Source organism: Carettochelys insculpta, chromosome 14, assembly GCF_033958435.1.
Source record: "Carettochelys insculpta isolate YL-2023 chromosome 14, ASM3395843v1, whole genome shotgun sequence".
NCBI lineage: Eukaryota > Metazoa > Chordata > Testudines > Carettochelyidae > Carettochelys > Carettochelys insculpta.
The window spans coordinates 23,175,374-23,319,552 of record NC_134150.1 but is presented as its reverse complement, the minus strand read 5'-3'; positions in this window follow the sequence as shown (position 1 = coordinate 23,319,552).

The window sequence follows — 144,179 nt, the reverse complement described above, 5'->3', positions numbered from 1 at the left end:
AGAAAATATTGGAATTCTAACTGACAATAGCTCTTTTCTGTTAAAACAGTGAATAATAAGAGTTTGTAGGAGTGAGGCAAATACACTTGATAGAATTGCCATTTTAATTTTTTTTCTAAAATACAATTAGATCGAAAAATTTTAACAATTATTTTTTAAAAGAATCCAAAATAAAATAACACTGCAGTTTTGAAAAGTACAATCATTTAACTAGAGCTTGTATCTTTTCCTTTTATTAAAAAAAAACAAACAACTTAATTGAATTAAGGACCTGAGCAACACTGGGTACACCTGCTACAGGTTGAACATAGTCTGGCACTCTCTAGTCTTGCAACATTTGTGATATGGCATGATTTTAGTTAGCTGGATGTCCACTTATCCTGTGTGGGGCCACATTTTCTGCATCCCCATAAAGGTTGTTTAGCGCCACCAGTCCTGGTTCTCCATGTCTGTGTTATTTAGCTGTAATTTACCCCTAATTGTCTTCTAAGAGCCCAGTAAGCAGTGAAAGTGTTGGTAACATTGCTAGATAATATTGACCTCCCATGTTCCAACAGTCTGGTTTGGCACCAGGTGCTGGACTAGAGAGGTTCTACCTGTACTAGAATATTAATATTGTACTTTTTCAGTGTAGAGTATATGGAGCAGTATAAACAAAGCACTGTCAATGAAATTTTAGTTTGTACTAACTTCACTAGTTTTTTTATGTAGCATGCTGTAAAAGTAGACAAATATTTAGATGAGTTGATGTGTCCACTGGAAGGCCTCTGAGTACTCCCTGGAGTACACACATGCCTGATTGAGAACCATTGGTCTATTGGGTAGTTTGGTTTTTTACTTGAGATTTAAACTAATTCAGTAATGACAACCCAAAACATTCAAAAATCAAGCACGAGGTCTTGATATCATGAAAGTAAAGAAAAAGGTTATGGTTGCATGCTATTTTCTTCTCTTTCATGAACTTTTTTCCAAACTTTTCTTAGCACTCATGAGGCATGAACTTTTTAAATAAACACTGAGAAGTTCAGCAAATCACATCAAATCCAGGAACAGGGGCTTTTAAGAACCATGTAAAATATGAAATCCACATTAAAGGGAGCTGATTTTACTATTTGTGTCTCAGGTTAAGGCTAAAGCACTTTATTACAGATGTACCTCATTTGGTCATTTTGTATTCTGCACATGACCTTAAGGAATCACTTAGTTCCCTAAATTCACTTTAAGCTTTGTGAGTCACATATGCACCTTTCACCTGCAGAAATTGCTCCAATAAAAGATATTACCTATCCCACCTTATTTCTTTACATAAGCGTCAGCATTTCTGTATTGCCTTTGATTCTGGATACAGTAAACTTTCTTGTATCTGACATTCATTCAACCAGAACTCTGATAACCAACACAAACATGCCGCTTGCCCCTGGCCCTCTCACTGCCAGAGTTCCCCCAGGAGCAACCAGGTCCCCAGCCCTAGCACTGCCAGCTTCTTCCTGGACCTGGTGTTGCCAGTGTTCCTGCGGCCCTGTTCAGGGATTCTGTGGCTTTGCCTTTCCTGATCCCTACCTGTGCCTCCCCAGCTGCTCTTGGTTAACTGGCATATCTGCATATCTGGCAACCTCCCGGTCCTGGGGTTGCCAGATATGAAAGACTTTACTGTATTCAGTCTTCTTATAACTCACAAGACTTATGCCTAGTTTTAAAGTTGGGTTCTTTAGTAAAGTTAAGCAATGCAATCCTTGAGTATAACTTGTTCAAAAGCTGTCTTAACCAACCAGGTTTACTGTATTTGCTTCTTAATGAGCTACTTTTCAGCTTGTGAACATGCTTACATGGTGTAATGTGTCAGAACAGACTGGGTTTCAGTATTATGCTACAAAAACAATGAGGGAAAAGAGAGGAAGGCTCCCTTTGAATGAGCAATGGTAATTTATGAAGAAAGGCATTGGAAAACTGAGATGCATTATTGTTCTAAGTTACGTCTATTCTCTCCTGTATCTCTCAGGTCAGCATTATTGGGCAGAAAACCAAGTTTGACATAATTTTTATTTGCATTGTGGGGGTAGTGTTTACTTGAGGAGCATATTATACAGTCTGAGACATGAGCAGACAGTTCTTTAGCAAGAGACATAAAATGTCTTCTCCTGTTCTAAAACTAACCAGAACAAGCATACCTGAGCAAATTCTATTCTTCATTTAAGGCTTAGCACCCCCTCCTCCCTCCAATGAGCCTTTTGCATTATCCCAAGGTATTTATAACTTACCAGATCATATGCCAGACTTATCTAATTTTTGTAGGATTCCTTTCAGGACTACATGATAATAGAACGAGTAGTGGCTAGTGACCTTCTTCAGCAGTAATTTCTTCCTTTGGGCATTGCAATTGATTTTTCTTATCTTGGCATGTGAAAATTCAAAGCACACAAGATTCAAAGCACACCCCTTGCCCCAACTCCCAAGAGCCTACAGTGGCATCAAAAGCAGAGCCCATGAACGCTGTAGCTTTTACGGCATTAATTGTGGCAACGTCAGAGTGGAACGAGTCTAGGAAATTCCCCTCTGTTCTGTGACACCATACAGTTCAAAAATACTGTGCGCCCAAGTCTGTGTTTTGACTTTAAAAACCACAGCTGTTTTTGGGTGATTGTGAAGATGGAGCACCTGAGAGATTGCGGCTGGACGTACTTTGCCTGTGAAGGGCAAAGGCAGACAGAATTCCTGCAGTGCTGTAAGGGGGAATGCACCCAGCAACTGCAGTCTGGTGGCATTTTGGGCAAGCAGAGCTCCTATATCATCACTTACACAAAGGCAGCTGAGCTATGGCCCTAAATAGATTTGGTGTTGAATATTGTGTTAAACACTGTGTCCGTTTTTAGATGTGCTTAAGAAGGGAATTTTTTAACCTGTTCTGAAATCTGTGCTTTATTTGTATGGTGTAAGAAGTCCCACGTAAATTTCAGCATGCACCCAGACATCTGAAAGGTTCCCTATGTAAGTGTAGTACCTTGCAATCAAAGCACTAATTCATCACTAGAGGGATAGTTAGAGGAAAAGACCTTTACGCCTGAAAGTTTATTTCCAGTTGTCTGTGTATAGTACTAAATATGAACTTTGGAAATGCAACATTGAAAAAAGTGAAACATAATTTATCAATAAAACAGAAAATAGCTGAGGGGTATGAGTTTGTGTTTTCAGGAAAATATTGCAATTTCAAGAAATACTGGTCAGATCAAATATTACAAGGTAAAGTATCTTTTATTAGAGAGGGCTGCATTTTATTTTTCCTATGAGTATACAAAAGGGGAGGGAAAGGTCATGAAGCATAAAATAAAACTGTTACTTTAGTAAATGTTAGGTGAAATTATTTTTCTTTCATTAGATAACTTTTGGTTGTTTGTATGCAATGCTGGCAAACCAGATGCCACCTCTTGCCTTGTCTATAGGTGTCAGTGGGGCACTAACAAATCCATAGCTGGAAACCAGACCATCTCACCTAAATAACAGCGGTTGTTAAAGATAGGTGTTAGAATTTTAAGAATGTGCTTAATGTTTAGATTCTATGAAATGCTTGTAAGTTGCTGTGTGCATTAATCTTTTAATGACTGTATCCAGCTATAAGGTAACATGTAAGTGTTGCTTTGTAATCGAAAAATGCTTGTTGTGACTTGTGAGCCTAGTTAGGAAGAGTATGCTAAAATACCATGTTGTCATTTTCAGAGGAGAGAAAATAGTGAAAATCAAGAGAGGTGTGCCACGCACACGACCGGGAATGGCTTTTCAGAACACCATGACTAGATAACCTAGTTTTTCCCCCATGTCTCGATCAAATGGTTCAAAAGTTGTGCTTCCAGGAATTATAACATTAAACATCTTCACTGATAAATAAGACCTCCCAGATCACATTCTAGGAATTTTGTTCGTAAGTGGCTATGGTCCCTGCATTCCCTAAGAGCTTCCCACACAGGATGCAAGATGCCAAAATGGAGTAGGGGAAGTAGTAAATTCTTGGCTCTGCACCCCTCCTGCCTTGTGCACCCCACCCAGTGCGTCAATGGAGCTGTTCAGCACTTTGCACCAGCTGCCTCAGAGTTTCACCCTTCATGATTCTTTGGGGCACCATACAACTCCCCAAATGAGGGAACAGTCATTGATACCATCACCTAGTTGAGTAAGGAGAAGCATATTTCAGCTTGAGATCCCTGCCTAGCATAGTACAGCTGAGAATAATGCAAAAGTTTGAGACTGAGAGGTTTTTTTGAACTCCTATTAATACCTATCTTTTTAATTATAAACCAGTGTAATTTAGGGCTTACAGTAAAAGACCTGGAATGACAGTAGGGAGGAGAATTCACTAATAGAATTAGAGTTATGCACACTTCTAACAGCATATACACAGTGATTAAGAAAAAGCTTCAGCAATGAGTTGTGAGCATTCCTTCATTCTGACTAATAAAACTGAAGATATATATGTTTCTCAGTACATTCAGCACAGAAATAATCACATAGCAGTGAAGTGTAAGATTCTGCTTAACATTAACGTTAATCAGAAGGAAATTGATCAGCCAATACACAAAACATTGAGTCAGAAAATGAAGTGAGGGAAATATAAAATGTGTTCTTTAGCTATAGACTAGTTCCAAACTAGTAGGAGGACTATAAGAGTGAACTCTGGGGTAAGGAGGTGAATTTGTTCATTAACAGGCAAAACTTCATTATAAGTAGTTGTATGAAAAATGATGGAAGGGAGATGGCCAACAAATGGATGAATAAGCTGCATGTGTAAGATTTCATCATAAGACTCTAAACAGCTGTCATTAAACATAACTTTAACAAGCTTTCAGGAACAATAGTATAAGTAATTGAAGAGGCAACAACCCATAGGGGGACGATAGCATGTTTTGCCTTCCGTGATCACGATTGGACATTAATTATAATTGTCAGTAACATCATCCTGTAGAGCAGAGAAGAGTTTTACAACATCTTTACAAGAAAGTATCATGAAGGGGAAGACAAAGACAACTCTGTGCATGAAAGAAGGAGCAGAACAGGAAAGGTAAGGTAGTAATAGAATCTTCTGGAGAAGATCCAAATAAATGAAGTTTAATGAAAACAAGATTCTTCTATTCAAAGGGACAAAAGTTGCAAGAACTGCATCTCTCCTAACTTCTTGACATTTGTCAAAGTTTTAATTAATAGTATATTAAATAACTTGAGTCTGCAATCCTAGGTTTTATTGTACCAAGATTCTTACATAGGCTGTTACAAAACGTGACAGCATTTTCACCTGTCATATTGGAGTTCACATGTTTCCTCTCATGACATTTAATTCCTTAATGAACCATCTCTGCTGCTTATTTATGTTCACCTACTTTATAATCAATATCCCATAAAGTTACACCCTAGAGTATATGGTTGAACTATAGCCATTAATAGTCTTTATGTAGCATACTCTTTATTATTCATGTTTGGCATGTATCAGTTACAAGCAAGATCTAGGAGGGCTGCAGTCATTATCCAGAAGTTTGCTAAGTCATGTTCCAATGAAAGTCACACTGATTATACAGAAGGTTTCCATCTTGTTTCTACATAAAAGAAATCAAAAGACTAGAAAAGGAACTGTGTGTCACCACATCTTATTTTTGGTGAGAAAATCTTATGAAAACTAAAGTAATGGGAAGAAGAAATCAATATACTGTAAAATAACTAGACCAAATAAATATTTTCAGGCTATTGGCTCATACACTCAAAAGGGCCAGATTTTAAGCCAGGAGCCTCCATTTTTTTGTACCCATAATTTATATAATTTTTGACTGCTGTTATTTGCAGGGAAAAATTATGTCATTTGCTATAGATTCATAGATTGTAAAACCAGAAAGAATCACTATGTAAATCTAATCTGATGTGCATAACACAGACAGTGAAATTTTCCCACCATAATTTTTAGGGTTGATCTTTTGCAAGAACATACAGGCTATGTCTATATGGCATGCTGCTGCTGGGAGGGTCTTGCAAATGGGGGCACTCAACAATGCAAATGAGGTGCTCATTTACAAATTGTGCACCTTATTTGCATACTCTTTTGTCATTGCTGTTCCAGGAGAGGCTTCTGTCGCCACAAAATAAGCCATGTAGACATGGGTCTGTTGACCAACCCCCCCCTTGTCAATAGCCCCTTATCTCTGACAAAAACGAGGGACAAGAGGCTGTTGACAAGGGGGGTTTTGGTCGACAGACCCCCATCTACCTGAACTATGAGGGACCCCTGGCTTCTTCCTAAGGGCCACTGTCAACAGTGCATGCCAGACGTGTCATGTGTGCTGCCTGGTACACGGCTTCCCTACAGTGCGCCCCAGTTGGCCCCTTTAACCTGACTGCTACCTCACTGAGCTGCACATTCCTGGCTGCCAGCACCAGCCTGCAGCAGCAGGAGCCCAGCTTGGAGAACACATTGCTAGCTGCACCCTCAGCTGTCTTTTAAAACAGTGCTGCCCCAGCTGACTCTTGCCAGAGTGTGGCTGGCTTTTGCAGAGCAGAATACCATGGTACACCCTCTTACTTTCACCTCTCCTGTTTACACTGATATGTTTTTGTGTGGCATTGCTGAAGTGTGAGACCAGAGCCATACAAAAGAATCCACCATTGACTGTCTCAGCGAGTGCTTCAGTTAATGTTACATTCCCAATGTTATATGCTCCATGACCTAGTAGATCCAGTCACTGATTAGTGTAATGCCATGGGCAGTGTTGATGGCAGCATGGAATATAAAATTAGCTTTTAGATTGCTGCCAGTGAACTTGGAGGACATTAAACTCTTAGGCTTATGAGTTTGCGCACCAATGTTTTTCTGATAAGGCCCTTCGATTTCCTGTTAAGTATTTGAAATATTTCCAATGGTTGGTGCTTAAGGAATCCCTGTGTACAAATATGCTCCATTATTCAGATGTTTTCTACTTTTTTGGCATTGGTCCTTCTGAAGGTGATGAAGGTAACTCCTAGGTTACCTTCCCAAGGATATAGCTAAACCCTGATAGCCGTGGAGATAATGAAAAATCAGCCATCTACAGAGGCAGCACATAAATAAAGAAGGTTTTGTGAGATGCATACAGTTAACTATACAGTTTTTGGTTATTTTAGAAGTGGATTATAAGATTATTATTATATAAGATTTGGAGGCTTCCTGTTTTCCAAGTGACAGGAACTCTAAACAAGTGTTACTGACATTTAAGGTTATTTAGAAAAATCTTGACCATAGGTCAGGTTTGGTGTACTTGTTCAACTGTGCACTGCTTTTTACCCTCACAAAATACAAGAACAAAGGGCTAGTTAATGGATCTAAGAGAGTGATTTTAGAAATGCTAAAAAAAATTTTTCCACACAGTGTACGGTTAGACTGTCAACTCTTTGTCAGAAAATATATTTGAAGCCAAGGATTAGCAAGATTAAAAAGCAGAAAGGAAGCTTATAGGAAGTGTAAACTTGGACAGATGACTAGGGAGGAGTACAAAAACATTGTTCAAGCATACAGGAATGTAATCAGGAAGGCCAAAGCACAACTGGAGTTGCAGCTAGCAAGTGATATGAAGGATGATTAAAAAGGGTTTCTGCAAGTATGATAGCTACAAGAAGTTGGTCAGGGAAGGTTGGACCATTATTGAATAGAGAAGGCAACCTAGTGACAGATCAGGTGGAAAAAACAAAGAGCTTAGTGTCTTTGTGCGTGTGTGTGTGTGTGTGTGTGTGTTGGTCTTTACAAAGTCAGCTGCCTGAGCGATGCACTGGGCAGGAGGTCAGCAGCCCTCAATAGTGAAAGAACAGGTGGAGGAATATTTAGAAAAACTGGGCATGCACATGTCTGTGGGGCCAGATCTATTGCATCTGAGGGTGCTGAGAGAATTGGCTGTTGTCATTGCAGAGCCACTGGTCATTGTCTCTGGAAACACTTAACAATTGGAATAGGTCCCAGACAATTGGAAAAAAAAGGCAACTGTAGTGCCTATCTTCAAAAAGGGGAAGGAGGAGGATTGTGGGAACTACAAGCTGGTCAGCCTCATTTCAGTCCCTGGAAAAATCATGGAGCAGGTCCTCAAGAAATCCGCTCAGAAGAGAGGTAGGTTATCAGGAAGAGTCAACATGGATTCTTCAAGGGCAAGTCTAGAGAAGTTATTATTTCCCCTCTGCTCAGCACTGGTGGGGCCATATCTGGAGTATTGTGTCCAGTTCTGGGCCCTCCAGTATAGAAAGCATGTGGACTCATTGGTGAAGGTTCAGCAGGAATGACTATGGGGCTGGAGTACATGACCTATGAGGAGAGGCTGAGAGATTTGGGCTTATTTAGTTTGCAGAAGAGAAGACTAAGGGGCGATTTGATAGCAGCCTTCAACTTCCTGAAAAGGGGCTCTAAAATGGATGGAGAGAGATTGTTTTCAATGGTGACAGATGGCAGAACAAGGATCAGTGGTCTGAAGTTAGAGGGAGAGATGTAGGTTGGATATTAGGAAAAACTATTTCACCAGGAGGGTGGTGAAGCACTGGAATGTGTTACCAAGAAAGGTGGTGGATTCTCAGTCCTTAGAAGTTTTTGAGTCCTGGTTTGACATAGTCATGGATGGGATCATTTAGTTTAGGCTGATCCTGCTTTATGCAGGGGGCTGGACTAGATGACCTCCTGAGGTCTCTTCCAGCCCTAGAATGATGTGATTCTATGATTCTAAGTCATGCCTAACCAGTCTGGTTGTCTTCTATGATGAGAGAAGTGGGTCTGTGGGTATGGGGAAAGCGATGGATGTGATATGCCTCGACTTTAGCACAGCGTTTGCTATGGTCTCCCATAGTATTCTTGCTGGCAAGTTAAAGGCATGTGGCTTAGATTAATTGAGTATAAGGAGGACAGACAGTTGGCTAGATGGTCAGACTCAACTAGCTGATTGATGGCTTGATGTGTAGTTGGTGGCTGGTATCAACCGGATTACTTCAGGGGTCAGTCTTGGAGCTGGTTTTGTTCAACATCTTCATTAATGATCTGGATGATAGGATGGATTGCATCCTTAGCAAGTCTGTGGGTGATACAGAGCTGAGGGAGTGATAAATATGCTGGAGAGAAGGGATAGGGTCCAGAGTGACCTACACAAATTGGACGATTGGTCCAAAAGAAATTTGAGGTTCAACAAGGGCAAGTGCAGGGTCCTACACTTAGGATGGAAGAATCCCATGCAGTGCAATAGGCTGGGGACTCACTGCTAGGCAGAAGTTGTCCAGAAAAGCACCTGGGGATTACTGTAGACAAGAAGCTGGATCTGAGTCAACAGTGTGCCCTTGTTATCAAGAAGGCTAATGGCTTATTGGGCTGCATTTGTAGGAATATTGCCAGCAGATCAAGGGTAGTGATTGTTCTTTATATTTGGCACTGGTGAGGTCACATTTGGAATATTGCATCCAGTTTTGGGCCTCACCATTATAGAAAGGATATGGATAAATACAATAGAGTCCAGTAGCGGGCAACAAAAGTGATTAGGGGCTGGGGCATGTGACTTAGGAGGAGAGGCTGAGGAAACGACTTATTTAGTCTGCAGAAAAGAAGAATGAGAGAGGAATTTGTAGCAGCCTTCAACTGCGTGAAGGGAGTTCCAAGCAAGATGGAACCAGGTTAGTTTCAGTGGTAGCAGATGACAGAACATGAAGCAGGCATATCAGGTTGTAGTCAGGGAGATCTAGTTTGGATATTAGGAAAAAACTATTTCACTAGAAGGGTGGTGAAGCACAAAAATGGGTTACTCAATGAGGTAGTGCAATCTCCATTTTAGAGATTTTAAGACAAGGCTTGACAAAGCCCTAATTTGAATTATTTAGTTGGGGTTGGTCCTGCTTTGAGCAGGGGGTTGGACTAGATGACCCGCTGAGGTATCTTCCAACCCTAATCTATGATTCTGTGTCGTCTTCACAGGTTCTTGCATCTTTCTCTGAAGTAAACGGAATTGGCACGTCAGAGACATGATGTAGGTGTAAGTGGGCTTATGGTCTCATTTGGTTTTGAAATTTCAGTATTTGTTGTGGTTGGAGACAAGTGTGAGGGGGTAGGTGCCTATGAAGCAGTATGTCAGAAGCTTCTCCTTAATAAATAGATGGATGGGAATAGTAATAGTTTGCATAAAATATTTTTGCTCCAAAAGCAAAGTTACTGCATTCTGCTCTGGGCTTTTCACCAATGATATTCTTAGTGGAAATATAGTGTTACCATCAAAATTGTGCGTGAGTCTACAGGCTTTGATTCCATGGTCAAATAAACTAACAATCTCTCTTGGTCTGTTCGGAAGATTTTGTAGGTTGAAAATGGACAAGTGGGCGGACGTGCTTCATTCTACTGTTGTGTAACTTGCTAAGGATGAATAAGTAACTTTTGCAGTGTAAGCGTCTTAAAGAAGGGATCTATCATTGTAAATGAATGACTCTTTAAAATAGTAAAAATGAGAGTTGAGGTGGATTCACAAAATATTTGCAGATATTCTAAAGTTTATAAAATCAGTCTAATTCATCTTTTGTTGGGGTTCAAATCATGGACAGGTGCTCAAAAATGTCTGCCAACATTTTGGTGAACAAGAGTCAGTTATGCAGTGAATTCTGGCCAGTTTGTGGTAGAAACATGGTAGTTTAATCTGAATGTCCTTCAAAGCAAAAACTTAAAGTGAAAGTCAGGGCATGCAAATTCAAGGCAATACAAATCAAAATGATAAGTTATTAGAATTTACAAATAATACTATTCAGTTTTTCTTTAATCTATATGTACTGCAATCTTTTTTTAGAAAAGCCATGTAGAATTTAATAAAGTCAATAAGCTATTTAGAAACAGGTTATTAGCAGGTCTCTGTAGAAATGACTCCAAAACATACAGGACTGATTCTTTTGCTATATGCTTTCAGAACTACCTCATACAATTATTTGTCAGGGAAGTAATTTTGTATACAGGAACTACTGAAATTCTGCATGTTATACATCTCAAATTAGATGATCTGTTGGTGCCTTCTGACCGTATAATCTATGAAATCTCTTCATTTTATTGTGAACAGTGGTCCTGTATAAAAGCTATCTTTCTGTGAAATTCTGTGGGACATTTCCACCTGTGTTTTCTGTTATCACAGTACTCCTCACCAGGGCCTGTCTTCTGGTGCCAAACAGAGGAAGATGGTTTTAGAGAGAGAACTGGCATTCTGGAAAATCCATGTCTATGTGTGAAGTAAAAATGATGGATATCTGCACATAGGTTGAAAGGATAAAAATTTGATGCATAGCACTGACTTACGAGTCTGACAATTATGAAAGTAACAGATACCTGTGTGTTAACTCTAAACTATAAGATAGTACAAAGTTCTAACCCTGTCTTTCAGAGCTGTGTCCTGTTTCTTATGAAGGCAGCAAATATTGGGATAAAGCTATTCTTATTTAGAATACACAGAGCCTCTGCCTTTGAAAATTTAACAAGCTAGATTAATTATAGCCATTAATTGAGTGTTCAGCATGTCAGATAAATTGGAGGCTAAATGTTGCTATTGAGTGTAATTTTCAAAAGACTACTTGCATGGAGCAGAGCAGAAAAAATAAAAGCACAGCACATTCAAGCTTGATTTTCTATAAAATATAAGAGGATGATTTTAGCTTTTCAGATCTTATATAAAAACAAGGTAAACATTTTGAAAATGCGGTAAACTGTAAATAATGCATCTCATGCTTTTTGCACTAAAGTCTGCTTTTTGCGATTTAAATTATGGCTAAAAATTATGTCTATAAAAACTGTCAAAAGTGAACTTAAACAGTATTTTGGAGTGTGCTGCAATTAGTTTTCATTATGACCTATTTGTAAATCATTTGAACCAAATATCTGAAGCTGAACATGTAAATGTGTTTTTGTTTTTCTGTAGAGGTGAGGTCAGCAGAAGTCTGCAACGAATGTGATTGCTTGGGTGGAGGTGACATGATTTACTTAAATCAGGCAATTTCCCCATTAAAGCCTCAACTCATAAAGAGTCTCTTTAGCAGATGAGCTATAATGTCTCCAACAGTTTGTCACATTAGGTGATTTGAAAGGAAAGAACAATTATCAAAACAAATGTAATTCTCTGAAGGAAAAAAACCATTTTTGCAGCAGGGGGTGGTTAATTTTCAGCAGATAAAGTAGGGTTTCTTCAAGCAATCTAGCTTCTGTATAGATGCTGCATAGCTAAAATTTAAGAATGTGCAGATTCCTACTTCTGGGCTGGAGAGATGTAGGGATGAATCATTTCAGTTCTCCATCTCTTTCCTTAAAAAGAAAAATCATTATTTTTTTCACTAGGAACAGCACAGGTGCTATAAAACATGGTGCTGTTAGGAGTGGGTTTTTCTTTTCTTTTTTTTAGTGTGCTACTTTCAATTAGCAAAGATTATTAAACGGGCACAATTTTAAACTGCTGCTGTAGCTACTTTCCAGCATTATGAGTTGAGCCAGAGGCCACATAATAAAATCTGATTGATTAGCAAAGAATGTAGTTACAGTAACTGATGTCTGATGTCATTTTATATGTGTCCCATGGACTTAAAGTGACAAAAATAACGAAATTCAGAGTTAAGGCTTAAAGTCTAAGCCTGTGTGCTTGCTATTGAATGAGCTCTATACAGACATTTTACATATTTTTGTGTAAGGCCTGATGATATTGCCCGTAACTTCCAGTAAGACTAATAAAAGTTAAAGCCAACAGATATGTGGAAAATCCACACCCATGTATGCTGCATGATGTAAGGACAACCAAGCAGGTTAAAGGCAAAGCTTTTATCTTAGGAGGCTGCAGTGTTATTGTAATGAACATCCATGACGTAAGGGCCTAGAGCTGGAGCACCTGAGTGCATGCTTCAGTGGCTGGTGCAGCACAGTTGTAAGGGCTGCCATGTGCATTTCCCTCTTTTTCAGGTCCAGCTTCTCATGATGCTTCTAGGAATTCTGGTGCATTGCCAGATCTGAACAGGAGGGCAGTTCACATGGAAGCCAGTAAACAGGCATTGCTGCTGGATCTTTCACTCCAAACATGGTGGAAGACCATCAGCAAACATATAGGTGTATGGGAAATGACAATATGGCCCAATTGTGCCAATGCACATGACTGGGCAGTTTGGAAAATCCATATCAATTACCTGCTAAAATCATAAAGGCTTTTATGGAGTGATTGCAGTCCTTTGTGCACATAAAGCAAGTGTTCATTTGGGGATGATATGAGAATGGAAGAGGAATCCAAACAACCTTCATAAACACAGAAATGTATGCTACAGACCCCAAAATGAAAGAGATTACCTTCGTTGTAGGTATGGGTGAGTGGATCAACTGCAGTATCCTGCCAGGATGGTCTTCACCAAGTTCAATAGAATGTGTGTAAATAAATCAAATTTGCCTTAGGGTGTTAACTCAGAGGTACTTGTATGAATTGAACAATGAACTATTTCCAGGGCTGTTTTGGTAATCAGAGAAGCCAAGTGCCATGGTAAGAGACTGGAAAAAGGCTCATCCACTGCCTGGCTTAAGATCTTGACCAGAGTTCAGGCTGGGAACTATAAACCATTTAGTTTGTCTACCAGATAAGCTGCTGGGATCAATTACTATGGTGGGAAGAGTGAGGCACTTTTGTGGAAAAAGAATAGTTATGTAGCATCTTGTAACTGTTGGTCTTTGAGATGTTGGCCAATCCAACAGGTGTTTTCATATGTGCTGCATGCACCATCATTGACAAGTTTTCCCTAGTGGTACCTCTTGGGCTGAGGTCCCTCTGGAGTGGAGCCTTCTTGGTGTTGTATATATGTGCCTGCCAAATATTCTGAGAGAGGGGAGGTGGGTGGGATTTGAAATGGACATGAGCAACACGTCTGAAAGAACAGCAGTTGTGAGATGCTAAGTAACAGTTTTTCTATGTCTAGTGCTTATTCATGTGTATCCCAACAAGTAACTTCCAAGCATTTTTCTCATGGGAGGAGTTGAAGTTCACTGAGCTGCTGATTTAATTACTCCCTGCCAAAGGCTATATTGTCCCTTGACTGTTGGATAATGGCCTAGTGTGATGTGAAGGTGTGGATGGAAGATCATGTGGCTACCTCACATAAGTCTAGAACAGGAGCATATATGAGGTATGTAGTGAATGAAGCCAGGGTTGTAGTGTAGTGCACCATCAACACCTACGCTGGAATCCTGGCCGGGTCATAGCAGATTCTGATGCAGGATGCAATCTGCAATAAAATGCACTGGGATGAGGCGGGAAGCCCTTTTGTTCTCTTGGAGACTGCAGTGAAGAACTGTCCAAGCTCTTGAGAAACTGGCGCACCATAGAAATCCCCAAAGATTGACCTATTCACTACATCTGGGTGGAAGGCTGAGATGGTGGCCAGGTGCACCTTGACAGGTGATGTGGCCAACCCCTGCTGCAGTCCAGAACAAAAGGAATTGAAGCATGATGCAGAGGGAAAGCTTGCTGCTCGGTCTGCAAAGATCAGATGGAAAACTTCTTCCGCACTGCCAGATGAGTTTCCTACTTCCCAGCAGAACTTCCCTCAGCCTGAACACCAGAGGCCCGAGGGGAAGAGAAAACACTGCCCTGTTTGTTTATATAGAACATCACCATGGTGTTGTCCATCAGCACTGATTCACATTTGTCCTGATGATGGACCTGGTACATCTGGCATGCCAAGATGTAAAGTGACCAGTCCCTGGTTCTTTAACACTGAAGTGCAGGGGTAGTTATGCCTGGGACCACAGGCCTTGAGTTCTGATATTGCTTGGGTGTGCTCCCCATTCCAGAACCAAGGTATCTGTGATCAGTGGTGGCATAGGTTACATCTTGGCAAAGGTGCATAGACCATTTGTGGCTGTAGCCACCAGCAGAGGTCTCAAGAATTCAAGGCAGGATGGTAATTATTTTATACAGGGACTCTGGCTGGGTCTCTATACCTGCACCAAACATGTCCTGAAAGGCTCGAAATCATAATCTAGTGTACTGGACTACATGTGCGCAGCTGCCATATGCCCCAGTAATGTCATGCAATTTTTGGTCATTGTTGGGAACAGTTGGAAGCCCTCAGTGATGTCCCTGAACACTTGGAAGTGTGACATGGGCAGGGATGCACTGGATTGCATTGAGTCCAATGGGGCCCAGGCAAATTCCATTACTTGTGGAGGGAGGAATTTTAATTTAGGCACATTTAGTATGACGCCCAAGCTGAGGGAAGTGTCATGAGCCAGAGATGCATGTATCATCACCTGTATGTGTGAGTTGGCCTTGTTGAACTAGTTGTTTTGAAAAGGGGAGACCTGTACCTGATGTCTGTGGGGGAAGACTGCCATGCACTTCATGGATATCTGAGGGGCTGCTGAGAGCCTGAATGGGAGCCCCGTGAACTCATAGTGCTGGTCGCTGACCACAAATCAAAGAAACTGGCTGTGGGTTGCAATAAAGGAGATAGGAAAGTGCACACTTTTCAAGATGAGGGCAGCATATACTGGTTCTCCAGATCCCAGGAAGGAATGAAGGCCAGGAAGATCATTCAAAATTTTGCATTTTTTTAAATAAATGTATTGAGGTCTCTCAGATTTAGATGAGGCCTTAGCCCCAACCTTGGCCTTGGGGATGTGGAAGTATCAGGACTAGAATCCCAAACCCCTGAGCAACCTCCTCTGTTGTTCTTAGGCTGAGGAGCCATTGCACCCCCATAGGAGGAGTTGCTTGTGAGAAGAGAGTTAACTCAATTGTTTGAGCATTGGCCTACTAAACCCAGGGTTGTGAGTTCAATCCTTGCAGGGGCCATTTAAGGATGTGGGGGATGGTGCTTGGTTCTGCCAAGAGGCAGGGGACTGGACTCAATGACCTCCCAAGGTTCGTTCCAGTTCTGAGATTTGTATCTCCAAGAGTTCATGAAGAGAGTTGGGGAAAGTAGGTGGGAGAGTACAGAACTGGACAGAATATTCCATCCCCTACCATACTCAGGACCCAGTGATCTGACATAATCTGGGACCAAGCATGGTAGAAGTGGCATAGATGATTCATGAAGTGAAGACAAGGATCTGAGTCCAGTATTGGTGCACCATTGAGTGAGTCTACAGCAGTCTGGTCACCATCCTGCCTTCTTCCAAGACTGCTGCAAACTCTGGGCATAAATCAGCTGGGAGCAACTCCTGGAATTTAGACCAAGTGCTCTGGTATCTACAGGCATAGTAGTAGAGTACTGCATATGGGTTCTCTGTTCAAATTTGGAGCCCCCTGGTTGAGTAAACCTTCCAGCCAAAGAATTACAGCTTCTTAGCATCTTTAGGTTTCAGTGTGGGTCCCTATTACACCTGGTGCTCGTTAGGATTTGCCATGTCTATTGCTAAGGTTCCAGGTTTGGGGGTTAATAAAGTGGTGTTCATACCCCTTTAGTGACACAAAGTACCTTCTCTCTGTCCCCTTAACTGTAGGTGATATAGAAGTCATGGTCTGCTAGAATACCTTTTTTGGTGTTTTGTATAATTTCTGTAAGAGGTACTGTCTAGGGTACGAATGTTGACTGTCAGCTCTGAGTCCTCTGTGACCTCTTGTGCCTGTAAGTTTAGATTCTGGGGCACATTCCTGAGAAGGTCCTGTTGAACTCTAGTGTCCATTGCAGGGTGGATATTAGCAGTATCTACCACTGCCTCGTTTGGCAAGGAGGACAAGGCTTGAGTTTGGACCAGGTTTTCTTGCTCCTCCAGTTCCCTGGTGGCTGGCTCAGGGATGCTAGTCACCCCTGTGGCTGAACCATGGATGGTGCTGGATCAAATACTGCAACTAATTTTGAATGGCTGGGATCCTTGTCCCATGGAGAGTCCTCAGGAACACTGGAGGTGTCTTGGGAGATTGACAGGGCAGAGCTGCATGCACAGGCCATGGAAGCCACTGATGTGGCTCTGGAGCCCTGTCCCTGAGTCCGATGGCCCATGGTGTTCAGGGCCCTGGAGCCCTGTGTCTGATGGCCCAAGGCATTCAGAAGGACCATTTTACAGGCCCTGCTACTGGGTGGCCAGGATGCCATTGGTACTGATGAGTTCACTCCTTTGCGATTCTGAAACTGGTGATGGGATTATGAACAGTACTGGCAATGTTCAGGCACGTAAGATTCTGTCTTGTAGTCTGAGCTCTACAAGGGGGCAGGGAGTGTTACTGAACCAATGGTGAGCAGTGCTGAATCATTGTGCCACAGATGGTGCTGCAGACCAGCCTGGGACTTGCCTCAACACTTACCCCATTTGCAGTATTAGGCACGTCCTGATCTTGGGGAAAAATGAGGGGAGGGGGCAAAGTAAATTTACCTAATTGCAACTAAAAAGAGACCCCTAGGGAGGAACTTGCAAACGTGAGAAATGGAGCTGTGATAAGAAGGAACTGAACAGGCAGTGTGTTGGCAGGGACCTATGAAGGCCCCACTCCAGGGGGCTCTACAGGCAATGTGATGGCTCCCTCTAGGCCAGAACATTCCGATGACTGCATGTGTTGTGCACACGCATCTTTTGGAATGTACACGGGCAAGTACTCAGAGGCGAGGATTAGTGGATTCACTAAAACTAAACTCTAGCTAATTTGATTTGACTTTTTCCACGAGTGAGTGTAATAAATGGAGGTCAACTGATGAAATACATCAAACTTCAACAAAACATTTTCTGAAGTATCTCATTAGAAACTATTGAGTAAGATTGAAAATACTGGGTCAGATTCCCAAATGGTGTAAATCAATCCAGCTCAGATGAAGTCACTTATACATTTTATAAATTATTTCACCAGTCTCATACTGATGGCAGCAGGTCACCAGTAACTGATAAGGTACAATTGAGAACAAAAAAATGGAGAAGATCTTCCTTGCAAAAACACACAAATGTGTCTGCGTAGGGACTTAATATTATTTAGCTAGTAAAGATAGAGTCTAGCCACAAAGTTGAGAGTTAAGAGTTTAGAAGTTTTCCTATTCATGCTGTTTCTGCTTTGCTTGTTATCAAGATAGTGAAATGTCTGAACACAGGTTCAGAGTTAGGGGCTTTTCAAATCTGAAATTTGGTTTGAGCCCATTTCTGATTATTAGTCGTTAAAACATTATTACACTACGGCCAGCTACTATGTTTCATTAATTATTAGCGTTCCTGGCATTGTATCAGTTTATGGATGCATTTAAGCTATAGGGTGAAGAAATTTCAAAGCAAAACAAAGTAATGGTAGCTACTAGGCTTTTTCAAGACTTCCAGAGGGTTTAGGTAGCATGGCAAAAAGTTATATGAAACAGATCTGGTCCATGGCTAGTATTCAGTTATACTAATGGATACTGCAAGTACCAACAATGGTATTTGCCTGAGTCAGTGTGGCCGTCAAACTCCCCTTCCCACTGCACATTACCTACATCGTGCTTAATGTCCCATCTAATGTTTTCCAGCCAGTGGAATAACTTTTATGTGCACTGAGGCATTTGCGGCTGTTACCACGAATAGAAACACGTGCCGCAGGTTGCGGGTGGCTGTGAGCACTCTGCTAATCAGCTGGGTAGCACCTGAATCCCTCCTGGCAGCTGCCCAAGTGCTCAGCTTCCAGGGAGCACAGATCATGTCCCTGTCGTGACCCTCCATATTCTTGCTTATATCAAGACCCCAGCACCTTTATTTTGTCCAGTCTTCTAAAACCCTTGTAGGGTGATAGGGTTTGGTCTATCATACAGGGCATGTATCAGAGGGGTAGCCGTGTTAGTCTGGATCTGTAGCAGCAACGAAGGGTCCTGTGGCACCTTGTAGACTAACAGAAAAGTTTAGAGCATGAGCTTTTGTGAGTTAACTCACTTCTTCAGATGCTGGGATGCTTCAGATACAGGGCATGTGAGAGAACTCTACAGAGAATAATCATGAAGGCAAAACCTATCTTGAATAATGTTGGTGTGTGACTAGCAACAGAATAATACCGGGTCATACTTGAATTCAGGAGGCTATATTGTGGCGAAGTTCCAGAAACAGCTAATAAGTTTACCAAGTCCATGAGTTTGCAGATAGTTTGGAAGGGAAGAGGTGGTAAATCATTGTTCCCCAGAGAAGGAATGATTCCATTTTATGAATGGTCATGAAATTGCATTTGAAATTTGAAAAGATTGCAAAAGAGACTACAAGGCTTTTCTGGGGACTAGATCCTTTCTTTAGGGTGACCATCCATCGTGAATTAGGTGGGATAGTCCTGTATTTAGGGAGACAAAAAGGCGTCCCGACTTATTTTTTAAATGGGACCGATTGTCCTGTGTTTAGCCCTCCCCGGTGACCTTTCCCTCTGCTGGATGGAGACTTGCAGGGCTTTTTTTTCCGGCCGCCACCATTTTAAAATGTAGCTCTCTGCCTGCTACACCACTGGGATGCCACTGCCAGCCCCAGCCTTGCTCAGGTGCCTGGTTGGGCTGAGAACAGAGCTGTGGGGGTGGGAAAGTGGAGGCTGGAGCCGGGGAGCTATGGCTATTGCAGTGCAGGGCTGGGGTCATCACCAGAGCCCCCACCATCCCTAGTCCCCGTTGCGGGGCTGGGGAGGAGCCAGAGCCCTACTGCAGCCGGAGCCCTGCACAGTGTTGGAGCAAAGCCACCACATCCCCTGTCACATCACGGGGCCAGGGCTGGAGCCCTGTATGGTGTGGGGCCGAGGCCCCCTGGACTTCCCATGGGGCCAGAGCCTACCTCCTGAAGTCCTGCCAGAGTGGCCCCTGGGGCCAAAACTCTGTGTGTTGCAAGGGCGGAGCCACTCTCCACCAACCCTCACTGTGTCACAGGGCCAGGGCTGGAGCCTTGTACTGTGTGGGGCTGAGGTCCAACTGGACATCCTGCATGGCTGGAGCCACCCTGGAGCCCTGTGCGGAATGGGGCTAGGGCCAGAGCTGCTCTGGAGTCTGCAGCACCATGCCCTGAAGAACCTGCTGCAGGCTTGTTTTTCTCCTCAGCCTGGGGGTGGGTGAGTGGGTGGGTGCAGGAGCAAGATGGCAGTGGGTATGTGGGCTGTATATGGGAGGAAGGGCGCAGAGGCAGGCAGGTGTTTGGGCAGGAGGTAAAGTGCAGCACGGGGTGGGTGGTTCAGGAGTGGGCTGGAGGTGAGAAGTCTAGGTGGAAAGAAGAGTCCAGCCATTGCCTGATGCAGGGGGACCATCTGTCCCATTTTAGCTGGGACAATCCCTGCCCCCAGGGTGTCCCACATTTAACTAGGGGAATATGGTCACCCTACCTTTCTTCCTTATGAGCAGACTATAACAGCTGAATGTGTTCAGCTTGGATGAAGACTAAATAAAAAGGGACCAGTAGTTATTTATTTCTCCAAGAAGATCATCAGACTGTGAAATAGATATATATCCACAGGGCCTTTATCCCGTTCTGTTGACGTCAGTTGCAGAATTCTCTTTGACTTCCATAAGAATAGATTTGGGCACAGGACAGAAAGACAGTTACTGTTGAAAGGGGCGTATTTAAGAAAAAGTTCAGGATTTACCTTGTTCAATAATGTTGTGGGGTCTTGGGTTTTCAAAGGAATGAGGCAAGACCACATTGTCTAAAAATCCAACAAATTTTTAATACAGACTGGGTCCTCACAGAGCAACATTTTCCTCGAGTCAACATCTGGTAATGCTACCTGCCAAAAGAATATCCTGTTTCAGTCTTGTTTGTCTGTTATCAGATGACCAATTTCCAACTGCAACCCTCCTAACGGGGATGGGAAGCACCCACTACACTCATGTTGAAAAAAGCATAAACACCCTATGAATCTGTTAAGATAATTAATTCAGATAAATATGTAATTCTTCTATATCTCTGCTTTCCTGTTAATAATATTGAGCTATAACTTAATTGTATGCAATCGAAGTCTTGGAGTTAATGTGTGTGTGTGTGTGTGGGGAAACTTAGTTAAACTTAACAAATTGTAAGGGGCCCTGGGTACTATGCAGAGTACTAACCTTGGATAGAGGTTGAAGGGAGAAGGCTAAATACAATGAAAACACTGATTAAACCCTTACTGTAGCAGCACCGGTACGGAGGACTGGAATGTGGGCACTATTCACAGAGATTACTCAAGAAATACAAACAAGAAGCATTTGTTATCTCCAAAGTAGCATTTGCTATAGAGTGCTGAATAAGGAAGTGAGGTATTGCAGCTGTTATCTTTTGAACTAACTGCTACTGCGTGTTCCATGACCAGCCCTGGCAGGGTTTTTGTTCCCATGAATGAATAGGCTATAAATCTGTCGTGGCTGACACTAGCAGCGCTGCTAGGGAGTGTAAAGGGAAAATTTGCAGGAGAATCTTGTGGTCTTTGCTTGCCTTGAAAATGAGTTCGATAAAATGGAGGTGATCAGTGCTTATTTATAGGCCAAGCTGATACATCCAGCACTGGCTGTCAGGATTTAACTTAGTGTTTCCTCATTTATGCTCACTCTGTAAAGCAAAACATGGCACTGTAAAAAGCTTATATAATGCTGTTATACTGTGCTAGTCACCATTGTGGAAAATAAAGCAAAATAAAGGGGGAAAATGTAAAACTGCAGATAAAACGCACAGAAGGGAAGTGTAGAAGTGGGACGAGACTCGGAACAGAGATACCAGGCTCCTTTGAATCATCATGATTGAACCCTACTTTGAAGAGGCAGGAAAGTTACTGCTGAGTCATAGTAGTGGATACCACTTGATATCTCCAGGGAGGAGATAAGGCACAAGGAATTTGGGTTAGAAAGGAGGAGCTGCTGCAGAGAAAACTCTGAAATTGGAAGTAAACTCTTACTCAGAAATGTTTTGCTATTGTTTGAGTAACCTGTAAGACTGAATCCTAAGAAGAGAGTAGGTTTGAAATCTACGTGGGGTGTATGTGTTGTTCAGAGAAGGGTGCTTACATGGGAAGTTCTCTTCTGTGTTTAGCTAAGACAAGCCTTAAAAAGTGGCTTGTGGAAGAGAAATTTGGCATGGATTTTGTATTCATCTTAAGTAGACACTTTGAAAATTAATGAGTTTTATTTTTCTCTCAATTTTCATTTTTGTTGTTGAGTGACAAGCCATGAACAAATTAATTGCAGTTTATTTCAGGCCTATGAAAATAATAAATTGTAGCAGCAGTGAATTTAAGACTCTAGTTACACATTGAGAACAATTTGTTGCTAATTTTTTCCTTAATTGCGTTTTAGAGAGAGTGCTTGGTGGTCAAATTACAATACTGAAATTGTATATATAAAGCACAGAGACCTGGAAATCACTAATGTTACCTGAAAGATGCTTACTGGTACTAGTCCTCACAGGTTTAACTGAGCCTGCCTTGATGGAAGACTTTCTGTTTGGGTCTTAGAGAAACACCACAAAGACCCTTTCACTTTATACCATTTGCGTACTATGGGATAGAGTCAACAGGCCAGATTCACTGGGCTTCATAGGAGTTACACTGGGCAAACTGCTGGGCTAGCTCTGAGTGTTCCTTGGAAAATAATCTTAAATGTGAATGCTCTGGAAGCCAGAAGTACTGAAAGACTGCTCTCTGTCCTGTCTGACAGCCGCTTGGGCCCCATGGCAAGGTTGCAGCAGCGGGGGCTGGTTCCCTGTGCTCGAAGGGGTGGGACCAAGAATGGAAGGGCTGGGACCTACTGCATTCCGCCCTCAGTGTCACCTCGACCATGGTCCTGCACCTCTCCACCCCAATCCCTCACAGATGCATGCTGCCAAAGTAGCAGTTGTGACTGGAGCTCCAGGCCTCTCTGAAACATGGGACCTGCCCCCTTGCTGTCCCACCGGTTGGTGGGCTTGACTGCACCAGGTGGTTTGCCAGTTGTTGCAGGTTCATTACATGGATCAATGTTTTTATCATGTTTAGGAGAAACTGAAGCAAATCTGCCTGGTTCATTACTTACAGAGCAGTAGCCTTGTTAGTATTCTGCCCCACCAAAGCTCATCACCCAATAAATTATTTTGTTAGTCTTTAAAGAGCTACATGACTGCTGGTTTGTTTCGGTTTCATTACTGTGTATTCCTCTGGCCTATTTTGGGCTGTTTTTCAGCTGTCCAGTGCAACAGTAATCACTAGATGAAGGCTGTACTATAGGATCTTATGCTGAAGGTCTTTTAGGGTTTGCAGCATCCCATTTGACTCCAGTGGGAACAGGGTTGAACTCTGTGTGCGAAGGCAGAAGTAGAGAGAGAGATGGCTTAGAGGACTCCACGGATTAAATGCACTTAATAGGTATGATACACTGTATCAAAACCTATTTCACCATTTGTCAGTGCGGCATGTACACCTTTTATCCATTTCTAATCATCATGGTTATTAGTGATCCATTAAAACAAATAAGGTGTAGATTGACAGCAGTTGTAGATGGGCCGAATACCAGGTTTCTCGTCAAATACTGTCACTTTGGTTTTTTTTGTGTGTGTATTGGTTTTGTGTAGGCATGCTTTAAACATCAATAGGTTGAACGGTTTCATTGACAATTATGTTAAAAGAACCTCTCATCAATGACATATTCCATTTCTGTACCCCATTTCTGTACCCCAGACTTAATACAGACCATTGCAGCTGCTGTTGCTGGTGTGGTGAGAAAGAACTCATAAGTCTGACTTGCTGCAGGAACAACCTATATTAATTGATTTTTTTAAAGCCTCAAAAACTTTTCATTTGGCAGGAGTGACTGCTGAATGAAGCTGCAGAGAGTTTGGAAACAAAATTTTCGTATGTACATTTGGGTGGGTCTGTTTGCTCATTCCCTTTTTTATTGGATTTGGATTTTTTAACTTTTTTATGACTCTAACCCAAAGTGTATTTTAATGCCGTATATAGTTTGCAGCACTTACCCCTTTGTTTTGCAACTCCCATTAGCGTTCAGCTGTGGAACGGTAAAATCTTGCTATTTTACCTTGCATAAGTTTTACTGCTTACTACTTTCTTCTTTCAGGCCTATCCAAAATTGATTTTTAAGACTTACATTGCTTCAAATGTATCAGTGTACAAAGTAGAATTGCCTTTTAAATATTCTAGAAATGTTTTAGGTAATTTTAACTCATTGAGATTCCAAAGGGAAATCCCTTCCCAAAATTCTAAATCAACATACAAAACCAGCAGGTTTCATGTAACATTCAGAACTTCTCTGGGGTTCAGGATGACAATATATGTAATAGTAATATCATACTTTTGCAGTTCAATATGTGGTCTGGAATATGGCTTCAAAGATTGTGCCTGTGGATTACCTTGATAAATAACAAAAGGACCAAAAAATCCACTTGGGTCTTCTACCAGATCTTCATAATTCAAAGAAAATCCAGAACCAACATGATGATGGCTCTTGAAAAGTCACATCCTTCTTATTGAATTAAAAGTGCTAAAATGCCTTTTTGCCTTTTGTAACAATAGACAGTAAGTGAATGTGATCAAATTTGTGTTAAGATTCTATTATAATTAAGTTATTAAATCATCTATAGATGTTATAGGCCTGTTCCATATAAGTTTGAACTGTTATAGATGCTTAGAAGCACATCAGTAGAAGGCTTACACATAGTTATAAGCCACAGTTATAAGATCCTGTTGGACATGCTAACAATCTATAACAGTTATTAAGACATCAATTAATTTATTAACCCTTTATAAACTAAACATGAAAGCTTCATATAACTAAAACTAATGCAATTATCAAAATTAATCATATTCCTGTACTACTTTCATATGGTTGTACAGCTATACAACATTTAGATCTGCTTTTTTGTGTATTATTGAACATAAAAAGGGTCAATTAATCAACAAAAAATCATGCTGTGGTTTGGGGAAAGTTTTAATTTAATCTTTAACTGTTAGAACCCACGTAGAGCTTTGACCAAAGCAAGAAATGTTGGTTTTTTTGCAGTTAGAAAAGTCTATTTAATATTTTAATATATTATGTATGATTTTGCATTCATGCATTTCCTCATTCGAAGTTTAAATGGCAATACTGGAATACAAAAAAACCTCCAACCCCATTGTTTGGGTACAGTGAAAGAAGGGCAGGAAACACTTGAGATGGATTTTAATCAGTCTGCAACTCTATTATTCAGCTGTCAGAGACTACCCAGTAGATAAACTATATAATGCAGGCAAATCCATGTTTGTTCAAATCAGTACCCAGGACTTCACCAACCTTCCACCCCTTTATTTCCATCCAGGTCTCCCTGCCCACCCATGGCTTGGATTTTAGCATCTATCACCCTTGTAGCAGGGTTAAGGTCAGCTAGGAAAATGGAATCAGGGGGGTGGCTCCCTGTTGTACCAGTAAGAGGAGGCGCCAAACTCCCTCACTTGTTTTGTTCCGTTATCCCGTACCTCCTTTTAAGGCCTTTACTAAGCCATTTATCTGCTTTTTGGATGCCTTGCCTGTGGAATACCTGTACTGGATATCCACCACAGAGAGGTACAGGCAATTGACTTGGATGCCTCCTCACCCTTAACCCAAATGGGTTCCCACGTCTCCCAATGGCCTCTTGTCTAGGGCCCCTGATTGATGAAGTATTCTTTGGGGAGAACGATCCCTCTGTCCTTGTAGGATCAAGGGCTCCCAGGCATTACGTTGTCCTTGACCCAGGAATTGTAAAAACCTCCGAGAAAGGTGAGCTACATAGGTGATCCCCACTCTGGATCATTGAACTGACAAGTCACTAACAAAAAACAAAATAACTTGTGTGCCTGAAGCCAGTATTCTTCCACTCCAGCAAACATATTGTATTCTGATATTCCAGAGAGCCATCCGGCATCTCCTCAGGTTTGCTGCTGGCTCCTGATGCAAGCTCATGAAATCTGTCAAATTGGAAGTGTGCAAAGCATCTGCTATGCCATTATCCAGGCCTGGCATGTTCTTAGAAGAAAAACAGATGTTGAGGGTTAAACTTGGTAAAACAAATGTCCTCACCAACTTCAGAACCTGGTGCAATCTGGAAGTTTGGTGGTTGATAAACTGTATCGCTGATATGTTGTTGCAGTAGAAGCACATCTTTTTATTACACAGCTCTGACCCCAAATAACCACAACGAAAATGTGAACAAAAGAATTCTAACAAAGTCTTGTCATGTAAAGCCTCACTTTGTGTCCAGGTGGCTGGGCATTTCTGTGCACAATTCCAAGTTGCCTAAGTCCCATGTTCAAAAGTCACCTAGACAGATAGTCTTCTAAGTCCCTGTTGAAAACCAGATTTAGCTCCTAATTTCCTCTTATTCTCTGTGCTTCTGTAGGGCTGGAAGGTATCTTGAGAGGTCATCTAGTCCAGCTGCCTGTACCAAGGCAGGACCAAGTAAACCCAGCCCACCTCTGACAGGTGTTTGTCTAACCTGTTCTTAAAAATCTCCAGTGATGGGGGTTCCACGTGCTAGGTAACCTTGAATCACAGGGTTGGAAGAGATCTCAGGAGGCCATCAGATCCAATCCCCTGCTCAAAGCAGGACCAATCATCCAGCAGGACTAAATCATCCCAGTTAGGACTTTGTCAAGCCAGGACTTAAAAGCCTCTAAGGATGGAGGATTCTACCACCTCTTCAGGTAACACATTCCAGTGCTTTACCCCCTCCTAGTGAAATAGTTTTTCCTAATATCTAACTTAGATCTCCCTCACTGAAACTTAGGACCATCGTTGCTCGTCCTGTCATCTGTTACCACTGAAAACAGCCTTTCTCCATACTCTTTGTAACCAGAGTCCAAGTAGTTCAAGGCTGCTATCAAATCCCTCTTCATGCTTCTCTTCTGTAGACTAAACCTATTCTGGTATTTGACTACTCCTGAGTAAGAAAGCTTCTTCCAAATATCTAACCTAAATATCCCTTGGTGCATGCTAAGCTCATTACTTCTTGTCTTGCCTTCAGCAGACCTGGAGAGCAGGGAAGCATTGTGCTCTTTATAACAGCCCTTGATGTATTTGAAGACTACAAGGTTCCCTTGAGTTCTCTTTTCTTAAGGCTAAACATACTCACTTATTTTAACTTTTCCTTATGGGTCAGGTTTTCTGAACCTTCTCTTTTGCTTTTCTGTCTGGACTCTCCAATTTCATAGAATTCTACGGCTGGAAGGGACCTCAGGAGGTCAAGTCCACCCCCATCCCCCCGGTCTAAAGCAGGATGAACCCTACATTAATCATCCTAGCCAGGACTGGAGCCCTGGGCCCTTTTGAATCACTGGGTCTCGGGGCCTTTGCTGCCCACCTCCCCCACCTGCACATTCCCCCATCGGCAAGCCTGCTAAGTATGTAATTTGTTAGTTCCTTTCTTTAATCTTTTTTGATCTAAGCTCTTAAGGTATGAGGGACCCTGATGTCAACTGCCCCTTGGCAGTTCTATAATACAAACTATATGTATCAATAATAATAATCAAGGAAAAAGTAATGAGAAATAAATGGGACCCTGATCTCTTTGCAAATTCAAGAAGTTCAGGTTGTTTGGATGAGCATCGATAGTTTTGGGAACTTACTACAGTAAACTTTTTCATATCCGGCAGCCCTGGGACTGGCAGGTTGTCAGATATTCAAATATTCTGGATAATAGAGAGGTATACCTGGTAATGCATAACACTAATGAAAAACAAGCTTAGATTTAAGAAACAAACAAAAACATATGCAGAGTACTTCATTTACCAACAGTCATATTATACACTGCAAACTTATACTGTATTTGCTGTATGTATTTGTATTTACTTTCACTATACTGTACTTATGGAAAACGTAACTAGTTAAGGTTTAAGTGCTGATTGCTTGAGAGTTCTAAGTGATAGCATACCGGATATGAAAGAGTTTCCTGTGTTCATCTTTGCACCGATGACCAGTTACCATTAATGTGAACTGGACAAGTCCTGCACGGACATAAGCTATCCAGAACAATTCACATCCTCGTGCACGTTTGATTATCAGAGACTGGGCTGTGAAACGCCCATGTTTCCTTTTGTTTTCTCAAGGTGAATTGCAAAAGGTGATAAAGCTTGTAAAATAATCCATGGGCCAAGAACTGTTTTGTTTGCTCTAGAAGTCTGCCTTCAGATAAATACACAAGTCTAAGATATTATTGTCTGGTCTGTTTCTGGAGTACCTCTATTTACTTTTCTTTATTATGTCATGACAGTGCTTATCCATTCTGGAGAGCAAGCTTTTTTGACTTGGAAAATGGAAACAAATTGCACTGTTTATTGCCTGTAGAGAGTATAAGCCCATATTTTGCACTGAATCTGGATGGCACTCATTATTGCGAGCACTAATAACTAGGGCTTCAGTTCTGCAAATGCTTAGGGTGCTTAACATTAGTCCCTCTGATATACTTAAGGACTTCGCTAAACTGGGGGATGTCATATGTTAAATTGTTATGGTAAATGCTCATGTACAGTAGATTGAAGATTTGATTTCCAGGGGTGGTTATGCACACAAATTTAAAATTCAATTTCTGTGACAATTGTGTTAACAGAAAAGAATCACAAAGGTAGCTCAGAAATAGAGAATTTACTTTAAAAATTGTGTAAATATGTGCTTCCCTTCTTCCTCAATATTCACCAGGTTTGTATAATAGTTATAAGCAGTAGTAGGCATCCTTCAGTCTGCATAGACTATGGATTGCGCCCTTTATATTTTCAATTGAGGACTTCATTTACAGCGTCTACTGTGACTATGAAGACCCACACGAGAGTGACAGTCCTTGCTGCATCTCTTGCAGATGTGGTGGGTGTCTGGCAAGTCCTTAGTGTGCTTCTGTGTGCTCGCTTCTCCTCTGCTAGCTGTCTGATCCTCATCTCGCCCTTCTGAAGGCCCTTGTGTAACCCCTGCCTCCATCTGCTGCGGTTGTCGGCTAGTTCTTCCCAGTTGTCCAGCTCGATGTCTACCTCTCTGAGGTCTCTCTTGCAGACATCTTTGCAGCGCAACTGGGGGCATTCGGGAGATCTTTTGCCAGAGGCTAGCTCACCAAACAGGATGTCTTTTGGAATCCTTCCATCATTCATCCTGTGGACATGGCCAAGCCAGTGGAGCCGATGCTGCCTGAGCAGGGTGTGCATGGTTGGGATTCCAGCTTGCTCGAGGACAGCAGTGTTGGTCACTCTGTCCTTCCATGATATTCCAAGGATGTGCCTGAGGCAGCGCAAGTGGAAGACGTTCAGCCTCTTTTCCTGGCGGGCACACAGGGTCCAAGTCTCGCTGCCATAAAGGAGGGTGCTGAGGATACAGGCTCTGTAGACTTGCATTTTGGTGTGAGTGTACAGCTTGTTGTTGTTCCACACACTCTTGCTGAGTCTGGACAGAGTTGTGGCCACTTTTCCGATCCTCCTATTTAGCTCAGTGTCCAACGACAGGGTGTCAGTGATGGTGGACCTGAAGTAAACGAACTTGTGGATGACCTCTAATGTATAGTTGTCAATGCTGATTGATGGAGATTCAGCGACATCCTGACCGAATACGTGTGTCGTCTTTAGGCTGATGGTAAGCCCAAAGTCCTTGCACGCTTTGGAGAACTGATCCAGCAGTTTTTGAAGCTGGTCTTCTGTGTGAGACACTACAGCAGTTATAAGTATTACCTTCGAAATATTAGGGAAGCTGGTCAAGTCCAGTAAACTGTAAGAGAGAGACATGAAATAAAGAGAGAAGCAGCAAAAGAGTTCAGCATGAGATGCTTATTTTGCAAAACTCAAGAAGAAAAGAGGAAAGAGCCATCTCCTTTTCTGTTGTAACAAAGAGGATTATGTGGTGATTATTAGTCGCACCAGAGTGGTACTCTACGTACAGCTCTTTAATTACTTACCTACAGCAACAACTCCTTAACTACTGTAAATCAGAGAGGAAACATGGTAGGTGGTAATGACAGGTACTTCCAATGTAGCCTAAAGTAATAAGCTTTGTACCAGCTGTCTTTTTCTGAGAGTGTTTGCATATAAAAATTCAAGAGTTTAAAGGGGAGAAGAAAGACCCCTGACAATAGGAAAGTTGAGAAGCGTAGGATATACTTGTCTGAAAGGTTTTAGCCTTGACAGAAATATTTAAAAAAAATTGATTGAATCCATCTGTCGGGATTAAAATGATAATATTTTAAAAATGAGTTTACTTTTTCAGATTTTTGCACATATGCTACTTAAAAATGGCTTCAATTAATGAAATATAATAAGGAGTTGATTTCTCTGTCTAGTTCTTATGGGCCAGTTGTTTGTTTCTTAGACGAGGGCAAAAATGTGTGCACAGTAAAATCCTAAATTTGTACATGTAAGACATATAACGGCATGTGCAAACAAATCCTTCGATTCATAACTTTCATTAAGTACATAATGCTGCCTTTTTTTTTTTTGAGGCAACATGTAGTTGTGCATTCATGTGGTCACAGCTACTATGCCACTCCAAAATTCATGTTAATCCCTGTATGCAGCACTGTGTGACTACATTAGCGCTTCATAATAATGGGTGGAGAGTGGGCAGATTTGCATGCAAATTAAATCTTCAACACTATCTCTGTGTGAAACTTTCATTACAGTTGGGCAACTTTACACAATTGAAACTGATGACTAAGAAAAATTGAAGTGTTTATAATTTTATAAATTACAGCGGTGATGCCTGTAATCACCCAGGTTAGCTGCTGAAGTGCCTCAAGGGATTTGATTAGACAGCCATTTAGGGGGTAGTATGATACACTGTGAACTGAAACAGCGTAAGAGTAGTTATTGCACTTTGGACATACGTACAGTAGAATAAATTTAAGGTAAGCTTATGTGAAAACCACTTGTAATCACTCCAAAAAGGATTGATCCGTCAGACTCACAGGAACTTTTTTGTTGTTAGTATTATGCTGGGAGCAGGGGCCCACTGTGCAAAGTGGATACACGAAAATATGATTGGATTCCCCAATGATGTCTGAAAGATATAGAGAAAGGGATAAAATGTAATACAGCTGATCCTGAGTGTGCTGAGCATCCAGAGTTTCCAATAAAGTTCTTGACATTTCTCAGGGTCATTTGAGCAAGTTGTAAGTAACCATGTTTAGGATCAAACAAGAGCTAATTGTGCTTTGATGTTGCATAAACACAGTAGCAGCTAGCCCTTGCCCCAAAGAGTTTCAAATCTGAATAGGAAGGAAAAGCACAGGGTACCATAAAGGGTACAATACAGAAGCAGAACAAGCAGTGTGGTAGTGGCAAACATTAGTGAGTGCCACAATACAATTGCTTGGGGATCAGTTTAGTTACGAGAGGCAAAGCTAACCGGAAAGAAAAGGGTGCGAGGGTGACAGGATAGAGGAGAGGAAGTAAAAAGAACAGGTATGGGATGACGCTAAGGTCACACTAAGGTTGATGTGTCTACACTGGACAAAAACACCTGAGGCAGTGACTCTTAGAGCCTGGATCTACATGCTTGGGTTTGTGCTACAGTGCTTGAACTAGTAGGGTAGATAGTAACAGAGAGAGAGCCATGCTAGTCTATATACTATCAAAACAAAAAAGCAGTCCAGTAGCACTTCAAAGACTAACAAAATAATTAATTGATGAGCTTTTGTGGGACAGACCCACTTCTTCAGATCATAGCCATTCCAGAACAGACTCAATATTTAAGGCACAGAGAACCAAAAATAGTAATCAAGATTGACAAAACAGAAAAAGTTATTATCAAGGTTCCCCCTCAGTTTAGAACCCATTTGTCCACCTCAGCTTCCAGAGCCTGAGCTTCCAGCCAAAGTGGAAAAGTCTACACACTTATGTTTAGTGTCATAGCGTGAAACTGAATCTGTAGACCCAGGCTGTAAGTCTGCAGGCTGGGGCTCTAAGACTCAGTGCCATATTTGTTTTTTTTTTTTGTTTTTTTTTTGTGGTGTAGAAATGCCCTTTGAGGGACAGGGAAGGGAGTTGGAGCAAACAGCTAATCAGCCCAGGCCAGCGACAGTCCAGGCAAAACTGTGGAAAATTTCTGGCTGGGGTCTCTGGCAGGCTCCTATCTGCAGTTTCCTCCCACCCCTGGCTTGAAGGTTGCAGGATGGCAGGGGGAGAAAGCATCACTAGGATCCTATGTCTCCCTTGCACTTTGCTGGGTCCTGAAGAATGCTGCAGGAGAGCTGGTCCCAACTAGGCCCCATTTTATGTCCTCCCTCGAGGTGCAGCAGTTCCTGCTTTGGCTCCTTCTCTGAGTGTGAGACGATTTAAGGTTTGACACCTGTATCTTGTAGAATTAGTAATTTTGTATGGTGTAAATGTTAAACTAGCTGGAACTTTTCAGTTTGAATCACGTTGTGTTTGAGTCACAACTCTTGAAACGACATGACATTCTAACACTTGGAGAAATCCCGGAGTAAGCTGTTGCAACATTTCATTGATGTTTGTCAGAGCTGAATTTGGTCCTTGATTCTTAGGTCTGTGTAAAAATATCACTTAGTTGGAATATTGCTTTCCACAATAAAATTGCTGACTTTTCTGTGAGGAAACAATCTTTGGGAAGATTTAATGGCGGATATTATTTGCGTATGTTGGCAAATGTGCTTGAGTGCCCCACCCTTTCTTTTTCCCAATAGCACATCCTGGATTCTATTTTATTTTATTAGTGTTTGGTGTGTTGTTTGTTCTCAATTTGCCCAGATTTAGAATTGGCTCAGTAGCAGGTTGCTAAGGATCATTAAAATCATGACTGAAAGTGTTGGCAAGGTGATAATGAGATTAGCATCTCCTTCCTCAAGAAAGAACAAAACTAAAACAGGTTGACTGTTCCAAATATGATGCTCAGTGATAACTGGAGGTGAAAAAATGATGGGAAAGTGTTGTTTTTAGATTTTGCTCCATAGTGTAAACTGTTAATACTATACACTAGGGATTGCTCGTGGAGTTTGAGACTATGCAAGCCTTTCAGTCATGCTTTTCAAATACTATGTGCTTCATAAAGCCAGACTGCCTTTTGTGAAATGCAAACCATTGAAAACTAGTGTGAGGCTTTGAGCACCTGGCTGCCACCTGGTCTACTCTCTTGCTACTGTTGGGAGGAGGGGCTGTGTAAAGATCCTTGTTTTTTTCTCCTTGTTCTCAAGAGGAAGGGAATGAAGTGCTAACCTCCCTACTCCCCGTTCGTGGAATCTTCCACTAAGTTTCCCCTGCCTTCATCAGGCTTAATGATGCTCCCCCTTTTAACTAAGATGTCTGCTTGGGATCTTCTGGTTCAGGGGACAACAGCACTGTTCCTCTAATTTTTTTCCATCCATATGCAGAATGAATTTTATGTGCACCACGGCATGCATGGGTATGCACCACAATAGAAACACATGGTGCCAGATGTGGGTGGATGTGAGCACTCTGCTAGTCATCTGGGTGGCACCTGAATTTTTCTGGTTGGCCACCCAAGCACTCAGCTTACAGGGAACACTGGATGACAGCCTGTCCTCTGCTCCATATTCTGCTTTGAACTGGTGCTCAAGAAGACTGTATTCTACAGTGTTCAATGTTTTATGGTGTGTCTGCATTGAAGCTGGGGGAAGTGATTCCCAGCTCATGTAAATGTACATATTAACTCAGCTTAACTTACTGTCTAAAATTAGCAGTGTGTCCATGGCACCAAGGACAATCATTGGGACTAGCTTCCCCAAGTAAGTTACCTTCAGACTCAGTGGGTGTATGTTCAGGTTGCTGCCCATGCTGATGTGGACATTTTTAGCTGCCAGTTCAAGCAGACTTAATATGGGTACATCCAAGTGAGCTGGGAATTGCATCCCCCAGCTCAAAGGCAGGCATACCATTCATGGAAACTCCCCTATTGGTGCTGCTACCCTGTTTCAGTGCTATGGTGGAGAGAGGCAGCTCATAGTGCTTGCAGTTGTGGGAAAACTCCCCAAAGGAAGCAGTCCATACCTCAGTGGTCTTTAAGAGTGATTCCTCTGCGCCATCCATAGCCCTTATCCAAGGCATCAGTGATTTGGGAAGTGGCTTTCAGAACACTTACTGCTTGATGGGATGAGATGGGAAGAGCCTTTCTTTGACTGAGAATGGTGGACCTTGCTTGCTCAGCCTCCCCTGAGAGCTGGTAGCTCTGGCCCCAGAAAATCTTTCCTGCTCAGAAGCAGGCACCTAAGACCATCTAAGCAGAGTTTGGCCTGAGAGGAGATGATCAAGGTCTGAGAGGTTCTGGGAGAAATTAAGCAGGAAGGGATTTTCTCCCTCACCACCACTTCTGTAAGGCATAGAGTAGAGGTAGTTGGGTGTGGGGCAAGTCTGTTTCTTAACCTATCATTCCCAAAGAGACACCAGGAGTGGCAGGGGCTGAACTGGCAGAAAAATAGGTGTAGGTACTATCTCAAGCTCCACCCACTGGTGAAGAGTCAGCTTCCAACATGCTTGGGCAGTACAACCACAAGCAGATGTCACAGTAATGGGCTCAGTCTCAACACACAGAAAGTGAGTGAGTTTCTCCTCTTAGAAAATAGGTGGCAATTAAAGTCATATTCCATGGGGGAGCTCTCCAAAGCATGGTGAGGGTGGAAACAGTGCCTGGTTTCTATCTGGGGCAAATGCTCTCATTTAGAGCAGGAAGCCTGTGAGTTGAGGGAATCTTAGTTTTAAGCACAGTTGTTTTGAGAAGGGTGGTGGTTTCTGGCCCTTAGCTCATTGCATTGAGTATCTCTGGCATAGAGGCTAAGTCGCAGGTCCTCTGGTGGTGCCTGGGTGCTGTCTAGTACAATGAAGCCCTGAACCTTGATTAGTGATGTCTAGCAGCTTCTGTAATGCAAATAATCTTGCTGTGTGATGCCTAAGCTCGTAATAATGTATGTTTTCTTGGCTACAGGCTTCTCACCTTTCCATTTTAAACCCAGTATTGACGTTTGAGTTCTGTTCCTAATGTTGAACGTGTAAGTAGAGAAAATTTGCTATAACGTGTTTTGTCTCCCTACTGTAAAACTGCATATACTACTATGTTAGACCCTTAGCCCAATTCTTCTGCCAATATTAGCAAATGAGTGCTATCTTATTCAGTGGTCAGTTCTTTGACACTGGTGCCAGGTTTATTTTAAGCAAATATGTGCAATGCTTCAGATATTGCAATAACAATTTGAACTCAATTTAAATGTATTTAAATCCTAGCTCATGTATTGTGACACTGAGTACTATTTTTAGAAAATGCTTTTTGCGCTGTTGTGGAGTGGTACTACACTTGTGGACAAAGATGGAATATGTATCATTTTTATTCATGCTATATACAGGTATGTTGACTGCTATTGCTATCTTAATACCTTACAAGACTCTGCAGCTTTGAGACCTGTTTTCCAGCTAGTAATACACTGAAACTGAAACGTAATCCCGAGAACAGGGTCAACTATCAGAGAAGTGAATGGTAAACTGTGACAGAAAATGACACAGTCACAAATGAACAGGCCTGTTCATTTAATCAGAGTATAGTGTTGCAGAAGAGGCAACAAAGTATTTAAATATCCCAATCATCATCCCTTCAGATTGCGGATCATCATGATGATAAAGAAACAGTTTAGAAATACAATCAAAATAATATTTTATTCACAGCAAAATAAAATCCTCCGTTGTTAAATGATCTTTTCTTTTCTAGAACCTATTATTAATATTGCTGGTGTCTAAGTTGCACCTCCCTTCCCCTCACAGATATCAAGATTTTGGACTGTTGACCAGTTAACATGAATATAGTTATTTATGAATTCCATGGGATGCCTAAATTGCTGAAGCAAACCCTTGCATGATTAATTATTCATATAAATTATGCTGAGAAACAGTGTAATATTGCTTATGCAAATTCAGTGCAAATACTGTTCATATAAAATTAAGAGAAATTATTTTTACAATGAGTATTGGTCATTAGATCTTTTATGTATATAAATGTATGCTGACATGTAAGTCAGAATAGAATAGCATGCTGAGTAACCAGAACACTGATTATTTGAAATGTCGTAATTTAACCTAGCTCATATATTTTGGCTTTGTCTGAGTTCTGTTGATATAAAATAATGTACAAAGCAGATAACTGGTCCAATTTAAAACTGGAAAGTAAACGTTCAGTTAAGTGAGAGAAATTCTCATATTTGCTAATATTTATAAATCAATAGTTTAAATATTTTTAATTTTGTAAGTCAAACTAAGCCCTTTGAGTATATGTTGTAGGATATAAAAATGCATTGTGTAACTATTCTAGTAATATTTAACAGCCATTAGAAGCCAGATCTTCTGGGTTTGATTCTTGTCTTGGTTTCATCCATTTTACTCTACAGGTTGATCCTCTCTCTCAGCTGGCACACTGAGAGCCAGGACTGGTGGCTGTAAGTAAACTTTATGGGACCATGGGAAACTTGGCCACACCCATGATAAGTAGTCATCTGGCTGACTAAAATCATGCTGGTTTACAGAAGTTGCTGGATGAGAGCATTCCAGATTAGAGGGGCTCATTCAACCTGTAATATAATTCTGTTGACTAGAATGGAGTTTATCCTTATCTACATGCATGTAAGACAGGCGATAGAAGCGTTTATCTGTAATCGGATCTTCCTTTTCGGTAGCTATGACAGTGGCTAAATTAGCCTCTGCACTAATGAACAGGCTCCTGATTTAAACAAGAAGCATGTTGTAAACTTTTATGTGAATGTCTCAGCGTGCATACACCTTAATCATCTCTGTTTGTATTCTGTGATGAAAGCCTGGCTTCCCAGGCTGACTGCTGAGGTCAGGCTTGCGGGGAGCTGAAGTGCTTCAAGGAGTGCTGGCCCTCTAGGTAGTGTGTAGGACGATCCATACTCTTGGAAGGGAAGGGACATTCAGCAGAAGGTCTGAGGTTGAAGCAGCCAGTTTCTCAGTACCACCTGAACTGTGCATTACCCTCCTCCTGCACTGGGACTCAGAGCCAACTTGAGAACCAAGCAGTACTTGGGCAGCTATTCTAAAGGGCCTGGGGCTGTGGTTGCCACTGCTACTGCCTTCTGGTCTTGGTTTCAAAGGAGGCCTCATTCTCATTGAGACCTTCTCCCCCTCTGCAAGTCAGATGTTGCGGTTACAGGTGCTTCCAGCTGGGCAACACAAATCTCTGGAGAAGCTTAAAATGTTCTCCTCTTTAAAAATGTATGATTTAGCTTTTGTGTTTAAGGTGTTTGCCATAACTCTGTATCGGAGGGGTAGCTGTGTTAGTCTGGATCTGTAACAGCAATGAAGGGTCCTGTGGCACCTTATAGACTAACAGAAAAGTTTTGAGCATGAGCTTTCGTGAGCACAGACTCACTTCATCAGATGCTGATGAAGTGAGTCTGTGCTCACGAAAGCTCATGCTCAAAACTTTTCTGTTAATCTATAAGGTGCCACAGGACCCTTCGTTGCTGTCATGACTGGTGGCTGTATTATGATAATGAAAAAATTTACGTTATGGAGTAAATGCATTTTGGGTTTTCCTTGGCAACATAATGTAAGCATCATTCCACGTGTTGGTGCTGAAGGATCAGAAACAGTTTCGCAGAACACTGTTCCTTGTCATCCAGTTAATGGATCTACTGTTGTGTTTGTGTTCTTTCCAGCTCTGCTGCTTTTATATCTGTGAAAAATTGTTTTTTCTTCAGTGCCACAACACTAGTTACCTTTATATTTGATAGATTTCCCTGTCAAGTATTTCAATGTAGAGGGTTGACCATTTTACCGATTTGGAGTCATTTACCTTGTTCTTGACAGTAGAAAAGGGTCCATCTCTCTTGATTTAATAATATTGCATTTAATCAGAATAATTTCACTTGTTATAGTTTTGTTGTAGCATGAACAAATACAGATTTTTGCATGTGGGCAGGCAGAAAATATGCCTTTTTATTTTACATAGTTTGCAATCCTTCAGTAAATCTGTTCACCTTATAAATTTAATATGTTTTTCTCACAATAGTGATCTGTTGAGATGTTTTTCAGGTACAGAGTTAAGATCATTATGAAAAGTACTTAGTGCTGAGTTGTAGGCTCTGCTCAGATTTAAAGAGGTCAAATTAATTTTTTGTGTGCATGACAGAATTTGTTCCTGGGGTTAGACTTTGAAGTAAAAATTCAAAGCTTTGACTGGGGGTTCAGCTATACAACTCCGTATTGACTTTGTTCAGAGATAGGCGGTTGAAATGCCAAACTGCACTTTGAAAATTTACCCCCTAAGAATTGAGTTCTAGCTCAGAACATTTTTTTACAATCATTTGCTACAGCCTTGAGAAATTGGCTTCATGATAAAAATGCTGACATAGCCTTAAATTTAATGTTAATCACTGAATATTAGTAAAATCTTTCAAGAAGACTTGGACAAAGCTTGCAAGTCACGAGTCTCCTATTGATAATTACTGGAGAACTTCCCAGATACCCTTGTTGTCGAATAACTGTACTAGCGATGTCATTGTTGATATTAAATATCATTGCATTTTTTGTTTTCCTCTGGCTCAGTGCCAGTCTGTGCATCCAGTTACTGCCCAGGCTTGTGTTTGGGTGAGTAGAAGTGACGTGATTTTAGAAGATTCATGGTACACTACCAGGCAGGATGGAATCCTTAGCAGTGCTTTTTTTGTGCTGGTGCTTGCCATTATGTAGTACTGGCACCTCAGCAACCCCAGCCATGGGATTGGCTGGGGGTGAGGAGCTGGCTGAGTACTGGCACATCTTTTTTACAGAAAAGGCACTGATCCTTAGTATTTGAAATCTCACTAAAATGAATACACTAGGAACCTCGTTTGTTTTAATGGGACCTTAGGTAGCAAATATGTGGTATGTATCCTAACCAGTCAGAGAACTATGATCATAAACCAAAAGCATTTTCTGTTATGCCTCCTTCTCTTTTCCTTTGAGCTTCTCCATCAAACTTCTTGATTTTAAAACAGTAACATGAAGATAAATGGAAACTACATTATTTTGTTTTATCTTTCAGTGCAGTATTAAAGAATATTAGTGCACAAACATTATTACTATGCAGTGCTGTATAAGTCAACAATGGAAGTCTCCTTCACAACCAGGGGGTTTCACATGGTAAAATAATAAACATGGAACATAACTCTCAAGTAATGAATGTATGATCCAGTCTTCTCATAGAACAAGTTTTGTATCAAGTCAGACACATACAAAGGCATATTATTCTTTCTCTGTTGTATCTTTCTATATATTTTTCAGTACCCAAAGGCTGTGTCTACACGACAAAAATAACTTTGAAGTTGCTTACTTGGACATACAGTCAGGTCTCAGAGTATGCAACTCCGGTCTTACGCATCTGACCCCGATTCCTATAGTAAACCCTGTTTCCAGTTGTGCTTAACTCACTCCCCCCTGCCCTGTCACAACTCTCCTCAGCTCCTCCTGGCCACAGCTCAGCCCCACTCACCACCTGTGCATAACTCCCATTCACATCCCCCTGCCCCTGCCTCTGGCTCTAGCTTACCACCCCTCAGTCAGGCCCCAGCTCAACCTCCCCGGCCACACTTCAAACCCCCTGCCGGCTCACCCCCCTCACACAGCTCCAGCTCACCCTGCATGCCCATGCCTTGCTCTGGCTTACCACCACTCACACACAGCTCCAGCTCTGTCCCCACCCTGGTTTAAACTGTCCATATATGGCTCTGGTTCAAGCCAGCACTGCTCCCCCTGCATGGCGCTGGTGCAACCCCCACTTCCAGCTCACAACCCACACGTTGCTCTGTTCAGTGGAATTGTATAATTTCTTCTGAGGATCAACTGTCATCAGACAGAAAAGGATTTCTTTCCTGCATAAATCCTCAGAAATATTTATTATTGGACAAGTTTAACTTTCCACTCCATTGGTAGAATCTGAAGGAAAATTTCATTGCCAGGTTGTAAGTGATGGTAGAGTTTGACCCTCTTACTCCAAATACAAGTAGAGTCAGGGTCAGATTACATTTGATGTGGCTATAATTTATAATAAGTGAATAATACAAAGCTGTTGTTAAAAGGACAATATTTCCCATAACTTATTTTCAGTGTAATAACTTGTGAGGTTTAAGAAGACAAGGCTCTCTCACGATGCCTTTACTTTCACAGCAGTATAACAATTTTACTGAGCTATGTTGGTCTTTCTTGGGGGCAGCATCTGCAGTAAGTTACTTAATTAGCCATAGATATCAGTTGATAAGACTTATGGAAGTTATGTATTTTAGAAACAATGGACCAAATTCTGATTTCCATACTCATCTTTTTGTTGGTCCGTGCTCAGACAAAGCTATTGTTGACTTCAGTTGACTTTCATGGGAGTTTTGCTTAGTGAGGACTTCAGGACCTTGCACAGTGGGATTTGAACTGTCTGAAATATGAAAGCAGGAAAGATGCAGGGGAATACATCACACAATCTCTTGAAAAGAGAAGCAACATAATGTTACATGGGACTGGGAATCAGGACTCTCCTGAGGTCTGATACTGGTGTTGCCACTGACATACTACTAACTCAGTTGAGTTTGATCTTAGTGGGGCAGATCCTGTGGTGTGGTGCAGTCACTTAGTTGGCACAGCCTGGTTGGCGTTTAGTTATATAACTGCTGTATTTGGTCACAAAATGCTTGCCCCATGTCAGTAAGGACCCACTGATAGTGTAGGAGCTCCTGCATCCCTGGTGTTAGAGACTACAGCCAGGGAAAAAAAGACATGACCTGGATGCAGCACGAACCGCTGGTGACCATTTCAACCCATTTATAACCAGCACCAGTTCAGACAAGCAGTAGTTTAGTGAGTTTAAAGGACTGCAGTGTGAGCGCTGCTGCTTTTGAACAATTGCTCCCCTCTGCTTCTAGTTCTGCTGCAAACTCCTTGTGTGTAGCCAGGGATCTAGCCCACTATGAAAAATTACAATGATATTCATCTCTGATATGGTGAGGAATAGTAGATGATGCTTTTCTGGTGATTGTCGTTACTATTGTTGCTGTTGCACTATATTTCATGATAAAATTACACAATTTCTATATGGTTTTATATGTAAAATAACTTATTAAAAGTAGCTATTGTATTAAATCCATAGCTAGTTTGTAACATTTATGTTTTCCTCTGCAAAATATCAGAAGTAAATTCTCCATGGTAAGGACAAACTGTCTGACAAATGCCTATCCAACACTGTGCCTCTCTTTGGATTTAAAATATGTAATTGCTTCAAACAGTTGTGTTAATTTCCATAAAGTAGTAACAATAGCAATAAAATAAATACACTTGAGATATGAGAAGGGGTTTATCACTGCCAAAGACGAGCAAGAAACGAAAGATGAACTTATGCTTATGATACTAGGCTGTGACTCAAGGGATATAGGTTAATTACTCAGCCCTGCAGGAATCCAGGTTTTCTTGTGTAGGCCCCTTCGTGCTGCTCATGTATCCTAAAAGGTCAGGAATCTGTCCAAAATATCTCTGCAGGAGAATTCTCTTCTTGGTGTGACTGTAAAAAGTAGGCCTATGTCGCTAATTCTCAGCTTCATGCCACTCTGCTTCATCAGTGGTCTACTTGTGTAGAACTCATAAAGGACCATACATCAATAATGTAACATGCAGCCTAAGATATAGGTCCTATAGGTCCATACTTAGGACCGCGGCTCAAAGGGTGATTTGAAGAAATTGAAATGACACTTTTCATAAAGCAAAAGAGGTCGCTAGCCACATGGCTGCAAAGTAAACCATCAGAGCTACGTCTACACTGCCCTTCCCTTTCAGAAGGGGCATGCAAATACGGCCAATCGAAAATGCTAATCAGGCATGGATTTAAATATCTTTTGCTGCATTTACATACTCTCGTGAGATCTCGATTCCAAAAGAGCAGTTTTTGAAAGTCAAAACAGCTGCGTAGAAGGGGTTCATTCGAAAGGAAACCCCACTTTCAAAAGCACCCTTCTGAATATTTTCCTCACTGGCATTGCTGCAAATAGCAACTGGTCCACCTTGTTGGGAAAGTTGGCAGCCCTAAGGTGAGAGGGATCTGTGCCATGGTCTGTGTAAGCTTCAGAATGACTTACTTCAGCCCTGCTGGCAGCAGATGTAAGTGGCTTTAGGACTGGGGCTGCCCTGAGAATTTAGGAGCGATAACAGGCAGGTCCCACCGCCACCCCACTTTCTCTGCTTCGTGGAGCTCCAGTGCAGAAGAGAATCCATCCCACAGATTTCCTGTCTGATCTTGGGCAATTCACTGAATCTCTTTGGCTGTGTCTACACTACAAAAATAACTTTGAAGTTGCATGTCTACACACGTCCCACTTTGAAGTTAAACTTCTCCATTCCTGGGAATGGAATAAGGACTTCAAAGTTGGGCTCCCTACTTCAAAGTTAACTTCGAAGTAAGAGAAAATGTGTGTAGACTCTGCTGGTTACTTTGAAGTAGTGCTTAACTTCCAAGTTAACTTCAAAGTTAGTTCCCTAGTGTAGACACACTCTTTGTGTCTTAATTCCCAAGCTGTGAAATGGGGATAATCTCTCTCCCTTTTCGTGTCTTGTTTATTTAGGTTGTAAACTGTGTGGAGCAGAGACTTTCTTATTTTTATAGCACCTCAAATTATGGGCATGTGCAGTTGAGGATTCTAGTTGGCGCCTTAAAACAAATATTTAATAAAATATGGGGGAAACTAAAAATGGAGTGCATTGCTTTTGATATGAACACATTGTTTTAAAAAATTAAACTGTAGATGTGTATATGTATATTGTTGTTGTTAATTAATTTTATCACATTAGTCCCATTGGGCCCCAAGCATGGGTACTATTGTGCTAGGTGCTGTGCGAACATATAACAATAAGGCAGTCCCTTCCACAAGGTGCTTGCAATTGGAGTGAAGGCAAGAGACAACACATGGATATGACACACAGATGAAGGAGCGCAAGGCCAGATAAAACTTGTCAGCATTATAAGCAGTGGTCACAACACATCAGCTAACTACCTTTAAGTCTTTCATAAGCATCTTAGCTGTAGAGAGCTTGAAGGAGAAGTAAGTCCCATATAATTTACAGGGAGCCTCTGGATGGCAAGAGGGGCAGCATAGGGGAAAACATGAAGGTTATTGTTTGGAAATTTAACAGGTGAGTGTTTGTTTGTAGTGTCCCAAGTCCCTAACATCTATTATTTTTAGTCCCTCTGGAACTCTGGAATGTCTCAACCAATTCATGCCATTTTCTGTATAAAAGTAAACAAACAAAAAGCGTGCATCTGGACTGACAAACTGTATGCCAAGATTCAGCCAGATGCAATTTGAAATGTCCAAGACATTAAACATGCCCCAAAATGGAGCTTTTAATGAAAGTGCCATCTCGGTCTCAACTATAGTGAATGCCAGTATAACACATTGCAAGGGATTTATCATGCTAGATTAGCGTAACATACTTGCAATCCGGAACTAGAAGTAAACACAGTGGAAGTTGGCAGAACTTGATGTTTGGTGGAGGTGATTTTTTCTATCACAACTATCACCCTTTTTACCCTATTATCTCAGTTAATAACCCTGAGTCCCATGTGTCCCTAGTTATACATTTTTGATAACTACATAAACTTTACCAAACTTAAAAAAAAAAAAGTTGCATGCTGTGTGATTGGTATGCATTGTTTTGTTCCTTTCATTAATTCCTGCTGCCATTCTGGATGCTCAGATGAACAATAGCAGTAGCCTGTAACGATCAATACCAGATTGCTGATAGTGCCTATCTATTCAAAGAGTAGATTATTTGATAAATGGGGTGGTCCATATGTTTTGACAGTTGTTAACTGTATAGCCTAGACCAAACCTGTAGGACTATAGTTCCATTATAAAAAGCAGGAGCAGCAAATAGAATATTTCCTTTTTTGGTACAAAACCTATATATTGAAGTTCTAAAGCTGCAAGTAATGAATTCTGAGAGGGGAAAAGACAAAGTATTTAGATTTGTTATATGTTTTTCTTTATAATCACATCCGAGAGTGTGTCTATAGCTGCAATATTGCATAATTTCTTTCTATTTTGAAGCTATTCCAACTGCTTAGTAGGTGTCATAGTTTAAATTTCAGAGAATTATTTTTATGGTCATCTGCCAAACACCTATGCCAATGACGAATGTTCAGCGAGGGCCAAAGATGAACTGCCTACAGGATTAAAAAAAAAATTAAAAATAAAATTAAAGGAGAATGCTATGAGAGAGCCCCTTTTCATTCTCCTCCAGGGATCTTTGGCCCTGTTTGGAGCAGTGGGAAACTTAACGAAGGAATGTGATCTTCAGATAATTTTAGGCTGGGGTTCAGCAAAACTTTGTGTAAGCATTTGAAACAATAGCTATATATAATATGAAAAAAGCCCGAACTCAAATACTAGACCAAGTAAACTAAACACTGTAATGAATAGCCCCAATCATTTTGAAAGGAGTGCTTTGCGCTGTAGGAAGCAGTCACAGATTTGAGACCCTAGCTCTGTGGTCAAAATCTTACACTGATTTTATTCATATAGTGTGTTTATGGTGATGTGGCAAATGCTTCAATCTCATGTCTTTGTAGGAATTGAAGTCCTTAGCTTTATGTCTAGTTAGATAAAAGGTCATCTTAGCCATTTAAATTATGATCCACCAACTCTGGAGGCCAAAATAAACGTACGTGTAGGAGAACGTACCTGAGAGTAACATGCCAAAGAGACTGAGTTCATAGTCAGAAGGTAGCATTTATTTCATCCCATGTAAAGGGCCCCATAACTAGCAGACTTTATAAGTAAATGAAAGTGGATCACGCAGAGAGTCAGGGTTTGGTCCTACTCAAGCCTGAAGACAGGAGGGTGCAGCAAAGGGGTAATTACCCCAGAGCCCAGTGATTCACAAAGGCCCAAGGCTCCTGGCAATTACTACAACTAACGTGGCAGTGGAGCCCTGGGCCCTTTAAATCACCACTGGAGCCCGGTGCAGCTCACTCTGGGTGACTCAGAGGGTTGGGTAGGTATGTGGCGGGGTGTGAGGTACTGTGTGGTCCAGCAGGCACGGAGAGTGAGGCCTGGCCCATTCTGGGATCATAGAGCCACCTTGGCCGGGGCTCCAGCAAGTCTGTTAGCGCCCCATGCACCACACTAAAGCTGCTTTGTGCCATGGTATGAGGTGATGCTCATTAATGTTTGCAAAGCAGTTCACCTGCCAAGAAGAAAAGTATTGAAAATGGAAATTACAGGAAAAAATGTAGTTGCATGAAGAGTCATAGCTGACACGCTCAGGCTTCAAGAACACATTTTAGAAGCCATTTTCATTACTCCCGTGAGAATTAGAGGTTGCCCAGATTATGTGGGGAGAACATTTGTAGGGTGTTTGACCGCCCTCAGGAAGGTGACCTTCGTGCTACTCATTTGAGTGGCTGAGGAATGTGGTTATTCAAACTGATGGCAGAAGATAAAGGATCTTATATTGGTTTCCTGACTTGCAAAAGAAGAACTGAAGATGACAGAATTTTCTTTTTTTTAATTAATGAATTTTGGGAGTAAGTGGATCTGGGATCCCTGAACCACAATTGTCCTGTCTTCAAAGAGCCATTTTCTTATTGTCTCCGTGCTGTGTGTGTATGTGTGTGAGTGTATATGTATGAAACAGGCACATTAACATATTAATGATCAGATGTTATGTTTTAGCCTGGCATTTTAAAAATCTTTAGCAGCATAGAAAAGGATGATTTGACAGTCTTAATTCAACACTGGGCAACAAATAAAGCTTATAATGAAATTAACATAAATCATTAGCATTAATCATTCAGTATTATTGATAGCCATATAAAGAAATGTATCACAGTCCTGGACATAAAGAAGGGAAGTGCAATGTTTCTTGCCAGCTGTCCTGACTCGCTGTGAGCACATATGGTAGTGGTACTGGCTTTCCTTTCTAATTTGCCTCCTCTGCTTGAGCTGTCAGAAAACCCCTCTCTCTCACGTTTTCTTTCTCTGCAGACGGCAGAGCTTACTTCTCTGCCATTTTTTTTTTTTTTTTGAGAATGCCAAATTTTTAGAACGGGTCAAAATCCATCAACATCTGTGGCTGTCATCAACCACGTGACGAGCGCAAGCAAAATAGCAAGGTGACAATTAACATGTGGCCTACATTCGTCAGTTTCAATTTGGTAACCTTCACTTTTACTTACGCTTTCATCTCAAAAATCTAGCAACAATTTTTCACACTGTTTGGATACCACCCCACTTTTAATGCGGCACTGGGAGATCGTGTTGGGAAAGGCATGCCCATTTAGAACTTTAGATTAGAAAATTGCTAAGGCTGGTGTGTGTTGCATGGTATTCTGTCATCCTTCCCTGGCTGGCTAAAACCTGCTGAATGTCCTGGCTTTTAGTTCATGAAGAATGTTTAGAATGTATTTTAGTATGAGGGAATTTAGATGCACATTTCGTGCATGGTAAAATAAAACTATAGAGGTGGGCGACATTTCCCACATGAGGTAAAACTGATGAATGTTTACTTTGTCAAAGTTTCAGTGAAAGGCATGTTTATGTCTGGTTGGTTCAGGCTCACTGACTTGCCCTAATAAAGACTGTTGTTTTTTGACTAAAAATTAAAAGTTTTGAATATTAACAGACAGGGGAGACTGTGTTAAAAAGCTTTATAGATAAAATATTTTTCATTTAAACAACGCCTATAATTTCAGGATCTCAGTGGATTTTACTAATCTTAATTAAGCCTCAAAACATTTCTATTGGTAGGATACAATATACATTTTAAGTGGGCAAATTGTGGCATAGAAATCTGGCAAAAGTGCACACAGTAAATCAGAGGAAGGACTAAAAAGAGGCCCAAGACTCCAGACTCCTTTGTCTGTACCAATTATTAGTGCCCGCTTTCTCCCTTCCTCGTTGTGACATATTTTAAAGGTAGGACTAGCCTTTGTGATCTGTAGTGCTCAAACTCAAAGCTGGGAGAACCTTAGAATATGCCTACAGTGGAGGTGTAATTCATAAATGAGGTAGATTCATGTGGGGCTAGCTTTGGTCCACTTAACCTGCAGGAAATAGGAATGTAGCTGTGAGTTGTGGGACAGGCTTAACTATCTGAGATCTGGTGCGTGGTGGGACAGATACAGAACTTATTTCAATAGGGAATTCTGAGAGAGTGTGTCTCTGCAAGTCTCACTGTCCATGGTGCTAGAATTCACCTTCTTTTTGCATTGTCTGTGTTTTCCCCTTGATCCCCTTTTCTTTTTCAGAGCAATCATATTGCCCTGACTGGTTTTTTCATGTTTTCTTAGTAAATAAGTAAATAGAAAAGACAGCTCTCTAAATTTCAGGTAAGAAAGGACAGGTCACTTAAATTATTTTCCAATTACTTCTTTACATTTAATGTTAAAATTTTCCAACAATGTGGAAAGAGATTTGACAGTCTTGACTCAACACTGGGCAGAATATGAGGGACCTGCATGGGGCTTCAGAGTAAGACTGCAGCATCAAGTCAAGGGTCTCCCTTAAATTCCTTTACTGCTTAAAAGTGGCCTGGTTTAAGGGAGCTGAGCAGACTACTACCTTTCAGCTACTAACTTACTAGTGAATAATTTAACACCCATTTTTTGAAGAGTGAGGATTTCTGTATCTTCTATCACTGTGCATTATTCTTTATGTGCAAATTAATTGCATGTAGAAGAATTTAAAGAAAACAGACTTACTTACAGTAGACATATATGAACATAGAAACAAATCCCATTCATGGCTACAGATAGGCGATCCTGTGTTCGTATCGTAAATTTGCGTGTGGTCTTAATCTTCAACACAAAAACCTGCCATCCCCTCGTGCTCAAAGACAGTGTTGCAAGAGAGCTTAATGACCAGGAGTGGCATCCTATACCAAAGTGAGTAAGTCCCTTAATTTCATGGTTTAAAAAATACTTGAGTTGACCTCAGTATAATTCCTATATTTTAGTCATTTAGGTGTCATGGCTCAGTAATCACTCATTAACTATAGTGCTTTTCAAATGAGGAACCGAGACGAAGATTTTTCTTAATGATGACAAGTGATGTAATTTACTTTTATTCCTGTATTATAGTGGTGCCCGCTAGCACCACTACAGTAAGGGCTTATCAGTGGTTGTGTTATAAACCCCTATGTTCATGGGGCTTATAATTATAAGAAAATAATTACAGGCTTAAAACTTGCCACCCAAGGTCTAAGCTCTGGAGACTGTTTTTATATATAAATTGAGGGTTCTTTTTTGGGGGTGGGGGTGGGGAAGGGGCAGGTGCAGGGAGTTAACTGTGTCTCAACTGCAAGAATAAAATTGAGTGCTTTTAATTTCAGGTCTTTATTTGTGCTCATGTCACACTAAAAGGGCTTCATTTGCCTGGACACCACGGGAAGTAAGACCCACATGCTCAGACAAAGATTATAGGCTCTACTGACCATTGGATGAATATATTTGTGGTGAGGACTACACAGCATCCTTTCTCCTCTGTGCCACTGCAGTTATGTGGCAGGGCAGATCCAGGTGCAATTTCTTTGTCTTTCTTTGTCAATTTCAGTGAAGGCTCAAACTCACGTGTGATTTAGTAGTTTGAGGTAAGCGGTAGAGTCCTTCTACTCTTTCTTCATGCAAGGGGTGAGAGTCAACAGAAGACATTCCTTTCTGCACCCTTCTTTCCTCAGTGTAAAACAGCACTCAAACTACCCCAGCTGCAGCTCAGCCAACGCCAATGGCAGTTTTGAGATAGGAGTAGAGTTCTTCCTAGACCTGAAAAGTGTATCAGGAAAACCAAGAGCAGAGCGGGAAGTTTAGCAACAACAAAACAAATTGCAGCATCTAACCAGACTTCTGTGGCAAGGAGTGAGGATGGTGACTGAGGTGGTGTCCGACTGTAGGAATCTTATGTCCTGAGGGAGATTTTGAAGGCTGTTGCCACCAACCCAAGAAAGGAGGATGCTCCAGCAATTGGACCAGACTGTAACCTTTGAATTAGACAGGCTGCAGGAAGAATGGTGCCAATTTTCTTAATCCCAGGAGATCAATTTACAACACAAGGCCATTAAGGGAAGGGGGAGTGTTGAGTAAGAAAATATCACTTCCACATGCCAGCTGACTCCAAATGGGCTCTGTCCTGCCCTGCCACCCTGAGGAAGCAGGGTGTAATGTACAGCAATAGCAGTTAGCTTCTGAATGTGTAACTGACTGAACCAAACCTGCTCATCAAATACCCTTGAACTTTGGAAAAACTGAATCTATTCCAGACTTTGTAGAACAGACCCATTTTTGCATACAGCTTTATGTACAGTAAGAAACGAACCTGTGAGGCCAAAAGTAACATGATCAAGTTTTTTTCCAGACTCTTTCTTTTCCAGAGATATACACTGTGGCTGTGTCTACACGAAGCAAGTTCTTTCAAAAGAGCCTGTGGAGTGTCTGTGCACAAAAGGCATTGTTTTGAAAGTAAGTAGGAAGAATGTGGTGCTCCTTTTGAAATCACTCTTCCTGTCCCGTTTCAGGAAGAGTGCCCCCTTTCAAAAGCTTCTTTTGGGAAAAAAAATTGTATAGGCACTCCGCAGGGCCCTTCTTTCTAAAGAACAGTTTTCATATTTGATCCCTGGCCCATCCTTTTTGAAAAGGTGGGGGCTGTGTGGATACTTTCTTTCGAAAGAGCAGATCACTCTTAGAATCATAGAACACTAGGACCGGAAGGGGCCTCAAGAGGCCATCGAGTCTAGTCCCCTGCCCCGACGGCAGGACCGACCACTATCTACACCATCCCTGATAGACATCTATCTAATCTGTTCTTAAATATCTCCAGCGAGGGAGATTCCACAACCTCCCTTGGCAACTTATTCCAGTACTTGACCAAGTTTTCTCCCACCTCCTTATGACACCCTTTAAGATATCTGAAAACCGCTATCATGTCCCCCCTCAGTCTTCTTTTTTCCAAGCTAAACAAGCCCAATTCTTTCAGCCTTTCTTCATAAGTCATGTTCTCCAGACCTTTTATCATTCTAGTTGCTCTTCTCTGGACCTTCTCTAATTTCTCCACATCTTTCTTGAATTGGGGTGCCCAGAACTGGACACAATATTCCAGCTGAGGTCTAACCAGTGCAGAGTAGAGCGGTAGAATGATTTCTCGTGTCTTGTTCACAACACACCTGCTAATGCATCCCAGAATCATGTTTGCTTTTTTTGCAACAGCATCACACTGTTGACTCATATTTAACTTGTGATCTACTAGAACTCCTAGGTCCCTTTCTGCTGTACTCCTTCCTAGACAGTCTTTTCCCATTCTGTATGTGTGAAACAGATTATTCCTTCCTAAGTGCAGCACCTTACATTTATCTTTATTAAACTTCATCCTGTTTACTTCAGACCATTTCTCTAATTTATCTAGATCATTCTGAATTATGACCCTATCCTCCAAGGTAGTTGCAACCCCTCCCAGCTTGGTATCATCTGCAAACTTAATAAGCGTACTTTCTATGCCAATATCCAAATAATTAATGAAGATATTGATTCACTTTTGTGTGTTTGGATGTGCTCTTATCAAAGGAAGTTCTTTCAGAAGAGATCTTCTGGAAGAGCTTCTTTCAAAAGATATCTGTAGTATAGATATAGCACAAATGTATTGATCCATCTGCTTTTAATAGAGTGTCTTATTCTATAAGAAGTCAATTTTTTATTAATTTTTTCCACAGCTCTTTTAGTAGAGAAGCAGCCAGGAGTAGTAAATTTTAGATAAGGGTGGAAAAAAAGAGTATGAAAGATTTGGTGGAGGGTATGAGACCAGGCTAATGCTAGAACAGTGTTTCTGTATTTCCTAATAGAAAGAAAGTCAGGGGAAGAAAGAGAAACTTTTACTTCATGGAACTTTCTGGGGCAGGGGAAATTTCAGATTCCTCTTTTGCATTCCTAAAAGGATTCAGGATTCTGAGAAATCCAAGTCAAGTTCCTTGTTCTTTTAGACCTACGTTTTCACATGCTCTGTCATGGATACAGCCCTCCAGAAAGTTTTACTCTGAATGTTAGTACCATCTTTCTATTTCTTCAGCAGAGTTACTTTTCTCTTTTTTTCTTATACTTTTTTCCTAAAAAAAATAGTAATAGGTTTATTTCTTAATTGTTAACAGTAGATATAGACTTACAATAGGCTCTTGATCCACCTGAGGAGCATCTACATATATTCTTTCAAAAGAAGCTTTTGAAAGGGGGCACTCTTCCTGAAATGGGAAAGGAAGAGCGTTTTCGAAAGGAGTGTCCCATTCTTTTGATTTTTCTTTTGAAAGAACGCTTTTTGCATATAGATGCTCTGTGGGATCTTTCAAAAGAGCTCCCTTCTTTTGAAAAATCTTTCAGAAGAACTTGCTAGTGTAGATGCAGCCAATTTAGAATGCAGCAGACAAATTGATAAGTAACACATGACATTGAACGTATTCCAGCAGTTTCTAGTGGTCTGGGATCTGCACTGGCTGTGTCTTAGTTTCTGGGTGGAGTTTCTGATTTATGAGGCTTTAAATGGTCTCACAACTGTCTGAGAGATCATCTCTCCCTGTGTATATTGATATTGCTTGAGTTTTTAGCCCCATTGGTTTCAATGGGAGATCTTGGCATGAAAATATCTGACCTTTAATATTCATTCCTCCCTCCAGCTTTGGCCCAAAATAATGTTTTTAATTTGAGAACATGCTGCAAAACCCATCTTTTCTCCTCAAGCTCTTGGCAAAGAATCTGGGGTGATAGAGGTTGGCGTTTGGTCTTATAGTATTTACAATTACCTTATTTAGTTAGTTTTATGGTGGGAGCAACATTAGGCTGCTAAATCTGCATTGGTTGATTGTGCCTAGAATTGGATGTTTGTATTTTGTAAATAAATTTAAAATAAACATGAGCACAAGGGCAGTTCATGTCCTCATTGGCCCATTATGTGATGTGCTGAGTTTCACCAACATTATCAAATAACTATCTCTTCACAATAGCACAAAAACCATGTGGAATGAATAATTACAATCCTAGCTGTGGAATTTGAGTATTTAAGCATATTCTTCCAAAGTCTAAAAGTCCTATCACCACTTTAGTTCTATTATATAAAGCTAAGAATATCAGCTCACTGAATAATGGAGCACTGTGGATATTTCCTAATTACCCAACTGAAGGAGCAATTTAAGAGTGGATTAACAAAGATGTCCAGATATGCAAATATCTGTGACCTGCTTCTGCACGTGGATAACACCAAAAAACATGCACTATGCAATGGCAAAATCACTGGAGGAGAGAGTCTTTTTTTTATATATATACTTTTTCTTAAGGTTTAAAATCTCCAGGGCAGTTAGAAACTCATGTTTTTCATTGAACTGTGTCTTTTTGAAATTCACAAGCTTGACATGTCATTGGCATGACGTGTCTCAGCCCGTTACACTGAAATGCCACATTACACTGTGTGACGTGACAGGCTGACAAAAAGGGACATGACGCATCAACCCAATGGGATGTCAAGCCTGAGAAATTTAAGCCATGCTGTTCACTATATGTTTAAAAAAAAAGTAGCACTTGGATATTCAGTCCTTTTGGATTTTTACACTTTCTAAAAGGCTTCTTGGTTCAGGCAAATCTCTGTTTCTCCCATTGTGTTCTTTATCCTGTGAGATGGTTCACTCTTCAGTCCCTCCATAATAGCTTTGAATGACTTTTTAGAAATCCTGTATACCTGCAGCAGTTGTGATGTGATGATCTGGATTACCGAAGTATAAAGTGCTTGCCATCTGTCAGTATTTTGTCCTGCTGCATACATGAAGAATTACTCAGAGATCACTCTCCTAGCAGGTCATACTGTAGGTCAGAGTTCAGCTTCTGTTAGCTTCTGGAAAGTTTCTCTATTCATGTTAGACTTCTGGCAGATGAACTAGGGCAGCATTTCCCAAAGTTTGGTCTGTGGCCCAGTTCTGGTCCTTGGAAAAAAAAATTATCACACACAAGCCTATTAATTTGGTACATTTTGTATGTTCCGACATGATGCATGCATGCTTTCATGTGGCTGAGCTTGTGTCATCGGTGTTCATGTCACGTGACACAGTAGTCTGTTTGTTTATGCGTGGTGCGACAACGTGTATGTCTTTTTAGGGTAACCACCTAAGTTTTTTTTCATTTATTTTCAATTAAATATGCTCTCGTTTTCATCTTCAATGTGGATAAATGGCTGAAGAATGGGACTATTTTTGGGATGCAAAAAAAAGGTACTGGAAGAAAACGGGTTCCAACTATATAAAGTTTGGGAAACCCTGAACTAGGGCAAAATCCACTCAGGGCAAGAGCATGGAAGGACTAGGGAACTGAGAAGCTTTTAAAGAGGAGCATTGTAGGCAAATAGGCTTTTCTTGTGCATAAAATTGTCCTCATTATTTATGTTTCCCCTTAGTGGCAACAAAAGTATTTCAATAATCCCTAAAGAATTTAAGAACAATATACTTAATTGCTATAAGTGATTTCAGAGCTAATTAATGTGATAAATCTGTAGAGGAAAATATTCTTAGTTAATGATTAGCATAAAATGAAATAGTATTGCAGTGCAAATGTATGTATGTATTTTGCACTTGATGTGGAATGGCAAACAAACACACATATACACACACAATGTTATTTCCAAATATACTGCATTCCATCATGTGGCACAAAATAATTTGAACTTAACAAAGACTGCATTGAAATCATTATATATTTTAGCTGATGGGTGGAGTAAGTTGATATTAAAAAAGGAATATGTATAAAATTAAAATAGGTTATTTGCTTTAATTTTTAATAGAAAATATTATGCTGTATTGATCTTTTAGTTTAAAATATTTGTGTTACAGAAGCATGAGTACACATCTAAACCTCTGTACTGAATTTCTGCTGTTGTTCGGTTTCTAAAGATGACATGGGTTTAAAAATGGGAAAACGGAATCGAGGACCAAGTATTGGAGTTAATGGGAAAGTGCTCAAAGGCCAATTTTTTGTATCTGAGGAGATCGCTGGTGGATCAGTCACTGTAGCGTTGATCCATTGTCTAGTGTAGAAAAGTCCTAAGGTTTAAGGCTAGACTTGGATAATCTTAACCACCCTGAGTAGCACTTTGTTCCCAAAGTCGTCCAGAAAAATAGTACTCCATATGAGTTAGGATGTTAGAGTCAAACGTTCATCCTGGAAGAAAACAGGCTTTGTGCTTTGGCCACAATAAATCCAACTCATTGTAAAGTCGGCATATGCTCAGTGAGTTTCTGGACTGGAGTTCTGATTTTTTGTCCCTGCACTGAGGTCTCAGCCAATGAATCACCTCTTTGTCTGCCAGCTTCTTGGAAGTGGCCTCACAGGACTGGAGACTACTGGTAAGATCTCCCCCTATTGTGGCTCTTACTGACCTAACACCAGCTTGGCAGCTCACTGGAGAGTGGCATCCCTTTGGAACATGTGCTGTGGAAGCATAGCAGAAATGTTGCTAGTATGGCAGGCTGTGTTACTATAGGGGGTCTGAATGTGGAACTGATATGTTTAAACTGGTATTTTATGTCTGGTGCAGAAGAAGGGAATAGCAGATAGTGTTAAAAAAGGCCCAGGAGGAAAGGTAGGAAGTCAGTGGAGGACTAGAAGTGCCTAAGCTCATTCGTTTGCATCCTCACTTCTAGGTAGGCATGTTACCAGCTCCAATAAGCAGCACTTTGGGGTTAGCCTGTAGGTGTAGAGGGGCCAGGTGTCCTGGTTGAAACCACTAACAAGTTTCAGTGAGAGGCTTCTGTATGTAAAGAGGACCAAAGATAAAGACAGCAACCACCTGAGAGCCTGGGTTGACTCTGCAAGGAAGACATACTCACAGGATATGGGTACGCAGCAAAGAAAAAATTGTCTTGGGTGGTGGAACTGTTTCGTTGCTATGCAGGCTACCAGGCTCTGACAGCTACCTGGGCTCAGTGATCCTCCCAGGTTCCTAGAGTCCAGGCTCCAGTGTGAGCCTGGAAGTCTACACAACAGTGAAACCACCTTGCACCCTGAGTCTGGTGAGCCTGGGTCAGCTGCCATGGGTCTGTTATGGGTGTCTAGCTGCTGTATAGACATACCCACAGAGTCTTCTCCTGGCAGGGCCTTAGAGCAGTGGGTTTCAAAGTTGAAATGAATGGAACACCATTGACCTAAGATTTGCTAGGCACATAACTGATTTTTGTTAGTGTTTTAAAAACTCTTGATGTTCACCATAGTGGCTTTGTCCTTTTGATATTTTTGAGACAAAGGACAGTTAGATAGCTGAACGTTTGAGGTGTGCATACTGAACATAAAAGTTTAGTAATTTGGGTTGTGTGTTTTCATTCACACTAGTACTGTCTTTACAGGGGTTTACAACTCCCTGGTCCTGATGACTGGTTATTTCATATTGATTATACAGTTATGCTGTAGGGATCTTGTGAAAAGCCTGTGTTAAAATTCTGCTGCCAGTCTAAGGGAATAAGTTGTAGCTAGTTCTCTGGACACTGAGCACAGGATTGCTAGAGATGACTCCTCATGATTCATGGATTCTTAATTATTCTTCAGATTAACACTTTTTTTCAACTGTCATAGACTTCTTCAAGTGTCAGTAGGGTGACCATATTTCCCTAGGCAAATATGGAACACCCTGGTGGGGTGGAGAACAGGGGCTTCCTGGCTATGGCTGCCCCATGCCACAGATGACCAATGCTGTGGGGCACTGTCCTGCTGGAGAAGCCTCCCCAGCTGCTCCAGGTGCTGGGAACAGGGCTGCAATCCTGCCCATGCAGCTCCCTACTTCCCAGAGCCATGGAGACCTGGGAAGGGAGCAGCAGCCCTGCCAGTGCAGCTCCTGCGTTCCTTGAGCTTCAGGGAGCCAGGAAAGGCTCCTAGCTTCCCTGAGCCATGGGGAGCAGGGAATAGGGCTGTCACCTCATGGGGGACCTCCCCTGCTGTCCCACACCTCCGGGCACTGGGAATGGGGCTGCAGCTCCACCCATGCGGCTCCCTGCTTCCCAGAGCCATGGGGAGTTGGGAACAGATTGGCAGCTGTGCCAGTGAGGCCTCTCATGAGCCTCAGGGAGCCAAGAAAGATTCCTGGCTTCCTCTAGCTTCAGGGAGCTGGAAACAGGGCGGCAGCCGCGCCTGCACTGATATGGGGGAAAGGGCAGCTTAGCAAATATGGGGCAATTAGGCCTTTTCTTTAAAATAAATTGGGATGCCTTCCTGGCACCTGAAATATGTGACTGTCCCAGCCAAAAGGGGATGGATGGTCACCCCGAGTGTCAGTGATTTTTTCAAATACATTTCTTAAGCAAAGGATCCTTGGACCCTTTAAAAAGGTTTTCAGCAGCCATACTCCATTTCTGGTCCAAGAAGTTGAACATTCTGCTATACCATAGATATTTTCAAGTGCTAATTCTGTAAAATATGCTAAATGCATCTTTGCTTGCCAGGTGGTGCTATCACTGTGCACATCTCCTTACCATGTCAGCCTTCCTCCGGTTTAACACACAGAGATGAAATTAGGTCATACTGGTACACTAGGTCAATTTCAAGCCAAAGGAGAGAATTTTTATGGGAGTCCTTTGTTTTACTATTGGTTGTGTGTTGTTATTGTGACTTGCTGTGTTGATCTACTTTTACATATGGTGTCTGCCTTTTCTTGTACAGGAGACGATAGGTCTTCTGTGTTGTTTAGTACAATGAATAAATGTAGATGTTGTTTTAGACCACGAAAGTATAAGAACGGCCATACTAATCACACCAAAGGTCCATTTAGCCCAGTATTATGTCTTCCAACAGTGCCCTTCCTGGTGCCCTAGAGAGAATGAAAACTTAATTATTACATGATCCTCCCATTCCCAGCTTATGACAGAGGCTAGGGACACTATCTCTACCTATCTTGGCTAATAACCATTGATGGACCTGTCTTTCAGGAATTTATCTAGTTCTGTTTTGGACCATGTTATTTATAGTCTTGGATTTCACAACATCCTCTGGGAACGAGTTCCACAAGTTAACTGTGGATTGTGTGAAGAAATACTTCCCATTGTTTGTTTTAAACTTGTTGTCTATTAATTTTATTTAGCGATCCCTTGTTTTTCTGTTAAGAGGAGGCATAAACAACACTTCCTTAGTTACTTTCTCCACACCAGTCATGATTTTATAAACTTCAGCCTATTTCCCTGTTGTCTTCTCCAAGCTGGAAAGTCCTAATCTTATTACCCTCCCCTTGTAACGAAGCCATTCTAAGCTCCTAATCAGTTTTGTTTTTTTCTGAACCTTCTCCAATTACAATATATAATTTCTGAGGTGGGGTGAGCAAATCTGCCTGTCGTATTCACAACATGGGAATACCATGGATTTATATAGATAATATGACATTTTCTTATCTATCACTTTCTTAATTATTCCCTTTATTCTTTTTGCTTTTTCAACTGATGCTGCACAGTTACTGGATATTTTCAGGGAACTATTCACTATGGCTGTGTCTACACGGGCACAAATCTTTGAAATAGCTGTATTTTAAAGATTACTAATGAGGCGCTGAATTGAATATTCAGCTCCTCATTAGCATTAGCACGCTTCCGGCTGCAGCGCTTCGAAAGTGCGCTTCTCGGCACGGCTACAGGGGGCTCCTTTTCGAAAAGAGCCTCACCTTACGAAATCCCCTTATTCCTGATAAGGGGATTTTGAAAGGTGAGGGTCTTTACGAAAAGGAGCCCTGTGTAGCTGCACTGAGCCACGCGCTTTTGAAAGCGGTGCTTTTGAAGCGCTGTGGCAGGAAGCGTCCTAATGCTAACGAGACACTGAATAGTCAATTCAATGCATTTCGAAGATTTGTGCCCGTGTAGACACAGCCAATGTTTCCAAGATCTCTTAGGTAACAACAGTTAAGTTAGGCCCCTGTCATTTTATGTGTATAATTTAGACTGGAAAACATAAGGTGCACTAGTTTGCATTTATCAACATTAAATTTAATCTACCATTTTGTTTCCCAGTTGCCCAGTTTTGAGATATCCTTTTGTAGCTCTCTGCAAAGCTTTTGGGATTTAACTATCTTGAGTAGTTTTGTATCTTTTGCAAAAATTGCCACCTCACTGTTCATATTTCCAAATCATTTGTAGCTACATTGAATAGTACTTGTCTCGGTACAGACTCTGGGGGATACCACTGTTTAATAGATTCCATTATGAAATGTATTCCTATCATTTGTTTCCTATCTTTTCCACCAGTTATCAATTCATGAGAGAACCATCCTTTTTATTCCATGACAGCATGCTTTGCTTCAGAGTCTCTCATGAGGGACCTTGCCAGAGGCTTTCTGAAAAGCTAAGTACAATATGTTCACTGGATCCTTCTTGTTTACATGCTTGCTGATGCCCTCAAAGAATTCTAGTAGATTGTCGAGGCGTGATTTCTGTATTAAAAAAAAGGCATGCTCTCTTCTCCAACAAATTTTTATGTTTGGCTGTATGACGTTGTTTTCTTTACTACTGTTTTAATCAATTTGCCTAGTGCGGAAGACAGACTTACCAGTCTGTTATTGCCAGGGTCACCTCTGGAGCCTTATCATATGTGGGAGAGGGATAGCTCGGTGGTTTGAGCATTGGCCTGCTAAACCCAGGATTGTGAGCTCAATCCTTGAGGTGGCCATTTAGAGATTGGGGTAAATAGGTGTCAGGGATGGTGCTTGGTCCTGCCAAGATAGCAGAGAACTGGACTAGATGACCTCTGGAGGTCCCTTCCAGCCCTAGGAGACATGTATCTCCAATTCTTTCTTTAAATTTCTTTAGCAGGCTTCCTGGTTCTGATGTGCATATCATTTTTTTTGACTATTGCTTTTTGAGTCTTTGGCTAACTTGTTTTAAATTCTTTTTTGGCCATCATAATTTTATATTTTATTTGCCAGCATTTATGCTCCCTTCTGTTTTTCTCACTAAGGATTGAACATCTACTTTCTATATGATGTCTTTTTGCTTCTTTTGCTATGTTGTTTAGTTACTTTGTCACTTTTTTGGTTCTCATATTATGTTTTTTTATTTGAAATATTCATTTAAGTTGAGCCTCTATTGTACTGTCTTTAAAATTTTCCATACAGCTTACGGAGACTTCACTTTGGGCACTGTACCTTTTAATTTCTGTGTAATCAACCTCTTCATTTTTTATATTTCCCCTTTCTGAAATTAAATGTCACATTTATGTTATGGTTGCTATTACTGAGCAGCTCAAGTATATTCACCTCTTGGACCAGATCCTGCACTCTACTTTGGACTAAATCAAGAATTGCCTCTTCTCCTTTGGGTTCCAGGACTAGCTGCCCCAAGAAGCAGTCACTTGATGTGTCAAGACATTTCATCTCTGCATTGCATCCTGAGGTGACATGTATCTAGTCAATATGGGAATGGTTGAAATCCCCCATTATTATTGAGATTTTTATTTTAATAGCTTCTTTAACACCCCTGAGCATTTTACAGTCACGATCAGATCCTGGTCATATGATTGGTACTACTGCTATATTATTATTAGAACACGTAAGTACTATCCATAGAGATTCTATGGAACAGTTTGGTTAATTAATGTTTTTCACTTAATTCTATCATATATAGTGCCACCCCCGCATCCCCCGGCCGGCTGGTATGACATGTTCTGACCTCCCTGTATGTTTTGTACCCTGTATTACTGTGTCCTGTTGCTTATCCTCTTTCCACCAAGTTTCCATGATGCTTATTATATCAACATCCTCATTCAATATGAGGCACTCTAGTTCATGTCTCTTCCTAATAACTAGACTTCCTTCCTCTGGAGAGGTACCGTTAGTGTCAGAGGATAGGACGACCTGATCAGGAAAAGGAGTCCCAACTATGGGATCATTTCCATCTGCTGCATCTGTATGTCCTTCTATGAGACTTTCATCTTCTTCATCAGCACTGACCAGAGGTGGCACTGTTCTGGAATGTCTCCTCTACAAACCTCTCTGTCTCCTTTACTTTCTTCACTTCGGCCACTCTGGTCTCCAAAGGCAGTATACGGTCTCCGAGGATCAGGAGCTCCTTGCACCACATGTACACCTAGGACACCTGCCCATAGTGCAGGTAAACATACATGCTGCACTGTGTGCAATAAACTGGATAGCCCCACTGTATTACTGGTTTTCAGTTGAAAGACCTTTAAATGTATCTAGCCCCACCCACCATACTCCACCACTAAATTCCCTCAAAAAAATCCCAGTTAGCTACTCCTGTTCACCAGCCCACCTGCTCACTTAAGAATAGGCTTTTTAAAACCTTAATCTTCCTGAATAACCTCACCCCCTGGTTGAGGGTTGATAGGTATTAAAAGGCTTCAAGGTCAAAGCCTTGTTAAGAAGCTTTCTGCTCTCAGCCTTGCCTAGCAGTCTGCTTGGCTCAGTACCTACATGGTCCGCCAAATGAACAGACAGTGCAGAATATTTCAGTCAAGTGGCAAACTACTCCCACACTACATTAAAGACTACAAACTTATGCCAAGGGTCTTGTAATCACTTCTCCTTCACCCAAAGAACTACCTGGGAAAGGTCTCATGTTAGCGTCTCCTGTTTGCTAGCTAGTTTTCTTTTTGCCTTTGGTTACGCTTTTTTTCACTTGTTGTGCTCTTGACATAACAAAGTATAAAAACCTTGCTTTTGATTCCTTTTAGTTTCCATTTTTCTGATACCTATACTGTGAAAAATGTCTGGCCTACAGAGAAGTGCCTCTTTGGATGAATTATTTTGCTTTATAACATGTATGTATACAGTTTAAATTCACCCTATAGTCTTTGTTGATTTTTCTGGAACCCACAGTCTGTGTTCTCAGAATGATCCTGTGGGGAAAGCACTTGTAGTATTGCTGTGTAGCGGGGATTTCCTTCAGGAAAGTTTAAAAATTGATTGTTACATCGGCTGCCCATGTGAACCTCTTTGGTGGTAATTCTCTGGAGGCAAGGGTTTAATCAACTCTAAATACAGGCATGGGTATAGGCAGCCAACAGACTACATTTGTGCATCAACACTTGATGTCCAAAGTTGGATTTATAGCTTTTAATGTCCTGATGACTGGTCTCCCTTGATCTTATGAACTTGTTGATGTGATGAATCTTTCCTCATCAGACTCAGAACTGAATTGACTTTCAAAATGAAAAATAACCCATACATCTGACTAAGAAGAACATTTGATCTATTTAAAATTTGTTTGCTGGTAACTGTAGTGGAGTTTAAAAATATTTTTCAAACCCAAGGAATGAAAAATTAAAGTTTTAGGAAAAAACTGGAACCAAATCATCTGAAACTAGTGATATTTCTGAAATGTTGCAAATACATATAAGTGTCCTATAAGAACTGAGGCAAAAGATCCATCTTCTTCCATTTGCCTGCAGCACACAGCAGTGAAAGAAATGGATGAAAATATATTTTTAGTTTTCTGTGTTCTTATTTTCAATGAGCTAATGTGCCTGAAGGGTCTATTTTCTCTCAAAGGCATACATTTCGCAAACTGAGTAGATGTGGAATCTTTTCATTTGAGCAGACTCTTGAATTAGCATTATTCTGTTATTTAATCATTATTTTACTGTGAGACAGACGTGGAAGCATCACTATCGGGCTGATGTACATTAAATGTCTTATTAAAAACTGAAAAAGAGAACGAACCTCAATAGCAATGAAAATGACTGTAGAGAACATCTTGGTTTGTGAAAATTGTGTGTGAAGGATTGTGTGCACTCAGTTTATTTTAAGACTGGTGTAAACTTTGAATTTTGTTGATATTATTTAGTTTACTGAGAAATGACTGTGAGCCTCTGAAGTGAAGAATAGTTAAGAAACCAATGGTCAAGGTATGAGATGCCACCAGAGATATAAAGATGTATTTATTTTTACGGAGTCAATTGTTTTAATGGTAAATGGTTCTGAATGCATCTACTTTTGGTTAAAACATGGTAGAAAACTGAAAATTTGTAAAATCTCATTATATATAAACACTTTTTATCCATAGATATCCTCTTCACTGCCATTTGTCTGCTACGTTTGGTTCCATAGGTGATATACTAGAGAATGACTGTAACAATATGCACATGTAGAATATATCAGAAAGTACCTAGCCTACTTTTTGCACAATAAAAACATAAACTAATATATTTGTAGTCCTTGGTTTGTTGGAATGTTGCTAGAGCAGTATAGCCAAGGTAAATTGTATCTCATTTTAGGTTCATATTAGCAAAGTTTTTAAACAGGATAGTGACCAGGAGGGCAATTACAGTGGATATATGCTAACTACAGAATTCTAGGATGCTTTTCGCTTGAAGTTTCTCTTCACAGTGTAAAACTTTTTTTTATTTTAAATGTCTAGAAGCAAAATACTCAGACAATGACATTACTGTCACCTGGTTAAAACAGTATGAAGTTCTTCAAGAATCAGAATAATCTCCAGGGTTTACTGTTTTCCATGAAAGCATTTATTTCAGTCAAAATATTTTATGAAAAAAGTAAAAACATGTCACTTTAAAGGAAACATTTGTTTTCTCTACAAATAAAACCTACTTTTACCATAAGTACATCACACCGTTGTGGATTCAGATCATGCTTTCTATTAGGAAGTGAGGTGTACATGAAAGCTAAGTAAACTGTGATGCTGCTCATAAAGAATGTAATTGAAACAGTATTTGGTTAGCCTGCTCAACAAACGATCACTCACCATTTATTTTTAATCAGTTCCTTTTTCTTTTCTGTTTTCAGCGACTGACCCTTTAAGTTTGCATTCATTAAAACTGAAGCAAAATCTCGTTATTTATTTGTTTATTTATATTTTAAATGTAACATAGTATCATTTGCCCTGTCGCAGCATGGGGAAGCAATCTTGCCCATCTGCTTGTAAAAGCATGATGAATCTTTTGAATATGCGAATGTAAGATCTGTTATTTGAGATGTCATGTTTTTCCCTCTGTTGTTAGCTGGGAGACAACATGGAATACCCTGATTTACCTGTGTAATCCCAGTGTGTCTCAGGTGCCAGGCCTTGCTGTTGAGATCAGCATGTCTCCTGTCAGAAATGGTTGGAGTGAGACAGGGACGGCATGACCACTGGGTGCAACAAGCTACAGAGGTCAGGTTTCAAGGACAGCCAGCATGGCAGTGATGTGGCAGTGACAAGTTGTCAAGCGAGCAAATATAAAAAGCAGGCGGGGGTGGTGGGGGAGAAGAAAAAGTCTTGTCATTTCTGATGAAATATTCAGTGCAGCAGGTAGCATTGGACCGAATGGATTACACTCATGAGGGTTTTTCTTTTTAAGAATGGTGGAGACTCGATTGCTCACAGTGTGTAGTTGCACAGAGCACTTTGTTTTTAATAGAGAGATTGAGGGTGTTCCATAGGAGATGACCGCCCCAAATCATGAATGCTTTAAGATTTTGAAAACATTAGAAGATACCTGAATATTATATATGTATTTGTAATCATGTATCCACGTTAGACTTAGACAAGTGACCTTTTAGGACAACAAACCCCTCTTAAAGAAAATCTATAGGAATCACTTAAATTGCTGCACAGTGATATGTTTAGTGAAATTTGGAAGGAAAACTGTAATAATGATGCCAGTTCTAGATGATCATAAATAATCATAATTAACAACAGTGCTGTGTATTTTTGTTGGTTTGTTTTCAGACACTTTTCATTTTATTTTGAATTTTTTCATATTGTGTTGAATTGAAACACTTCTGTCTGTAGTTCTGTGGATTCCATAGCATGCTTTATTTGTCCTTAAAACAGACCGTCGTAATATGGTGATTTCTATCTGCTGGCAGATTTGCAGAATTCTGATACCAGGTTTGTTAGCAGGAGAAGCATTTCCCAGGATACAAGTTATTTCTTGGATCGAAAATATTTTTCACTAGCGCACACATGCTCATGCACACAAGCGCACGTACTCTGCATATATGCATAGAAATATATGCCAATTTAAGCTTTGTTAGGGAAGTCATGTTATGAATAATTACCTCTACATCTGGAAACACATGACTTACAGTGAACAGCTCCAGTAGGTAGCTGTGCTGTGAGAAAAATAGCATGCTTCCTCTGTTGAAGGAATGGCTGTGTATGCTACTCTGTAGCTCTTTACAAGTCATCTATAACCAATAACAATGAGTTTAAATATTCTTAAATGTGATCAAATTATTTTGTTGTGGATATGGATGGCAAAATTTATTAAAATATGAGCCTTTTCATTTAATTTCTTCAGGACATGGATTTAACTCATGTTAATCACAACTTGTTAACTTTTCTGTTGTGTACATGAGAGAGCAGTTCTCTACTGACAGCCAACAAAAGGTGTTTTGCAGCTGCTCATTTTTTTTTTTAAACCTTTGCTGTGATTGTGTGGTAGAGAGGGACCAGTCTAAATCCACAATCAATAAGTCAATATTTAGAATGCACAAATGGTCTATATTCAGCCTTTTGAAAAAAGCCTCAGTACCAGGAAAATCTAGCTTTGAGAAGTGAGAGGAGAAATTTTACTTGAGCAAACATGGCCTTGGAATAAAAGGAGTAAAGTTCAAATTAAAACAAGACTGTGGAAAACCTTAATGCTTAAATAATGTACTGCAAGTTATATGAAGGAAAGCAAACTAGAGAGAGGGTAGGTCTATACAGCAAAGTTATTTCGAAATAACAGCCATTGTTTCAAAATAACTATCCTAGTGTCTACGCAACACAACTGCTATTTTGAAATAATTTCAAAATAGCCATTGGCTTATTTGGAAATTGGTAAAACTCTACAAGGAATAGCACCTATTTTGAAACAGCTATCTTTAAATATGTGTTGTTAAGACAGAGAATGAAGCCCATAAGTGCTGCTAATGACTCTATTTTGAAATAGGCTCTATGTGTGTAGATGCTGTATTTCAAAATTGTGTTATTTCTAAATGCATTTTTGTCTGTAGCAGCCTCATTTCGAAACAAGCTATTTCGGAATTGCTTATTTAAAAATAAGACTGCTATGCAGATATACCCTGAATGAACTTGGAGAGTTGAAAATGTAAAAACAAACCAAAGACACATTGTGGAGCCTAGAGAAAAGCACATGTAGATTAGAGGGGAATCTCTAAGAGGGAATCTTACCCAACCTCTGCCTGCAGAACTATCAGTATAGTTTCTGCTATAATACCTGATTTACAGTTGCAGCCAAATTCCTGTGGATTTTGGGTGGTAGAATCTCCTTGCTGCAGATTGGTTTGCATGCTGCCAGGGAGAGAGCTGTTCCACTATACAGATGTATATGCTAGATGGTGCAAAGAGGCTATGAAAGGGGTCTCCATCTCCAGCCCAATGGTTCTGCTCCTTGTAAGATCTTCCATGTGTGTAGGGATAGACCTGGGTTTGAGATGGAGATTTCATAATCAGGATCAAACGAAGGAAACAGTGCCTCGCCGGTGATGATGGAATTGCACAGTGCTGATGATTTGATGACAGTGAAAGTGGGATGATCATCTTCATAACAACAAGTTATTGATGAGATGGAGAGGATTTGTGCTAAATCCATGTTAATGGCGATGACCTTTGGGGTCTGCAAGGGAGAGTCTCATCTTTCAGTTAATAAAAAGCTAGGTGTCTTGTCTGGTCATTGCAAAGACAGCTTTGGTAATACAAATGTACACTAACCAATTATTGAGATGAAGAAAGTATGTGGCTAAGTTCTACTTCTGAGGAGGGGGTCTAGGATGGAAATTAAGGTCCTTTGCTTGCCCCCTCTTTTATGTAAAATGACTCATGTTTGGGACAAGTTACTTGTGTTTGGGATGTATCTGAGTGAATCGTCTCGTTAACCCTCCACAAAATCCATAGGACAGAAATTGGTTATGTGGGAGAAACTAGATCTTCTGCAAACTTCCAAGGACATGTTTAGAGCAGCTCTTCTTATTGAAATTTTTCAACCCCTGCAAGTGTGTCTACTGTAGTCACTGTGCAAGGAAAACTCCTTTCTTGTATCCACCACAAATTTCCCTTTTTTGTGTGGATCTGGTGCATCCTTTACACATCTCCTCTTCCCACCAGCAGCTACAGAAGGGCATGAAGACAAGGCAGTGTTAAGGTCATGTTATGTAGGCTATGTCTACACTAGAGCAATCTGCCAATGGAAGTTTCTGTCACAAGATATCTTCCAACAAAACTTCTGTTGACAGATCGTGGCCAGAGTCCAAAGCAGACTGAAAGAGCAATTCACTTTGCCAACCGAGAGTGGCCAGACTCTACAGCTGCTCTCTAGACTGAACAGCCAAGTGGAAGCACAGCAGACAGGGCTGCCCAGTGTCCCAGAAGCCCTGTCTGTCAACAGAGGCCCCCCCCCACAACATCCAGACCTGCTTTCTGTCGACAAAGGCATTCTGCCTCCTGGGGGAGTGGCAGCATGGTGTCAATAGAAGTGCCATGTTCTTTCAATTTACTGTCAACAGAATGGGAATGAGGATGCTCCGTGGGTTTTGTTGACAAAATGCCAGTTTCATCGACAAAACACTCTAGTGTAAACATAGCCATTCTGTGGGATCCACTGCAGCCTGCCTCTCAGTCCGCAGGTCCTTCTCTGCCCTGTGGGGACCTGAGAAGTTGGGTAGGTTTCTGGATTCCTATTCCTCTACTCATCACACGAGTCATCACATCTCCTTCTGACCTTTCCACCCAAGGAATCTGTTGGTCTCTAAGGCACCATAATCCTTACCATTGGGCAGTATATCCCTGCACTCTATGGACTCCATCCTTTAGTGATATCTGACAAGCAGCTGATGGTTTCTAAATGATACACAGCTTTCCTACTCGTTGCTGGTGCTGAATTTCACTGAATGAATATAAGGAATTGAAATGCAGCACAGAGCCCTGTGTCTGGAGTTGCTGTCTGCCATGATCCCTTACCAAGGTGAAATTTAGGCTCTGTTCAGTGTCTTGCTGCCTGAAGTTTACCTGCTCCTTGCTGCTGAGATAAGCAAACAGGCGGAAAGGTGTGTGGTCATCAGATCAGCCCTCTTCTTCACCCTGATTATGCCTATAACCAGAGGGGGTTATTCTCATACTTGCTCATTACACAGGCAATGTTCTCCCACCTTCTCTGTGTCCCATTAGTAAAGTCCAGAGAAGCATTTACCATATTGGTAGTCCTTGTGTTCCCTAAATCAGTGTGGATTTTGGTTCCCTGGAGAGCAAATGGCAAATAGCATTTCTGGATGCATGAGCATCCTTACCATTTTGGGAGGCAGTGTGCTGCAGTTTCCCTTCTTCTAGTGTACGCTGCTGCAGCATTCTGTCCCTAGCTTCAGCAGGCATACTGTTAGTGATGGGAGGAAGATCCGTACCCAGCTTGTTTGCTGTGTCTTTGTAGTTCATCCTGTTGCCCGATGGTCACTGCACAGGTCCTTTGTGGTTTCCTGTAGAGGGTTAAAGTGCTGTGGCTTTGGCAACAGCGAGCTGGCTACCATTGCTTCACATCACAGCTGACTTGTGAAAATTCCCCAGAATGCCAAAGAGTCCTAAATGTGTGGCTCTAGCTTGGCAAGATATTTAAGTATGTGCTTAACATTAAATGTGAGAGGTGTTTTCCACTGATTTCAGCAGGATTACTCACTTGTTTAAGGATTTCATTGAATCAAGGCTCAAATTCCCTGTAGTAGATCCAGATGCCCATTTTGAAAATGTCCTACAAGTGTGTATGGCATTTACTAAAACCATCCGCACACCTTGTCTTGTGTAACAGCCTATGTGTATTTACAGTAACATGGTTCACTAAGAGTGCCTTTAAAAATGTGGGCATGTTCCATATAATATATGTTCTGACTTGGCAAGTAAATGAAAAAGACAAGCCCTTTTTATTGTCTGCACTATAGCATATTCAATAATGGTATTACTAATAGAATAAATGAAAAATGTATTTCTTTAACACTGTCATCTCTCACTCTGACATGCATCTTGAGATGATTTGCAAATGCTCAGTAGTATAAGTGGCTTACAGTGGAAAATCAGTTAGCCTCTAATGTTATGCTGATGCATGGCCAGTTGCTTGAACCCATTAACGAACTAATCTCTGATACTCTAGTGGATGTTATTCTTGCTCTTGCATGTTACGCATTGCATTTCAGCTAAAATCAACATTTCTAAAGAAAGATGAATTTAAATGGATTATGGGTGCTTATCCTACCTTTTCCCAGTATATGCTTTGAGAGAAATTAAAAATTTGGAACTTCAGCTTCCAAAAGAGAATTTCTTTGTGCTTTTTCCCATACATGCTAAAGGAAGGGTACTAAATCCTATGCCTGTCTTTCACTGACCGCAAAACTTAAACAGCACCATCCACAAACAAACAAATCTTAAATCTATGCATCAGGGTACACTCTTATTAAATCACCATGTAATTTTTCTTTATTTCTCTTCCTATCATCACTGATTATGAAAATACTTTTGTGTAAAAACAGAGTCTTTCTCTTATAATCAGCCACCTCCTGCCTGATTCCTTAATTAATGACACAATTCAGTATTCTGGACATCACAATCACTTGCGGGGTAGTGAAATATGATTAGAGCTGTATGAAACGTTTGTGATAAACCCCTCCATGGAGGTTGTGCTTAAGTTGTGTTTTTTGTTCACAGAGCAAACCTGAAGTACTTTCAAACTAGCTGACTTGTATTTTCTGTTCAGCAGAATGTACAAAAGCTCATGAAAGGGGGAATAAATATGAAATTTCCAAGAGACTCAAAGTGGCAGGTATCTCACTTGGTGAGAGCCTCCATCTTGCAATGTCATGATGCCCGTCCCCTTGTACACAGGTGGGCAGACTCTTTCTAATAAAAATGCAGTGCATATTAGAGAAGATGATGGCCTCATATGTCAGACCCTGTCCATTGAAACTCGTCATAGAATCATAGATACTAGACCTGGAAGGGACCTTGAGACGTCATCAAACCCAGTCTTCTGCACTCATGGCAGGACCAAGCGCTATCTAAATTGCCTAGGGCTGTAGTGGAATTTTGAGGAGTAAAGGGACTTTGAAGTTGCCCCAGCACTTCGAAGTACCAGCAGGTTAGCCGCGGCTACACACAAGCTGGCACTTCGAAGTTGCTGTGGGGGAGAATTAGCTTAATGAAGTGCTGCATATGTACCACAGCACTTCATTAATAATCTCCCGACACCCTACTGACCATGCTCCCTTCAAAGTTGGGAGCTAGTGTAGACACAGCCTTATGGTTCTAGGATTCTATGATAAGTTTGAGGTTCCGAATGAAAATCAATGGCCAGCATCCTCTGAACTGTGTATTGCATTTTAAAATAGATTGCAGACCATCCCTGACAGATGTTTGTCTAACCCGGCTCTGAAATATCTCCAGTGATGGTGGTTCCACAACTCTACTAGGTGATTTATTCTAGTGCTAAGCCACCCTGACAGGAAGTTTTCCCATGTTCAGCCTAAACCTCCCATGCTGCAATATAAGCCCCATTATCCTTGTCCTATCATCAAAGGTTAAGGAGAATGTGTTTTTTCTCCCTCCTCCTTGTAACAGCCTTTTAGGTACTTGAAAGATGTATTATGTGTCCTGTCTCCTCTTTTCAAAACTAAACTTCCATTTCTTTCAGCCTTCCTTCATAGGTCATATTTTCTAGGCCTTTAATAATTTTGGCTGCTCTTCTGTGGACCTCCTCCAATTTCACCAAATACAGAACCCGGGCTTGGACACAATATTCCAGATGAGGCATATGCAGTGCAGAGTAGAGTGGAACTTGGGCCAGATCTATGAAATTTCAGTGGTTTATAGTTTGGAGGGGAAGCCATGCAAATCAGCAGTTTTGGCTGATATTTTGCTTTTAAGGTTTGGGCTTCATTTAATTGGTTGACTAGAGCAAGAAAGTAGTGTGTTCTCTTTTTAAAGAGAAGAGCATTTGTTCTCCCACCTCTTGGAAATTAACAATGAGCTGCCAGAAAAAAAGCTAAAAATACTGAACATTTGCATAGTGCCTAAGCTATCTAAATACTGCTATGTTCCAGAGTATGTTCAGGACTTCAGAACGTTTTGGTCTGGGTTATAGATTCTGACTCTTTTTTTTTTTTTTTTTTTTTTTTTTACAATGGACATGCACTGTAATTTCAGTAAGCATCATGGAAATTTTGAGATCTCTGCTTTCCTGTGACTTCCACTTAAAATCTATTGGATGATGCCACTTTTGCTTTGCTGCTATCTGGCGCCAGTGCCATACATTTTCACAGGCTCTGGGATGTCTTCAGAGAGAAGCAGATTTCACTGAATTACATGGCAGATCTCATGAGCTTTTACTGAAGTGGTCACTGCTGGGTGTCTGACAATTCAGCATTTGTTAATTCTGTGACTTATTCCACTTGCTTAGCTTCTCTTTCTCTGAGCAGTCAGGGAAGAGAGAGTCCACAGAGTTCAAGTGGTTGTGGCCATTACCCAGGGTAAACACTCCCTCATATCCCATTGTAGTGTATTTTCTGTCCATTCACAAATCAGTCCATGAAAATGTGGATTTAGCCTGGTACTCCCCAAATCCTAATCTGCCTTGGCCATGTAGGTCAACAGTATTTACTCCCTCCCCAGGGGAATTTCAGAAAAGCTGGCTGCCCAATTTAAAAAATAATTTAAAAGCAGTTTCTTGTACAGATTCTTCCTCCATCTCTTGGAAGATGCCCTCATCCATCCATCCATCCATCTTAAAGATGCTCTTATCAAAGAAATTAAGGCACAGTTACCACCTCTTGGCTTCCTATATCTGGGAATTCATATGTGCTTTGTATGTTTGGAGCGTAACGCTGAACTCATGTCTGATTCTTAGGGAAATGCAGGTCACCAGCAATGCTCTCAACGCTGTGAGCTGAGTGGCCAGGAAGGTTTCATCTTGAACTATGAAGTCTCCAGTTCTTGTCAGTAAAGGGCTATGGGAAGGCTGATGATTAGCAGAAAATGTCATTGAGAAGTTGGAACTCTCTGGGATTTCAGACTCTTTGGAGAATGATTGGGTTCAGCCTTGAGGAGCTCACTGTAGAGCAAAGCATTAATAGTCAGCACCACTCAGATTGTGGTCAATCATCTCTTCCTTCCAACGTTCATCTGCTATTCTGGCTTTTTCATCTGAAAATCTTCTAATGTAAGCAGTCAAGGATCCCACCTGGCTCTCTCACAGTCAGGCTGCCTTCCAAGCTTTCTGCTCCTTTCCTTAACTACCCAGGCTGTGTTAGATATTACTGTGCTTCTCATTCACCTCGTCAGGAAGTAGGTCAAAAATGCCTTTTTTCCAATAATAATCAAATGCTCTCTCAGGGCTTTGTTTAGGCTGGAAAAAGATTTATATATTTCATACGATTCTTAAGACTTACTTCCATTTCCCTTTCTTTAAATGGGGAATAATTCAGTTTGCTACCTCAAGTACTAGGTGAGGACGAGTTAGCTAATACTTGTAGCAATATATCCAGTGAAATAGGGTATTTGTGTTGGTATTTCTTTTTCTCTTGGATTCCATGACATGTACTCAAGAGCTGGGCAAATGGTTCTTTGAAAATTATAAATCCAAAAGAGTGCAGCCCCAGTGGAAATATTAGCTAACATGAATGTTTTGAAGCGTAAGAACTCCTGTATACTTAAACATTATACATGCTGTATGAATCCATGGCATAAATGAGAAACATGACATTTCCCCAGCAAACACAGCACAGCTTTAATTCCCCATCATGCCTATTTAAATCTGTTTTCTTAGATCAGTCTATGAAGACTGTAAAAATCTCCACATCTTACAGCCTAAAATACAGCACCCCGAACTGTATACAAGTGGGGTTTGGTGAACTCAAAAGCTCTTTGAGGCCTGGAGAGAAGAAAAAAGATTGAGCAGCCTTAATTTGCCTTTCAATGCATTTACACATTGGCAACATTGAGTTTACAGTTGCTTTTGGGCAGTGTTCAAACCACTTCTTGGCCTGTAAATGGAATATTTTTTTTCTTTTTGTGACCAGTATTTATGTAGCAGCTGTACTGTATATCACCTTGATGCTTCAAAATAAAAAGGCAACATTTTGATGGTTTCACACTATTGGATGTTGAAAGATTTCGGGGGGGGGGGGGGGGGTGTCACATACTTCTTGTTAAGCGTGAAACTGATTTTTATATTTTTACATCGTGCTTTTCAGGATATTTGACCTGATACTAGCAAACTTGCAAGTTTTTACTTTATATTATTTTTTACACCTTTGGAACCATTTTTGGTCTAAATGCTTGGAGGCTGTCCACAACTTGGAATGAGGAAGAGTCTAGTGATTCTGTGAAGTAACAGGTTATTTATTGACTTATTATTTTAATTTTTATGTGTTAAAATTATGGGTGAATGGCTTATACTTAGAGTATACGTATGATAGATACACTCTAAGACTCAGGAATACCTAACTTGGTTAATTTTTTTTTGACTTATGGAGCAATTAAAATTACAAAATCACATACCAATTTCAATTTGGTCACCCTTTCCACCAAGAAGTAGCTCCAAGTCAGGGGTGAACAATGATTTTCTCGGAGGGGCCACTCCATGAATTTCGGTACTGGTTGTGGTCTAGGTCTGAGCCCCAGGAAGAAGTGGGTGCTACACAGAGAGACAAAGAGTGTGTATGAATGTGAAAGAGAAGCACTTTATGTGTGAGAGACAGATTTTGTGACAGATTGTTTGCTGCATTGTATATGTGATAGTGACTCTGTACGTGTGGCAAAGACTGTGTGTGACAGTGACACAGTGTGTGTTTGCTGGCTGCTGTGGGTAAATTTCTGAGAGAAGCCACCCTCTGTCTCTTGATGGGAAATCCATCCTGCTCTGTACTCCTGGGTCACTTACTGCCACTGCTTCCCCCCCACCCCAGAAAAAGGGTGCTGGAACTCAAGTGCTGTCACTAGTGCCAGCTGTAGGATCCTGGACAGGCAGGGTGGGGTGGGGGGCAAGAAAGGTGCTGGAACTCTGTTGCAGTGTGTTCCACCAGAAAAATATCCCTTCTTACCACACATCCATGTTTCAGACTAGAGCAGCTCCCCTGCGTGTCTTCCTGTCCCTGAAACCTAGTCTTTAGAGTCGGGGTACAGAGCACTATGTTCTTCCCTTCACCACTTGCCTTTCTACACAGCTAGCAGGAGAATCCTAGGAGCAGCACGGCTGCAGATGGAACGAGTTGCGGCGGGGAGGGGCAGCTGAACACATGCAGCTGGCTGTGCAGACCATGGCGAAATGCTTCATGGGCCAGATCCGTCCCCCAGCCCTGTTCCTGCCCAGCCCTGTTCCTAAGGACAAATAATGTGTCAGGACCTAAACCAGTACTTCATTCTTCAAATGTACAGACTTGTTGCTTTTAGACTCAGTTATCTTACAGTACATTAAAGCTGATAAAAATAGACAACTGTATAAAATATCAAAGACCTAATTAGGTCATTCTAGCATTATGGCACCATTAAAATTCACATAAAACAAAATGAATTGTTCTCAAGCCTGCTGACGTGTTTTTCTTAGTGTAGAGGTTATGGAAACCACTAAATTTGTTCATCAAGGTACTGATCCAAAGCCCACTTTGTATAATAGATTTAATCCAAACTTTAACTTTGAAACCCTAAAAATCCTTGCTTATCTCCAACCTCTTGAAACTAGGGTGCCTGAAACCTGGGATAGGACCTCTCTTTTCTTCTGTTCTTGTAGTGCCTCAAGAAAGGTTGGTAAGGAAGTTAATGAATGGAAGTATATCTGTAGGTGGGCTGTTGTACCTGAAAGAGCTCAGTTATAGGTAAGTAACTTGCTCCCCACAAAGGGTATTATCTATGGATATGAACTTGTCTACTGCTATTTCTTTTAAGAATTGGTTAAATCTATTGCTTAAGTTAAGGCCAAGGTCAGGAAAGCACTGATGGTTTTTGTAAGGAATCTGCTTGTGTGCCTGAAGACACACACACATAATGGCCATGCCCTCAGATCAACAGATCTTAATAAATCAGTGAATCTACTTCTTCATGGCACACACTGAGGGAGTTGTGACATAAGACAATGAATTCAAAGACACTGCATCTGAGAATTCTGCTTATAGCAAATGTTTTCTGTTGATTTTTGAAACCTGTTAGTCTGGTGTGTTTTCCCAGTTGTTGACTGAGATCTACTCTGATTAGTTTCTGGCATATCTTTGCTTAATAGACACCATCACAGTATCATAGTGGAGTATTTGTCCCATAAGGAAAGGCAGAAACTTATTCTTCATTTAAGTAGAGAAATAAAGTAAAACCTGTCCTGTGCTGAGCTGTTAACTTTTGTTTTTCTTAGATGACACATGTGGGTTTAATTTGAATCTGATTGTTTGGGATTTATTCTGTTACTGACATTCAAGCTAACCACATACACTGATAGCAGAATAAAGCCTCGTCTGGTTTTGGAACGTTTTTTTAAATAAACATAGCAGCCATTTATTTCCATGTTGGTTTTTAGCTGTGTTGATTTCTCTTCTAGGTACTGGTTTATCTAAAATGCCATTTCAGTACTCTGTCCTCGACACTGTTTGCTATTGAGAGTTTGGTATTTATTGGAATGCAGAAATCCAGGTGAGGATATTGATCTGTGTTACTCTTTTTTTTCTTTGCGTGGTTATTTAGATTGAGCCATTTGCTTGCCTAATAGTGCAAAAGCTGAAGAAAGACACTTTCTTTTCAGCTCAGATATGAATTGTACTTTCAGCTAGTGGTTATTCAATTTGCTAACCTGAAGACAGCATTACAGTTCTGAACTGCTGTATATAAAATCATGAAAAATAAATTGTCCTCCAGAAGCATTTTCTTTGATGTTGGTTCCTTTGCCACTGTTCCATTGCTAATTCAAATTGTGTCATGTAGTATATCTTTTAGCAATGACTGCTGGAACCATAGGGGTGGGAAAGGAATATTCTTATTCTGAGAATTTCCTCATAAACATTGGTTAAGCAAGATGTTGCAAAATACTCTTTGTAAAAGACAATAGATGGCTAGGGACTGAACTCCTCATGCTCTCTGGGGTATTTCTAAAATACACAGGTAGTAATGAGCAGTCCTGTAGCACCTCAAAGACTAACAGCTTTGTTAGGTCTTGAGCTTTCCTGAGTAAGAGCAGACTTCCTCATCTGAGGCTACCCCTCTGAGGTATTAATAGTGAATAACCATTTATTTTTCCTAGCATCTGATATCTTGAAGATCTCTAGGTGCTTTAATAAAGATACAGGGCCCTTCACACAAGAATTCAAAGCGCTTTATTAAGGTGGATTAGCAGTACTACTCTCATTGTACAGAGGAGGAGATTGAAACATCTGGGAGGTTGTACCTTGTCAAAGACTACGGTAGTCTGTGGAAGAAATGGATATGGAACCCAGGTATAATCACTACCTTTTCTTGCCCATCAGTCATTAGACACTATTGCCAATATTTTTAAAAGGCATGCCCTCTATACCTGCCCTCTTTGACTAAATAATGTTAACAGAAGAGTAGTTAAGTCTTGACTATGCCTTTGGGCACAGGCCTGTGCTGGAAGATGCTGTTCCCATGGGATGAGTTGGATATGAACTCAGTGAATGCTCCTCCTCTCTCTCTGCCCAGTCTGGGCTCCTTGCCAACTCCCTTTGCTTGTTTGCAAGTAGATAGCACCACTAGGGGCACAAGACCCACACAGTTCTTGCAATCAAAGGCAATATAAAGGGAAGAAGTCATTTGTGTTCATCCCAGGAACACCATTATAGGAGCTGAACACAGTTTGATCTTTCAAGGGTATACAAAGATCTCCAGGCCTTTCCGTTTGGAGTCCGGCTTGTTTCAGAGGAATTGGAGAGAATACCAGAGTCACGGGTCCTTTTCAGAAAAGTTCTTGGCTCCTTTTTGCTATGGACAGGATGATGAGCAGTTTGTTTTGCTGAGCTTTTTGGGTCTCAAAAGGGCTATATAGTTCTTCACAGTTAGTTGCTTTTTCTTCTCATCCCCATCTCTCACCACTATTACAACACTTTCTGTTAGTATGTCCTGTTCCTATCTATTATGATTTTGTTCCTCTCTCCAAATGTCCTAAATATATTTTGGTTTAATTGTGTATGAAGAAGTCATTTTTATAATATATGGTTTGGAATCTGGTGCTGATGGCATTAATTCCTATCCTTCTCTTCTGTGAATGTTCCGACTGCAGAGTTCTCCATAGCTTTCTGTCCCTCGGTCTGATTTTTGATGATATATAGGCCATTCTTGTTCACCTTTCCTCTTCCTTCAGCCCTCTGATTTAGAACAATTTGGTAGTTCTCAAATGGACCTCTTTAAAACTCATCAGTGTTTTTTCTGTATATTCTGTATACCATATTTATCATATCAATATTTATTATAATAGTTTAGTAGTGGCTAACATTTCTATCGTCTGGTTTTTCTCAGTAGAATAAATGAGCTAGAGTCCCAAAGTCTAATTTCACTACTCACAGCACTGCAATATCTTGTTTACTGATCTTAATATGTATCAATCTAAACTGCTAGCCATTTCCCCCCCCAAAAATAGTGTAGCTAGCTTCTAGCTCTGTAAGACAGTCTTGGTAGAATATATATACACTATGGACCCTACACTGACATAGTAGTGTAATCATGATGGCTTAGCCCTGTAGTATAATTGCAGCCAACGTGTACAGAAGGACACTGTAAGGTCACTGTAAGGACATTACCTCCATGCATGAAGTTAGCTATGCCAGTAGAAGTCCTCTTCTGTTGACATGGCTGTGTCTGTGTTGGAAGTTAGTTGGCATAGCAGTGCAGGTGAGGGGTGCCCCTGCCCCCCTTGGATGTGACTATGCTGATGTAACTTTTCAATGTAGACCAGGCTTGATGTCTGCTTGCCTTTTCCTAAATTTTAATCCTTCTAATTTTCTTAGCCCCATAGTCCATCGTTTCTCAAACTGGGAGGTTCCCTCTGATTTCCTTCAGGGAGGTCCAAAAATCGCCAACAACAATAGGTGGGAGAAGATAGCTGAGGACACAATCCTGCGACTGCTCCTGGACATTCTTAACTTTACTGCCAGAGTTATCCCTTTGAAATCAGTAGGACTAACCTTGATAGTAAGGTTAGGCAGGTGTGGAAGTGTGTGCAGGACTGGGGCCTAAACATGGGAGAAGTTAAGGAATATTGTATGTTTTCATTTACTTAGGACTTGACAAAGCCAGAAGCCCCATATGGAATAATCAGTATTGAATATGAAATCCTCAATACAATATGTAACTACAGTACTATAAGATATACCAGTAATTCTCAGCAAATTATAATTCTTTTGTATTAAAGCCTCAGCAAAAATAGTTGTTTTGAAATATTTGTTTTGAGATTATTTGTACATAAGAAAGCAAAACTGATGTATGTTCCACCCCACATCTTAGCTTCTCTATCTTAATTTTTTACATTTTGTTACAGTCCTGTTTTCTAGCCACTAACATTACTTTATGAAATTACAGTTTGGATGATTCTTTCCTGTACCATATTTATTAACTGTTATAGATTAGTATGGTGGTGTTATGTGATAGTGATTGTGGAGTGAATAGCATTGCTGAAAAAGTACTTTAATTTGAATGTTTGAACTAAGAAAAGAGGCAAATAAAATACTTTAGAAACAAAGTGGAAAATTATGTACTTGGATACAAATGCACAATTTCTGTTAACTTCAGTGAAAATTGGTCATGTGTATCTGAGGGCAGAAATTGGCCCTTTGAGTTTTTAAGAATGGTATGTAAAATATAGTGTTTACATTAAGTATATTTCATGCTATATCGTAACTAGACTCAAGGAACTCCAGTGTGCTTAGGCTGATATGTTTTCTTTGCCATGTGTGAGGGCTCGGATATGTGCGGGAAGAAAAAAAAAATTGGCCCTGATGATGCAGTAATTTATACACATTGGCTATGTCTACACTGGACAGTTTTGTAGACAAAATTAGGGTTTTGTAGACAAAACTCACAGTGCATCTACACACAAAATACATTTTGTAGACAGAAACTGTCAATAAAAAAGGTGTGGAGTTGCTCCAGGTGGCCTTTTTGTTCACAGAGCGGCCCAAAAGATCAGTCTGCTTTTATGTGTAGACAAGATCTGTTGATAGAGGTTTTGTTGGAACATCTCTTCCAACAGTAACTTCTATAGACTGATTCTTCTAGTGTAGACTTAGCCATTTAGGATGTGAAAATACAAAAATCTGTAATTGGAAACCTTCAAAAAATTAGAATCGTTACTTTTTTTTTTTTTTTTTTAAAGTCCACATATTGATGCTGGCATCTTTTGGCAGATGGCTACACCAATCATTTTTCACAGAAAATATGACTGTGTAATACCGATTTCCAGCTAGAGAAATAATTTATTGTAAAAAAATCTGTAGCTTGTGTTTGCTTCCAAAAGTTACTAACAAACACCAGTATTTATTATATAGCCTTTAGAGAAGTACAGTGAACTTTTAAAAGTTAAAATATGCAGTTTTACTATGTTTTTAAACAGATATTTCTGTAATGCATAGTCCGCAATCTGTAGACATATATTACAGAACTGAGGAGGCAGTTCTGTGTGACTACTGTTAAATACAATTTTATAATGAAAATTTTGTCTTATGAAGGTGAAACTTTGAGATCATATTAGAATTCTAATTTTTCTATGCATAGTAATCAAATGACCTCCTCATATTGCCACATAAAGTATAGATTTAAAGTTAAATGATCCAGTCAGTCATTTAGCATTTTCTTAAAGAGTAATTTCTTCACTAACTGTAGATGTTTACATTTGGTTCTCTTTTTTTGATATTTACATTTTGAGAATTGCAGAAAAACTGACATTCTTTTTTGAAACTGTTTTTAATAGCCTTTGTTTATTTTTAATATGTGGTGTTCCAGGCTCATTCTCTAATGATTCCCCCCCCCCACTGCATTGATAATTAAATTCATTCATTTTCCTGGCTGCACAATTCCTTTAAATAAAAAGTTATGGGTAATAATACCTATTATGTTGAAAGTATAGAGGAGAAAAGGGCAGAACTGTAGCTTTTAGTTCAAGGAGATAATGTGGATTATGCAGGTCACGGGTTAAGAAAAAAACCTGCATAAAAGTTCTGAAATATTTCAGTCCTTTTAATTTCTTTTGTAGGGACAGCAGATCTGTACAGTTGGGTTTGACTTTCTGACAACATTTTTTCAAGAAAACAAGGGGAAAAGTAAATGCAATGTATTACATACCTGTCCTCTTCACATTTTAGTTAATGATTTCTGGTGATAAGCATCAATGGTATTAAAAGTGTTGGTTCATTTTAAGTAATTGGCAACTTTGCATGTTGCTACCCTACCACTTATATAATGAGGCAGTATATGAATCACAGAGATTTAATGGGGCAAATAAATTTGTGAAAATTTGAAACTTGGTGCTAACATGAAGGTGTGTGTGATTTAGAGAAGCTCTTTAATCCTACTATGTATTCACCTGTATCTTCTGCAATCAGGTACCTGCTTTATAAGAATTTGAGGTTTTTATGAATTTTGATTTAATCTAAAGGCATCCTTGATTTAATGACCAGCACGCAAGAGCTTAGTATCTTTGTATCTTTATTTCTGTTTATTATTTTTTCTAGAAATATAGAGGAGAGAGGGAGATTTTTACAGATGACTAATTTTATCAAGGATATGGATTACTTCTTGTTTGAAACAAGATGACAGTGTTAGATGTTACTTGTTTGTGTTTGAGTCAAACATAAAATTAACTCAGTTCATTTTCTGAGTGGTTAACATACTTATAGTGATATTGTTATGTGGAAAATAGTTCACAGAAAATAATCTTTGAGTTATAGCTGTGCAAAATATTTGACTAGAACCTGTCAGAAATTGAGTTGTGCATATTTGTGAAGGGATGCACCTACTTTTCAAGATCTGCCAGGGCAGTGCTGTGATTGAGAGGTCTAACAAGCCTTGGAAGTATAAATGGTACTATGGAGTAGAAAGGTAATAGCCCTGCATTTGGCACTGGTAAAACCATTATTGCAGTGTTATGTGCAGTTCTGGTGTTTGCACTTATTTGGAGAGGGAGCAGAGACATGCTACAAGATCTAAAATTTGAAAACATGCCTTACCAATGAGCTTGATCTTTTTTTATTTGATCAAACATAAGATTGAAAAAGTGACTATCACAGTGTATATATACCTGCACAGGAGAGATTTCCTGATGGAATTGTGAAATTCTTTAATCTAGCAAACAATACCATAAAAAGATTTGATGGAAGTTGAAACTAGAAAAATTCAAACTTGCTTTGGTGCTTATATTTAGCAGTGGAGTAATTAACAGTTTGTACAGTTTACTATGGGATGTGATAATTTTCCATCACTTGGACTTCACACCGCATTCCAATCCATCGAATGCCTCACTTCCCAGGGATCCCTGTGACACAAAATTACAGAGATAGGAAGTATCACTGAAAGAAATTTATTATTAGAATATTTTCCTGGAAGTAGAAATGGTTTTATGCCTGGAATTTTCTCATTGCAAAGCAGTCTGGGAGTCTTTAAACTATATTGTATTTTCAGAAGACTCGGTAACTCATCCCTTTTCTACATCCTCACGATTTGTTTGGAGTTTTCAGCCTTCGGTCTACCAGCTTCTGCATCTCGATAAAGACAACAGGCAAAGAGTAAATAGCTGTAACAAGTATCTTTTTTTCCCATGCAGAGGAGTAAGTTTCCTGAATGTGTTCCTTCTGCTGCCTAGGGTCCATCACAACGGGAGTCGTGAGGGAGCACATATGATCTATTTAATTTGTGTGCTCGTAAATTTTAGTACTGTGATCTTCTGTCTCAACTATTTCTGCTAGACATGCCCAATCATCTATTTCAGAGAGGGAGACAAGGGTGTTACATGCATATCCTGCTTCCTTTCGGTTGTTGGTGTGGTTCATGAAACTCCCAGGTGTGGAATTTTTGAGTTTGTCAGAAGCTGTTAGTCACACCCAGTTGGAGCATCTAAGTCCTTCCACCCGGGAGAGGACCAGACTGCAAAGTCTGGAATCAAATTAGGTTTGGATCTGCATCTGTACCAGGTTGGATATGCAGTTCTTGTTTGGGCCCATTTCTAATGAAAGGCTTAAGCTTGAAAAAAAAAATGAGTCAGTCAAGGAAGGCAGAGGGAAGAAGGAATAGGCCAGACACTGGTGGAGGGATCAAAAATAAAAGAGGAGAGGAGGGGGCAAGTGAGCATGTAATTTACTAGAATTTCATTACAGAGGCATCCATGGTATAGTAAAATCTTGTATAATGCAGTCAGTTAATAGAAGTGAATGAGAAATTTGCAGCATGTGGGAATGTACTGCAGCATCCAAACTACAATCTTAACTATAGTGTCAGAGGCGTAGCTGTGTTAGTCTGCAGCTTCACGAAAAACAAGCAGTCCTGAAACACCTTAACAACTAACAGATTTATTAACTAGGCCATGAGCTGTAAGTGTTTCTTACCCACAAAAACCCATTATCTGAAAAATAAATTTGTTAATGGTGAAGGTGCTACAGCACTGCTGGTTTTTTTGTCAACCTTACTTACAGTACACTTCCTTACTTACAGTACACTTCTATTCAAAGTGTGGTTACGCAGTACAAAAACGGACTTCACTATAAGAGACTGGTGTTGTGTTATAATAGCACAGGGTACAACCTGAGCTCCAAGTAGACTAGCAGTTTACTTAGCTGTTTGTGTATTCAGGAAGTTTAAATCTCTCCTCATAGCTGCATATTTTAGTGACAAGGGTGAGAGAGCTGGAGAAAAAATTGTGAAATGTGTGAACAGTAGGAGTCTTCAAAACTGAATATATTTTCTTTTATTTTAATGACGGCTCTCTGCCACTACAATACTTGCCCAGCATTTGTAGATTTATTTATAATCCTAACCCTGTGGCATAAAGGTCACAGTTTGATCAGCTGCTGCTGATAGTGATAAAAGAAAAAAACACAACAAAAGGTTGAGAAGATGGTGGGAAATGAACATAGCAGCATGGCAGCAAAGTGAGGCTATAGTTGCTCAGCAGAAGCCACCCTTTGGCCTAATGGGAAGATTTCCAAGGCAGAAGGACTACGTAGCCAGAGAAATGTACACCCAGACCTGGACATGCACTTTGTTCCAAGCTATACTTCACCTCTATGGAGAGGGTTAGAGCAGCTGGTAGAATAGACTGTAGGCGCTCTTGGCCAGTAAACCTTTCAATCTTGACTACACATAAATCCCACAGTTTTGCGAAGTGTATACGCCTACCCACTTACCATCCTGCTCAAATGGGTGAATAGGTGCCAAATAACATGGTGGAATGTTCAGAAACCCGAACGCAGTTTTGGCTTGGCCCAAACAGAAAAGAGAAGGAAAATGCTCAATAACTATCATAGCATATATTCCACACTTAAACACAAAATAATCTGCCAAATGTTAGAACCAATCACTAAGTCCTGGCTAGCAGCACATTGGAGGAAAAATCTTGCTGGAGCAGGAGAAGAGCTATTCATGGTCCTTTGCTCCTCCCATAGCTTAAACTAAGAGGAACACTGGAGGGCGGGGGAGTATTCCATCCTGCCCAGCCAGTCTAGAGGGCTGCTTAGTGCCAGAGGTGTGACCTTTGGCATTTCCTGACATCAACATAGGGTATGATAGCTTTGGAAAGCGGGGGCACATCTGGCATCCATCTAGCTAATCTAGCCAAAGTTATTTGCCAAGCCTTCTCATCATGAAGAATTGAGTATCAAGAGAGAATTATCCAGTTGATGGTAAAGTCACAAAACTTTTCCATCTAATTGTGATTCCAGATGAGAGACCCGTAGTCTGTCAAATGCTCTTTCCTTGGTATTTCTAGTACTCTTCCAAGGGCTTAGCACTTCAGTAGCTCTTGCTTTTTTAGCTGCACAACCTCTCCACTCTTTTCAGCTCATGTTAGCCAAAAGGGCAAGCATTCCCCTCTGACAAATAAGCCTGCTTAATGTTAGGGGGTATATGGAAACACTGTACTTCATAGTGTCTTGATTCTATTAGAGTAAGCTAAGAAATAAATAAATTTACTTGCTACCTTGATACAGTGTTTTGAAACAAGAAGGCATGAAGTACCTATTATTAAACTATCTGGTTAATGGGTTGTAAATATATCAAAATGATTATTAAACAAAAAAGTACCATCAGCATGTAGTATATCAGTAACAGCACATATCTCCTATCCAAATTTTATGTTTACATATTTTTAAAATGCTAAGTAGTTGTTTAATTCATCCCCAGAAATAATGTAAGCATGATTGCCAAAAAGATAAATGTCCTTTGTCCAGGAGGAGGATCATTGTTGGTAATATGCGAAATAAAAGTCTTATGATTTTGCTTTATAATTCTAATAAATACAATCTTTGAATACAATTGATAGCTGGATTCTCTTCAATGAATATATTTCACTTAAATTCATTGTGTTGAATAAAAAATACAATTTCAGCTGTTTCAGAAGGGTTTAGAAATAAATGCTCTTCACCAGTTTTGCATGATTTTGATGAAATTAGGTCAAAGGAATTCTCATTTGAAAACAGTACTTTGTCATATTATCTACAACACATGTCTAGCAAATTTATAAATCTAGTATTCATCTGAGTAAAGTTCCAAATCATAATGAATGGTTTAGACAGCATTATCATCAATTTTCTACAGGTGCAGCTGTGGAAATCAGTCACTTCAATCAAAAGCCCCTGTCAACTTCCATAGCACTGTCATTTTTTACATTTGGATATTGCTGAAATTAACAAAAAAGACAATTCTCTGAATGTCTTTACATGTCTTCTACCTTTGGGTGGTGCTTTTGAGCAGTGCTGCACTGTGGTTTCTGTGCTAAGAAATTAAACAGCATTCATACTGTTACTCTTCATACTAACATAACATTTCTTTTGTGATATTATAGAGTTAAAATTGCACTGTGTATTTTAACACACATTACAACAATCTCTTAAGGCACAAAAGTAAATTCATGTAGATGAGTTATAGAAGTGAAAAGACTTGTGCAGCTTCATTCATTGAAGAAATTGCTCCTGGAAAGCATACGTTTTCCTGTTTCAGATTTACATACTTGTATTTCCTAACATTTTGTGCAATTTGTCTGTGATGTTGGGTGTAATTTGAATACTGAACTTTAAAGGTGTTATAGAAGTGTACGGAGATGGCCATGCTTGGATATGACTTGTCTTAAGCTGTTTACATGGTTGCAGTTTGTGTTATTTCAGCAATTCTGTAAAAATCAAATTAACTCATGCCATATTGCAAACATTTTAAAAATTAGTTATTAATGAAAAACTTGATGTTATTGAACCACCTTCTAGTATTATAGCATATTATTTGCCCCTGTCTATGTGCCTTCCATAAAACATGGGAATTAAAATCCTGTAACATTTATTAAAAATATAATAAGAATTTCACGGAGAAATTCCTAATGTACTAAAATAATGCTACAAATGTCTAAGATCTGTGAGCCTAGTGAAGTCAAGAGGCTCACAGATTTTTATTGTCCCTGAAAGTACAACACAAAAGAAAAAAGCAGTCATGTAGCACTTTAAAGACTACCAACATAATTTGTTAGGTGATGAGCTTTTGTGGGACAGACCCACTTCTTCAGATCATAGCTTTACCAGATCAGATATTATATAGGGAGTCTGTTTTGGTAAGGCCATGATCTGAAGAAATGGGTCTGTCCCACAAAAGCTCATCATCTAATACATTATGTTGGTAGTCTTTAAAGTGCTGCATGACTGCTGTTTTGTTTTGATAGACTACAGGCTAACACTGCTGTGTCTCCTCTCCGTCACTGTAAAACACAAAAGAATGTACCAGTACTCTTTCCATCTACCTACTGCTTGGCATTTCCTATCCTCTGTGACTCAAGAGGGCCATTTGCTGAAACCTACATTTTTTTAATATATATATATTAAAGACCAAAGATATAACGCCAAATCCTCAGAGATTTGGGGTATCCTCTATGATGGAGGTTCATACTTAAAATCTCATTAACATGAATTGAAAAAGAACAAGTCCATTCTTTGCTTATGCCATGTTTGTTTTTACATTTTTGTCACGTACAAGTGCTGAGAAGATTTATCTTTTAATTGTAGTGCAACCTGTATAACACCCTTAAATAAGAATTTTTAACATGACTTACTTGTGCTAGAACCACTTTGGATTTTCTAAATTGAATTAAGTAACATGGAAGCTTGATGATGTTTAAGTAAAACCTAAAAAAGCCTCGACTCTTATGAAAGTCAAATCATTAAAGCATTGCTATACTTTTCTGTATTAAAATGCACTTTGTGTCTATAAAAATATGCCACTTAATTTATAATAAAATATAATTTCTTATAACTAGTTGTCATTTTTCTGATAGTTTTGATGTAGGATTTCTTTCGATATAAAATTGAAGCTACATCTGTCATCTCTACCTCCATTTTATGATACCTTCCCAGAGAGAGCAATTAGGATGGCGTTTCTGGCTGGGGTTTTAGTTTGAAACTACACATATATCTGCTACAGAAGGGGTGTGTGTGTGTGTGTGTGTGTGTGTACGTGTACGTGTACGTGTATGCGTGCATGCACATGTATGCATATATATGTAAAGCTTTTCAAAGGGTGGGGAAATATGTGTGGTGAAGTTTGAAAGGCTTCTGAAGAGCTGTACATTTTAAGTTGAACAGTGACTGCTGCTGAATACTGGGCTACAATTAAAGTAGTTAGATTCTGACCCCACAAAGAGTCACTCCCTTTTCCTTTGAATGAACTCTTGAAGAAATGGGCTCATTCCCACATCCAGGAATTTAGTGACTGAAGTCCCAGTCACTCAAATATGGGCACTTAAGCCCTATTGCGCAGAGTTTCACATTAAATGATTGTGTTTGTTTCTTATCTTGTTTGTGTCAGTCAGTAATACTCCTTTGAAATTTATCTTTACTGCTTTGTTTTTACTTCATTACTACTATTCAGTTTTAACTTGAAAAATAATGTTTGAGTAATTCTTCCTTTTTCTCTCTTACAATACAAGTGTTTCTTGCATTTTTATTGCTGAAACGTAAAACATTTTAGCTATAATTCTTAAGACTAATATATAGACTCCATAATATTAAAATGTACCTTCAAGTGAAATTTAGTGTTTATAAATCAATTAAGCTAATGCACAGAAAATATTCAGATGTATGTGCACAGTCATTCTAAGTATTTTTTTTGTTTCCAAAATAATTGTTCCTACATTAATATCCTTTTTCTTTTCTGATTTTCTGCAGAAAATAGATGTGTGCGCTAGATATTTTCATAACTGTGTTATGAATAAGAAGGTTTTTCTGCCCCAAAATAATCGAGAAGGCAGAATATTGAAGTTGAGCTCAAAATATCCTCTATAGATACTGCAGTATGTCTCATGAAGCAAGCGTACAAAGCATTTTATTATTAAGGAGATTTAGAAAAAAAAGTGGACTCTCTCTCTAAAAGTTCAATAACATCCAGGTATGCTGGGATATTAGTAAAAGCGTTGACCAAGCAGAATGTGACTAGACAAATGTCTTCTCATTGTGTGAAGCATGAAGGCCATGATAGATGATTTCGAACAACAAAGCGCAGCCACTGAGACAAAATTAGTGTTGTTTTAATTACCAGTGTCTGTAATGTTATCTATCCATAACTGTCTTGAAATAGACTGTCAACGGAAAGAGACTTAAGCTAATATGTCCATGCAGTATTTCTTATCTTTTTTTCAGTCACAACAGTGTGGTTTAAAAAATTGTTTAAAGCTTTGTTTGAAACATCTACTTATAGCTTAAAAAAAAAGTTCCTTGTTTTAACAGAAGTGCCTTTATCTTTTTTTTTTTTTTTAAGAGAAGAAGCAAGCAGTTCTTATTAAGTGCTGTTTCGAGGTCAGGGTAATGGGTAGAAAATGGAACTTGGCCTGCCATTCCTCAACTAAAGTTTACACTCTGTGAGCTGTGTTTTTTGTCAATCACAAATAGCGTTATGACACTAATGGTAAAGAAGATTCTTTATTTTTGAAATATCCTTGAGCTGAGATAGGTTATTCTTCATATATTAGTAAGTGTGTATATTGGAAAGATGAAGTATTCCTTACTTTCTGAGCTTGCAAGAGATGAAAGATAGGCCAGCTTTTGAAAATGGGCTGTATGGCACATGCTACAAATGAGCAGGGAAAGCAATCGAGCTAATAGATTACAGTAATTATCCAATCTTTGGCTAGTTTGTATTGGCAAACTATAAATACAGTACACATTAGAACAAGGTGCTTACAGAATGTACATGAAAGGTCAATGTAATTTGCAAGTCGCTAGTCATTAGAATATGCTAAAAACCATTGCTTCAGGGCTCAGATTTTAATGATGAATACATTGATTATTAAGTAGCAGAGGAAAAATGTACCAAAGCTACTGTAGTGTAATGATAGGTCGCTTTATTTTGGGAAGGAAATCAACTAAGCTTCAGAATGCATGCATTGAGAAATATAATTGCAGTGAGGAAAATTCCTCAGAGGAGCTTGGCACATATTAAAAGCAAAAACTTGAGACATGTTTGTGATAAGATTACTAATAAATCTCTGGTAAGTCTTAGACTCCTGACAATAACACAGCAACAGAGCACTTCATCTTCTCTGTGCTTTAGAATTTAAGATCGGTCACAAACAATCTAAATTACGACTGATACTAGGCAGATGCAGTGCTGCGCTGTGTTGCTCATCATAAATCTCCTGTTTCTTATATGCAAATTAAACTCCGTTTTAAAAGATAATTTTTCACATGCTGATCGCCTTTATTTGTGAAATGCTAGAGATTCTCAATGTTAGGGGAACCATCTCACGGTTCAGTCTTACGGTTGCAGGGGGGAGAGAGAAGAGGAGGGCCTATAATTTGGAAGAGTTCAGATATCACTGGATGAGACAATTCAAATAACTTATTAAAGTTGCTCACGGCAGTAATGCTGTAGTTTAGCTGTGGCCTTGTTTTCCTCAGCAGCTGTTTGAGCAACTTATCTTTGGGTTTAAAGGCCTGCCTTGTTTATATCAAATCCTCAAGGCTCTTTAACTCTTATAACAAGAGACTGGAATATTACCATGACGTGTTTAGGGAAAAAAATTGTCCTAAGCACTCAGCCTATAAAAACTTCCAGCTGTTTGCTATGGGGAGACTTAAAACGTGATAGCAAGTTATCTCCTCCATACTTTGTAAACAGTGTGGGTGTGTGTGTCTCACACTCATGAAATATAGCTCAGGTATAAAGGCTATGGTTTTAAATAGTTGCTATGCAGGTACTACCAAAATGGCCCTTAATCTGAAAGATATGGTTTTTGTATTCTGAAACCTCAAGTCATGTAAAATAAGGCTTGTCTGATGAAAAAGAAGAAAAAGTGCATGTTAATTTCCTGGGGAAATAAACACAATCTGTTTATGAAATGATGTGTCTAAAATACAACCCGGAATCGTAACTGGATCTATCTGAAAGTAGAGGTTTCAGCTTTCTTCTTCTTAGTGTATCATTTCATGTCAAAAACAAACCACACACTTCTTCAAAAACGACCCAGGCAAAAATGAAAGAGGCTACAGGTTGAGTACAGCTTCAGACACAGAAGAGAGAAGGGCGGATAGAATTAAGAGACACTTAGCAGAGCGTTATCCAAGTGGGATGTATCCTCATCTGATGTAAATTGGTGTAGTTCCATGGACGCTACTGATCTATCTGAGAATCTGGTTTGCTTAGGCTATTTTGGCCTGTGGTTAATATCTGAATGTGGACTCAGCTGTTCTAAATATTTCTCATAGACCCTGGCTATGTCTACACTTTCATTCCTCTTTTGAAAGAGGAATGCAAATAGGGAAATAAAAAATGTAAATGAGGTGCTGATTTACATATCTCCTACTTCCTTTGCATGATTTCTTTTCGGAAGAGATTCTTTCGAAAGAAAAAAAACAGCGTACGTGGGGTTCTTTCAGAAAAAAACCTCTCTTTGAAAGAATCCTTCTTGAAACAAAATAGGAATAAGGGTTCTTTCAAAGGTGGGGTTTATTTTTGAAAGAACTTCGTTTACAGTGCTTTTTTTTCTTTTGAAAGAATCGCTTCTGAAATGAGATTATGCAAATGAAGCAAGATGTAAATCAGGCCCTCATTTGCATTCCTATTTCAAAAGAAGAATGCAAGTATAGACATAGCTCATGTGTCATTCTTCACATGTTCAGTCTGTGGTAAAATTCACACATGCCCCATGCAAAGGTTGAGAACTTGATGGCTTTAGGTGTGTTTCTCCTTCCTTGGATGTTTCATTTCCTCTCAAAATTTGTTGGCAAATTGCTGTTTTAGAAACAGTGGTCGGGTTGCAAAAATAGAAGATTCTCCGCACTCAAGTTGTTGTTTTTTTGGAAGCAAACATAGTTTATAGGGCACACAGTATTTGTAGTTGAATGTCCAGTTGAGCTGAACTTATGGCAGCAGCCAGTAAACAAAAGTCCATATTCAAAAGAAAATGAACAGGCTTTTTGGTTCCCTATCTGCCCTACTGAGATAGATACTGTAGTACATAGCACTATTTGGCACAATGATGTGAATTCATCAGAATGTGCATTAAGGGGCACCACTGCACAAGGGTAAGGATATAAATATATTTTACAATTTGTAGCTCCCAATCATAAGAATAGTTCATGAGTGGATGTAAATTTACAACAGGTGCTTATCAAATGTGAAAATGCTTGCAAATCAGAAACAAACATTGGGACCATAAACATATTTCAACATAGTTGTGCAAAAAATCTGTTTGGTAGTAAGCAAGGATGTTGTTCTTTAGTTTCTACATGAAGTAGCTTGAAATATTATTGCATGTAGAGAATTACAACATCTGTGAGTCAGCTCACACTATAAAATGAGAACTGAGAGGGCTCAGAAGGCAATTGTCATATTTTATTAAACGTATAATTATGGAATTATTTACAAATGAACAAACAGCATAATACAAAGTGCCATAAAGAGAATTTATAGTTGTTGGTTTTTTCTTAATTGTACTATAGGTTGAACTGTTGAAATCCAGGACTCTCTGATCCAGCACCATTCTTGGTTCAGCAGAACCATGGATGTTGCTGGACCAGAGAGCCCTGGCATCTGGGAGTCAGGGTCAGCTCAGTCTGGTGGCTGGCAGCCTCAGCCCAGGCTGGGCAGCCACAGCTGGTGATGGGGGAACTGAGAGCAGGGGATGAGCAGATGGAGGGGAGGGTACCAAACCAGGGAGGTGCAACCTATGCTTTGCTACATGCTCATATGAAATGTATTCTAGTAATCTCCTTCTCAAAGGAATTTAACATATCGTTGAACAAATATTCAACTGTGCTAATATGTTGTCCTATACAATAAAACATTTCTTGTTTCTCCAAGGAAAAAATAAGTTTTCTTCAGCACTACCTGTAATACTTCAGTAAGTTTCAGACATAGCTGTGATTTGCGTGTGTCCTTGATTTGCAGTCTTTTACTATGCTAAAATAAATTCCCATAAAATCTTTTGAGTTTACTGTAAGATGCACTTGTTGTACAGACAGTAATTAGCCTGTTACAGAGATATTAATTAACACGTTAGAAATGTTTTCTTTATTAATGAGAAATTCACACATTCTATTTAAATTAATTTGTATAGTTTAAAATTAATTTATTGTGGCCTTTGATGACCTCACATCTACTAAGACAAAGCTGGAGTATTGTACTAACTGTTAAACCATTCATTAAACATTTTATGCAAATAGTGTTTGTTTATAAACAAATTAACTGCAAGGATTTTCAAAACAGGTGCTGTGTTGTGAATGCGTACTAAATGATGTGGTACTGAAAGAATTAATTAGACCTTCAGATGTAATTAGTTGCAATAATTTGCGTGATTAGCGGCTTGGTTAAGGAGTAAGACACACACATTGTAATGCATGGAAGAGTCACTGCAGTAGCTTTGTCTTTCATACAGGGAAGATGAGATTTCCCCGTGTTTAAGAAATTTTTCAAAAAATTGCTGACATAGCTGGAGTTAATTACCAAGTATCCTGTAGAGGGTAATGCTTTTTTTCCCCCTTTGGCTTTTTGCAAGGCATATGCACTAGCAGTAATATAGTTTGTAAGCTCCTCAATGAATTTTTAAAACAGAAAGTTGTTAACCCTAGATCTTCAAATCCCCAAAGAAAATGGTGATACTTAGCGTGTTCAGGGTTAAAAGATAGAACACAGTTACTGTATTCAAACCAAATAAAACTGGTCCTGCATTTCACCATTATTTCTTTATACTCAGGTAATAATTCCCCCCAATAGAATATTTGTATTCTGCCTACATGTCCGCCATTGCAGTAAATACTTAGATCTAATTCCCTGCCATTGCAGGGGCCTTGGGCATTGGTGCACTTCAGTCTTTCCTATTCTCTGTCTTGGATCCCTAATAGTTAGTCTCATGTGAGCTGAAATTCATTGGTCTAATTTTGAGTGTTGGGTTCAGTGTGTGGGTGTAGGTGGCCTGTGATATACCTGAGATCAGATGCAGTCATGAACTGGTGGTCCCTTCTGACCTTAAAATCTGACACCACGGTTGCCAACTTTCTAAGCACACAGAACCAAACACCCTTATTCTGCTCTGTGTCCCAATCCTTTTCTGAGGTTCTGCCCCGACTCATTCTATTTCCTCTCCCTCCATTGCTCTCCCACAGCCCCACTCACTCATTTTCAGTAGGCTGGGTAGGGGATTCGTGTGTGGGACATAAGGGCTCTGGCTGGTGCAAGGACTCTGGGGCTGGGCCAGAAGTGAGGCGTTCAGGGTGTGGGAAGGGGGTCTAGGCTGGGGCAGAGGATTGGGGTATAGGAGGGAGAGGGCTCTGGCTGGGGTGCAGGCTCTGGGGTGGGACCAGTGATGAGGCCCATGGGAGCTGTGGAGCTGATGCTTGGGGAAGGGGCAGTGTGTGGAGCCCCTATGGTTGCCCCTGTGCCTAGGAGCTGGAAAGACGTGTCAGCTTCTTCTCAGGAGCTTCATAAGGGCTGGGTAAGGAGCCTGCCAGCCCTCTGCCAACTGGACTTTTCACGCCTGGCCAGTGGTGCTCACTGGAGCCACCAGGGTCCTTTTTTGACTGGGTGTTCTGGTTGAAGATTAGACCTCTGACAACCCTATACATGACTGTATGACAGTGTATATGTTAGAATAATCCCTTTGAAACTGGTAATTGTCATAGCTGATACGTTGTTTTTGCAATTATTGATACTTAATGCTATGATCACATGCCTGCATTGACATAAATCCACAGTACCTTTGTAATGATTGGAAAGCTATGATCTTCTGCCTCAAAACAGTGACATGATTCCTAGTGACATTATTGTGGGTTGGTTTGAAGGAGTATACATTTTTTGTGATCTTAGTTGAGTTACTTATTGGTTAGTGAAGATGGCTGGATGGTAAATCACAAGAGATCTGTGCTGTGTGGTCACTAATGAGAGCCCTCCCCTAAAGCTAGGTTTTTGAATGGAAACTTTGGTGGTCTTGTGCCTTCAGACATCAAAGAAGTGCAGTAAAAGAAATAATTGACACTTTGACTTAGTTTATTGTTATGAGAGTATGTTTAAAAATACGCTAAATAGCTGAAGCACTCATTAATGGCTTGTTTTGAGGAACAGTGTTTGTGCATTGCTGTAACATGGGGAGGCTTCTAAGATAAAATGAGATCATATGGGAGGAGGGGCAAATATTCAAGATAAATGCTATGAAACCAGTGATGTGGCAGGTAACTGAGCGTGAAGTGGACTGTGTTAGTGTAACCCACTGGTGAATGTGTGTTAGTGGTCTCCCTCTGGGCTCACACCACAGGACATTTCAGTTTGTTACAGCTTCAGCTAGAGAGCCTTGGCTTTTAGATCAGCCTGTAATAGCTCATAATTTTAGCTTTGTCTGGCCCTTGTTCAGTCCCTGGTATGTTGGGCAAGAGGGCAGCACTTATATTAACACTTAAGTGCTCTCTGTTGGTGAACAAAATGCTCTAGAGAAGGTTTTTCTTACACACATGGTCATGTTGGAAGCTAGGCCCTGGTGTAATTACCAGTTTGTCTGCATATTTTCCCAGTGGTAAAGTCCCAACCAGACCCTGTCTGAGAGTCTGTCATCAGCAGCAAGGCCTGGCAGGATCATTAGCATGTGGCTTTGGCTAACTGGTGTCCAAAATCATATTCTAGTTATCTTGGTGATCTGGAAATGTTAGTGATCACATACAACATGGGAGTAAACATCAGGTTCTGCTTTGGGGGAAAAGAAAACCCAATGTGAAATATGGATGTTGTAGAGCAAGGACAAAATCGGTAGTGCATACATTGCTTTGTGTGGCAGGGTGGCTGTTTGCAATCTTACTGTTTTCTGAGGAGCACAGAGGGGAAAATGCAAGAAAATAAGTATTGAAAATTCAAAACTCTAACAAATAAACATAATTAACTACTGCACAACTATGGTGTTTCTGCTGCCTCATGGTTGCCTTTAATTATGAGGGATAAAGTTGGCTATCATTGGTTCCTTGGATGCCTTGCAATAGATTTATTTTCTAAGGTGTTCTTCCTCTTTCTTTATATGTTTTAATAGAATGTGCAGCTGTTAAAGTTTCAAGGAAGAAATAATTGTTGTAGTCCTGGAGAGACTGAAGATCACTTGACAGAACTAACAGGGGATCCACTTGACTGAATTTTTTTTTCTTTCTGTAGTCTATTTAATTCAGTTCACTTTCATTTTAAGTGTGATGTTTGCAAAGCAGTCTTTAAAATAGGCTTTTCTGTATTGTTTGAATTTGAACAAAATTAACATTTGTATGTCATCAGTAGCTGCAATGTGTAGCTCAAGGCAATGAAGGATGGAAAGTCAAAGAACATGGGACGTTTGATTAAAATGAATAAATAATAGAAGGTCTTAAAGATGGACCTTACAATCTACTCACAAATGTATTTGTTTTCTGTTCTTGCAGCAAAGGATACTAATTCCATGGAAACTTCAGAAATTTGCTTTTAAAGATGAAAGTGAAAGGTAAAATTAACTCAAATTTACTTTAAGATATTGTAGAACAGCTGTTCTCCAACACTCTAGTCTGTGGCCAACTTCTTAACAAAGTGGCACTGGGATACTGCAGAGATGGGCATGCTACAAAAACCTTATGTGAGGGTATCCTTTGGACTGTGGTCTCACTTCTGTGGCCTTAGCATAAGGTCTGTGGGGCTACTCTAGTTTTTTTTAACCTTTGAGGGCATGAATAGGATGGCAGTCTGGCCTCATGCTTTTACAGACTTCTGTGCATGCCATACTATGTCTAAAGTAAGTAAATATTACTCAGTGAGTATTCTAGAAATTATCTCTTTGAGGCTATGTCTACACTAGCCCCAAACTTCGAAATGGCCATGTAAATGACCATTTTGAAGTTTACAAATGAAGCGCTGAAATACATATTCAGCGCCTCATTAGCATGTGGGCGGCAGCGGCACTTCGAAATTGACGCGGCTCGCCGCCACATGGCTTGTCCCAACGGGGCTCCTTTACGAAAGGACCCCGCCTACTTCGAAGTCCCCTTATTCCTGTGAGCAGATGGGAATTACATGGCCATTTCAAAGTTTGGGGCTAGTGTAGACATGGCCTGAGTGTTTTCAGTGAAGGAGTTTGCTGTTTGTTGTGCATATGTTTCTCTCAATTTCTCCACAGAATACCCATCTGTTAGGCTATGTCTAGACTGCTGGCTTCTGTTGACGTAGTGCGCATCCAGACTGCAGATCTGTCAGCAAAGATCTGCCAGTCACAAGCATTCTGTCAGCATCCCTGTGCACCTCGTTCCACAAGGAAAAAGGAATGTCTCAACAGAGGGTTTTTCCCTGATGTTTGGCCCCATGTAGACAGGCCAAATGTCAGAAAAGTCACTCCCAGCACAATTGTCATCAAAAGATATGCAAATATGTTGAACAATTTGCATATGTTTTGCCAACAGTTCTCCACAATCTAGACATAGCTTTAATGTTGGTCTAACAAAGTTGCCTAAATATTGTTGAGGCCTCTGTCTGGAACACTCAGGAACACTTCCAGAGTGCTTGTTTCTTGGGACCTGCTCTGGCTTTTTTGACATCCACACCAGTCCTCATTTTTGTGATGCACTAGTACTAGGCATGATATTCTTAATCCTTTTGGGTGCATCCCTATGGGTCTTTCTAAGTTGACTCATTTTCTCAGGAAAACTCTGCAAATATTTTTGTTTTAGCAGTCAAACTGAACATTGCTTTTGGGTGACCCTGAATCCAGAGCGACCACTCAGCGAACGTACTCAGAGCTAGTGCAGTCCCTGCTAGGGCCGACTCATCCAATCCACTTCTGAGATCAGTGGGTCAACCTGTTTGATCACCATTCCGAGTGCAGTCACTTTTGAAGCCAAAGTGACAGGACTCTTCGGGTTCTTGATACCTTCAGTCAGCTGCAGAGGATAAAGGGGCACAACCTCTGATGTGAACCTGTATTTGCAAATCACTTAATTTAACAACCGCACATTGATGTTTGGATTGCATATTGTTCACAGCCATTAAAGTCTTCCTGTGTAATTGCAGGGAGGACTTAGAAGGATGCTTCATTTTTACAAAATCTAGCCCTAAAGTTGTAAGCGTCTTCTGTAACCTTTTTTGAAGCTTTTTACTTATATATTTTTTCTTTGTTTTTGGGAGGGAAGGGTTGAAGGAAGGGTTGGAGAAGACTTCTTGAATATTTGTTTAGGCCTAGTACTTTATAGTGTAATGTCTTATACATGTCATTTCCTGTAGTTGACACCCAGATTGCAGAATGGGCACCTACAGATATGTTTATAAATTTTAAGAAATAATAAAATAATTTGCTTAATGGAATTAACCCAAGGCTTCTAAGATGGGAAACTTTGTGTTGCTTGTTTGTAAGGAGAGGTCAAAGTTCTGGTACGGTGATGAATGTAAAATATCTAGTTGACTCTCTATTGCTGTTTCTTTCTACATAAATGTTCAGTGCCAAAGAGACAATAAGTCTAACTAAAGGGTGGGGCATCTTAAAAATGACATTGAGATAGTATAAAAAGATTAATGCCAACACACTTCTTCAGAAAGATCTTTAATATCAACAAAATATATGAGGCTTCAGCTGAAGCCCTTATCTGAAGGATGGCATTGAGGGCACTACTTCATCATCGTTTTAGTGAAAGACAACCTTGAAGGAGGGGCGCAAGGTGGGGAATTCACTTCTGAGATTTCTTTAGTATTCTCTGAGGTTGATATGCATCAGCAGACTTTTCCCCCCACTAAAATGCTTTCTCTCCTGTGGTGGTGGTGCTTCACTTTTGAATAATGCTATCTCTACACATCCATATATTTTATGGCTCTAAATATCACAGGACGTCCTTGTGCACTAAACTAATCCCAGGGAGTGGTACAATAGGCATGTACTGCTGTTAATTAGCACTTGCATAATGCTGTACTTTTTGAGGACATTCGCCTTTTAATTCTCACAGTAAACTTGTGAGGTGAACAGGTACCTATTATTTGTCCCATTTTTCAGAGAGGAAAAGCAGGGGAAAGGGATACCACAAGTCCCGTGCAAACCCCACTTCAGGTCTTTATGTAACCCACACACAAAGGCTGTGTCTGTACTAGCATTGCGCTTCTGAAAGAGGCATGCAAATGAGGAAATCAAAAATTCAAATGAGGTACAGATTTACATATGTGGCACCTCATTTGTATATTCTCCTTTCGAAAGAGCTTTTGAAAGAAAAAATACAGTGTAGATGTGGCTCTTTTGAAAGTAAACCCCATTTTCGAAAGAACCTTATTCCTATTTTTTTAGGAATAAGGTTCTTTGGAAAACGGGATTTTTCTTTTGAAAGAGGCGCATCTAAACTGCTTTTTTTTCTGTTGAAGGGAGCTCTTTTGAATGGAGAATAGGCAAATGAGCTGCCAGATATGTAAATCTGCTCCTCATTTGCATGCCTTTTTGGAAAGTGCAATGCTAGTGTAGACACAGCCATACTGAGTGTAGTGACATGTAAACCACTTACAGGAAAGCTGAGTCTCCTCTACAGCTTTAGTAGAGCAGCAGGTGGATTTAGCTCAAACTGTAGAGGCTCATGTGCTAAGCTCCTGAAGTCCCAGGTTCCAGTCTGCTCTCCATCATACGCTCCCAGAATCACAGAGTCTGGTACAGCTCCATCAACCTTCAGGGTGCATACTTGCTCATCTCCATTTTTGAGGGCCCCAGGTTCTTCCTTCACTTTGGGGTAGGTTAGGAGCATTACCAGTCTGTGGTCCTTCCATTTGGCCTCTCAATAGCTACAAGGGTTTTCACCAAGTGCACATTGGTGGTAGCAGCTTACCTCAGCCATTGGGGCATCCAGATATTTCTGTACCTCAGCAAGGGCAGCTCTAGGTCTCAGCTTGGGAGTCACAACACACTCTTCCTGTCCACATGTAGCGCCCTACGCCAGCTGGTGAATGAAAATAGTCCATATTAGCAAGAATTCATAGGGACAGTACTGGATGCTGAGCTCTCCTGGGCATCACTCCCCAGGGACAGGTTCCAGGCTCTGGCAGATCTCAACACAGGTATCTCCAAATTTCCAGTAATGGCAGCCAGAATGTGCCTGCACCTCTTGTGGCACATGGCAGTGTGTACTTGTGTTGTCTGACATGCCACACTACACATGCACTCCCTGCAAATGTGGCTGGTGTCAGTCTTCTCACAGTATGGAAATTGCCTGGACAAGGTTCTCACCAGCCCCAGTCCTATACATACTTCCCTCCAGTGGTCCACAATTCCTGAGGGTGGCTCCGGAATGGAGTGCATTCTCATGTCACTGATGTCATCTGACATATTAAACTTCAGCTGGGGAGCCCATCTTGGGGATGCCAGGAACCAAGGTATGTGGTCCGGAGGAGATGGGCCTACACATCAGTGTCAAAGAACTTGGCAGTACATCTTGCATGTAAGGCCTTCCAGCCCCATGTAAAGGCAGAGCGGCCTGAGACCTCACAGAAAACACAGCCTTGATGTTTTACGTCAACAAAAAGGGAGGAGCCTATTCTGCAACCCCCCTCCCAGTAGGCCCTTGTGCTATGGGATTTCTGTATAACACACGATATCAGTCTGGAGGCTTATCACCTACTAGGAGCCCTGAACTCCCTTGCAGCCCACTTGAGCCAAGACACCTCTTCTAACCACGTGTGGACACTGCATGAGGAGGTCTGTTCGCAACGAGGTGGAAGTGGTGCTGACCCTTGTTCTGCTCCAGCAGGGGCCTGCGTAGGATCTGTTTTACATGTTTCCTCATTTCTGTTTATCAGCAAGGTCCTACAGAAAATAAAAAGGACAAGGCCATGCTTCTTATGATAGCTCCAGCATGGCCCTATCAACATTGGCTTAGAACTCGGTGACCTCCCTCTGTGGCCACTGCCAATCCTCCTGTACCTCCTATCCCAGGACGCTGGCTGCCTTTCTCCCCAGCCTCATATCTCTGTATCTCACAGAAAAAATCAGGGGTGAGCTATAATTTTTGAATGGGGGGGTGCATTCCAAAGATTGAGTAAATGGTCAAGGGCTACTCTCTTCCATGATACCAATGGAGGAGGTATAGAGTCTGGTATGGAGGTTGGGTGCAGATGGCAGCTTGGGTAGGGAACTGGGGTGCAAGAGTGGGGAGTGAGATCTGGGAGAAAGTTTGAATGAAGGATGTGGTTGTGACCTGGGGCATGGTACTGAGGTGCAGGGTTTGGGTTGTGACCTAATGCATGAGAGGATTGTGACCTGGGGAAGGGCATTGGGGTGCAGGGTCTGGGAGAGGATATGGGTGCAGGAGTGGGGGTGCAGAAGGTTTGGGTTATATGGGCAGTGGTACAGGAGTGGGGCAGAGGTTTGTTGGAGGAGGGAGCTGAGGTGCCAGGGACAGGCTCTGGCAGGGAGACATACAAAATGATGGATAGGTACCTTAATGGTCTGAAATGAATCTTTCCCAGATTCAGATACGCAGATCCACCATGGGAATAGTAGCTTGTGGCAATGACATAGGCTAGATGAGTTTCTGAATTTCAAGACTTGACCTTGGAGCCCATGTGTATGTTTTGCTATAAGGGCAAGATTCAGCTCCATTCCCATACATCCTTTCTACAAAAAAGTGGTGTCAGTTCTGCATTTGGGCCAGAACATCATCTTACTGTCTCTTTAAATGAGGAACGGTGCCTTCATTCTTTGGCTGTGTGGTGGGCCCTGACCCTTTAGCTAAATTAAAATAGACGGTGGGGTGAGCATGCATCACCTCTTATGCTGAACCAGGGAGGAGCCTGTCCAGGCATCAGTAGAGGTGATCCCGTATCTACTACTAGGGGAAAGACTTCTGGCACCCCAGCACATGGTAAACACGCACACCTACTGTGCAACGGACATGAGCAAAGTATGTGGAAGAAAACCAGTTACAGAACAAGTCATTGTCTTATCTTGTCCAAGCCAGATTTCTTTTCTTTTTAAATTCTTGATCGTGAGGTTAGCTCCACTAAGAGTAAAACCGGTGAGACAAGGAAAGCCACAGAACCAGGAGTTGCTGAAGTTTTAGCCACTGTGTCATCTTGACCATCTTTCACTGGGGGCAGGTGGTGATGTGGTTAAAATGACAGCAGCTTTGCTGCTCTGATCTAACACTCACACTGTCTCTTCTATCAGTACAGTTGCCAGAGTGGCGTGTTTTAACCAAACATTGCTAGTGTAGTCCTCCCCAGAATGTGTGTGATTGTTGTACCCAACACGTGCGAGTGGCAGCTTTGGGCAGGGCTGAGGAAGGTTAAATACTAGAGATATTCTCCCTCTTAAGTCTCTGTGCTCTTGAGAGAGCAAGAGAGCACAACATGAAAAGGGGAAATGACCATGGATGGGGAATGCTTCCGGCTGAGAGAAGACATGGGTTTGTGGGCTCCTCTTAACTCTAATGAGGCACTCAGCCACCCTGACACTTAGGCCTTACTTTTACCAGGAATAACTTGGCCTCTGTGCAATAGCAGTCTCAGTAACAGGTTTTGTTTGCCTTGAGCTATCTGTTCTGCTCAACACTTCCTCACCTGGAAGTGTGTTTGTGCAGAGAGTATTGTGCACTTGTGCTGTGCAGGATCAAGCCTAACAGCTGATGAAGCAGCCTTTCTACAGATTGGTGACCTATGGCAGATGTGAACTGCTGCTGTTGAACAGCAGTGACACAGAACCCTTTCTTCATCTTTAAAGGTATTAGAACACAGCTGCTTTTCATGTTGGTTTCAAAAATAGGGAGCCTTGGTTTTGTTTTTACTGAAATATGGTGTACAATATTTGTATTTAATTGCCTCATATTTGAAAATACCTGAATCGTAATGGCAGTTTATATTTACATTGTGTTGGGCCTTGTATCAGAAGATTCTGAAGTGTATGTGAGCTGTGTGAACAATATTTAAAGCACTGTTGGGTGCACGAGCTATGTACATGATATAGCAAAATAGATTTTTCACTTTCCTGGGAAAGAGTGGGTGAAGTTTAACAGCGCCTGCTTATTAGCCATCCAGGAACTAGCAGAGCCTCTTTCCACATCCGAGGCTTTGCAAATGAGAAAAGTGCCTTTTTTCCAGGATACCATTTGGGGAGGGTGGTGCGGGGGCAGCAGCTGTGCACTCTGGGGTGACGCTTGCTATTTTCTTCTTGTTCTTGTTGTGCTTTTTCTTGGCTTTTCTTGACTATCGGGGAATGAGGGATAAGTACACCAATTGTGTGAAGTACTCCTCTGCCCCCTCCCCTCAGCAGCTGGAAGTGAGAGGTATACGCACAAGCCGTGTCCTCTCCCCTCACTCCCTGAAAGTAAGGAGAATGGGAAGAAGAGCAAATGGCATCCCAAGAAGCATGGCTGCTCCTGCCCATCCACCCACCCACTGTCCTAAAATGGCATCCTCATTTGGAGTGCTCCTATGAGAAGGAGCAGGGCACAGTGAAAATTTCTGTGAATTACACTAATATCTGTGCATTTGCTACCCCCTCTGAAATGGATCTCCAATATGACTCATTCAACCCTTTGCACCTTTACTACAAGCATGCAGGCTTACTGCTGGGTGTGGTGAGTCAATTTGTGGGTTCTGACTTGACATCTTAAAGAAAGACTTTTTGAAAATCAGGTCCCCTTGAGATGTTTCCAGCTCCCAGATTCACCAGTGACGTTTGGCTATAGTGGGCTCCATTAAAAAGCCCACATTGATAGCTGAACTAATGCAGTTAGTTGCTTTGCTTGCAATGTGAAACAGCTGTAGTATCAGAGACCCTACCAGCTACTTTCTTTTTTTAATTGAGCTAACAGGTCAGTGGTAAACACAGTACACTAATTTTTGCTCAATAGTGCTGATGATGCTGAGTATGCCTTAGTTCCTCCTCTTTTCCTGCTGACTAGCTTCGCAACAGAGACTTGAGTTCATGAGAAACATGCTGTTGGTGTGCTGGACCCCAATGTTAATTATTGTAAGATCTATGGTGTGCATAGAAGAAATTTGCCAAAGTTTTAGTTCTATACAATCCTGAAATTTTCCACAGTTCAGATTCAGATCTGAACTTTATGACTTGAAGCCAGCTGTAGTATACAGGAATCACCTCACCTATCATTTAAGTGCAGTCACTTTCATTGCAAAATGCACCATTCATTTAGCAATGCAATGCATAACTCATGCTCAACAGAAAGGTAGTAAAAATACCATATTCTGCTGGGGAATTGGAATTTGGCCAGCGCTTTGGTATGATAGACTCTACCAACTATTTTCTTTTTCAATTGAACTGACAGGTCAGTGGTGAATGTTGCACACTAATTTTAGCTCAATAGTGCTGAGTATTCATTAGTTCAGAGTGCTTATGAACTCCCCTTTTGCTGTGAAAAGAAATTGTCATTGCTTAGCCAATAATAATAATGACGATGCAGCTGTTGATGGAAAGAAGTATGAAACATTTAATGACTCAGGAAGTCAGTTCCTTGGTTTTATAGTTCACCCATATATTGCCACTGCCAGCAGTAGCAGTGCTCATCGTATCAACGTGCTGATGTATTGATTCAGCCCATATGCAGAAGGATCAGAGTCCGTTCTTCCTACAACATCAGGGTTTCCCTTGGAGATCCTCTGTCCAAGTACATCCAGATTAGATCCAACCATGCAAAGATTAGATCTGAAGGAGACCAAGCTGGAGGTGGTCTGGCTTTAGGCTGTAGCAGTAGCATACTTAAGATTATTTTTTACTAATGTGGTTGTTTTTGATGTACATTTTTGACCTAATTTTCTACATGGAAGAGTATTTAAAAAAGCTATTGCTTGACAAAATAACCGCAGGCTTTTCCTGCATACGCCAAATAAAACCTGTATTAAATCATTTTAAAATTTCTTTTCTATAATTAAATTTTTGGACAGTACTTCTAGGAGGTAATGTGATTAATGTAAGTTTGATATTTATATGCAATCTGATTAATTCCTTCAACTTCAACAGCATTGCAAGAAGTCAACACAGACTTTTGCCCACTGTAATGATAATAATCTATTTTTCTTGTTAGGTTCTTATATCAAACCTGCTGCTGTGATAACTGCGCATCTTATGCCCTAATAATGCCCAATATTAAAGAGTATATATTCCACTGATAAACATTTTATTTTGTACCATTTTTATATTGATATAAATATTTTGAATCTCAAAAATAAAGTGTTTGCTGTGTTGAGATCATAATTTTGTGAGTTAAATTTGCTTTGGATGATAGGCGAATTATAGGATACAATATGTGATCAAACAGCAATATGGAAAGCTTAAATAGAATGCGCCCTAAGGACAAAGGCTGGTTAAAACTATGGGGGATAGAATAAATGGGAGTTTTAGTAAAGCTATCTCTGATTCCAACAGATAAATTATGCTCTGCCTTTTTTGTATCTCTTTGGGACTGTACTACATAAATTATGACCAAATATAATTTAGACTATCAGCCTATATTTCTGAACATCCATCTTGTACATTTTAAGTACAAAATTACCATTTTGCAGAAGTATAAAATTGAGACAAATTTTTTTCATCTGTGCATTTAACTTCTGCATACTTTATAGCAGCTAAAGGGTTAGAGAGGACCTCATTACTATCCAGAGGGTGATGTTAGCCAGATGACTGTATAACTGTATTAAGCTCTACATAAACGTGAATAAAGTTCAAGGGACAGTGGGATATAGAATTATATATTCTCTTATAATGGAGATGTAGTGTGACTTAAAATCATAAGTCTCATGCTTTTCTGAATAAAAATAACTGTTTGTAAATCCAAATGTCGTACTGATTAAAAATTAGTTTTAAAAATTAAATCTGAAATGCTCTTTAAAAATGGTTGCAGTCAGACTGCATATACTTTGAAATAAATGAGGTCCCTCAGAGTACAGGCCTTCAGAACTTCAAATAAGTTCCCAAGTTGCACTTGATCTCCAATGTGTGTGTGTATATGATACTGTGATCCTAAGAACCCTATTTGCCATCAGTCAGGCAGTACATACTGTATCCCTGGTTTGTAAGTAAGTTTAAAGGAGAAAGCTGCATGATTTGTTCTCTGTTTAAGTGTTGTGGTGATGGTAGAATACAGAAAATTTAGGGTGCTTCTTGTGGCTGTTTCCATTTGGTGAGGAGTAGGGGGTTTATCTTCTAAAGGTGATGAAATGTCAGCAGAAGAAAGTTCTTCTTTGAGGAACACACTTTCAATTTTTTTTTTAAATAAAGACCACAATTTAAGATTGACCCAAGATAGCTTTAAATAATATGTCAACTGCTTACACTGCATATTGCTAGAGGAGTTTTTTGATTCGTACTAATGGGGAGCAATCCCTGTAGGTATCATGTAAGCACACAATCACAACAAGAAGCACTTAACATTCCTGCAGAAAATGATACTCAAAATGATTACATCTTTAAAATGCAGAGGTTCAAGCTCCTATGTTGTGTGAGCGCATTGTCTCCTGAAAACAATGAGAGGGGAAAAACATCCAATGTAAAAGTAGAGTAAAACATGAAGCAGACAATGAGAAGGTGGAAAGATTCACCCTGTGCCTACATGTGCCCCTTCCTTTCGAAAGGGGCATGTTAATGAGCGGGTTCAAAAGATGCTAATGAGGCGCTGCAATGAATATGTAGCACCTCATTAGCATAATGGCAGCCGTGGCGATTCGAAAGTGTGGCTTTTCGAATTGCGCGCCGCCCGTGGAGATGGGACCTTCCGAAATGACCCTCCCCACATTTTCAAAAGCCCTTATTCCGATCATCAGATAGGAAGAAGGGCTTTGAAAAGGGAGGGCGGGGAGTCGTTGTGGAAGGTCCCATCTCCAAGGGCGGCGTGAGATTCGAAAAGCCGCATTTTGGAATCACCGTGGCCGCCATTATGCTAATGAGGCATTACACATTCATTGCAAAGCCTCATTAGCATCTTTCGAACCCGCTCATTAACATGCCCCTTTCGAAAGGAAGGGGCACGTGTAGACCCAGCCTTACAGACTGTAAAAAGGAAGAGCAAAAATTTTAATAAAGATGCCCATATTTTTCTGCCCTACATGTATCCAATCTATTTCCTGTGAGTTCTGTCATATGCCTAGTAAAGATGTTCACCTTATGCCCAGTTAATGTTCTATTTAATGCAGCTAGAATTCATCTGTATTCATGTTTTTTTCAGTATTTCTATGTTAAATATAAGGAATTGTGACACAAACAATAATGCTAATTGCTGATTAAGAGTTGGATGGAAATCACTGTAACTGATGCCAGTGATTAGTATAAGTTGCTAACAAAAATTTGTCACCTTAGCTTTTGTAGGAAAATGATGTTCCCATTTCCCCTCACTTAAAAATGACTTTTCTTAAAGTAAGAGAACTACTGTTTCAATTAATTTTTTCACACTTCACAGTATAAAAAAGTACGTAAGTGTGTTTCCTCCATTTTCTAACAGTTTTGTATTTTATCTAACCTCTTCCATTAGGCCTTGTCTACAGGAGAAGCCTGAGTCCACAGAAGTTACTGTCAGAAGGGATCTACACATAAAAGCAGATCAAAAGAGCAATCTGCTTTGTCAACAGAGAGCAGCCAGACTTTCAACCGACTGACTGACTAGAAGCTCTTCAAACAGGGTTGCCCTATCTGTCGACAAAAGGTCCCCAGAACACCTACGTGGCTGTTTTGTCAACAGAGGACTGTTGAAAGAGGCATTATACTTGAATGGTGTATGTGGATGTGACAGGTTTTGTTGACAAAGCGCATTTGCTGTGTAGATGCTCCCTGTTTTTTTCCGGCAAAGCCTGGTTTTCTCTCATTTTTCTGCCCCTCCTGTGTTGTTTGGGGGTGGGTTGGTGGTGGAAGCAGATGATCTGGTCTACATTACATTACATTTGTGGAAGCACTTTTGGTAAGTAATCAATCAGACAGTTTGTTTGATCCAAGTTTTATTTTTTAAAATCATGGGCTTTTGGAACAATAAGATGTACGCTAGAACTGTACCAGGGCTGTGCTACAATAGGGTTAACTTTTGTGTAAGTCATAACTGAGTGATTTCATATTCTCTTGTTTAGTTAAGAGATGGGTCAGCTCAGGATATGTAACATTTATCTGTCTAAAATTAAAAGGAAATGAATGAGAGATTTATTACTGCTTGTTTCGTGGAGATGGTACTCCGTTTTCAGATGGGCTAGTTGATTGAGGATAAAAGCTTGCATAAGGATGTTGCATTGTAGCAATCAGCTATAACTAGAAGTGCTGCCCCGAATGCTGCTGACTTAAGGACTGATGTATTAAGGAAAGATAATAGCCTCTACTTAGTAAGGTTACATCCAGGTTCTCTTATACAGCCCTAATTTATCCTTATAATTTTGGCTGGGAAAATTGTTTAGAAGTGAGTATTACCATATTTTCTCTGCAAGTGAAGGAGAAAATTTGAAGAGAATTGGCCAAATGAATTTTGAGTTACAGGCTGAGCAGCTAGTCGTTTAGTAGATAGTGGTGCTGAGCTTCAGCATGAAGGTGCCAGCTATCAGTAATGGGTGTAAACACTGGGTGATCCAGCCCTGCTGAAATGAGGAGGTGAGGGTGTGCACAGAGTAGAAGGGTTAAGATCCTACCTGGAGCAGTCATGGAGAAAAGACAGGGAGAGAGGGTGCGTCATCACTTTGGAACCCTGGGACCTCCTGAAAGTTCTGGCCACTGAGTGGCTGTTATACCCCATTATCCAAACTGAAATGATGGGAGAGGGAAAGAAAAATTGAACCAGGGAAATCCTCCATACAAAAAAAGCTCATTTCAGAAACAAGTTCAGGTCCCCAACTGCCAACAAAATCAAAGGATTTTTCCTTAAAATATAATGAATAGTTAAGGATGTCATAAATTTTGCATTACCTATATAACTGTACACACTTTACTCTTCTCAAGGACAAAGTAATGCATACTTCATCATAACACAGCAACCCAACTCTGACACACAATGAATACTTTTTCAGTGTTAATATTGAAATAAACACCTGAAAAAGAAACATGAAATATAGCATACATTGATTAGTCTCAAATACAAGTCCTTATGCACACAACTAAATGCTTTCCCTTGTGTTTTCCTGCTGGCAGATGATCCGCTGGAGGATATTGAAGTCAGTGTCTAACTTATTTTTGGCACCAAGTATTTAGGGAGGCACAAAGATGTGGGTTTGGGCTGGAGGACAGATCCAGTCTCTGTAGTCTTATTTACTAACTGTTATTACCTTGCTTTTAAGTGTTTGTAACTGACATAATCATGTTTCTGTCTTCTAACAATCTTAAATAGTCTTTTTTTTAACCAAAGTTTTTCTTTTGGAAAATATAGAATGCATTCCTAGCTCCTTAAATATAGCTATATGAATGTGGGAGCTAAAGAATAATTGCTAGGGGTATTTTCCTTTATTTCCTTTGTCTTTACGTTGGATTTGAATTTGCTCAATCAAGTTGTGGTTAAAAGAAGTTTCCCTGGCATTAATTCTCCAACTGGTCACCAAAAATATCTGGAGAAGTTAATCACTTAACTATCAAATTCCAGTTATTTGAGGTAAATAGAATGTCGACAGCATCCTCTAGATATGGGCAAAATATCCATACAAAACAATGTATGTGTTGAATTTCTTCCTTTTCTGGTTGCGAATTGTCAGCAGACAGTTTGTGAGTTGCATGAATACATTTAACTGCCTTAATTTAACACACATTTTTGTGTTGTATGTGCTGTAGGAATATTTCTCAAACTATCTTGTTTATGTATGAACTATTTGGGAGTATTTGGTGTCCACAATTTATTACCAATTTGTGTGATTCTCATCCAGATCATACGGTATTGTTTGTTCCCTGATTAGATGACTGTAGCGTTTATGAACAGGATGCAGACCTGAATTTCTTACTAGGGCTTGTATATTGATTTAATTTTAGTAGAAATTTAGGGAAAGGTGAAAACCCATCATAGGGAAAAGTAAGTTTTAAAACTTTTTTTGTTCCAAATTTACACATTATTATAATTTTTTCAAGTGCAGCTTTGTGCCCACAAATAATTCATTTGCATTTTTCTGTCAGTGGTTAATTTAAGTATCTTATTTCACCCCGACCCCGATACTGTCAATTAAGTGCAGATGGAAAAATTGAAGGGCAAAATTGCTAGCAAAAATGGAAATCAGATTGCAACTTGAATGCAAATCTTGCTCATAACTTTAGTAACGGTTGAAATAATGGCGTATTTAAAAATTGACTTGTTTGGCCATAAAGATAATTCTAAATCTAAAACTTATTTTCCAGGTTATAAAAAATACTTTTGGATATGTAAACTGGATTTATTAGCCTTTGATTTGTGTTTGAAAAATATTTGGAAAATGTCTGTGGGCTACATCCTCAACTAGGGTATGTCAGTCTGCACTCCATTGACATCAGTACAGTTACGCCCCTTTATAGCTTCCAAGGACCTGGCCCTGTGATGTATGGTGTGTATTGCCATTTCTGCTTGGCAGTGATATCAGGTTTTTAATTATACCAATCACAGAGTATTTCTATAGTTATCTGACATTCGTTGTTTATCCCTTTCCTTACATTATAAGCACCTCTTCCATAAATCCATGTATTCCCCTATCACTACATAAAATTACTGATATTCTCATATAATACTATTCAGTCTTTCTGCAACATGATACAGCTTTGTAATAAAACATATTGCTATGTGTACCCAGTGATTTTTATAATGGGACTTACAGTGTTATATGGCACAAAGTAAGCAAATTATACAGTTTAAGACTTTTGCACTATGAAGGAGAACATGTCAAAAAGAAATAGGCTGTGTAATCCCCAGAAAGAAAAGCCACGGTTCAGAGTTATACCCACAGGAGCTTGTGAAAATGGTAGAGCATCCTAAAAATCTATACTTGTTCAGCTCCTCTGTTTATTAATTGTTCCTACCTGAGTACTTCCCTACTTATGTTCAAGATTGCTTTTCGCACACCAGTTGGGAAACCTCACTTCTTGTCCTGCCATGAAGAACTTCAGTGCTTTTTGTTCTGGCAAGTTATGACACTTGAGCACATGGTTTGTTGTGCTGCCAGAAGCTAGACTTAGGACTTTGCTTTGTTTGAGCTGGGGAAACTGATGTAATCACCTGAAGTGGTGCTTAATTTTCAGAAAAGAATTGTCACAAATGTATGTGATGTTCTCTGAACCTCCTAGCATTAGCTTCAGAGGCATCTAGAAACGTCGATATCCTATCTAGCTCCAAATAAGATACAGAGCACAAGGCAATGGGATGGAAGGATTACTATCGTCAGCAAAGCAGTTTCAGTGAGTGGCTATACCATGTCTGTGAGCTTTTGTTTTGCTCAGTTTATACCCATGTTGGTGGAACAGAAAGAAGTTCTACACTGGAAAATGAAGTAAGAATCATTAAAACAGAATTAAACCATTATCTAAAGAGCAACCCTTCTGAAAACTCTCAGGTGCATCATTTGGTGCCTTTGGAATCTCATCTATTTACCTACTCGCACATGTACATATACATTTAACATCTTTTTAGTAAAATTAAAAACTTTTAAAAAATGTGGTAATTTTGCTTCATGTGTCATAAAATTGTCTTAGAGCATTTTCAGTTGCATTGTTGAAGAAAAATTGTGTTAAAAATTGGGGCACTGAGACTGGAGACTAATAATACCACCCTCCCTCTTGTTTGCCTTACTTGTTTGTTCCCTACACTGAACAATGACCTCTCATAAGCCATCGCTTTCTTACTTTTCTAAGGGTTACTATGTTGCTTTGATTCTTCCCCTGATTATCTTGAAGCCTGTCAAGCTGGAAAGCTCTCCCCTCCCTTGCTCTTTCTTCCTAATAGACATGAAACAGTCCAGTCAATAATATTTTACGTGTCTTCCCACTGCGTGTCTCTTCCTCTGATCAGTTTAGGCGGGTTTGACTGCAAAAAGTCAGAAGGGAGGTTAAGATCTGAAAGTTCAGCCAAATGTTATCAGCCACGGAGATGTTGCTAAGGGAAAGGCCTTACAGCCCTCAAGACCGGAGCCAATAATAGCTGCATATAACTGATAACATCAACAGCTGTCAAAGATCCAGGCATTTGTGGTTCGTCTGTAAACTCAAACACCTGTATTCAGTCAAGCTTTGATTGTTATCCCCTCTTTTCCTGTCATTTTGATTCGTTCCTTGAAGGTGCTGCCAGGATATTCTAAGCTGCTAGTTGATTTATAAAGTGAAAGAGCCCTTCGAAAGTTTGGCTTGGTTTGAAAAATTGACTGAGGCACTCATTCATAGGGTGACAAGTTACTTTGACATTGTTATTGACAGTATTCTTTTAATTATGTTTTAGGCCATTTAAGTACAGGTTCAGATTTATGAAAGCCTGGGTTAAAAGTACTTTAACAGCTTCAACATGTGTCACTTAAAAGAACATTATGTACTCGTTTAAGATTTTTTTGTGATGAATTAGATCAAAGTGACTAATAAACATTGTTCTTGAAAGCTCTTCAGAACACAGTATATACATGTCTGAGATATTTAAAAGATAGAGTTTCAAGGATCAAATTGTAAAATAAACTAAAATATCTTAAATGGACAGATGATACTCTGTTGTCCTACCACAATAAATTAATATGCAGAGCAGAAAGGGCAGATTCCTTTTGATTTTTATGACTTGCTGAGTGGAGTCTATGACAATGGATGTACGAATGGTACTATGTTACCAATAACTTAGTGACCTTTCCTAAATGTTATATTCTACAAAACTGTAAAATGTGTGGCTTAACTCAAAGTCTGGAGTATAATAGGCAATACTGAATGCTATCATGTAGCAATTAATATTCTGAATAAATGGAATAGTTGGAGCTGGAAAAACAACTGACATCAGTTGGCTTTCCCTTGTGACTTCATCAGGCTCATAGTCTTTTGTTTAACTGAAGTCACTAAGAAGTATGGCTATACTCATGTACAATGGTGTTTGCTATCTGGTTCCAAATAACAAACAGGTCTTGCCTTGGATAACAAACAAGTAACAATGTACAATGGCATTTGCTATCATAATTCCACATAACAAACAGGGCACTTTTCTATAAAAACCCTTTTATTGCTGTGTGCTCTTCTCTTATTTAAAATTTGATTCCCAGATAGCCCTATTTTATGCAGTATGATGATATACAAATGAATAGCATTTTAAAATAATTAATTGTACATGTAGTTTATACTGTACATTATGCATGAAATAAAAAGAAAATATGCTGTAGTAATATTGCCAGCTAGTAGAAAATACCTTTGGACTTAAACATATTCTTTACAGAGAAATTTTACCAACTAAAGTGGTAGAATGTGGTTATACACACACTGCAAATGCGCAGATATGGGGTGGGGGGCGCTATTAGATTTGACTCACTCTGATCAGTTTTGCCTGTAATTTTGTAAGAGCAATCCTATGCCAAAATAGTCAAGACTCATAGATAACTACAAACTGAATTAGATGTCCATGTGACTTTACTGTGCCAATGGGAGGCATGGATCAGCAGTGTTCACATCACACTCTGTCAGTACCCAGCCTGGGCCAGGAAAGCAAATGATCCAACCAGTGGACCAAATTTGGTGATGAATCCTGACCTAATGCCCTTTGATTGTGCCAACAGTAATCATGGGGTTGTCTGTATGGTAGAAAATGTAATTATATAGTTCTCCATTATGTGGGTGTAAATTTGAATAGGCACCATAATGCTGCAAACCAATGAGTCCATGTAGACCCTGCTGGTGTGTGTGGAATGTTCCTAGAGCACAACAATGTAATTTTGCTTGAAATGGGATGACATACTGGGAAGTTTTTAGTGCATTCCAACAGGCTCCATGGAGGCCAATTAAAACATAATGTGTGAGTGTGCACCAGTATTCACATCCCTTTAGTGTAGACTAATGCACTGTGTAAACAAGTGTAAAACTGCTCACAGTTTTGCAGCTAGAAATGCAGCTGTTTAAAAAAAAAAAAAGTGGTGCTACTGCAAAAATAGATCAGAAATCTTAGTTTTTGACCTTGTGTTTTGTTGGTGTTTACTTTTATTATTATTCACTTATTGAGTGGCAGCTGTGTTCTTGGAACTGTAGGAAAGACATGAGGTGACATTCTCTGGTCATGCCCCATCGAAGTCAATGAGAGTTTTGCCGTTGACTTAAACAGGGCCAGGATTTTAGCTGTACTCTCTACTCTGATTAAAATCTACGACTGACTTTTTTGTATAACTAAACAATTCTCTCTTCTTCTGAATTTTAATGATATGTAACACAGTAATGTGTCCTGCCACTTTAGCTGCAAATGTAAACTGAATGCTACTGCCCTGCAAATGTTGCTTAAATACCTTAGCTCTATGTGTAGTGTCAAGTGACAGTGTCAGCTCTTCAGAGCTATTTAGTGATAGGTCCATCCGTCTTTTGTGAAGTATTTACCAATTCTGTTAATGCAAGATTGCTGCTTAGCTACTGTTTCCCCTTCCATTCCTAGGGGAACAGTCTCAAGGTAAGTCCTCCCTGCTGATGCTCAAAGGTCCTGAAGCTGACCACCGCCCCCCACCCAGCAATTAGTCAATCTCTTGCAGTTGCTGGTTGCAGCGGGAGGTTGGAATACTGGTGAGACAGAATGTGAAGAATATATATATTTTTAACTCTTTTCTTCTATTCTCTTTGATATATTTTTGAAGGCTTCCCTTTTCGGGAACAGAAGTATGTGATACAGCTCTTCAAAGAAGTTTTCTCAAAAGGGTCCTGTTTTTAAAAATAATTTTCTTGTCACAGGAGAACATAATAGGAAGTTGAAAACTTTGCATTTAACACTAGTCCTTTGGTAATAAAGGAAGATGATAATGCAAAGCAACATATATATAATTTTTACAGCGTGTACCCAAAGTGTCACAATGGCTGGTGAAAGCTGGAATTGCAAACTATCCACCTTCTTAAATTCATGGTATACTGTAGGCCTGTCATGGCTGTCTGTCAAGTTACTGTCCTCATGAAATGTACTTTGATATTCATATGCATCAATTAAAAATAGTTTCAAGTATTTTTCTCATTATTTGAATAGTTGCTATAATTTTGTGTTCCTAAATTGGGCCTTAGAAGCTTACCTTGGTTTTCATTGTGTACATCCCTTTGTTTCTATTTGACAGTATTGGCAAAAATATAAAAGACAAGCAAATGTGTAAAAGTGTTCTTGTGATTATGTAAATGCTTAGGCCACATCTACACAAGCAAGTTCTTTTGGAAAATCAGGCCCTTTTTTGACAGAATGCAGCTCTTCTTCTGCAAGCCCTCTTCCACTCCCAGATGAGGAAGAGCATCCCCTTTAGAAAGTGTCTCTTAAGAAAAAAAAAAAAAAAAAGTATGTGTAGCTGCTCTGTGGGCCCTTTTTTTGAAAGAGCAGTCCTCATGGCCTAGATTTTTTCGATCCCTTGCCTGTTCTTTCAAAAGAGTGGGGGCTGTGTGGATGCTTTCTTTCAAAAGAACAGATTGATCATTCAATCTGCTTTTTTGTGTGTGGATGCACCCTTTCGGAAAAAAAAAACCTTCTGGAACAAGAAAAAATCCATAGCGTAGACGTGGCCTTAGATATTTGTAACACTATTCACTGGATCATAACTTAGGTAACTATATAAAGACATAACTTATAGGCTACATCTACACTACAGCGATTTTTCAAGAGAAGCCCTTCCAAAAGATCTCTTCAAAAAGAACTTCTTTTGAAAGAGTGCATCCACACACACAAAAGTTGATCAAAAGAGTAAGCTGCTCTTTCAATAAAGAGCATCCACACAGCTTCTGCTCTTTGGAAAGAATGGGCCAGGAGTCAAAAAATCAAGTCCCATGAGGACTAGTCTTTTCATTTGGAGGAGGAGGGAAGGGCCCGCAGAGCTTTCGAAAGCTTTCCTGAAACAGGAGAGCAAGAGTGCTTTTGAAAGGAGTGCCGCATTCTTTCAATTTACTCTCAAAAGACAGTTTTTGTGTGTTGACGTTGCACAGGATCTTTTGACAGAGCCTCCTCCTTTTGAAAGAACTTGCTAGTGTAGACGCAGCCATAATGATTTGGTCTTAGTGCTGCCTTGAGTCCCTGGTGAGCACATAGTCAGTAAACTCACATGCTTAAAGTTAGGCATGTGCTATTGTGACTTCCTAAATTAGGACAGTGTTTGGCAGCGCACTTTGTGTTCCTCTTTAATGAAGTGTGATGTGAGACAGTGCTTGATAGTCCCCTTAAACCAGAGGCCACATCTCATGGGACAGGAGGGAAGGTCCAGTCTTGGATCAGTAACTTGTTAAAAGACGGGGGGGGGAAAGGGCAGGCATAAGAGGTCAGCTCTCAGAATGGAGAGAGACAAATTGTGGGGTTTCCCTGTGGTCTCCACTGGGACTGGTACTCTTCATCATATTTATAAATGATCTGCAAAAAAGCAATAAGGAATGAGATGGCAAAATTTGCAGATGATACAAAACTACTCAGGATAATAAAAATCCAAAGCAGGCTGCAAAGAGTAGCAAAGGGATCTCCAAAAACTGGGTGACTAGACAACAGAATGGCAGATGAAATTCAGTGTTGATAAGTGTAAAATAATATACATTGGCAACCATAATTCCAATAATCTGTATGAAATGATGGGGTCTGAATAAGTTGTGAAGAAGGCCATAGTGGGTAGTTCTCTGAAAACAACCATACAATGTGCAATGACAATCAAAGAAGCTAACAAAATGTTGGGTATCTTTAAGAAAGGGATGACAGTGAGACTCCCTGCCATCCTGACCCTTATGACCCGCTCTGAACCCCAGTCTTCTGATTCTTTAGGAAACACCTCCTTCAAATCTTTTATACATCTTGTCACTCTTTCTCTTCCCTGTAGTCATTGGTGCAAGTATATTCTAATTTGAATTGGTACGTTACCGACCCTGTACCTCCTCCAAAAAACGTTCAGTGACTAGAGCTCAGGGACATATGACGATGGGTGTTGGGTGGGCAGCTGCAGACTCCCAGCCCACACTGGAGTCCTGAGGGAAGCTCTAGGAAGCTTCAAGGGGGGCCCACTGCACCAGCTGTAGCCTTGCCTGCACTGCAAGGCACGGGTCAGGATACACAGCTTTGGTTACAGCCTCCAGCAGAAGTTGTGATGCAGGGACAAAGGCTCAGGGTGGAGGCAGGTGGTTAGGGTGCAGGATGGGGTGAGGGCCCTGGGAGGAAATTAAGGTGTGGGTGGGTGCCCAGGGCTGAGGCAAGGGGGTTGGATGATGTAGGGATATGGCTGCAGGTGGAGCTTAACTCAGGCAGCTCCTCAGAAGCTGCAACATCTCTCTCTAGATCCTGTGCCAAGGGGTAGCCAGGCCAGCATCTCTGTGCCCCTGCAGCTCCCATTTGCTGTGGTTTCCTGCCCATGGGAGCTGCAGAGCTGGTGCTCTTGGTGGGATAGCATGCAGTCACTTCCCCTCTCTCCAGCCCTCCCTATGCCCAGGATTCAGAGGGAGATGTCTCAGAAAGGGTAGCCCCATATTGTGCTCCTTTTCAGTACAGCATAGTGGCAATAAACATCTTCATAGTATAGCATATCTGGCTGCACCATCTTACCTGCATGCAGTCTATGGAGTACCTGCATTGGCCATCCCATCCCATGCTTATGTAGTGTGTTGCAATATCATAGCCTAACTTCTTTTTTTTTTTACTGCTTATAAGAGAGCCCCCTGCCTGAGCCCACTGTGGGGAAGGCAAAAACCCTCCCACTTCACCTTGCCCAGTCTGGTGTGAGGGAAAAATTTCTTCCTAGCCCTTCTGGAAATGGCTCACAGCAGGTCCTGATGAAGCCCAGTGCTTTTCCACCTTAGGGGGAGGGGCAGATGTATGCTGCTTTGCCTGGTCTGGGGAAGAGGGGCTTCTCCTTCTAGTCTTGCTCCTTTTCAATTCCCCAGCCTTTCCTGTCCCTGGGGAGGCATCAGCATCACAGCTTCTCTTCCTCCTCCCCCATGCTCAGCCTGCAAAGTGCTATTTTCCTTCCCCTCCTAAGTCACCCTGCTAAAAGGTGTGGTGGGATCATTATTAGGAATATGTATATCCAAAAATATTGTGAGAAAATTTAGTGTATTATTGCTGTTCAAATCTGCAGAAATTTGTGTTTGTTTTTTGTGTTGTGTTTTCAATGTTAACCTGCTAATCTCATTATTGTGAGTAACATGTAAAATGAACATTCTCAAACAGAGGGTAGTCTTTGAGTGTTCTTGAACATATTGTATACAGTCCTCTGAAAATGTCTTGTTATCATTGAGTTTCAGAAGCATAAAATAATATTCCCCTAGAGAGAGAACCAAATTTTTGTCTTCAAAGCATTGAAAGAGATACCAGCACAGAAATATTACTTTTCTTATCTTTTTACCCCCACTAGAAATTAAAGCAATTCTTTTGACATTCAGTGACAATATATCAGAGAGACTTGGATCACTGATTTGTTTATGGTTAAATTTTGGAGTGTGCAGAGACATTATCTTACTTTTTTTTTTTATATATTCTCCAGGAGAATGCAGAACAAGCTGACATACAGTAGGGATTAAGAGGTTTAGTGGAAAAACAGAAAACTAGGATTAAGATAAACCAAACATGGTGGGCTAGATCACCTTTCTTCTCTTTCTAGATGGTTTTTAGCCTTATGGCATGATGTTTTTTTTTGTAACTGGTATTTAATGGTGTGATGAATGGACTATATAGATTTGATATGTAGTTTCTATTCAAGACATGTTTGACAGTTAATTTAGAGAAGGAAACTAGTACTATACATGCAACAAGATGTTCAAATTATTGTTGTTGTTATTTTGTCTTATTATTCCCCAAACCACCTGATTGCCAGAGGTATATGTGAGGCAAAAAGTTAGGTTTAGAACAGTGGCTCCCAAACTTTTTGGCATCATGCCCCCTTTTTGATTTTTTGAGAAACTCTCACACCCCCAAACCTCTTCTTTCCCATCATCCAACTCCCCTTTTAACAAAAAATGAAATTCGTATTTTAAAATAAACACACAAATTTGATATAAAAATTATTTAAAATTAAAAATAGGCACAAATAGTTTTTCTTGGCCTTTTGTGGGTGCCTGATGCAGCCCCAGCTGCCTGAGCCCTGTGCCTGCCTCCAGAGCTGCCCGTGCCAGCCACCCGCCCACCTGAAACATGCACTGCCAGAGCTGTCCGTCCAAGCCCCGCACTGCCAGGACAGTCACCCATCAGCTACGGGGGCCAGCCACCCGCCCACCCGCTGGCTGCCTAAGCCCAGTACTGCCAGGCCAGCCACTAGCCCAAGCCACCTGAGCCCTGCAGTGCTGGGGCCAGCCACCCAAGCCCCATGAGTCCCACAAGCCACCCACCCAAGCCCCTCCCCTCCCAGAAAGCCAGGCACTACCAGCCACCCGCTCTTACCCCACCTCCCTCACATGAGCCAGGCACCTCCAGCTCCCTGTCTAACTCTTTCCTCCCTCTGCTCCCCACCCAACACACACTCACCTTTGCAGGAGGCAGCTAGCTCCATGTGGGTCTTCTCCGGCTGCCTGGTTTTTACAGCAGCTGTGCTGGGTCGCCCACATAAAATGGCAGAGGCTGAGAGCCAGAAGCAAAGGCTGGCTCTTTCTTGGGGTGGGAAGTGGGGAATGAAGGGAGGCTGGGTTGCCTCATGCCCCCGCCCCTGGAATTTCTTCACACCTCCCATTTTGGGAAACCATGGTTTAGAAAAAAGCAGGCAGGGCAGAATGTACGTTTGAGAGAGCAGGCTCGTGCCATATGTCTGTCTCACTGGACTTAGAGATATTTACAGAAGGTTGTAAAATGGTTATAAAGCGTGTGGAAAAATTATGTGTTAAGGGAGGGACTTTAGAGTGCAGAAAAACAAGAGGTTAGTTAAAGTTTCTGTAATATTTTTAGCAGACTTTCCAAAATTGGAAATAGCAATCAGAACTCGTAGTCCATTTTACCTGGAATGTTGCTAGTTCAGGTATACATTACAGTAACTATGACATTATCATCTTATTCAGCAAAGTATTTAAGTTATGGCTGTCAGGTATACCTATCTCATAGAACTGGGCGGGACCTTGAGCGGTTATCAAGTCCAGTCCCCTGCGCTCATGGGAGGACGTATCACCTTCCCTGACGGATTTTTTTTTTTTGATGATTAAAAAATAACTACGCTTAATTTCTCTGTTAAACATTAATAAAATATAAGGGTTTAATATCTTGGATCTTTTCCACATTTTCAAATAAATTGATTTCAATTAAAACACAGAATAAAAAGTGTTCAATACTCACTTTATTTTTGATTACAAATATTTGCACTGTAAAAATAAATGGTATTTTTCAGTTCACCTAATACAAGCACTGTAGTGAAATCTCTCTATCATGAAAATTGCACTTACAAATATAGAATTATGTATGTAAAAAACTGCATCCAAAACATAAATAATAGAAATAAAACAATGTGGAATTTTAGAGCTTATTTGTTCAATCTCTCAGGCAAACAAGATTGCAGGAGATAATGCTGCTCTCGTCTTGTTTACAATGTCACCTGAAAGTCAGAATAGGCATTCTTATGGCATTGTGGTAGCCAATGTTTTGAGATATTTATGTGCCAGATATGCTAAAATTCATATGTGCTTTCATACTTCAACCACAATTCCAGGAGACATGCGTCTATGTCCATGTAGACAGGGGCCTTCAAAAGCCCCTTCTTCCTAAAACCAAAGGTTTCATTTTCTCATAACATTGTGAAGAAGAGGTGGCAGAGGTCTCTCCTGTAAATGTGAACAAAGACATTTGTCTTAGTGATTGGCTGAACAAGAAGTAGGACTTAGTGTATTTGTAGGTGCTGAAATTTTACATTGTTTTGGTTTTGAGTGAAGTTATGTACATAAAATATTTTACTTTTTAAGTCGCACTTTTAGAACAAAGAGATTGCACTACAGTACTTTTAATATGGTAAATTGGAAAATACTATTTTTGTTTATTTTTTTACAGAGCAAATTTTTGTAATAAAATATACACTGGTTTAGTTTGATACACTACAATACATATGAAAATGTAGAAAAACAGCCAAAGTATTTAATACATTTCAGTTGGTATGCTGTTATTTAACAGTGCAATTTAAACTATTAATTATAATAAATACATAATTTTTAAGTTAATTGCATGAGGTAACTGCAGTTAATTGCCAGCCCTTTAAGCCCATACTTGGATCCCTCTGAAATCAAGCTACTGATCCTATAAACTGCTCTATACGAATACATTCCTGTGTTTGTGCACTGAAACGAGGGCAGGCACAGGGATCCATCTCTAGACCAACTTGCAGAAGCAGAGCCTTGATATGTTCAAAGTGCTCTGCAAACACTAATTAGATAATCTGTACCACAATGCTCAAGGACAGGAAGTATTACTTCCTGTTTTCTAGATAGGGAAACTAAAGGAGAAAATTAAATTGACTATCTAAAGGCCACTAAACGATTCCCTCGCACAACTGGTATTAAATTCCCTGAATTCCTGATCCTGTGCTTATTTCCATAACTAAATTAGAGTTTATTTTGAAAAGCCTTTGGTTTTCTGTCTCTAAACAAGATGCCACTTGAAGTGTGCAAAAGTATTTTCACACATGCCTACTGCTTAACATCACTTGAGGCACATGTGCAGTACCAGTGAAATGGGAATTATGTGTGGGCATCAAGGGTGAAAAAAGATCTCTGTCATTCTGCTTCAAAATAGAATTATTGTGCCACCTAATTTGTTGTTTTCCCTGTTTCCTACAAGAGAAAAAAAGAGATTGCCTGACAAAGGTTAATATAACAATCTTCTCTTATTACAATGATTTATGTATGCAGAGCATTAACAGCAGAATGTCATCCAGCTCTCCTTTAATTTGCAGACATCTGGATTTCCCTTTGTTGGGACCACAGTGGTAGATAACGAGGCAGTGCTCTTAAGAGTGAACACTGTCATTCACAGCTTGCTGCAGCCCAGAGAAAGTCTGAACAGTTATCTTTGGCAAGCCAGTGGTTTTTAAAACCAAAGCCCTGTTTTTATCAAAATGATCCTCACTGATGAAATACATGGAGAAGAATATTATATTCATCTTAAAATTATTCTGATCCCACAATATTCAAATAACTGTGAATGGTGGTTATAACATCCTACATGTGAATACTTCTGCAATTTTAATTCAAAGATGTCAGTGCTGCAATTTGCAGTGATTATGGTTAAAGGCAGTCAGGTTTGTCTCTTGCTATAATGCAGGATATGATTTATATTTTAGGACTATTTGAAACATGTAGAGCTGGTGGATTAAAATAAAATACATTTTGACCGATTAGTCAATTGCTATGAGAAACTTGCATTTTATTAGTGTCATTTAGTCCAGAAGACTCACAGTGCTTTACAAATTCACTGATTGTAAAAACCATATTTGTTATCCTGGAAACACTTTGCTCATCACAAAAGTGCAGCCATCACTGGCAAAAAAAAATGCAAACGTCACACAACAGTATACAATAGCCTCGAAATGGGAAGTGAAGAACATTTGTATCCAAAAAGAAATAAAATGGAAATTTTGATGGGCAGAGTTACATTAGGTGGCATTTGATCACAACTATCGTGACCCTGTTAGATGCATTAAACTACCATAACATTTTTAATGACCACAAAGAGTTTTTTTTTATGGATCTTCCATATGACACTACAGTGGAATGCATCTACCCCCAAGAAGAGGAATCTGTTCAAAATTGCAGAATAACAAATCACCAAACCACACTTCCTGCAGGATCTAACTATTGTCTAAAGGTCTTCCCTCCTCTTTATGAGATTTAATGAGATCATAGCATATCCATGGCAAGCTATAATGCAAAAATCCAGAATTACAGAATGTAAAATAGGCAGTGTAACAGGATTTATATGAAGTCTTTTGAGATTTATGGTAGGACACTTCCTAGATCAGTACTATCAAGTTCCACATTTGTCTTTATAAAACATACTCCACCACACACGTGTGGGATAGGCTGTTCTGCTGCTGAGGGTGAAGAAGGGAAGTGGTCTGGAGTTCTAAAGAAGACTGCTTTGGTTGAGCCTTTGGCTGAAGTTCTAGGAGCCAAATGGGTTGAAATATTCAGCAGTAGAATGCCAGGCTTGGTTTTGAAGCCAGAAGAGAGGGAAACTATAGTGGCCACATTACTAGTCCTTGCATCTGACAGGGCATGATAGGAAATAATTGGCATTGACTCAACAATACCTTTTCCTAACATGGAGGACAGACCTGAAGGAAAAGAGGCTGTTTTAATGGTACTTCCTGAAACAAGCTGCTGGCAAATAATCCCACTTTACCTTTTATTGCCCAGTCCCTTCCTTTTGCTTTCTAATAATCTCTGAATATGTCTTGCTAGCTTGTACAGTAGGCGATATTAAAGAGGAGTGGAACTTTCTGGTCACTCACCCCACAGTTGAGTGTTGCCTTTTGTTTGAGCAGCAACAGAGTTTGTTCATGAACAAATGAGATATAATTACAGTCAGATATGAAAATGACTTATTCAGAATCAGAAGGTGGATGTATATTTGGATACATGATTCAGTTTTCCTCTAAAATACAAAATGTGCTTCAAGAGCTCTCCTATAGTGGACACTCTACTGAGGTCCTCCAAACTTTTTGTTTTGTGTTTTGTTAAATAACAATTGAAAAAGTTCCTTGGAGGCTTTGCATTTACAAAGAGTTCATATGCAGAGACAGGCTTCCTGTGTGACTGGCAGCTATTTTGTTAGGGTCATCGCCTTTTCTTTCTCAGGGCTTTCCAATGTTCAGCCATATATCGAGGAAGAAAAATCCCTGGAGGCCTTTGGTTCATTTTCCCATTGCACTTAACTGTAGCTAGTTGCCTAAATTTGCCTACCACATGTGGAAGGAAGGGGGCAGTGGTAGTTTTTCTGGATTTCTCTCACAGGAAAAACACACAATATTCCTCATATTTGTGCAATTGGTTATGGAGGTTGCTTTTTGAGAAAATTATTCCGAAAGAGCAGGAAACAGCTATTTCCTGGGTGGATTTCAACCTAGCAAAACTGTTTGTAAATGAAGGGGATAGAGAGTGAAGGCAGAATGCTCCTTTTATGCTGAAGGTGTGAAGTAGTATGATAAGATTACAGAATATATGACGTTTCCCCTTTTACAGTAGCATTTTATTTACTTATGGTCCACATAACTGGTAGGGAAGAGAAGACTAGCTCAATGTCCCAAGTAAACCCCAAACATGTACAAATCTGACATGAGAGGTGTAGAAGAAAGAGAGGTTCTGGTTGATTAGTCGCAGGTAGAGATTCAAAGTAAAGGTGAATGTCACTGGGATTCAGATTCACAGGCCTACAAATGTAAGTACCAGACTAGGGGGTGGAAAAAGCAACATAACACACACACTGTGCAGGGTTGTTGGAGCTTGGTTTAAAGGCAACAATTAGGATACCTTCAACCTTATGCTATCTGAACTCAACACTCATCCTTAGAACTAAGGCCTTCCTTCCTTCTTGCTGACTCTTAAAGAAAAAACACATTAATGCAGTTTTTCTTCTGGCTGCTAAAATGAGAGTAGGTTAATATTGCAAGGAAGATTGGTTTATTACAATATAAAGCACACAATTATTCATGTCTAGGTTAGGGGCTAGATTCTCCATTGTTCTGCACCTTGTGTATTTATTTGCCCTAAGGCAAATTGAGCGTCCAACGTGGTCCTTTTGATTTGGTAGTGTTTTTCCCTTACTTTGAACTCATATTGTTCTGAAAGCAGTAGAGGGTTTTTTTTCTTTGTACCTCTCCTTGTTTGTGCAACAAACGCTCTGCAAGACAGTACAACTATGTGCCTAATAAAGGAGATTGCTGGAAACATTTTTATATTTATAATTGAAATTAAAAATTAGAATGTAAAGAAACAGCACAGCACACACTATGCTTTTGTTTGAAGTGAAACAATTGTTTTAGGACATAGGCTTTGTATGCGGTTAATCTGTGTACTTGGCTATTGTTCTTTAACACACAGTGTGTGATTTGTAAGCATAAGACTGTATTTAATTAAATAAACAATTTTCCTTCCATGTGGAACTTACTTTTCCCATTCTTCATTATGTTCTTTAATAATTTGTAATCAGACAATATTAAAACCTTGTGACTTTGCAAAGAGAGAGATTTTTCAAAGTTAAGCTGAGCTTGAAAATGTGCCGTGTCCCAAAATTATTTATAAAACTGAAGGTTTTTAAAAAATGGAGCCATATTACCATATTTGGAGCTTTATCCCCTAAGGATTTTGGGGTGATATATTTTGCTATGCACACCCCATCAAAAATGTACTGTGCACCTTGTCTTGTTTTTGAAGTTGTTCCAAGGGAAGAAAAGAGAGAGAGAGAGAGAAAGAAGGGGAAAAAAGACAAAAACAAAACCTTGCCTGCCCTGAAACTTGTACCTCCAACATAAATGTGTTCCATGAGTCTTCCAAATCCAAAATGTACACTGGCTGCAATTGTACAGTCTCACTACAAAACAGGACTTTTCAGCTACTCTGGAGGTACTGGATGATGCTGGTTATTATAACTCTAGGTAATTTCTGCTATGTGTGGAAAATGGGACTTTTTCATGTTAGAGTGGAGAGACTGGGACTGCTTTTAACGTGTACAGAATACCAACTTTAATTATATCATTCTCAGGTATTCATAGAAATTAGTCTCACTTAGAAAAGATAGAGTTGGTTGCATTCAGCATCAAACGAACTTTCTGCGCTCGAATGAGTGATTTTATATAAAAAATGTTTACGAAATACATAGTGAATATCTTTGTGTATCACGCCAGCCCTGTCTAGTGCAGACAAAATATGCTAACTGAAGGTAAAGCTAAAACAATCATGTTTCAGGTAAAGAAGTGTACTTTGGAGTATATTCGAGTAAAATCGAAATTACATGAAGTAAAGGCTGCAACATTCTTTGGGTTTTTCTAGTAGCATAAAGGGCTGTTCCAGCCTAACATCATGTTACAGCATTAGAGTGATCCCTTTGGTAATTAATAGCATTTAGGTTCCAGCATCGTCAGTTTTGATTAAGCAAACATTAAATTTCTTCAATCCGCAAACACTTACTCTATAAAAACTATTGAGGGGAGAAAGTGTTTGGATGGACAGAGAGAGGCATCTTCATTGGATTGCTAGCCACCTCGGAGTAGTTAACAGTCAGATCAATATAGCTCCTAGAGCGATAATAAAATGGCTTCGACAAGCTCATCTCTGGCTGAGAACACAGTATACACATTGATTTCCTAGCCTGATATAACCCATTTACCTATTCAGCTAGTCCGTTAAGGAAGGTGTAAGGCTACAAAGGCCCAAGGGAGCAATGATGCCTGTAAGTAGGTTAGCAAATACTTGGAAATGTCTTAATCTGCTTTACAGTTACTACTTCAAGGAGATACATTTCTTAAAAAGAAAAGGATCCCACATAATTTTTTAGCCTTTTGTAACTGATTGAATTTGGGTATCACATAGGGTTTCAGGTTCAGCTTCTGTCCTGTTGTGTGCTTCTGCCATTCTGCTAGCTTGGAACTTTTCAACATTTGTGGTCCCAATGATAACACTGAGTTATTACACTGCCAACTTTGAAATGTACATGTTGTAAAAATCTGTCAAGTCAAACTCAACCACTATCTGCCATCCTCCACTCATTCACTCACTCAAATTGCTTTGTTGAACTGATAGAGAGGAGCTAGAGATGGATATTTAGATGTAGGGCAGATGAATCAGCACTGCATAGACCCAAAGCAAGTAACAGGTGGCTTTTATTTCTTTGTTTCTGTGGTCTGTAAATAGAACACAGAACTGGGGTGCATGCCGTACAGTTTTGTCTGGGTCATGAACTTCGGCTCTAATTTTGCAGACAGCTCTGCCAGTGTTGGGAGACGGACCAAATTAAAAAAAAAAAAGGTTGGTAGTGAGTAACTGCTAACTTAGAGCATTCTGACCTGTGTAAGCTAAAACTAGCTCCTTTTTAAGTGCTGTAAGATCTACTGAGGAGAGTGTGCTATATAAGACCTAGCTGTTGTTTTATCTTAACAGTAAACTTTCATGTCTGGCAGCCCCAGGACTGGGAGGTTGCCAGATATTCAAATATTCTGAATAATAGAGAGGTATACCTAGCAATGCATAACACTGGAGAAAAACAAGATTAGATATTAAGAAACAAACAAAAATGTGTGCAGAGTACTTTATTTACCAACAACGGTCGTACTGTACACTGTCAACTTATATTGTATTTGCTGTATTTATTTGTATTTACTCTCACTCTACTGTACTTATGGAAAACATAACTAAAATTTACTTATTGTTAAAATGCTGGTTATTTGAGAGTTCCAGATAACAAAATGCTGGATATGAAAGAGTTTCCTGTAACTAGATAGTTGCATGATTAGAACCCTGCTAATTCATGGCTGTCTTCTTTATATCCATGGATATCCATATCCGCAGATATCAGCAGCTCAATTTTGCAAATATGGATACAGATGTGGATATAAATTTTGTATCTAGCATGCTGAAAATTCACAGGTATCCACTTTATATCCACAGGTATCTGCATCTGTAGATGTGGACATCCGCCAATCATTTTTGCAGAAGCAGATGTGGATGCAAAGTGTGAATCTGTGCAGGGCTCTGTACATGAGGATCTTAGTAGTTTTGTCAGCCTTTTTTCCAAATGGGGGAGGGCTTTCGTCCCTTTTATTGGAATGCTTTTAGAGAGTCACTATCTTGTCTAGCCCTTTCTTTTTTAACTATTGTCCCATCCAGAATGTGGGAATTAAGAGTAAAAACAGATTTTATAAGATTGTGTGTCAGATTATAGTATTTGTGACATTTCTCCATATTTTGATAAAACTCACATTTGTTCATACATTGTGCCTGAACCCCTCTTTTACCTTATTTTTATTTTTCTCCCTCCTTTAATAGCATGTCTTATTTCCTCTATGATTCTATGTACCAGGGAGCCCCACTGAGCGGGTGGATACTCAATCCATTCATGAGGAAAGATATATTGAAAAAGACAGAGTGGTAAAGCTGCTGATAGGTGGTTATTAGATTCAGATAAACTGTAATCTTAAGTCATCTTATGAGCATACTAATTACACAATGACATTACCTACAGAGAGTGCCTTTGCTTTGTTAACACGTTAGGCAAAGTCCTTTATTAACATAGCAAGAAAGGACTTCCTTTCGTTAAACGGTTATGCAAAACTATAATTATAGTTGCCTGTGAAAAATGGTGAAGTTATGAAAGGCTTGCTTCTTGAGGGCTTTACGATTTTTCCCCTTGCAGATGATAATCACTCTCTTTCCAGGGAGTGAGGGTGACACAGTTTAAAGTAAGGAATTTGGTTCCATCTAAGGTTTAGATTTCAGTAATCTCTTTATCTGCCTGCAAAGATAACAGTGTTATCTGTGTTATTGTAGAATTAAAATCAAAAGCTTCTTTGTGATAACTCAGAAAGCCTGCTTAATTTTGAATTGAAATTTGGATGCTGTCACTTAGGAGCAAATTAACAGCAAATGACTCAAATTATAATTGCATTTAATATAAACTGAAAATATTTTGGATACGATAATTACCAGTCATCACAAGTGATGTATTTTTCAAAGAATCTTCTTTTGTCCCCCGATGTATCTTTGTGTTACCAAGTTTTAATTGTAAGGAAGCATGAACTAGACAATTCTGCCCTTGGATGCACAGGCAAGATTCCTGCTGAGTGCAGACCAAAGGCAGAATTTCATCTATTACACATTTAGGTGTTCAAAGGAGGGCTTGCAGGTCAATTTTTCATCCATGTTATGACCCTGAAACTCTGGCCATGTCCTGTGAAGGACATAATGAAGTGAGTGATGAAAATCCAGCTCTGATTTGTGTGGTCACCTCTATTACTATCCAGGTACATCCTACACATTTTGGGTATCTTAAAAGCACTCAAGTGGCCAGTTGTAGTTGCCCTCTCCTGAAATAAGGCTGTATATAAATGTTCTGTGTGGCTGTGGTGATGTGTGGGAGAGTGGGATGGTGTTAGGGCTGTAGGAAAGCTCCCCGTAAGTGGTTAATTCAAACAGTGGCACCAGGATCACATCCAGCTGAGTAGTGTGAAGAAAAAATAATCCATTTTTGTCAGTTCGCTCAACGTACTCTCTGTATCTTTGCTATTGTAAATTTTGTGCAGTTTTTTTTCCGAATCAGCTACAGACACAAACAGAGAGACACCCAATGGAAGAGGAGCAGTATTGGGGTGAGAAGGTGAAAACTGCGAGGGTCCTCCCAGCTGGCATTGTTTATACTGGGTTCTGCCTACTGCAGCATAGTTTGAGGGTTGAGAGTGTGGATCCAGGTCAGAAGGTGGCTGGAGCATCCATTGCTACATCCATTGGCATGATGGGAGTCCCTCCTGAGTCCTGTGCTATCATATCTTCTGCCCCTCATCTGGTGGATTGTACAAGGACGGGCTGCTTGCCACCTGTATTTAACACCAGCAAAAATTCTCCCGTGTTCAGTTGCTACCCCAGAACTGAATGAAATAGTCGGTTAGCCTGCAAAATTATATGTTTCCTCTTTCTAAAACCATAATTCAAATAAAATGCTAACCACCCCCATTAACATGCTCAATCAGCATATAAAAGTATACTATAAGCCAGTTTCATGACTGTAAAATTTACATGGAAAAGCACTTTGTACATTGGCCTCAGCAGGAAAAAGGCTACACACGAAAGTTGGGTTTACACAGAGCCACTTTCCTGGCAGCTTCATGCTAACAAGCAGCCTCGCAATTGCAAAGGGCTGCTCATTAGCATGGTCCTGTGGCTCATTAGCATAGCCATGTGAGACCTCGCTCTATGCAGATGGGGGTGCTGGCAGTGAAGAGTCCATGTGGATGTACCCCTGCCTGCAAAAAGCACCTCTGTCACCAGCCCTTTATGCCTGAATTTTTTCAGGCATAAGGGGCTGGCGAGAGAGAAGGATTTTGCTGGCAGGAGCATGTCCACGTGGACACTTTACTGCCAGCACTCCCCTCTGCTGAGAGCGAGCTCTCGCGCAGCTATGCTAATGAGCCACAGGACCATGCTAATGAGCACTCCTTTGAACTTGCAAGACTGCTCATTAGCATGGCGCAGCCAGGAGAGCGGCTCCATGTAGACCCAGCCTAAGGCTACATCTGTGCTCGAGTGATCTGTCGACAGAAGTTGCTGTCGGAAGACATCTTCTGACAAAACAAAACTTCTGTCGACAGATCGCAGCTACACTTGAAAGCAGATTGCTTTGTTGATCTGTTCTATCGACAAAGAGCAGCTGCACTGCCTGGCTGCTCTCTTGACAGAATGGCTACTTGGAAGCAGAGCAGACAGGGTGTCCTGGTGACATGGGAGTCCTGTCTGCCAACAGAGGGCTCCCTGGAGCATCCATAGGGCTTTTTTGTTGACAGAGTCTGTCGAGAAAGGTGTTCTGCCTCAGGGGGAGGCAGAGGGCTGTTGGAAAAAGTGTTGAGTTCTGTCGACAATATGTCACCAGAAGGCATTTTTAGTGTGGATGCTCTGAGCATTTTGTCGACAAAACCCTCTAGTATAGAGAACAACAAGAAGTCTTGTGGCACCTTATAGACTAACAGATATTTTGGAGCATAAGCTTTCATGGGCAAAGAGCCACTTCATCAGATGCATGAGTCGGGGGGTGGTTTCAGAGGGGTATTTAAAGAGTGGGGTCCCAGTAAGAGGGAGGGCCAGAGCTGACAAGGCCTATTGAGCAAGGTGGAAATGGCCCATTATCAACAGTACTTATCAAAAGAGGAAAAAAACAAGTCAGATCAGACAGGGGGATGTGAGCCTTTGTCAGAGTCTAATGAGGAGATATTAGCACCCAGAGCAGAGAAACTTCCTTTGTAAGCTGTGAGCCACTCCCAGTCTCTGTTCAATCCATGGTTAATGGAGTCAAATTTTCAAATAAATTGCAGCTCAGAGATTTCTCTCTATTTGATTTTTGAAATTTCTTTGTTTCAGGACTGTCACCATTAAATCTGCCACTGAGTATCCAGGGAGATTGAAGTGTTCTCCCACAGGCTTCTGTACAGGCCTAGAGTCACTGGTTTGTGATTTGTAGTGTCTGGTGAGGATTTGTTTAAGGTTGGCAGGCTGTCTATAGGCAAGAACAGGCGTGCCTCCCAAGATCTGAGAGAGTAAAAGATCATTGTTCAGGATGGGTTGCAGATCACTGATGATGCGCTGGAGAGGCCTTAGGTGGGGGTTGTATGTGATGGTCAGTAGTGTTCTCTTGTTTTCCTTGCAAGGCCTGTCTTGTAGCAGGTGGCTTCTGGGTACCCGTCTGGCTCTAGCATAGATGTACCCTAATTGAGCAAAGAAAAAAGCTCAAAAGGGTCAGGGTTTGGAGATTTATCAGAATTGGACCTCATGGTCCTCTCTTTTCTCTCAGCCCGCCCCGCCCCCGACCGACAGACCTTGCAAAAGTCTGAAGATGACCCATTTCTGGTGGTGCTTTCTTGAAGAAAGGCCTGTCACACCCCTCTCTATCTTTGGTGAGTGGGGCTGCTTTTAATTTCATTATTTTCATAGGGTTGCTCTGAGGGTTTATGGATAGCAAGTGAAGAAGGGAGTAGCAAGCTCAGTCTTTAAGATGTAGCAGTAGTCTACATTTGACACCTGGGCACAGTGACACAGTGACAGAGGCACAGACCAACATTTTCCAAGTGCGGTGCTTGAATATAGTCATGTACATCCATTTTTTAGCTACCCAAATAAAAATGACATGCAGGTACAAGTGCTGGGGATGCTTACCATCTCTGAAAATCAGGCCATTATTTTCAAAATTTTGCTAGAACTTTAGTCTGCAAAATGCAAAGTTTTATGTCCGCTACTGACACGAGCCAGAAATACATATGCTATAAAACAGGGCTCAGTATATTTCTTGCACAAATGCAAAGCTCTCAGAAATGTGAAGTATGCTGGCAAGTAGGAGTCTGACTGAAGGCCTGTCAGAAAGACAAAGAAGCACTTAGTCAAGTGTGTTAATTGAGATTGTTTGCTGCATACCTTTATGACCTTGGTTTCAGGTTAGTATCCGTACAGTCTCCGGGTATAGTTCAGGTCAGGTGGACAATAAGTAGCTGATTATCCTAAAATGTAGAAGAAGCAAATGAAATATAGCTGAAGCATATGCAGGATAGGATTTCCTAGAGGGGTTTGTGGTCTTTCAGGGATCACAAGCTGTCAGCCTCCACCAGAAACCCCACTTTACCACCAGCATGCATAATAGTGTTTGTAAAAGTATTTGTATTTGATAAGGAGGCTTGCTGTGTGACAGGGGTAACCAGTGCAAGAGTTTGAGAACTGGAGCTCTAGAGAGAGTAGTGAGGAGGAAAAGCCAAAGAGAACAGGCAAGTGATTAAGAGCTAGTGGAAGCGAGCAAGTATGTCTGGGCTGGAGGCAAGAGCAGACTAGAAAGATGACATGCTGTTCATTTCAGGTAGAACTCAGGATTCTAGAAACATTAAGTGTGAACATAATGTTGATCCTGTGAAATTTGAAAGCATTGATTGGAGACTTGCTTGTGAAAAAAAACCATTAAACCAGCAAGAGCAGTAACTGAAAGTGAAATCAAGAGTGCAGTGGCCAGGCATTAATAATGACATAGAAGAGTTATGCAAGAACTATCATAACTGACATCTTCAAGCCAGGCGAGTAAAGCCTGAACCAATGAATAGAGATTAATATCTTGATGCACCATGGCACAGTTTAACAGCAAATCTCATAGAACCATCATCTCATATAAAGAGCTTCTTGTTCCTTTTACACTGTCACGCTAAGTACTGGTGTTTAGTTTACAGCCTAGAACAATCAGGCTGGATCATGTTTTTCACAACATGTGGATTAACAGTCTCCATTGTCAGTGGCAATAGACCACAATTTATTTCAAGTGAGTTCAAAGAACGTCTGAGACAAAATGGGATATGACATAGAACACTGATACTGTTGTGGCCTGAAGCAAATACAGAAGTTGTACACCAAAACAGTACATTGCTAAAGGCAACGAGAATAGCACAAGCACAAAGACTAATAGGCTGGAAACAAAACCTAGGAATATTCCTAATAGTTTCTGAGAGAGCACCTCATTCTGTTTCCCAGCTGAGCCTGGCTGAGATCACTATTAAAGAGTGAGAAATCGTGGAGAAAATTAGAGACCCTTCTGCAATCCTAAAGAAACAAAAGTGTGTGGATCAAAGGACACAAGCTGAAGTTTTTGGCTTCTAGTGCTGAGCTCTAATTACAAGGTTATTCTGCCTTCCTAAATTGAATGGCGATACGGTTGTTGGTAGGAAAAAGTGATTGCATATGAGAAATAGAGTGAATGAGAGTGAATCTAAAATACACAAATGAGGTGCAAATGCAAAAACGGTTGTATTGGTTCAATCCAAGAAGCCATACCAAGGTGTAATACCTTGTCTTTTATCCTCCTGGTTTAGATGCCAAGTTGTTCTGGTACTGGATGCTTACAATTTTGTGTATGAGGTCAGAAGTAGCCAGTGAAATATTTTAGTTGTTTTTTCCACATCAGTTGCCAAAAGCATATACATATGTGAGAGATCTTAATGGACATATGGAGATACACAACTCATAGAACTGGAAGAGACCTCAGGAGTTCATCAAGTCCAGTGCCCTGCCCTTTTGGCAGGAACAAGCAGGAGCATTCTGCCCTCCCCCTCTTTTTTTTTTTTTTAAATCTATTCGCCCCAGAGCCCTAAATGGCCCCCCTCAAGGATTGAACTCACAACCCTGGGTTTAGCAGGCCAATGTTCAACCCACCGGTGATCTTTCATGTTTGCAAAATGCTTCGTAGACAGTGCTGCTTTTTCTGCTCTTGTGCTGAGAGGCAAAAGAAGCTCTGAGTTTTGCAAAGATCTAAGTGGAATAAATCGTGTAGGGCCCCATGGAGTTTCCTCAATATGACCTGGCCCCAACAGCTTTATAGTTTGATACCCCTGTTTCTTCCCGCCTGTCTGTTACCCTCATCTGGCTCAGGTTCTCTTGAATGCTTTACAGACTTTTGAGGCAGAACTGTTTCAGTGTTGAGTTTGTAATGCAACCCAGAATGGGGTGATTTTCCTGTGGTTTTGTGTTTCACTGTGAACACTTTGCACAGCTCCTTGCCAGTCACTGACTTACATTACAAATATAAGCTGTTTGACTTTTGCTTGAGTAGTACCCATCACACGAGCCAAGACATTCTTTTAGTAAGTGAGACTAATAAATAAGGGAAAAGCAATGGAGTCAGAGGGACCAGGGCCCTGCCGTCAGTCTGACTCAACTCAAGCAAATACCTAAGTAATGCACCAATAAACAAAAAGAAATCAAATGGATTCTTCACTTCAGAATTAAAAAAAAATGGTTTGTTTCTTTCAGCTTTGACTGCTAAGGCCACAACCACCCACAGAGCCAGGACAGGAATTGCACCTCATGCTTCACAAAGTCTGTCATATATACAGACTGGGGACATAAAACTTCTTACTTTAAAATAAGAGAAAAGGAATAAAAATAATTAAAACTAGGAAAATACATTTTCTATATTTTTAAAAGAATATAAAACATAAAAGCAATCGCTATGCAGCCAAATCAATGTATGAAGTAATTGTATAGGTAACAAAAGCAGAAAGCCTGAAAGTAGAGCAGTGATTTTTTTTGTCATGCATGGATCCAATATGGGTACAATGCTGGCATGTTAGCTCTTGTCTTCAAAATCACATCCATGACAATTTGTTCATCAAACATCTACAATAGTGAAGTGTGATAATTGAGGGTAAGATTATGACTTTATGGGTCTACCCTGGATAAAAGGCACTGGTAACTTCACCACACTGCCTGCAAACCAGAGAATGAATTATCATTCACAGAATTGCAATTCCTCACCCTTCTGCTGTCTTACTGTGGGGAGATATAAGTCCCCCTCTCTACTCAAATAGCATCTTACTACCACCATGGGTCCATTTAGCTATTCTGACGTGGGTCCTCCCTCCATCCCCCATCTCTGCCCCTTTACTTAATGGTGCTAAGGCTACACTGCATCCCTGTTTTGAAATAAGATATTTTGAAACAGCTATTTTGAAATATCTTATTTCAAAATAACACAACCACACACAAAATGCATTTCAAAATCGCATTTCCAGTTCTGTAGCACTATTTTGAAAAAGTGCCACTGGAGCCCATTATGCCATAATTTGAAAATAGCATTATTCCATGTCTCAATAGCATATATTTTGAAATAACAATTTTGAAACCGGCATGATTCCTCTTGCTTTGAGGATTACCAATTTTGGAATAACATACCTGCTGTTTTGAAACTATTTCAAAATAGAGTGTACATAGTCTAAATGGCAGCTCATATATTTTGAAATAACTGCTGTTATTTTGGAAAAACTAGGTAGTGTAGCCATAACCTGATAGTACAGAATTTGTAGAAGCCCTTGCTATTCTCTGTCTGGCCAGAATCACAATGTGAGCAGAGGAGCAAAGGAGGGCTTTATTTCCCTTTCTGGCCAAGTAAGAGATGTGAGAATTTAACCCTAGAGGAACCACCACCTTTTTAAAAACAGAGGGTTTTTTTTTTTAAAAAACAAAAACAAAAACAAAAAACCACCAGGCAGCTCTATTCCTGAAAATCATGAATTGCTTATTTTTCAGATGACCACATTTTCTTCACTTCCTTTCCAGGGGATGTGTGGTGGTGCATTACAGCATATGGTGAAGTGCATTTTTGTGACCGAAGTACCATGACATATTTGCAGATATATTTAGAAAGCTCCACATTTGTCTTAAAATGATGATAAAAAACAAGATGAAACTCCTTTTCTTCTCCTTTCTACAATAGGCCCTGTCACTCAGAAGTGGTGTCCTGACAGCATGTGTCTGATATTATTCCAAATACCCAGCCATGGTGTTTGTCCAGCTCTCTGAAACCTACTTTGTGTTCTTCCTGTCTCTTTTCCTCTCCTTATCTCTCTCTAGGTTGCCCAAGTTCCATCCTCTGTCATTTGTATTAGCACTTTGCACAGAGAAGAAGCCAGCTGACACCATGCTGTGGATTTACAGGGACAGAGAAAATTGTTTTCATTACTTCTCTCTTCTCCACACATACCGCTGGATATGAAGAGGGAACTGACTAAGCTGGTGATACCACAGGGTCCATAGGTCAGCGTTTTCTCCTATTTGGATGTAAAGAAACAGCCAAAGCTGCCTGAAGGAATTTCCATTGAAACTTGGCAGAACTTCAGTACAGTCCTAAAGACAAGTTTTAGAATGGGTATTTTAAATTTAATAACAGAATGTTGTAACTAGAGAATGGAATGGCTGATAGGTTGTTTAGAAGCCATGCAAAGAAATGAATAGAATGTCAGGACCTAATTTAGGCCAACTAGCTGGGCCATTTGCTGAACTGGGGCCTTGGTGGATTATATGTAACAGTCACTTCTGTTTCTAATGGGTAATAAGACAAGTAATCTAAGTAATACTCGTTTAGGTATTGTAGAGGCTTTGATGAAATTATGAAGAGGGATTAAATCTCTGATTCAGTGCGTTCTGCAAGCATGTGTTTAAAGTTGAACATATGAATAGCATCACTAACTTTCGTGGGATTATTCATGCATAAAGTTAGGCACACACTTAAGGAACTTGCTGAAACAGCAATAGCATTCTCCCTGTCACAGACCAAGCGGAGAAAACTGTCTAGTAGTCTGTGCAAATAGAAAGTAAATGAAATTTTCATTTTTAATTAATAATTTCATTTTGCTGCCATGACAGAGGAAAATGTGAATCCTCTGTGTGTAAAAGTAAGGTGGCAAACCATATATTTAAATTAAAAAAACAGAAGTAATCTTTAAGACTTTGATGGGGTACAGTTGTGTGGAATATAGTTTATTAATAGTAATTTTCCTGCCTGTGCTGTGTCTTTGTTGAAAGAAGCAAATCCATTTGTGGCTAAACAGTCCCTTTTCTAACTCCATCACACAGTCATGGCCCTACTGTATGAGTGATAGCCAATAAAGGTATGATAGAACGTAAATACCTTAGAGATTTCTTTCTATACCTTTGCTGTAAATAATACAAGAGAAACACACTACATTACCTGGAGGATACCTGGGAATAATCCATAAAAAAGTTAGATTTCAAAGATTTAATTAGGGATGTTTGCATAGTTCTTTTTAAGCTACCTTCTAGGCAACTGTAGTGATAGAAAACTTTTTGTATTCATAGAGTTGTAATGCTACACTTGGCTGCGTTACTATGGGGCTGCCTGAAAATTCTGAGCTGCTATTAGAATAGAAAACATGTAATACATTATTTGGCTTGAAACCATAAATGTGATTTTTGTTTGTCATGCTATGCTCTGCACGATCTCAAGATACTTCACTGTTTAAGTCAAATTTCAGATCCTTATGGCATGCTGTAGAAATGTTACAGTTGTTTTTTTCTTATCTACATAAACAACATAACTTTGTCAGAAAATTGAAAATGTGCACTTTGTCCCATCAGCTAAAATGGTCTGTCAGATAATGCTTTCTGTTCTCCATTGCATCAGATGAATGATGTAAATGGTTTTTGGCTTTGGAGTTTTTTGCAAGGCACTAGAGTAAATGATCAGAGTAGTAACATTTTTAACCTTATCTATCATACTGAAACATTTTTTCTGCCTCCAATAAAACATGTCAGAGTCGATTAAGGGCATTCTTCAATGAGGTATAATTCACAGATTTTTAGTAGCGAATCCAAGAGCACTGAAGTATTAAAGAGGCTGTGAATACTTAATTACGGATATGTTGCCATCCTACCTTTTACTGAATTCCCTTAACACTTTGGTGCTCTGTATCTGAAAATGCTCTTTTCCTCTGATGGTGAAGTAAAAGGAAAAGCCAGGTACAATGGCAGAGCATATGTCACATTGTATCTAGTGACAGTGCAGTGAAAGATACTGCTGTTCTAGTATATTCAGCCGTGCTTATCTGGTACATGAGTGCACATTACTTTCCATGGGCTTGGATCACTTTGGACAGTATCATTAAATGCCACGTCATTACCTGTTATGGAGTAGTGCTTTTGCTTGAAGTGCCTCCTGGGATACATGCAACAGTGGAAAGAATGATGGGTAAAGATGGAACCAGCATTAAATTTTCAATGGAAACACTATTGACTTTGACTTTTCAGAAGCCTTATCTGTTAGATGGTGTTTGTCACAGAACCTGTAAAGCTGTGGATGTTCGTCAGTTGAAAGTTGCAGTCAGTTGAACGATATGGACAGGTGAAGGCTCCAGAGGGATCAGCTGGGCTAGCATTGAGCTGGAGGGGGTAAATTGAAGGTTTATTTATCCAATTCACTGTCAAGGTCAGCTTGCTGGAGAGCTGTCCTATGTGTGCTTACAAAATGCCAAAATCCTAGCAAATTGTCTGAAAGAGCCTCCAAATCACTGACCTTTGGGCAACTCACATCAACATGCCAACGCCTGTTAACAGGATCCTTAGAGTGCATTAAATGGTTTGTAAACCCAAGCTTTTAATGCCAACAGAAGTAACTTTTTTACTTGCAGCAATAAGGACAAAATAAAAAGCAGCTAGTGATGATAAAAGGAAGCGCACACAATGGTTAGCTGTTCTTTTATTTATTGTGAAATATGCTTTTTAACTGTTGCTGCTGTTCAGAGCATGTTTTAGAGAGGTTGTTATGTACTCCTCCCACCCATTTTAAATTTTGGAACTTAAGCTAAAGAGGGAAATAGATTTTGATTGTGCAGTTTTTGATAATTTTTTAAATCTGTTTTTGGTGCCTTTAAAATATACTGTGTATTTCAGCTGTCCTTCTGGCAGTAAGTAGCAGTTTTCTGGATCTCTGTATTAAAAATTTTGTCTTTTGTCTTTACTGCCTCAGGTAAGTCACTTGAGATTGCAAGTTAAAGAGTTTATCTGTGCTTTTTATTAGCTTTGTGAGGGATTTTTGTATCTAATTTCAGTGTGTGCTAAGTTATTTTATCATAGCTGTGATTCTTACACCAGGGCCTGTGTTAGGGATTGGTTAGGCTTGGTTGTTAGAAACAGATCTGCTAGAAAGCTTTATAACAAATCCACTCCCCCACATCCCACCCCAGCAATCCTTAGGAAAAAAATATCTCTCTTCTCATATCCAGGAATCCCATCTGTTTTACACTACACTTGGAATTCTGAAGAGGTTTTTTTGCATCTCTACATGATACTTGCAAGGGCATAGCTTCCAGTTTGATGATAAAAGCTGTTAGTTTCAGGGTCCATGTAACCACTGGCTTAAAGGCCATTTAACATCCCCTTTCTTATTTTTAAATTCAAGTAATGCAGGGTTAATAAATCCCTATGGACCTTTAACTGAAACTGCCTGAAATGGCATTGTTAGCCATTCAAACCAAATGCGATCTTTTCGTCCTCTCATTTTCAGGGGTCGTGCTCCTATTGAGGTCAATGAGAGTTTTGCCATGGGTGTCAAATAGCATGCTGACATGTCTTATGCTAGCTTATTATTTTAACTGCTTAATAAAAAGATCAAGCTGGGCATTGTGCATAACTTCCATGGTTTGCGGGTGGGGGGAGCGTTATTGTGGAGGATGGTGTTTCCCTTGTCTACCTTTTTCTGCTCTGTGGCTTCTGTCTTGTTTTCAGTCTTTCAAAGAAATTCTTGTTCTCTGAGTTAGGCAGCAGAGCTTGTGCTGGCTTCTGAGACCAATGTCATGATTGTTATTAATGTCTAACTCTCATGTGGGATTTGTCATCAGTTGATCTGAAATGCTTTACAAAAGAGATCAATATCATTATGCCCCTTTTGTTGCTGGAGAAACTTGAGCACGGTGAGGTGAAGTGACTCTCCCAAAGTCACACAGCGGGCCAGTGGAAAAATGGGAATTAGAATCCCATTCTCCTGAGTCATAGACCAGTGCTCTACGCACTTGTAACTACATGCTATAAAAGCCAGTCCATAGTGTGGCACGTCTGGACTTTGATGGCTAAGAGTGGATGGGAGCAAAAATAAGATCCAGGCTTATCGCAAGAAACCACTAAAATGACATTTAAACTAAAGGGATAATTTCTCTTATCTTTCTTTCAACTCTAAATGGGTTTTCTACCTGCTTTGAAAAGTATTTGGGTGTCTCTACTAATCTGGTTACTTAACACTATGTAAATATACGTGTTTGCTCGTGAACTTCTTTGCGTATTATTAAAAAGGGCAAAGTAAAATGACGTCTGAGCCTTCAAACATCTCTTGTTCTCTATTATCTTGTTATCGAGTGCACAAATATACTTTTTAGTATGTGGGTAATTTCGAGTGTACGTTATTCCTACTGGAGCTTTATGGCTATTATTATTTGGGGATTATGTGGAATGTGCAGATTTTATGTAATGACTGTTCAGGACTCCTTTTTGAGCCGTTATTTTGAACCATTATCATGCGAGTCCTTTGTAGCTCACAGATCACTGACTTGACAGAATGTTGTTGTTGTTAGTTAATATTAATGCTATAGTCTTGCCCAGGCTCCCCAAACAGAATTGATGCCCTGTTATTGTAGGTGTTGTACAAACATAGATGTAGACATGGTCCATGCCTCATAGAGCTTAGAGCTGTTGTAGCTCTGGCAACCAGAGATCATCTGAAATCAAGTTAAACAAAGGTTTAATAAACTTTTGAGAAGTTTTATGAGATGTTGACTTTAATGTAGGAAAGAGAGCTCAAGTCAAGAGAGACTGTGGATTCTAACTGGGTAGCAAACTAGCTTCTGTCTTTATTCGCAACTTCCCTTTCAGACAACATGAAGTAAAATAACATAATACAACGCATAAGGACACACATCACATTATATAATCAATTAGACATTGGTTTATGGTGAAATAGCAGTATTTTTAGCAACAACATTAGCAGACATAATATAGCAAAGGCTTTGTATAACCCACTTAATATACCACACAAACTACTCCAGCAATCGCCCTGTTCAGTTAAGGGTTACATTCTCTTCTATAAACTATGAATCCAGAGTCTGTGTGTTGCACCAAAGAAATTGTGGACTTTATAAGTTATCCCAGGCAATTGATGTTCTTGAAGATGCCAGTTAGAGTATTTTGTGTTGGGCTGTTCTTAGCCTCTCCAGCTGATGCTCACTGACAGGCAGCAAAAGGAGGTGGAATGAAAACACAAGACTACTGTGTTTTCTCTTTGAAAGCTCTGCTTGGTCCTCTCTTCTCTACTTGGCCTGGTCTTAGGTACTGAGCTAACTTGCTTCCACTTAGAATTTATTCACTTAAACTGGCAAGAATCATGGGACAAGTCCTGCAGGTATGAATCATTCTCTAAGTGAGTGGTAAGATCACTCTCTAACCTAAGTGTGGTCCTGCATCTTGCCAGCATACTGAGTTACAAGTTCTCAGCCTTTGCTAAATGGATTTGGAGAGGAATTTTCTTATTTCCCAAAATCTTTTATTTTTTTATTTGGTTTGTTCTAAACAACCAAAACAGGAGTGGCCATCCCAGGCTCTGGCTTCCCTTGCCTCTTTGTTAAAGTGTGCAGTTGGATTAACATCCTCCTTCAGTTATTCACACTACACAATATCCTGTCACTGACAGCAGACATTTAAATAGAATACAATTCCCCTTCCTGGTCCAATCCCTCACGAATCCTCCTCCCTACCTAGATGTAGGGGAGAAGTGATGGGCCTCGAGTGTCCTGTGGAGTGAATTCCCGTGGGGAGGGTATCTTGAGCTAAACTCCTCAGCAGCCTATTTCCTTTATGAAAACATTCTACCTGTCAGATGTCACTTGCCAGCTTTCTCGCTCATAGCTGTAGTGGCTATTTGCATCTGCAAGCATCAGGCTTAGCCTGCAGACACAGGTTTTAATTCCTTCAGCTGGTCATATGAGACTGTAGGCAGCCAAGGTGGCATCTCTGCTTCCCTGGAGGCTAGTGAGGGCTCGGCTTGGATTTGGGATATAAGTTGCTCCCTTTTGAGGTACAACCCCCTTCCCACGGACATCCAGGATGATCCTGAGCCCATAAAATGAGACAGCTGGCAGTGAACACTGACCATCATGGTTTCTTAGGACAGCTAGTTCAGGGGTTGATCCTGGGAAACCCCAGGTGGTTGGTAACCCTACCGGAGGAGGAGGCAGTTGAGGCGCAGAAGGAGTAAGCTGTAATTGAGGTCCATCAGTGGGGAACCTACAGCTGTTCTGCTTTGCAGTGGCTGCCTATGGGCTCCAAAGGAGCTATCCCACCACCCGGAGAGCAGAGTGCTACTTCAGCCACTCCCTCTTTTTTTCCAGGCAAGACCGCTGTAGTTGCCTTGTTGAGAGGGGTGTGTGTGTGTAATAATAGTAGCTCACCCCAGTGCTGTCTAGGGATTCCACACTGTATGGCTATCATCAGGCTGCTGGTTCAGGGCAAAGCAATTCATGCTGGGAAAGTGGATCCAACCCTTATCTGCTTTCTTAATTCCTGAACTAAGAATTAGCCTAGAAAGTAAAACACACTTTCCCTTGTGTCTAGATTAAGCAGGCTGCACCATCAGACTTACTCTTCTGCTTGCCCTAATTACCTCTGTTCTGCTTAGTTTCTCAGAGCCTGATCCTACTCCCATTGAAGATGGTGGCAAATCATCCATTGATTCCTATGTTGCAGAGTCTGCCTTTAAAAGCAATCACTTATTGCTTATCATTTAAGGAAACATCCCAGATGCAACTCTGTTGTCAAACGGCAGATAATCGATGAAGTAGAGTAGAACCCATGATGCTCACATTGGAGGTCTCTGAACTGTTTGACACACAATAGCCTTTTGTTATCTACTGCCCCCGTTGATTCATCTTTGAATGATGAAAATTACATTGAACATTTTGGTATGCGATAATGATTGAGTGTACTCTGTGCTTCTTTTGCTGGAGAGTCTCAGAAGTTTCAATAACATATGATGTAAGCATATTAGGTTTTAGAAAGTAAGAGGCCACAGTAACGGGAGCCATCATGAACATGCTGAGGTATCTGTAGTTGTAATGTGCTATAAAATTAAACTGTACTTGTTCAGTAGATGCTGATGGAGGCTGCTACTTTGCTGATCAGTTCAGTGTAGAAGGTTCAAACTTGTGCAGTTCACTTCTATGGTCAAATGAAAGGAGATTCTTCTTTGACTAGAACAGCCATTCTACAATACTGAAAATGTACATAACAATAAAGAAATAAGAGATAAGTGCATATTTGAAAGTAGGGTCTTTGTGCTAAATCATAAATATGTATGGTGAAAGGTCAATAATCGGTTTCTCTGGTGGAATTCATGTTCAGATATTGTTCTCAGGGTTCCTATTTAGATTTAATAGATAGTTTTATCTATTAAATCTAAATAGGAATCTTGAGAACAATATCTGAACTAGAATTCCACCAGAGAAACCTAGATTCTTTGACCTTTTGTAATTTTGCAGCAGCAAAGCCTAAAGGAAATTACCACAGAATTGTGCCATGAATAGAGACTGAATTCATATTTGCTATTAAGAACCAATCACTAAAGGAGTAACGTGAATGAATACCTAAAACCAGTTTACAAATTCTGCTGCAGATAGTGGCATTTGGTCTTTGATATCAGAAGAGAAATGATTTTAAAGTAGTCACTTATACCATTAATAATAAACAAACTGCAGTATATAACTATACAAATGAAATAACCTGCACTGAAAGAGATGAACTAACTTAAGTTTTGAAGTATAGTATATCAAAAAGCGGGTAACACAAGAAAATTTCCCATCTCCCCAAAATAGCAGTAGCATAATGCCTAAATAATACCAAGGACAAAAATTATTTTAAGGTTGGTATTAAAAGTCTTAAGACTTCCTGAACCGGTAGTGGTTTTCTTTTCATGTAACAATGATATTCTCATGTGATACAATTCTTTGTTAATAAACAATTTAAATGTTATGATAATGTTGTCCAATCTGGAGAGAAATAACCTAATGTGTAAATGCTTACCAAGATGTTAATTGTAGTGAAGTTGTTTGCTTGGAGTTATGGAATATGAAGCTTTTTGTCTCTGAGACTTCAAAACAGGCAATTCTTGGCATTTGCCTGTTGTGTCTGCAATATTCTACAACTGTTCATGCAAAATGCATAAGTGTATGTGCATAGGTATTTTGAAATATACAGTTACCTGTTTAGCCTATGCAAATATGAGATTTTGATGATATATCAGCGAATATGGAGTTTTATGGAGGCACTCATTTCCTCCTCCTTTGAAAATTTGGTTCTAAGTCACCAGTTATAATCTGTCTAACGTTAGTAGGGCCAAAAAATGTAACAGATGGCCAGTGCATCTGTGAGTGGCACATTGCTTTTCTTGATCCAGTTTTACCGGACACTTGTATGCATCACAAAACCTGCTATTACAGTTAGCACCACTTTTTACCTATGTTAAGATAGGTATGTCTTATTAGACTAAACAGTTTATTTTAATTATGGAGAAGTAGATGAGAGAAATACAGTCACAAAGATGCAGAAATACAAAATGATGTAAGTTAGGATTTACATACATGAACATCTATTTCCAATTACATGAGATACTAAATTGCAAATATCTACATACTTTTGAAAAATTATATGTATTTTGACAGTGTCAGAAAGGAACGGGTACCTCTCTAAACTTCAATTGTGCTACATTAGTGTGCACAAAAGCATTAGAGAAAACATATCCTGTGATACAGAACTAGCTAAAATTTGCAGAAATAAATTAAATTTCATCTAGGGTAACCATCATCCTGTATTAGGCAGGACAGTCTTTTTGGACATCAAAAAGGCATCCCTACTTATTTTTCAAAAGGGACTGATTGTCCTGTGTTTAGGTCCTCCCCTGATGACCTTTTCCACCAGCAGCTGCTGGCCAGAGAACACATAGGTCACTTCCCCAAGTCTCAGAGAAGCAGGTGGAACATGGGCTGCTGCCTTGTCCCTGATGCTTCCCCAGGGCTCCCAGGGAGTGCTGGGAGCTGCCGCTTCCCTGGGGCTCAGGGAGAGCCACTAGCCGCCACCTCCTTCCTAGCTCCCCAATGCTTACTGGAGCCAGGAGAGCCGCCCTTCCCCCTGCATATCTCCCTGTCCCGTATCTGGGACAGGGAGATATGGTCACCCTAATTTTATCTCATGACATCAGCCTGCTCACTTTTGGTAGCGTAGGGTTGGACTGCTGCTTTGAAATGCCGTTATTAAGAACGGATTGACAGAGCTGAGAGCCACTGAGTAGCTAGCCTAAATCTGTGTTTTCTTACAAGGATTTACGTACATGCCACGGGCACTCAGGTAACTTTGAAATTAGGCATTTGATTAGCTCCACTGCAGTAGTACTATATTGAGTCAGCTCTCCTTTGCACTTGCTCTTGTGTCAAATTTTACTATTCCCTCTAGTCTTATGTTAACTCTCTTGCTGTAATTAAGTATAGTCGTGTGTTACTTTATACTAGTAAACCACTGAGTGCCACTAAAAATATAAGAAAGGTAAAGAAACTAAATAATTTGGGTGATTTATGGAAACTTTTTCGCATTTGTGCATTAAGGCCTCTTCAAATTTTGCACGTATTAATGTGTTGCATGTTATTAAAATACCTAGTTAATTGGAGAAACAAGGAGAAATGGTAAGTAAAAGGTTCACAGTGAAAGATAAGTGGCAATCCTCATTTTGACTACACTATATATTGAAGACCTTATCCTCATCTGTTGATATGTGTTTGTTTACTTGCCTTTTTTTAGATTTTAACTCCCTCAGAGCAAGACTATGTGTAACTCTAGGATTACAGAGGTATAGTTCTTAATAAAGCTTCAGAGAGACATAACAGATGAGTGAAATGTTATTTCACAAAGTCTGCTACATTGTGTGGGATATTTCTACTTGACAGAAGTGTTTATCTAATGTACCCACATTGTGTATAGTGAAAGAAAAGGGAGTAGCAGGCCTTTATCAAAACTATTCTAATGGAAAGACATAATACACTGTAGGCCAGATCTTAAGCTTCTTTGTGGCAAACTTGTGGAGAACCCTCATAACTTCAGTCCCTAGATATGGCGCATTTGCCTGTAGCCGATTAGGAAATAAGCACCTAAGTATATGGAACATAGCGTTTTTGACTGATGCAACCAAAACTGAGTGAAAAGAGGAGGGGAGAATGAAAGGATGTTAGCAAAATAGACAGCAATCATCTTCATGTTCAGAAGTACATGAAAAATATTTATCATTCTACAGAGTAGTTTTTTGTGTCTATGGTCAATAAGGTCAAAACAATATTTGTTTTGGAATAAGATGGAAGAAATGCTAACCAAATTAACATTATGTAAGACATAATATGTAAGATTCTCAGCTATATGAGGATACGTTATTGTTACCTCTCTGTGGCTGGTATTAAATCCATCAACTTCTGTGATTTAGAAAGCTTCATCTCATGAAATGATGGTCCAATACGTTTGGAGACACGATGTTCTATCTACAGCATATGTCAGAAACAGTGACATAAGACAGAAACTGTCGTAATACTAGACGTGAACCGAAAGGAATGTGTCTTGTTAACAACTTAAAAGAGATTCAATTCTCAATGTAGCTGCTTTCCTAGCAGCTTCATGGTAGAGAGGATTTTAAAAAAAAATTACCATGG